Below are 137,892 nucleotides of genomic sequence, written 5' to 3'. Positions count from 1 at the left end.
ATTGGAGTCTACAATTAAATATGGGGTTTGTCGATCTCAATCAGTAGCTGGGAGATTGAAACAGCATTCAAAGTTCAATGGTTTTTAGGTAGAACTTTATGACATCACAGCTTCTTTCCACAAAAATGTAATTTCTGTGGCAAGCAGTTGTGATGTTAATAATGGTGTTAATAAAGATGGCTAAGCAGTCAGTCACAATAAGGAGCACTTGCAGGCAACATACAGAAATAAAAAAAAAAATGATTATCAGTCCTTAAAAAAGCATTGTGCATGATACTAAGTTCAGAACATTCGCATTATAGCGGTAAAAATAAACTGATGTTTTAAATATTAACATAATACAGGAAGCACATACTTAACATTTTCATTTTTAGAATCAGATAGTAAATTAAATAGCAGATGATGGGTGGGTTTACCATTAAAATTTAAACATGTAACCAAGTAGAAACTTCCAGTGAAATTTACAAGCAGCTTGTGTTATAGTATTCAAGTGAATTTGATCAGTTCTGTTGGGTGCCTACATTAAATTGCATATGTAGAAGTTCCAAAACTGTTGCCAGTTTTTGCAGTGTGAAATTTCAACATTATAAGCACAAGATCAGCATCATTAATCATCTGATGCTCACTTACAAATTATTTTCAAAAGCCTGGTACATTTGAATATTACACTACTGTCAAGAGAACATAACTGTAGGTTGAATGAATGTTGCTTTTTGGATGCTTCTCCTGTTTGCTGGAAAAACTAAGCTTTCAAATAATTCAACAACACACACAAAGCGCTGGAGGAGCTCAGCAGGCCAGGCAGCATCTATAGAAAAAAGTACAGCTGATGTTTTGAGCCAAAACCCTTCGGCAGGACTGGAGAAAATAAAAGCTGAGGAGTAGATTTAAAAGGTGAGGGGAGGGGAAAGAGAACCACCAGGAGATAAGTGAACCCTGATGGGGAGAGAGAAGTAGAGAGCTGGGAAGTTGATTGGTGAGAGAGGGAAAAGGGGATGGGAAATGGATAAAGATAGGTGGGTGGAGGAGGGGTTGGGGCATTAGCAGAAGTTTGAGAAATCTACATTCATGCCATCAGATTAGAGGCCAACCAAATGGAATACAAGGTGTTGTTCCTCCAACCTCATCATGACAATGGAGGAGGCCATGGATAGACATATCGGAATGGGAATGGGAAGTGGAATTAAAATTGGTGGCCACCGGGAGATCCCACTTGTACTGGTGGACAGAGTGTAGATGCTTAGTTAAGCAGTCTCCAGGTCTATGTTGGGTATCACCGATGTACAGGAGGCTGCACCGGGAGCACTGAACACAGTAAATGAATCCAACAGACTCACAGGTGAAGTGTTGCCTCAGCTGGAAGGACTGTTTAGGGCCATGAAAGGTAGGGAGGGAGGGAGGGAGGTGTAGGGGCAGGTGTAGCACTTTTTCCTCTTGCAAGGATAAGTATCAGGGAGGAGATCAGTGGGGAGGGACAAATGGACAAGGGAGTTGTGTAGGGAGCAATGCCTGCATAATGTGGTGAGTGGTGGGGGGGCAGGATTCCTTTGCAGGTGGAGGAAGTTACAGAGAATTATGTGCTAAATGTGGAGGCTGGTGGGGTGCTAGGTGAAGACAAGAGGAACCCTATCCCTGGTAGGGTAGTGGGAGGTTGGAGTAAGAGCAGATGTGTGTGAAATTGAAGAGATGCAGTTGAGGGCAGCTTTGATGATGGAGGAAGGGAAGCCCCTTTCTTTGAAAAAGGAGGACATCTCCTTCATTCTAGAATGAAAAGCCTCATCCTGAGAGCAGATGTGGTGGAGACAAAGAAATTGAGAAAAGGGGTTGGCATTTTTACAAGTAGTAGGGTGGGACAAGGCGTAGTCTAGGTAGCTGTGAGAGTGCGTTCGCTTATAATAGACAGCGGTGGATAAGCTGTCTCTGGAGATAGAGACAGTGAGGTCGAGAAAGGGAAAGGAGGTGTTGGAAATGGACCAGATGAATTTGAGGGCAAGGTGGAAGTTGGAGGCAAAGTTGATGAAGTTGACAAGTTCAGCATGGGTGCAGGAAGCAGCACCAATGCAATCGTCGACATAGTGTAAGAAAAGTGCAGGACAGCCACAGTGTAAGCTTGGAACGTAGACTGTTCCACATAGTCAACAAACAGGCAGACATAGCTGGGACCCACGCGAGTGCCAATGGCTACACCTTTTGTTTGAAGGAAGTGGGAGGAGCCAAAAGGGAAATCATTTAGAGTGAGGACAAGTTCCACTAGGTGGAGGAGACTGGTGGTGGAGGGGAACTGGTTGGGTCTGGCGTCCAGAAAAAAAAATGGAGAGCTTTAAGGCCTTCCTGGTGGGGGATGGAGGTGTATAGGGTCTGGACAACCATAGTAAAAATGAGATGATGGGGTCCAGGGAACTTGAAATCATCGAAAAGATCAAGAGTATGTGAGGTGTCACAAATGTAGGTAGAAAGGGACTGAACTAGAGGGGATAAAACAGAGTCGAGGCAATCTGATACGAGTTCAGTAGGGCAGGAGCAAGCTAAAACAATGGGTCTACCGGGACAAGCAGGTATGTGGATCTTGTAACAACAGGAATTCTGCAGATGCTGGAAATTCAAGCAACACACATCAAAGTTGCTGGTGAACGCAGCAGGCCAGGCAGCATCTCTAGGAAGAGGTACAGTCGACGTTTCAGGCCGAGATCCTTCGTCAGGACTAACTGAAGGAAGAGTGAGTAAGGGATTTGAAAGTTGGAGGGGGAGGGGGAGATCAAAATGATAGGAGAAGACAGGAGGGGGAGGGATGGAGCCAAGAGCTGGACAGGTGATTGGCAAAAGGGGATACGAGAGGATCATGGGACAGGAGGTCCGGGAAGAAAGACAAGGATGGGGGGGGGGGGGGGACATAAAGGATGGGCAAGAGGTATATTCAGAGGGACAGAGGGAGAAAAAGGAGAATGAGAGAAAGAATGTGTGTATAAAAATAAGTAACAGATGGGGTACGGGGGGAGGTGGGGCCTAGCGGAAGTTAGAGAAGTCGATGTTCATGCCATCAGGTTGGAGGCTACCCAGACGGAATATAAGGTGTTGTTCCTCCAACCTGAGTGTGGCTTCATCTTGATAGTAGAGGAGGCCGTGGATAGACATGTCAGAATGGGAATGGGATGTGGAATTAAAATGTGTGGCCACTGAGAGATCCTGCTTTTTCTGGCGGACAGAGCGTAGATGTTCAGCAAAGTGGTCTCCCAGTCTGCGTTGGGTCTCACCAATATATAAAAGGCCACATCGGGAGCACCGGACGCAGTATATCACCCCTGTTGATTTTAACCGCTTTATTTTCACCATGGATGTCCAGTCCTTATATACTTCCATCCCCCATCAGGAAGGTCTCAAAGCTCTACGCTTCTTTTTGGATTCCAGACCTAATCAGTTCCCCTCTAGCACCACTCTGCTCCATCTAGCGGAATTAGTCCTTACTCTTAATAATTTCTCCTTTGGCTCCTCCCACTTCCTCCAAACTAAAGGTGTAGCTATGGGCACTTGTATGGGTCCTAGCTATGCCTGCCTTTTTGTTGGCTTTGTGGAACAATCTATGTTCCGTGCCTATTCTGGTATCTGTCCCCCACTTTTCCTTCACTACATCGATGACTGCATTGGCGCTGCTTCCTGCATGCATGCAGAGCTCGTTGACTTTATTAACTTTGCCTCCAACTTTCACCCTGCCCTCAAGTTCACCTGGTCCATTTCCGACACCTCCCTCCCCTTTCTAGATCTTTCTGTCCCTGGAGACAGCTTATCCACTGATGTCTACTATAAGCCTACTGACTCTCACAGCTATCTGGACTATTCCTCTTCTCACCCTGTCTCTTGCAAAAACACCATCCCCTTCTCGCAATTCCTCCATCTCCGCCGCATCTGCTCTCAGGATGAGGCTTTTCATTCTAGGACGAAGGAGATGTCTTCATTTTTTAAAGAAAGGGGCTTCCCTTCCTCCACTATCAACTCTGCTCTTAAACGCATCTCCCTCATTTCACGTACACCTGCTCTTACTCCATCCTCCCGCCACCCCACTAGGAATAGGGTTCCCCTGGTCCTCGCCTACCAACCCACCAGCCTCCGGGTCCAACATATTATTCTCCGTAACTTCCGCCACCTCCAACGGGATCCCACCACTAAGCACATCTTTCCCTCCCCTCCTCTCTCTGCATTCCGCAGGGATCGCTCCCTACACAACTCCCTTGTCCATTCGTCCCCCCCATCCCTCCCCACTGATCTCCCTCCTGGCACTTATCCGTGTAAGCGGAACAAGTGCTACACATGCCCTTACACTTCCTCCCTTACCACCATTCAGGGCCCCAAACAGTCCTTCCAGATGAGGCAACACTTCACCTGTGAGTCGACGGGGGTGATCTACTGCGTCCAGTGCTCCCGATGTGGCCTTTTATATATTGGCGAGATCCGACACAGACTGGGAGACCGCTTTGCTGAACATCTACGCTCTGTCCGCCAGAGAAAGCAGGATCTCCCAGTGGCCACACATTTTAATTCCACATCCCATTCCCATTCTGACATGTCTATCCACAGCCTCCTCTACTGTAAAGATGAAGCCACACTCAGGTTGGAGGAACAACACCTTATATTCCATCTGGTTAGCCTCCAATCTGATGGCATTAACATCGACTTCTCTAACTTCCGCTAGGCCCCACCTCCCCCTCGTACCCCATCTGTTACTTATTTTTATGCACACATTCTTTCTCTCACTCTCCTTTTCCCCCTCTGAATATACCTCTTGCCCATCCTCTGGGTCCCCCCCCCCCCCCCCTTGTCTTTCTTCCCGGACCTCCTGTCCCATGATCCTCTCGTATCCCTTTTGCCTATCGCCTGTCCAGCTCTTGGCTCCATCCCTCCCCCTCCTGTCTTCTCCTATCATTTTGGATCTCCCCCTCCAACTTTCAAATCCCTTACTCACTCTTCCTTCAGTTAGTTCTGACGAAGGGTCTCGGCCTGAAACGTCGACTGCATCTCTTCCTAGAGATGCTGCCTGGCCTGCTGCGTTCACCAGCAACTTTGATGTGTATGTGGATCTTGTATTCCATTTGTGTAGTCTCCAAATTGATGGCATGAATATAGATTTCTCAGACTTCAGGTTTTTCCCTCTCTCACTTCATCACAGCAATCAACTTTGCAGCTCTTTACTTTATCCCTCCACCTCCAGATATCACCTATCAGCTTGTGTTTCTCTCCCCCACCCCCCATCTTTTGAATCTATTCCTCAGTTTTTTTTTTCCTCTCCAGCTCTGCCAAAGTGTTTCAGCCCAAAACATCAATTGTACTTTTCTCCCCCCCCATAGATGGTCCTGGGCCACTGAGTTCCTCCAACATTGTGTGCGCGTTGCCCAGATTGCCAGCATCTGCAGATTTTCTCTTGTTTGTGGTTTCAAATTATTCAATTTCTTTTGATATAGCTCATCACAATTGAAATGTGAGGTTGAATGGTCTGTAGAAAATTAATTCCTTACCCATTCAGCTATATAAGATGACTCTGCCAGGAGTGGAATATGCTGACCAAAATCACAGCAAGATCTGTTTCCTTCTTTCACTACAGAAAAGAAAGTTATGACAATGTAGTTTGAAAGAAGACAGTACAATAAGCCAGTTAACTAGCATAACTAATGTAATAACATTTTAAGTTAAGCTATGATCTTACAATCACCAAATATTAACTAATTAGTAACTGTGGACAAATAATGTTAGTATAACTAGACTTAGTATCAAATTTCAGCACTAGAACAAATATACACCCAAAGATCACCAGCAGTGTTATCCTAGGGGTGGGGGTAAGGGGCAGTAGGTGGGGGACATGTGCTTTTCTAATGTGTGAGAGCAATAGAAATGATAAATTCTTCACCAGGCTTGATCCCTCATTTTGTTAAGTAAATGAGAAGGCATTAAATACTTGCCTTTACTGTGGCATATTAGAACTCATCTCCTGGAGCTGTACTTATTGTTTAAATAATAACATTATTTTATTAACTCAGAGGGTTAAGAAACATTCCAGGAGAACATAAATAACAAAGGGGGAGCTGAAAACAAAACCAACTAAAAATATACACACACAACAGGAATTCTGCAGATACAGGAAATTCAAGCAACACACATCAAAGTTGCTGGTGAACACAGCAGGCCAGGCAGCATCTCTAGGAAGAGGTACAGTCAACATTTCAGGCTGAGACCCTTCATCAATATACACATCAAGGTGTAGACAGGAAAGACCAATTAAATTAGAAGAATACTATATAGAAAGTCAGGTAATTAATACAAGCCTCTGACATCTAAAATTCACCTAAATATATTTCAGCAGATATTAGACACAAACACCAACAACACAGATGAAAAATACACTCACCAGAAATTACTACTACTGACCAAGTGGTCTGAAGTAAGCAACTGGTCAAGAATGGAGAATTGAAATACTGGTGAAAAGAATTAGGAGACAATCATAGCAATTAAATCATAATTAAATTCAGAAAGGTGTGAAGGTGGCTGTTGGCACTATCTTAAACTGCTGCATTTGGGACAAATTGCTTTATTGGATATCAGCCAAATGCAGGCAAATGGGACCAGCTGGGAGAGATATCTTAATCTGGATAAATGAGCCGTTGCTGTGCAGTATAATTCTATAACTATGATTTATTGTCATGGAAATGCACAGAGCTATTGCCCGTGGACTTCCAGGATTTAGATCCAAAAGGATGTTGGATGTGTTCTTATATGTCTAGTGCCATTGAACTTCCAGATAACACCAGTTTAGGAGGTGCAGTCAATGAAGCTTTGGTGTGTTGCTACAGACTTTCCTGTAGGTGGTATGTACTGACTTACTATGTGTTGAAAGTGAAGGAAGTGAATATTTAAGCAACACACACAAGATACTGGAGGAACTCAGCGGATGAGACTTCACCAGGCTTGGAAAAGCGTAAACAGTCAATGTTTCAGGCGGAGACCTTACATCAGGACTGGAGAATGTGACGCCAAACAAAGCTATCGGACGATTGATGCTAATGAGAGAGATAAGAGAGACAATGGAGAGATGTTCAAAATGCTAATAAGAGAGGAGAGAGGAATTAACGGAAAAGAAACACAATTCAGAATATTGACAGACTGGTTGCTTTGAACCTGAACAGTTTGAAGTTTAATGGACAGGCGATACCCCAGCAGGGGGATAAAAAGAACAGGTTCGCTAAGGCACGGGACACCGCAAGACCACGAGATAATGAGACCCTGGAAAGAGCGGTGTACCCCCACAAGTTGGTGGGAGTTTGGAGGTCCGGTTCGCAGGAACCGACCATAGGCTCACAGGGTGTAAAGGTATGATCGGTGGGAACCTGGTGTGTGTGTCCGCCCTTGCCTGGGTGCCGGGTTCGCCGCGGGAGAACGGTCGTATCCGGAACGGAGGGGTCACAGACGGTGATCACAGCGGAATAGAAGACATCAAAAAGGGTCGGCCCGAAACCAACTGTGAAGACATCAAAGGTCTGACTGAACCAAATTGCATCCCCCCCCCTCTCCAATGGCACAACAGCGATTACTGCGAACTATACTAAGCTGAACTGAACTCTGTGTCACTTAAGACTGATCATTTTACCCCTAGACTGTGATAGAGCTTGGTTGATCCCTATTACCCTAGCTCTGTGTACATGTGTGTATTATCATTGCTAACCTGTTGCATTTATATCCTTACGATTAGAGTACTGTGTTACTTATTACTTTAATAAAACTTTATTAGGTCCTAGTAATCCAGACTCCAACGAGTGGTCCATTTCTGTTGGTTTGGCAACCCAGTTACGGGGTACGTAACAAGCAAAAGAGATGAGAAGTCAGAGTAAGAAGGTGGTGGGAGGGGAGGAAGAAATACGAGGTAGTACGTGATAGGTGAAACTGGGAGAGGGGGGAATGAAGTAAATCCTGGGAAGTCGTCTGGTGAAAGAGATAAAGGGCTGGAAAAGGGGGAATCTGATCAGAGAGGACAAAAGGCCCTGGAAGAAAGGGAAGGGGAGGAGCACCAGAGGGAGGTGATGGGCAGGTACGGAGATGAGGAGAGAGAGGGAAATGGGAATGGGGAATGGTGAAGGAGAGGGTTGGGGCAATTACTACAAGTTCGAGAAATCAATGTTCATGCCATTAGGTTGGAGGCAACCCAGATGGAATCTAAGGTGTTACTCCTTCAACTTGAGTGTAGCCTCATCGCAGCAGTAGAGGAGGCCATGGACTGACATGTTGGAATGGGAATGGGAAGTAGAATTAAAATGGGTGGCCACTGGGAGATCCTGTTATTTTTTTTGGCGGACAGAGCATAGGGGCTCGGCGAAGCGGTCTCCCAATCTACATCGGGTCTCACTGATATACAGGAGGCCACACCGGGAGCACCAGACACAGTATATGACCCCAACAGACCTAACTGAAGTGTTGCCTCAGCTGGAAGGACCTGGTAGTGAGGGACATGGTGTAGGGGCAGGTTTAGCACTTATTCCACTTGCACGGATAAATGCCAAGAGGGAGAAGAGTGGGGAGGGACGAATGGACAAGGGAGTTGTGTAGGGAGTAATCCCTGCAGAATGCAGAAAGCTGGGGGGGAGAGGGAAAGATATGCTTGGTGGGGGGATCCCGCTGGAGGTGGTAGAAGTTACAGAGAATTATGTGCTGGACACGGAGGCTGGTGGGGTGTTAGATGAGGGTGAGAGAAACCCTATCCCTGGTGGGGTGGCAGGAGAACTGGATGGGGGCAGATGTGCATGAAATGGAGGCGATGCAGGTGAGAGGCAGCGTTGATGGTGGAAGAAGGGAATCCCCTTTCTTTGAAGAAGGAGGAAGAAAGAGGACATCTCTTTAGTTCTAGAATGAAAAGCCTCATCCTGAGAGTACATGTGTTGGACACAGGAACTGAGGGAAAGGGGATGGCATTTTTACAAGTAACATGGTGGGAAGAAGTATAATCCAGGTAGCTGTGAGACTCCGTGGGTTTATAAAATATAGCAGTAGATAAGCTGTCTCCAGAGACAGAGAGATTGAGAAAGCGGGGGGGGGGGGGGGGGGGGGCGGAGGGTTGTTGGATATGGGCCAGGTAAATTTGAGGGCAGGGTGGAAGTTGGACCAGGTAAATTTAAGTGCATAAGTGAACATTTATATTTGTGAATGGGATACCACTCAAGAGGGTTTGCATTACCCTTTGTGAAGGCAAACTTCCAATGAGTTGCTAGAGCTTCATTAGTTCAAAGTTCAAAGTAAAATTTATTATCAAAGTACATGTATGTCACCACATACAACCCTGTGGGCATACTTAGTAAGTCTATAGAATGGTAGTTGTAAACAGGATCAGTGAACTGTGCAAATGTGGAGATAAATAAATAGCAATAAATAATGAGAGCATGAAGTAACAAGATAAGGTGAAACCACTGGTTGTGGGAACACCAGAAATAGAATGAGCATAGTTGTCCCCTTTTGTTCAAGAGCCTGTTGTTTGAGGGGTAGAACCAGGTGGTGCATGTCCTGAGGCACCTGTACCTTCAACCTGATGGCAGCAGCAAGAAAAGAGCATGGCCTGGGTGGTGAGGATCTTTGATGATGGATGCTGCTTTTCTATGGCAACATTTCATGCACTCTGACCATACATTCTTTCCAAACTAGACCACTGTGTGTGGGGTACCGTTTATGAAATATACATCTATAAAGTGAACAGGATCATAAATCTCCCCCAGCTGAGTTGTACACTCTGCTGACTTGGAAATACACCATTATTCCGTCAAAATCCAGCTACCTCCTGCCCCAGAAAGTATTGGAAGTACCTTCTCCATAAAGACTACTGTATTTCAAGAAGGTAACTCACCACGACCTTTGTAAGCATTAACAAACATCACAAATATATTATGATTGAATTTACTATTAAGAGATGGAAAATGGGAGTAAAATTGAAGCCAATCTAAGAACTGTTGTCTTAACTAGTTGAGTTGGTTGACATTTACTAATGGAGGGTAAATTATTCATCATCAAAACCAAGCTTCACTTTGTTAGATGTTAAGGCTTTGCCGCTGTAACTCAGATTAATGTATATGCATTTGCTTTAATACTTGTGCCCTGTACACAGTATATTTATAGAGTAAATAGAGGAAGTTGAAACTTATCTATGATTTTAAATGCATGATTGAATTATATTTTGTGTGATGCATAATTGCTTTAATTCACTTAAAGAACAAGCAGTAAAGGTTGGGCTAATGACACAGTGTCATAGCAGTCATTGAGAACTGTTGCACACTAACAGGCCCTTTGGCCCATCTAGTCCATGCCAAACCTTTTGAACTCCCTAGAGCCATCAGCCTGCACCCGGACCATAGTCCTCAATACTCCTTCCATCCCTTAACATGCAAACTTCTCTTGAAAGCGCAAGTAAAGATGTTTCTGCATTTCATTTATTGGGAGAATGCAATATCTTAGAAGTTCAACAAGTATAATTTTACTATGCAAGAACAACAAACAAACCCTTTTGAGTGAAGGTTATCTTTTGATTAATTGTCAGATTGCAATGGGGTTTTTTTAAATTAAAGAGCACAGTTCTTTTATTTATGCTAATGAACTCTTTTTCAGTTATATTAATAAAACTAGGATTGCCACTATTAAACACATCAAGAAGCATTTTATAATTGGAAGAAAACTATACAGGATTTCTGCTATATCTCCAGTTGTTCTGGTTCACAAAATATTTTTGAATATCAAAAATGTGTGAACGAGTTTCATTATCTACTTTTTTGATTATTAGTCCTTTCGCTGAGGTTTAAAATATTATAATTTCATGTATAATTTGGACTAATTCCTCATGGTGTCCAAAGCAACAATTCTGCCGAAGGTATTCTATCACCTGTTTATAAAGAGTTTTCATGTATTACCATTAGAACTCACATTCCAGCTTTTAACTGAGAATGTGAGATTGACAGTGTGTCAGGTCGATCATTATGAAACAATCTCTCATGCAGGGTATACAAAGTTCTCTCCACCTCTCAGTGTCCCTTGCAATAGGATAGAGATCCGATAGTGTTGTGGCTTCTATGTGTGCTAAGCAAGTTAGATCAAACTATGCAATTTAGTTTGTAAAGATTCAGCATGTCATCTGTTGACAAAATTTATAGGTGTGTGGTGAAGAATATATTGATTGGTTGCATTATGACTTGGTATGGAAATGCCAATATGTTTGTATGGAAAAGTCTACAAAAAGTAGTGGATATCACCCAGTCGGTCATGGGCAAACCCTTCCCAACCATTGAGCCCATCTACATGGAGTGCTGTCAAAAGAAAGCAGCATCCAACATCAAGAATCCCCACCATCCATGCCATACTGTCTTCTTACAGCTGCCATCAGGAGGAAGGCACGGGAGCCTCACGACCCACACCACCAGGTTCAGGAACAGTTATTATGCCTCAACCATCAGGCTCTTGAACCAGAAGAGAGAACTTCACTCAAATGCACTCACCCATCACTGAACTTTTCCCACAACCCATGGACTCACCTTCAGTGATTCATCATCTCATGTTCTTGATACTATTAATTTATTGTTATTTCTTTTTTTCTTTTCTTTCTTTTTATATTTGTGAAGTTTGTTGTTTTCTTTTATACATTGGTTGTCATCTGTCCTGTTGGGTATGATCCTTCATAGATTCTATTGTGTTTCTTGGTTTTACTGTGATTGGTCATAAGAAAATGAATCTCAGGGTTGTATATGATGGCATACTTGTACTTTGAGATAGCATCTGATTTTTCTAAACCTTTGACAGTATAGACCCAGGGTACTTAATCTTTCCCCATATGACAAATCTGTTGTTCCAATCTGGCGAATCTCTGGAACAACCTCTTTATATAAATAGTGTCCTTCCTTAGGTCAAAATTCTTAACCTGTAAACAGTATTTCTTATGCAGTCTCTCCAGAGCCATATAAAATTTGAACAAGTTATCTCTACTCTGGTACTTAAATCCTTACTTAATAACTGCTCGCCTTTCTAAATGTTTGCTGTACCTGAACTTAACTCTATTCTTGGTTGGTGCAACTGTAACGAAACCCAATTTGCCTTGGGATCAATAAAGTATGACTATGACTAATGTGTGTACAAGGGTACCTAGATCCTGATGAGTATCAACTTCTTTCATTCTCTTAACATTTAGAAAAGCATTACTTCTACCTTTTCTATCAAAAGTTGCTAATTTTACATTTTTTCCACATTATATTCCATCTGGTATATCCTTACTCATTCACTTAACCTATCCATCTCCCTCTAATTACCTCTGTATTTTCCTCACAGCATACATTGTTACCTAACTTTGAACCATCAGCAAACTTGGCTAGATCATGCGATTCTCTGATCCAGATCAACTCTTTCTGTCAATTCACAAATCTCAACCTCTAGCACCATATTAACCCTTATAGAACGCATTCTAATTTTAGCTAATAATCTGGGTAGCACCTTTTTGGATATTGTCTGATAGTTCAATCACATCTCATTGACTGATTTACTATTTTCTCCTTGTTGCAAGGTTAATGTTCTGGAATTCTATTACTGACATTGTAGAAGCATTAACCACTGCACGGTCTGGAAATGTTTGATGATGTGGCCAGAAATGGCTTTTAGATTTCTAAATGATTTCACAGCACAAGCCTGGACAATGAATGATAGCATTTTGGAGTTATACTACAGCACATAATGGCTTGAAAAAAGGGACACCAAACAAATTAACTGGAAAAAGGAGACATCTTAATAACAATGACACTCCCTATTTCTACCTATGCCTTGCTATTTTAGCCTACGTTCAATTACAAATCAACTGCTTTTGCCATGTCTTTTGTGCAAATTTGAGGGATATTGCTGGGGTGCTGGCTCTCACTCCTACATACTTATATAGAGTGATGAGCTGGATTATTTTGTACATACAGTAGATCTGGTGTAGCGGCCAATTGTAATCAAACCAAATTGCGCTGCTGGCAACCCCCACAGGTTCGTTATACTTCGTTAATCGTGTCCTGATGAAGGGTCTCGGCCCGAAACGTTGACTGTACCTCTTCCTAGAGATGCTGCCTGGCCTGTTGCATTTACTCGCAACTTCTATGTGTGCTGTTCGTCATACTTGTTTGACGTGCCCTCAGTTCTAATAATGATTGTTCCAAAGTTGAATTCTTTATTCTTTATTCAATCCTTTATTAGCAATTAGCAAACATACAATCTTGAAGCAATGAAAATTAAATGAAATTAAGTGTAATTGAACAGTCAACAAAAGATATGAAATCCTTCAACTGCCAGCTGCAAACAGCAGGAAGATGTAGTTTTTTTCTTTTGCATTTGCCATGCCTCCACATATGACCAGTTACCATAATAAACATAACAAACGTACAACACAGAATACAATGCAGGTAGAGAACAAATGCATGGCTCCTACATTCCAGCCTCTTAGTTATTATACTATAATAATTACAAACTACATGCCACCAAGAAACAGGAGACATGAAATCTCAACATTCATGCAAAATGCCCTCTTTCTGGTAAGCAGACTATCCTGGATTGTGATTTTCTCTTGCCAAACCAGGTTGCTCCGCTACCACCTACCACCCCACTAGCTCTGTATCCAGCATATAATTCTCAGTAGCTTCCTGAATCTCCAACTGGATCCCACCACCAAGCACATCTTTCCCCCACCCCCCTCCCATTTTCTACTTCCTGCAGGGATCGCTCCCTGTGCAACTCCCTTGTCCATTCGTTCCTCCCCACAGATCTCCCTCCTGGTACTTATCCTTGCAAGCAGGACAAATACCACACCTGCCCCTATACCTCCTCCCTCACTACCATTCAGGTCCCCAAACAATCCTTCCAGGTGAGGCAGGTCTGTGAGTTTGTTGGGGTCATCTACTATATTCGGTGCTCCTGGTGTGGCCTCCTGTATATCGTTGAGACCCGACGTAGATTGGGAGGCCACTCTATCCGCCAGAAAAAGTGGGCTCTCCTGGTGCCCATTTTGTATATTCTACTTCACATCCCCATTTCAGTATGTCAGTCCATGTTCTCCTCTACTGCTGCGATGAGGCCATATTCAGGTTGGAGGAGCAGCACCTTATACTGTATTCCATCTGGGTAGCCTCCAATCTGATGGCATGAACATCGATTTCTCCAGCTTCCAGTAATTCCTGCCTCCCCCCCCCCACTTCACCATTCCCATTCCCCTCTCTCACCTTATCTCCAAACCTGTCCATTACCTCCCTCTGGTACTCCTCAACTCTTCCATGGCCTTCACCCCCTCCTACCAGATTCCCCCTTCTCCAGCCCTTTATCTCTTCCACCAAGCAACTTCCCAGCTCTTTATTTCACCCCTCCCCTCCCAATTTCACCTATCACCCTCCCTACAACCTTGTAGTTCTTCCTCTCCTCCCCCCTCCTTCTTACTCTGACTTCTTATCGCTTTCCCCAGTCCCGATGAAGGGTCTCGGCCTGAAATGTCGACTGTTTACTCTCTTCCATAGGTGCTGCCTGGCCTTCTGAGTTCCTCCAGCATTATGTATGTGTTGCTTGTTCCTCGTCTGCATTCAAGAAAATCTGTCTTGATTGGCTGCTGCCACAGCTCATTCAAGAGCAAAACTGAAATCCAGTTAGCAGTTAGCTCTGGCCAAGTATAGTTCCTTCCACCACCACGATCTTCTTTCAATTGGTCTACTAATAGTCCAACCCTGCATTGTTCTGATCACGTAGGGCCCATCATTAACACTGCAAATCACTTGCAATGGCTCAAATGCCTTGGGCACATCCACCCCTATCTCTTCTCAATTTCTAGCAAATGAATATGCTTCAGGTGAGTCCACTCCTGAAGATCTCTCTGACGAGGAATGTTCCCCATGTGGACATCCATATTTTCCTGTGTATAGATGTTAAGCTGCTCACAACAGTTTTCACTGTCTTTTATCAGCCACTTCCGATCCAGAAACGATGTAGCTACTCACAACCTTCTCTTGACCCATGGTGCGTAAGAGACTGCGTGTTCCTTTTCCTGCCAGGTTGAGCTTGTTCATCAGCCTCACTGTGCAGATCACTGCTATACTTCTTTGATCTAGGAAAGCATAAGTATCCACCAAGCTCATCTTTCCCTCCCTCCACACTTTCCACTTTCTGCAGGGATTGCTCCCTATGCAACTCCCTTGTCTGTTCGCCCCCTCCCCACTGATCTCCCTTGTGGACTTACCCTTGCAAGCTGAAAAAGTGCCACACCTGCCCCTACACCACCTCCCCCGCAACCACTCAGGGCCCCAAACAGTCCTTCCAGGTGAGGTGATACTTTACCTGCAAGTCTGCTGGGGTCATCGGCTGCATCCAGCAGATTGGTGGACTGCTTAGCTGAGCACCTATGCTTTGTCCGCTAGAAAGAGTGGGATCACCCAGCAGCCACCCATTTCAATTCTATTTCCCATTCCCATTCTGACATGTCAGTCCATGGCCTCCTCTACTGCCGTTATGAGGCCACACCCAGGCTGGAGGAACAGCACCTTAAATGCCATCTGGGTAGGCTCCAACCTGATGGCATGAATATTGATTTCTCTAACTTCCGATCATTGCCCTCCCCTTTCTTCACCATTCCCCATTTCTGTTTCCCTCTCTCACCTTATCTCTGTATTTGCTCAGCACCTCCCTCTGGTTCTCCTCTTTCCCTTTCTTCCATGGCCTTCTATCCTCTCCTATCAGACTCTCCCTTCACCTGCCCTTTAACTCTTTCAGCAATCAACTTCTCAGCTCTTTATTTCACCCCTCCCCACCTCCCAGTTTCACCTATCACCTACCACCTTATACTTTTCTCTCCCCTCCCCTCCCCCTACCTTCTTACACTGGCTTCTCTTGCTTTCCATTCTGATGAAGGGTCTCGGCCCAAAATATCAACTGTTTATTCCTTGCCAGAGATGCTGCCTGGCCTACAGAGTTCCTCCAGCATTTTGTGTGTGTTGCTTTGGATTTCTAGCATCTGCAGATTCTCTCCTGTTTGTCATAAGTAGCCATTGTCTTGTTACTCTTACTAGACCACCTGAGTTTTAATTACAGGATGTTTACAATCATGATCACCAGCCCCCGTAAGACCATTAGATAGCAGGGTGTTACTTGCTGCTGCATTTGATTCATTCATGGCTTGTTTCGAACCTGCACCCTGTTCATCAGTTCTGGGCTCATTTGTAGCTTCACTTTTCACAGTAACCACAATAATGGCAAGGCTACTTCCTTTAGCTTAAGCATGAATTGTGATCCAGTTTTATTCACACCTTTGCTTACTGCTGACAATGTTCCATGGTATACTTCCCCAAACATTGGGTATGTAGCAATCTTTACTTCCCGTTTAATAAACTCAGCAATGTCAGTGAAAGGAACCTTATAGTTATGTCTTTCTTGCAGCTTACAGACTGCTGATGTCCATTTTTCCCAAAGTTTATCGAACTTACTTACAACAATCCCCATATTAGCAGGAATGTCCAACTCACACAAGTCCTGCATATCTTCCATGGCATTTCAACAACCTCTAAGAAAAAAGCTGTAATTTTGAAAAGCTTTCACACCTTCTGATTTGATATGCGGCCAAGAAAGACCCTTTTGCCATGTGGGCCACAGCGGTTTTCTGTTCATAATCAAAGTGTTCCTGCAGTAAAGCTTGGGCCTGCAGATATCCTTGCTCCGAGCTGGCTCACTGGCAACTTTTGACAAGCTCTTTAGGGTAACCTCCAGTGAACTGTTTGAAAAAACAGAGACGGTCACCATAATCATTGGTCTCACTTTCAATGCTGTTCTTGAAGGTTCTCATAAGTGAATGATACTGCAATGTCTTGTCATCAAAGATCTGAATCTCTTTTTTTAGGCAGAGATGCAATGCATTGTTGTTGCGTCACTAAAACTGTTATTTCCTTTCGTGTCCTTATGGCCCCCAGTGCATCATTTAGCCCTCTATCATCTGAAACATGAACGACTTCATACCGTAAATTAATGTCCTCAGAAGCACCTTGTGCTATTTGGTATGGCATAGATTCAGAGTGCCCTCTTGGTGTAGACTGAGCGTGAAAATCCTGAACTACCCCTTCTGGATCAAACGCATGGTTCATAGACATTTGAGGAACAAATGACACTAAGTATGTCAGACTTTCTCAAACTCTCACCATAGAACTGTCCTGTTGGGGTATGTTTAGCACCCAGAGCACTTGAAGCTCTTAGCACTTGAATTCTGGCCATCTGGGCTATAATTTCTGCCTGCAACATAAGCTGCTCCATCTTTCTCCAAAGCTGTTTACCTGTTCTTCCAATGTGTAGTTATCCCTCAATATTTGTTGTCTTGTGCATAACTCAGCTAAAGCTCCCTCTGTTCTAGTGTGTGTTGAGGAGGTTTCAGATGCACAGGATACCCTGCTAGTAATAGAACCTGCTGCATGCACTTTAGATGGACTGCCTTCAGCTTTGGACATAGTCACAGCATGTTCTGTGGCTTTATAAATATTTTCATTTTCTCCAGCAACCTCCCATTTTGTATCAACCATTGTTCAGCTTCTGTTGTGACTGTATTAATAAGCATATCAGTGTTTACATAGTTTTAAGTTTGTTTATCTTGCTTGGAGATAGGCATTAAAAACAACAGCAAGTAATGTTGCTTAGCAATGTCTTCCTGAAGAATTTTTAAATCATCCACTCGAGAAACATCTTGTTGCTTTTCTTGTCAAAAGCTTCTGATTAACAATATTAAATCTTTAATCTTCTTAACAATTTTATTGTGGACCTTTCAAATGTTGTCCATTCTAATCATCAAAGGTTTCCCAGTAAGCTTAATTTCTGACTTAAGGTCACTGCTTCAGGCTGGACTCATGTTGTTTTCCAAGGTCACAAACCAGACAAAATAATGGCAATTCAATTCAGCGTTTCAACAGAACCAAGCATCGAATTCTCAGGCAAACACCACAATACAGCTTATGGTCCCCAACTGATAGGGAATGCTGACCATTCAAAACTGTACTCCAAACCCAAACACACAATAAAAGATCATTACATGCCTCAAGCTGCTCCAGGCTCTGGTACTTGCAATTTTGCAGTCACATTGGAATGCTGATACTCATTTGGTATAACGACCAGAAACTTTTGTTGACGGAATGTAGTGGCCAATTCTAATCAAACCAAATTGCTACTGCTGGCAACCCCCATGGATTTGTTATAATTGTTTGATGCACCCTCAGCTCCAATAATGATTGTTCCAAAGTCGAAGATATGTATTTGATCTTTTATTAGCAAACATATGATCTTGAAGTGATGAAACTTAAGCAAAATTAAGCATAATTGAGTGGTCAACAAAAGATATGACTTCCGTTGGCTCCCCACTGTCACAAACAAAGCATGAAGACGTAACTTATTCCCTTTGCTTTTAACATGCCCCATTCATGTGACCAACTACCATAATAAACACACAACTCAGAATACAATGCAGATACATGGCTCCTACAATCCGGAATAGATTCAATGGGCTGAAAGACCCTCCCATCAGGAATCTACAATTCTTTGTCATTTTGAATTTCCATTTACCCTCTTAAGTTCTATATTGTTTTACAAAGCTGGACTTGCCCATTTATTTACAAGTTTGTGTTCCAGAACCAAATCAGATTTGAATCCAAAACACCTTCACTCAGTATACTCCTTATTCAAGTGAGCTGATGTTCACTGCTTTCTCTTGTGACTGGGATTGAAAGTCCAATTAATCTATAATATCTAGCTGGAAATTTAAAGCAAGATACTAACTTAAATCACAAGTAAAACTGGCAGCACCAGTTATCTAGAGCTGTGGTTCCCAAACATTCTTGGGTTAATTCTTGGCTCCCAGACCACATCCCCACTGCCCCCCTATCCCTTTCTGGCCATCACATGAAAACTACAAAGAACTTTGATTTACGATGCACAGGGAAAGAAAACAAGAACAGCAAATTCAAAGTGTTGACACATAATTTCAGAAGTTATTCAGATCTATTTAAAGCAACAAATAGAATTATTAATTACTGTAAAGACTATCTTCATCTACAATTTTAGAATGTATATTAGCATTTCAACTTTTTTCACCTTTCAATGAGATGGATGGGTTTGGTGCAGTGATATCAGCTTCTCAACATCAGGCTGAATGTCACTCAGGAGTCTTAGATCTCCAGATTCAGTAATTTGCAGTCTGTTTTGTTGCTTTGAAAGAAATTGGGCAATTGCACTGGAACATTGCTCCACTTAATATGTTGGAAAGGCAATAAAAGAAACATTTTGACCTTTTTCCACAGTGCAGGATAGTGTTTAAAGATTTCTTTCTGCAATCAAAAATCCTGATATAATTTTTTTGAACCTCAGCTTCAGCTCATTTTGTAGAAAGATCAGTTCTTCCTCCATGTTAAATCCTCAGTACAAATGTTCAGGAATGGATTTATTACCCACACCGGAATTTGGATTGAGAGACAATTCTGAAATCTCTCTGACTCTACACAGCTCACCCAGGTGGGCACAGTTTACCTGAAGTTCATCATCTGGTATTTTCTTTCTCTTCCAACTCAGAGAGGCTGGGGTATTGGAAAAGGTTCCAACTGCCTATGTTGCACTTAAATAGAGTTAACTTGGACAGAAGTGTGGAGAGGACTGCTTTGACTTTGACAAGATTCACCTTATTTCCTTGCAATTGAAGATTTAATTAAACTTTGTGAATGACAAATAAGCAATGTCAAGCCTAATATTGAATTGATTACTGAATAAAACATTCACGTCTTCAAATAATTTACTTTCATGGTTTCAAAATGTGCATAGAAGTATTTCAGACAGTTTCCTTTTGAGAACCACCTGGCCTGAGTGCGTAACATACTCTCCATCGTTCTCAGTAAAGACCTCTTGAAATAGCTGAGAGTTGAGAACAGGACAATTTTATTTACTGCTGTGATAATAGTATTTAATGACCTCTGTAACCCAGCAGAGTTTTTTTTGCGATAAAATATTGTCTGTGCATTACACAGTGAAAAGTAAATGTTAGATACAGCTTTTTTGAAGAAAGTAATAACCCCAAAGTGGTATCCTGTCATTTGATGGTGCCTCATCTGTTGCACAAGCAAGGATGTTGGTGAGCAGAATGTCCTTTTCTTTGAAAAATTGTTCAAGAACCCAAAATATTGACGACTCCTTTGTATCAGTTTTTAGTCCCATTGCAACTAACTGTTTAACCATGCTTTCATCTTTTATGAAGTGAACATAACCAAGCAGCAAAGATTTGTTACCTTGCAAAGTTTACTTATTGAACTGCATACTAATACTGTTATATTAAGTATGTTGCAAAATGTGTCTTCTATATTCTCAGACATTTCATCTATTCATTTTTGAATAGAGTTGCCGCTGAACAGAATCACTGTAATAATCTGGTCTGATGACCTATGCAAAACTGTACTTAGAATCTTCCTTATTGCTGATAGAATCAGTTCTTCACCATTTGTATGGGGCTTTTCAGATTTAGCAATGAGTAATGCAATTTTGTATGAGGCATACAAACCATCACTATCTTGTTGTAAAGTGCTGGCAAGCATGTTTTGAAGCATTTTACATTTCTGAAAGTTTTCATGAAAGCAACTGAAAATAAGCCAAGTTCTTGTTTGTTTTACTGGAATGTATTATCTTCAAATGTTCAAGGAGCCTTCAAATGTGGTCAAAACCATTCAAAAGAGCAGGTTCTGAACTTTACCCCATTGATCGCCATACCGTAATTAACAGGGATTGTCTCACTGTGTGTTTAGAGTATGAGAATTGTACCAGCTCACACTGCACTGCAGTAGTGAATGGCAACAATGCGCAGGCCAGGCCTGGAAATAACACAACTTCAGTCCAGATTTCTCATGATATGCCAAATGTAGAAGTGTCATACTGCTTTTCAACAACTATTACGTGCTTCCAGCAAATTCGAGGAGAACAGTGGGTCAGCAAGCGATGAGGTGATTACATGATCATTGTCATCAATTATGAGGCACTGAGGAAGATATTATTTTCTTAAATGAAGCCTGTAATCACTCAGCTGCCCCCCCCCCCCATTAGAGAGCACTCCCCACCACCCCCTTTATCTTTATCCACCAGGGGATGATGCCTCCCTTGGGAACCACTGACCTAGAAGAACCATTAGAAAAGGAGTTACAGTAAATGTGAAGCCAGGTTTACTCAGTTTTAACAAAGATCTTTATTAAAACAGAAGCAAAAAAAGTGGTGATTTTACAGATAACCAAGTTTGTTACTTTACACAGAAGAATTAATAAGCCATTTTTCATGGCAAATTGACAACACAAAAATTCTCTATAACAAACTCTGAAGACAAAGTTTTAGTCTAATTCATTAGCTTTAACTAAAAAAAATTAACACCAAATTAAAACATCGTTGTTGCAGTTCAAATTTCCTGTAAACATTCAGGTACAGTAGTGAAATACTACTCTACAATCTTACGCAGTGTTCTACCAAGGCATACACGGGTCTGGACAGTTACGTTGATATGATTCAAATGTTCCTGCAGACACATCCATTAGAGTGGTGTATGTAGTCAACTGTGAAATACAAAAACATATATTACCTTTTGTGACTTCAGAGGTGCATTTATAGAATTTGCACAAATAAATTTCAGAAGTAGGACTCAGAGCCAAGTTAACAATTCAAAGTTTCAAGTGAGAACATGTGGCATTCCACATTCAAGGAGAAATTCACTATCTCTTCCTCTACTCTTAATGCAGAGTTGTACCATTCAATTTCAAGTTTAATTGTCATTCAACTATATATAAATACAGCCAAACAAAATACAGGGAGCCAGGTGCAAAACAGTGCCAACAGTCACACACAGCACAAGGCACATATGATACATACAAAATAGCACATCTACATGGCGTGTTGTTGCAGGAAAGCAGCATCCATCATCAGGGACCCCCACCACCCAGGTCATGCTCTCCTCTCGCCGCTGCCATCAGGAAGGTAGTACAGGGGCCTTAGGGCTCACACCACCAGGTTCAGGAACAGTTATTACCCCTCAACCATCGTGCTCTTGAACCAGAGGAGATAACTTCAGTCAACTTCACTTGCTCATCACTGAACTGTTCCCACAATCTATGGATTCACTTTCAAGGACTCTTCATTTCATTTTCTCAATATTTATTACTTTTTTTTTTTCTTTCTTTTTGTATTTGCAGTTTGTTGTTCTTTGCACACTGGTTATCTGCACTGTTAGTGCAGTATTTCATTGATTCTAATATGGTTATTGGACTTATTGAATATGCCCACAAGAAAATGAGTATCAGAAAGATACAGAGACACAAAAAAAATTATATAGCCCAAGTCCCTGAGTGAAAACTAATGGTGCATGGGTGTTATTGGCAAGAACAACCAGTTCTCAGCAGTCTGTAGGCGAACATATGCAAACGATCTAGCTTGTTATTCCACCAACTAAACACCAAACGGCAGTAGTGACATAAGGGGACCAGCCCCTAACCCAGCATGGATGCTGTGCTGCACCTCCTCTGGTGACTCCTTTCCTGGATTGCTGCAACAGGCAACACCATGGCTTGAGGGCTAGACCTCACTACAACTGAAGCCACAAGGCCCCTCCCGTCGTCGTATCTCGCCAATGAACAAGGAGACTGCATTAACAGTATTTTACATTATCAATGTCCAACAGGGTCTTGAGATCACAAGAGAACCATCCAAGACAATCACTGACAGTGAGACTGCACACTCCGATGCCTTCCTGTAGCAAGCAGCTACACGGTCCATACCAAGTAGATGAGGGAATTAAAAGTAACATTAGCAAATTTGCCAATGACACAAAGTTGGGTGGCAGTGTGAAATGTGAGGAGGATGTTATGAGAATGCAGGGTGACTTGGACAGGCTGGGTGAGTGGGCAGATGCAGTTTAATGTGGATAAATGTGAGGTTATCCACTTTGGTGGTAAGAACAGGAAGGCAGATTATTATCTAAATGGAGTCAAGTTAGGAAAAGGGGAAGCACAACGAGATCTAGGTGTTCTTGTATATCAGTCACTGAAAGCAAGCATGCAAGTACAGCAGGCAGTGAAGAAAGCTAATGGCATGCTGGCCTTCATAACAAGGGGAATTGAGTATAAGAGCAAAGAGGTCCTTCTGCAGCTGTACAGGGCCCTGGTGAGACCACACCTGGAGTATTGCGTGCAGTTTTGGTCTCCAAATTTGAGGAAGGACATTCTTGCTATTGAGGGAGTGCAGCGTAGGTTCACAAGGTTAATTCCCAGGATGGCAGGACTGTCATATATCAAAAGATTGGAGCGACTGGGCTTATATACATTGGAATTTAGAAGGCTGAGAGGGGATCTTATTGAAACATGTAAGATTATTAAGGGATTGGACACGCTGGAGGCAGGAAGCATGTTCCCGCTGATGGGTGAGTCTAGAACCAGAGGCCACAGTTTAAGAATTAGGGGTAGGCCATTTAGAACGGAGTTGAGGAAAAACTTTTTCACCCAGAGAGTGGTGGATTATATGGAATGCTTTGCCCCAGAAGGCTGTGGAGGCCAAGTCTCTGGATGCTTTCAAGAAAGATGGATAGAACTCTTAAAGATAGCGGAATCAAAGGTTATGGGGATAAGGCAGGAACTGGATACGGATTGTGGATTATCAGCCATGATCACAGTGAATGGCGGTGCTGGCTCGAAGGGCCGAATGGCCTACTCCTGCACCTATTGTCTATTATCTAAGCCCAGCTCCTTCACCAATGGGCAGCTCACTGATAGGGTAGACTTGCAGTACCAGAAGTTCTTAATGTCCAGCATTGTCTTGTGATTCTTCCACAAGCAGCTATTAAAACCTTTTATGAAAACATTCCTCAGTCCTCAATCCTGTGGCTTAGTCCTTCTATGAGCAATTGATTGGGTGTTTTCTCTTCTTCACTATTCAGTTCTTTCACACCGGTTTGAGGAATGATATTTCGGTGATCAGTACTGTATAAGGTGTGGGCTGACACCCATTTCTCCCACCTTCCCTTTTAGTGTCTCAGTTATCGAATTACATGTGGTTTTATAAGATTAAAAATCTCCCAGGTCAAATGTAGGATTGTGTATTGTGGCTAGGTATTTCTGGCTGGCAGAATGGAATTAAAAGTATTCTTGATATGTACACACCTTAGTAACCCGGATTGAGAAATGTAGAAAAGAACTCGCAACAGGAATCAAGCTGAGAACAAATGCTTGAACATTGCTGGATAGTAACAGGATATAGAGCAGTGTAGTAAAAGTACAGGCCCTACAGCCGGTGATGCTGTGCCGACCTTTTAACCTCCTCCAAGATCAGTCTAACCCCTTCCTCTGACATAGTCCTCCATTTCTCTTTCATCCATGTCCCTATCAAAGAGTCTTTTAAATGTGCCTCATGTATATACCTCCACCACCACCCCGGTAGTGTGTTCCACAAAGAATTCAATAAGGCTCCTGGAGCATGACCTCCTCTTCACCAAGCCGATGATTAACAAAGTAACTGGAGACGAAAAAAACCCAGAAAATGCTGGAAACACAGAACCTTCTGGAGAGGGACTTCAACCAGAAACAGTAACTTTTTCTCCTTCCACAGATCTTGTCTGAGCTGCGGGATGTTTGCAGCTGTTCTTACTTCAGGTTAATAGTAAAGGCAGTTCCCCCCCCCATTTTCATGGCTGGTGATGGATCAGTTTTGGCACTACAGATTTTCAAATGGCTGGGCTCCCTGGACCTCAAAAAGAAATGGTGTTGGGGTGACACACGGCTATGACATGAGCATATTTTTTATATATAAGCCAATTCAATGTTGGTTTTGAACTCAGCATTTTCATTCAACACAATTGTTATACATTACATTGGTTCAAAAATACCAAAAACTTCCAGAAGGTCTTTTATCTTCAAGAAGGCCAGTAGTCATTGTCAAACCTTTGATGCTTGTGAGAGCTGCTTTCTTGAAGCAGAGTTTGATGAAGGGAAACTGTATTTGAACTGAAACAGTGGACAAACAAAGCCTATGGCAGAAAATAATTGTACTATTTAACCTTGGTGTATGAGGTGTGCGAGTTGTTGAGAAAGGAAGGAAGAAGATGGGACTAGTTTCATATAGACTCACCTTGTTGAGAACTGGTTTGGTTGACAATACATCGTAAATAGTTTCTAAAGAGATTTTCTGAAACACACAGAATAAAATAAGAAATACATCCTCCAATAACCAAAGATCTTCATCAAAATTACTTTCTAATCAGGTCCAAGAAACTCTAAAGTCACAAGAAAACTATAGTCAACAACTGTGAATACAAGTACTTATTCCTTTTAAAAAAAACTTAGAATCAACTCTTCCCCGCCCACGATTCATTCAGTGACTTACAGTCCTTGAGTGGCTTTCATGTGCAAAAAATACTTATTTCCAAACAGGATTACATCCACATTACAATACACTGCTAATAAAAATGTCCGGGTAGAAAAAGGACCTACTGCCTGAGTTGTTTGGTTCATGCATTTTATTGCAGGAGTTCTGCGATCATCCAGGAACAATGGCTCCTTCCAGTGGTCGTAATTTGTCTCCAGCACGTACCATCTGCCACCTTTAAGGTCAAGTCTAGTTTATACAAGAAACAAATGAAACACTAAAAATCTCATTTTAATTCAATTATTTGCTCCTTTCGGAAGACCAGCAGACAACATTAACTTCACGTCCACTGTGATTTTAGGTAGTGAATTTGTTATTTTTTTCCCATACATTTCCCTTTGAATTATTATCAAGCATCCCATTGAACTATATAGAACATTACAGCACATTACAGGCCCTTCAGCCCATGATATTGTTCTGACCTTTTAACCTACTCTAAGGTCAATCTAACCCTTCCTCCTACAGAGCCCTCCAATTTTCTATCATCCACGTGCCATTCAATATCATTGAATCCTTCTCTGGTATTCTAGGCCTAGCACCACGGCTTTGGATCGTGTATTATTGACTGGAGATGGGTCAAAATTTCCAAATTTACAGATGACACTAACCTTAGGGGTGCAGTGAACTGTAAAGAGAGAAGTAACGTTCTTCAAGGTGACACAAAGCTGAGCAGATAAGTGACAGCTGAAGTGTAATCCTGAGAAACATGAAATGCTATCCATTGATAACAGAAAGGATGATTTAAACAGAGGGCACAATTCAAAAAGGGTACAAGAGCTGTGAGATATGTGTGCCAGTCCAGGTGCATAGTCTGTTGAAAGTGGCCAGATAGGTTGGAAAAAGTTTCCATCATGCTGAGCTTGATAAACAGAGACATATTTATGAGTACCCCCGGGGTATCATCGCTAATTATCAGAATCAGGTTTAGTATCACCGTCAGCAGTACAATTCAATACATGATAAATATAGAAAATTAAATAAATTACAGTGTCTCTCTCTCTCTCTCTCTATATATATATATATATATATACACACACATACACACACACACAATGTATACACAGATATTACAGATAAATTAAGAATATTAGAGCAAAAATAGAAAAAAATAAAAAAGTGAGCTAGTGTTCATAGGTTTAAGGTCCATTTAGAAATCGATGACAGAGGGGAAGAAGCTGGTCCTGAATCGCAAGTGCGTGATTTCAGGCTTCGGTACCTCCTTCCTGATGGTAACAATGAAAAGAGGGCATGTCCTGGGTGATGGGGAAGATGTGAAGGCTTTAGGGTTGCTGAAGATATTTACTGAAATGATTCTCAGGAGGTGAGAGTTTGCTTATATTGAAAGATAAGAAAAGCTGGGATGTTCTCTCTGGAAAAGAGGCAGTTGTGCAAGGATCTGAGAGAAGGATATAAAATCATGATCAGATTGCATTTAAAGGGGAAATGTCCCAGTGATGAAAGGGTCAAGAACAACTGCATCTAGAAGGAAGGGGACTGGCAAAGCATTGACACGCTAAGAATTTTTTCTTCTCTGTGCAGCAAATAGTTAAGGTCTGGATTGTAATGCAAGGCAAAGCTTACCGGAACAAGATTCAACCGTAGTGTTCAAAAGAGGTGGATAATTGTCTAAAAAGACTTTTGAGGGTGAGGAGAGGGTGAGGGAGTGGAACTCACAGAAATGCTCTTAAGTAGAGTGCCATACAGACTGAAAGGAACAAATACCCTCCTTGCATGTTGTAACTTCTCTGTGATTGTGTAATATACTTACTCCCAGATATCGAGACTAGCTGTCCTTGAGCGTGTGATTACACAACCTTCACCCGACTGGTTGCCACCAAGAATGAAATATGCGGGAGCTAACATTTCCGTATTAGCTAACCGGTTCTTGGCTTGTGTGTAACTGCAAGATAAAGGCTGTTATTTTTGGTGATTTAAGTTAATTCAAATGGGCTGCTTTAAGACAGTTTACAGATTTCGGTATTAAAATAAAGACAATTTAATGTGGAAAACAAAACTTCACACAACTAATACATATCACTCTTCCAATGCCTACAATGCACTTGAATGGATTATTTGAAAGTTTAAAAGCAAAATGATTTAGAAGTTATAGTTTACAAAGTTAATAAATAGCTAAATCTGGAAGGAGAAATTGCTACTTCTAAACATTATACAATTTCACCCAGCACTATACCTGGTGGCATTCTCCAACACTGATCGGGTGAGGAAACTCATCCACATACCACTCCTCTTTCCCAGGATCCATTCAATGATGCCTGTCAGAAAAGCCAGGGAAGACTGAAACTGCTGTAATTTTAGTGTGTATACAATCAATCCTTTAGATTTTCCCACTTACACTTCTTGTAAAATATGACACAGTTCCTTACCGACTACAACGGATGGCATACTTGGACCACTTAAAATGATGATGCTTATTTATCTATTAATGTTTCTGAGAAGACCAATGTTTGAAATTGGTGAGTAGTTATCCTGAACCACGGAATCTTCTGAAGGTATCCTAAAGAGCTAAGAGGACTTTTGAGAATTTTGTCTCGGCCTTACTAAAGTAGCAATATTATATTCCCAATTAGAACGATGCATAGATCTATACTTGGTGGGTCACGGCACCTCCAGATCACTGTCACCTAAGTTCTACTATGAGACAGTATACTGAGAGAGGGACTGCCAAAGAAACCTTAGCAACAGGACTGCATCTTGTAAATAGTAAGCATTATGCAAACCCTGACTGAGTGTGGAAATAGTCAGTGGAGTTTCCCATAGTTCTCATTTATGCCTTGTAAATTCTCTTGTTTTTCTCTCTCTCTCTCTCTGTCTGTCTCCCCCTGTGTGTCTGTGTCTCCCTAACTGTGCCTTTGCACCTGTCTGTGTGTATGCATCTGGCTAGTTAAGCTTCTACTCAAATGACAGCACAATTTGAGATTTAAACATCACATGTTGTAGGTTTCTACAAACAATTCATTCAATGGTATTAGTTTGTGTTTAATGTTAACCAGCTTTGGTGCAATAAAGAAAAAAGCAAATAAACATAAGGTTAAATTCAACAGTTTGATTTTTACAGAGGATGTAAATTACCAATATATCCCCCATCGATGCTAAAACGTTCATTCATTGTAAGTGTAAACGTTCCCTGTGAAGATAGAGAGCTGGGTTAGCTGCTACATAGGTACTTAAATTCCATAGTGCATTACTAAAGTGTTTAACATTCTAATATGGCTCTTAACAAGGGGCTGGGACATTCAAGAGAAACCGCCCAATAACCATTAGCAGTAGGGAGGGAATGTGACAACTCCTGGTGCAGACAGATGGTTGTGGCAAATTACCAAACAGGAGAAAGCCATCCGGCTAACAGAAAGAAATCCCCTGACTGATCCCTCCTTTCGCCTCCAGGTCCGTAGTTCCGTGAGTCTCAGCTTTCCAAGGACACATCCAAGTACTTAATAAATACAATTGTAGTTTCTTCCCTAGACATCGAGCTCCAGATTAGTAAAGAGTCCTCCAAGTGAAAAAATCCTCATCTTCCAATGATTTCCATTAAATCTATGCCCCTCGGCAGAGTACTCGAGGAAGATACCACTTGGTTTTGACCAAAAGGTAACTGCTTCTGCCTATTTATTGTACACACCTCAGTTAATTCTCCCCTCAGCCTTCGTTCTGCCACAGAAAAATATCTTGGCTTATCCGATCTTTACTCATTGCTACAATTTTCTAGTCCTGGCTTAAAGAGCGACTTCCTTCACCACGGCAGGAGGCCAGGTTTGTGCAGTGCAAGGAACATACCAACATCCCAAATAACTCAAACAACTAAGCTGTCAAGCTCCACACTTCCCCAGCCTAGGCTGAGTCTCTGCAGTATCCGTAGGGAGAGGTGACAGCAATGGTGCTTAGTCCCAGTGCGACCAGACAAAATCCAGGAAAAGACATCTGTAATCGGGCTGTAATGTTGATGGCCAAGGGCAGGGTTTGTAAAAGGTACAAACGTAAAGACCAGCTAGGTAGGCTAGGCTTTTGGTCGGTATCAAGGTACTTTAGTTAAATATGGTTGTAACATTTACACTACCTCACCTCACTGTATGGGGTGAGCACGACAAAGTGCTCATTCCAAGACAGATGACATGCCGCTGAAGAAATGAACATCAGTTGTCTTGGACATCACTATCATGGACCTAGAGCAACACTGCTCCATACCACTGGGGGAAAGCAACGTGATCAGTCATTGTGCTCCACACCAGCTGATCGCCTGCAGTGAACAGTTTACACTTGGGGCCATTCAACTATTACTCCAGGCTGGGAGAAGAGGAATACATCTGCTCACTATATTGAAAGCTTGTTGGAGATTTATATTTCTAGATCAGCTTCTTCTGTGAGTATTTTTCTTTGATCATTTTTCCTGTAGTGTTTAGCCATGATAGAGACCGCAAAATGATGGGTAGTGTTACACCATGAAGAGGAATAGTGACTGCACCAGCCACCAGCATGTAGTCCCTTCATTTGCTAATCAACAGTTCTTTTCCGAGTGTCAGTCGTGGGGCAGAGACAAGGGCTAGAGAAAAGGCTCCAATCATCGCAGTGCATTGCCAAAGGAAATAGGATACCAGAGTCAACTTCTGACAAAAAAAAAAAGTTCTCCTTCAGCACTGCAATGGATTATTGGTTTGACAGATTTATATTGATTGGTGTTGGGATTTGAAGTCATAACTTCCTAATTCAGCTGCATGAATATTTCCGACTGAATCACAGACTTACACTCAAGACTAAGGTCATGGGCCTTCTTAACCTCACTGCCCCCACCCAGAATGTGATTTTCTGAGACTCACTCACTGAAATAGAATGCTTTACCCTTGGATGATTTAGAACACTATTGAGAAATAAAGCATTACATTGTAATTCCACAAAATATTCTGTAGGTGGTGCTGTATCAATACAGCTGAGAACATATTGAGAGCTTCAGTTCAGCAAGAGCTTACCGGTTTCATGCCAGTCAACATTCCTACGTATCCAGCAAAATTAGTAGACTTAAAAACCGTTCTATTGTTCCTCCGGAAATCTAGATTAACCGTTAGGGGTTTAAGATATTCTGGAATCACCCAACTATTGTTTTTTATATTCCAGCTGCAAGAGAAAGAGAATGCACAATCAATACTTAGAATTATTTAATTTCCTTCCCTCCCCACTAACCCCAAGGTACAATACGACTATGAAAGACTGCTTGTGTAAACGATGGTGAAGATGATGTTTGAGCAGAAAGGCCTGTATGATTATTTTATTTTATCGAGATACAGAGCAGGGTAGACCCTTTGAGCCACACCGTACAGCAACACCTGACTTAACCCTAGCATAATCACAGGACAATTTACAATGACTAATTAACCTATCAATCAGTACGTCTTTGGACTGTGGGAGGAAACTGAAGCACCCGGAGGAAACCCACGCGATCATGGGGAGAACGTACAAACTCCTTACAAACAGCGGTAGGAACTAGCAAAACATTGCCTACAATCAAAGAACATTCCCCCACCATACTTTTATATCAGTAAGGTGCTCAATCATAAATAGCTGTACAATATTAAAAAAAATTGGCATGACATTCCACAAGATACAAGCAATTTAGCCAATTAAGATTCTGAATGTGGTAAGATCAAGCAAAACACAACGTATTTGTTCAAGAATAGTATTTAGGATGATAATTGGAGGACTAGGTTAAAAAGCCTCAAGGTGTTGGAAGACTGTTCACCTTGACTGCAGATGGGTACACCAATGGCTGCTCAACAGATCTATCGAGGAAATTATTAAATTAAGCAACTGATTATTTTCTCATCCCTTCTAACTGAAGACATTTCTTCTGGGATGCAACCCCAAATAGCCACTTCCACACATGCACTTCCAGGTTTATGTAAGACCAATGAAGCATAGTGATGAGGAACAAGGAAATTCATTGATATTTACTGGCACTCTTGATCAGGAACCTGTGATCAATTTCATACTCCATCTTCCATTATAGCCAAGAGCTGATAGCTTGAAACAGGTTCAAGTTGAACCAATAATCATGTAGGTTAAATTGTTAGCAAGTTCAGCATAAAACAATTATATTCTTATTTGCTCCAGAAATATTAAAATAAGCCAAAACTATGATCATCTAAAGGAGAAGCCATCACCAAAGTGATTACTGTGGTAAGAGTACACACATTCAATCGAAGGTCACCATTTCACCACAGAACCTCCTTTCCTTGTGTTGCTTCAAAAAACCATTTCTGGTATCAAGTTTCTCCTTTGAATTTCAAATACAATTTGAAACAGCCATCAAATCTAGCTATTTGAAGCAAACCTTCAAATAAGTTGATTAGTTCCAAAACCAAAATCATTAACAACATCTGAAAAAAAAAATCAAAATCAAACTCTTACCCAAGAAATAATCCAAAATCCAGATTTCTAGCATGATACAATTTCCCTGAAAGGAAGGATAAAACTTGTTCAGCTTTTCTTTTATATTGATCTCACCAACGTCAATGCCATTCAGTCCACTTTCTCATGCTTTCAAACTTGCCTCCCACAGGAAAAGAAAACAAAATACACAATGTAGAAAAATGTTAATTTGAAATAAAAACACAAATCTCTGCTCTCTGCTGAACATAGACAGCTCCTTGTGGTGTTCACCTGGCGGAGAATCTCACCTGGTCCCTCAACACCAGCTTCATAGCCAAGAAAGCCCAGCAGCGTCTCTACTTTCTGCGAAAGCTGAGAAAAGTCCATCTTTCACCCTGCACCCCCCATCCTCACCACATTTTATAGAGGATGTATCGAGAGTATCCTGAGCAGCTGCATTACTGCCTGGTTCAGAAATTGTACCATCTCAGATCGCAAGACCCTGCAGTGGATAGTGAGGTCAGCTGAAGGGATCATTGGGGTCTCTCTTCCCGCCATCACAGACATTTACACCATACGCTGCATCTGCAAAGCTAACAGCATTGTGAAGGACCCCACGCACCCCTCATACAAACTCCTCTCCTTCCTGCCATCTGGCAAAAGGTACTGAAGCATTCAGGGTCTCACAACCAGACTGTGTAACAATTTCTTCCCCCAAACCATTAAACTCAATTCCCAGAGTCTAGTCTGACACTAACCTACAGACAGACAGACAGACACACACACACACACACACAAACATCACTCAACTGAACACCACTCCACTCCCTTTGCAATTTTTGCTCATTTCTTTCTCAATTCCTGCTAAAACATTATGTTGTTTACATTTACATCATTATTATGTTGTAATATGTCCTTTACTGTGCCTATTGTCTTGTTTATTAATTATTGTACTGTCTTGCACTGTTTTGTGCACTTTATGTAGTCCTGTGTAGGTCTGAAGTCTAATATAGTTTTGTATTGTTTCACGTAGCCTAGTGTAGTTTTGTATTGTTTCACATAGTCTAGTGTAGTTTTGTGTTGTTTCAGGTAGCACCATCGTCCAGGAGGATCATTGTTTCATTTTTACTGTGTACTGTACCAGCAGTTACGGTTGAAATGACAATAAAAGCGACTTGACTTGAAATCAAAGATTTTGTCATTTGAGGTTCTGCACATGCTCTGACAAAGGCGAGTAAGATTCCCTTAAGAAAAAGCAGTTCAAGCAGTTGATACATATCTAGTTCTAAAGACATTCAGGAATACTTTTTAATCCAAGAATTGCTGATTTCTTCAGTTTACTCTTTTTACCAACACCAATAAAACAGACCAACAGAACTGTGGTTGAGAAGTCATTCCTATTATTGACATACCTGCTTTGTCTTCAGCTACAAGTGACGTGCACACCGTAAACACTTCATAGAAGATATTAAAGAGCATAATTTCTCCTGATAATGGAAGAAAAATGTGGTTTAAAGGTGATCGGTTTTACATCTCTTCCCAAATTGAAAACATCACATCTGCACATTTTCCAATTTGAAACTATACTTAAATTTTTGCTTAGTTTTTTGGAGACTTGTATATCCACAAGACAGGGTGATCCTGCCTGGGAAAGAGCAGCTTTCCACTTTGGAAATGCCATAATAGCACCACACTCCCACATCATGGGCGGAAATTATGCAGAACTCCACTTATTGTACCCCAAAATTAAAATACTCCCGACCTCTACAGCTTCTTCAAGAGGTAGTCTGAATGAGGTGATAAAAGTAGGTAAGTACCATATATAAACTAGATGGAGACTGCCCCAGTTTAATGTGCTCACAAATTAAACTTCAATGAAGTTAAGATAGATTCAAAGCCACCAGATTAAAGTTTAATTTGTAGTAGTAATTCACCATATTCCAAACTAAACTATTCAGTAAGTCTGTAGAATTATGATCACTCTTCTTTGACCTTAAGCACTAAACACAGACACTATTTGGAGAAATCTCATTGTAAGTGAAATACAAATCTTTGCTCCTACATGTGACTTCTTGGTATTAGCTAAATGTTAATCATGTCTGTGACTGTAACTGGGCTGAAACATGATGGAAGTCTGCAATGATATCTTTGGTCATATCATAAAAGCGAACATTAACTTCAGAAAACTGATTAACAAATTTAGAACATTCTTGACTGAAATTAGCGCAGTACAAGAACAGGTACCTTGGCCCACATGCCTGTGTTGACTATGATGGCAATCTCATAAACTTATCTGCCTGCATTTAGTTTGTATTCCTCAGTTCTAGGTCTACAAAACTTAACAGTACATAATTTCTCCAACACTAGATGTGATAAGGTACAATTTAAAAGGGGAGACAAAACAAGGCTTCCAGTACATCTGGTATTATAGTTAACTGCAAGGATTTTTACCCCTGAAGAACCTAACTGTGGAATATGCAGAATGAAACAAACAAATGCTTAAAAAAACTGGAGTGAAATTTAATCTCAGATATTAACCACTCAGAATTAGTCACTGGTGGGGGTGGGTGGGGGGGAGAATGGTTGAGAATGATCCCTGTAAATCCATTAAGGTCACAGTAAGCTGACCGAGGAATCAAAATGAAGGGGCTGGTACACAGAGATATGGGGTTTGAAGGGGGATATATGATCTGGGAAAATCTGGGATAAAAGATGAGGAATCCATTTTACTTAAGGAAGAACAAGGATTTACAATGCACCATCTGCAAAACAGCTTTGGAGCTGAACATTATTTTATGGTGAGATAATCATAGTCATAGTCACAGTCATGCTTTATTGATCCTGGGGGAAATTGGTTTTCGTTACAGTTGCACCATAAATAATTAAATAGTAATAAAACCATAAATAATTAAATAGTAATATGTAAATTATGCCAAGAAATGTCCAGGACCAGCCTACATTATGTAGTGGATGGGAGACATTGTCCAAGATGGCATGCAACTTAGACAGCATCCTCTTTTCAGACACCACCGTGAGAGAGTCCAGTTCCATCCCCACAACATCACTAGCCTTACGAATGAGTTTGTTGATTCTGTTGGTGTCTGCTACCCTCAGCCTGCTGCCCCAGCACACAACAGCAAACATGATAGCACTGGCCACCACAGACTCAGAGAACATCCTCAGCATCGTCTGGCAGATGTTAAAGGACCTCAGTCTCCTCAGGAAATAGGGACAGCTCTGACCCTTCTTGTAGACAACCTCAGTGTTCTTTGACCAGTCCAGTTTATTGTCAATTCGTATCCCCAGGTATTTGTGATCCTCCACCATGTCCACACTGACCCCCTGGATGGAAACAGGGGTCACCGGTACCTTAGCTCTCCACAGGTCCACCACCAGCTCCTTAGTCTTTTTCACATTAAGCTGCAGATAATTCTGCTCACACCATGTGACAAAGTTTCCTACCGTAGCCCTGTACTCAGCCTCATCTCCCCTGCTGATGCATCCAACTATGGCAGATTCATCAGAAAACTTCTGCAGATGACAAGACTCTGTGCAGTAGTTGAAGTCCAAGGTGTAAATGGTGAAGAGAAAGGGAGACAAGACAGTCCCCTGTGGAGCCCCAGTGCTGCTGATCACTCTGTCGGACACACAGTGTTGTGAGCACACGTACTGTGGTCTGCCAGTCAGGTAATCAAGAATCCATGACACCAGGAAAGCATCCACCTGCATCGCTGTCAGCTTCTCCCCCAGCGGAGCAGGGTGGATGGTGTTGAACGCACTGGAGAAGTCAAAAAACATGACCCTCACAGTGCTCACTGGCTTGTCCAGGTGGGCATAGACACGGTTCAGCAGGTAGACGATGGCATCCTCAACTCCTAGTCAGGACTGGTAGGCGAACTGGAGGGGATCTAAGTGTGGCTTGACCATAGGCCGGAGCAGCTCCAGAACAAGTCTCTCCAGGGTCTTCATGATGTGGGAGGTCAATGCCACCGGTCTGTAGTCATTGAGGCCGCTGGGGCGTGGCGTCTTTGGCACAGGGACGAGGCAGGACATCTTCCACAGCACAGGAACCCTCCGGAGCCTCAGGCTCAGGTTGAAGACATGGCGAAGTACTCCACATAGCTGAGGGGCACAGGCTTTGAGCACCCTGGTACTGACACCATCCGGTCCTGCAGCCTTGCTTGGGTTGAGACGTTTCAGCTGTCTTCTCACCTGTTCAGCTGTGAAGCCCATCATGGTGGTTTTGTGTGGGGAAGGGGTATAGTCATGAGAGCAGGGTGGGGGACTGTGAGGAGGGGTAGGAGGGGAGAGTGGAATATGTGTTGGTTGGGGGCCGACAACAGATGGCTCATGTGGGGGATGGGCAGGGACCACAATGTCAAATCTGTTAAAGAACAGGTTAAGTTCATTGGCCCTGTCCACACTGCCTTCAGCTCCTCTGTTGCTAGTTTGCCGGAACCCAGTGATGGTCCTCATCCCACTCCAGACCTCTCTCAAGTTGTTCTGCTGGAGTTTCCACTCAAGCTTCCTCCTGTACCGGTCTTTAGCCTCCCAGATCCAGGATTTCAGGTCCCTCTGTATTGCCCTCAGCTCCTCCCTATTTCCATCTCCAAACGCCCTCTTTTTAGCGTTCAGGATGTCCTTAATTTCCTTTGTTACCCATGGATTGTTATTTGAATAACAAAGGACATTAAGGACATCCTGAACAAGCTTACCGCTCTCAGTGCAATTCTGGTCAGCCCAAACGGTCTGGAAGCCCTCTATGGAAACGTTTTGATCGGGTATGTCCTTGTGCAGCCACGTTTCAGTAAAACACATGACACTGCTCTCCCAAAATGTTCTCTGACTCCTGACAAGCGCCGTCAATTCGTCCATTTTATTCCCCAGCGTCTCACATTTCCCATGATGAGAGAGGGGAGACACGGCTTATAACTTCTGTTCTCCATAAGCCTCTGTTATCTTGACCTGGTCCTCTTCACTCGCCTTTTTGATCCCCCTCTGCATCCTCTGTGTGTTTTCCTCTACTTACATGGCAATTAAGGAGGACATTGATAACAATACACCGACAAATCATTGTAGTTAGCTTTGAAAAATGTATATTACCTAAAAAATGTCTATACCCTTAGAGAAAATTATTGCCCATTATGCCACTGGCATTTAGGGCAGTGATGAAGGTCCTCCATCTCTGTCACACGCAGCTAAGGAAGGATTCTTCTTTGCTCTTTCCGTAACAACCTTTTTTTGACCATTCAGGGTTGTTAGTTCTGAGCTGAATCCCTGAACCTGGAGGACTGGTGGGACACTCTTAGTCTGGCCTCTACCCTTTAACCTGTTTGGCATAGGCAACCTACCAAGAGACCTGACTCCAGCCAACATAGCTCTCTGGATCATTGAGGGATGAAAACCTCCAAACCCTACCACAAGGTTGTGGTCCTCTTGGAGAATAGAGAAGATTTATCAGATTGGTTCCTGGAATAAGAGATTTGCCATTTGAGGAAACACTGATTGAACTGCCCTGTATTCTATGGACTTTAAGTGAATGAGATAAGATTTCTATAAACCTTAAAAATTTTTACTGGGATCGACGGGATGTTTCCCTCGGTTGAAGAATCGAGAATCAAAAGTCAGAATCTCAGAACAAGGAGAAAGATTTTTAGGGCTCAGTTGGGGAGAATATTTTTCACTCAGAGAGCGGTGTATCTTTGTAGCTCTCTACTCTGAAGGCCTGTGGAGACTCAGTCATTTTGTTCATTCATATCACAGCTTAATAGATTTCTGGCTATTTAAGAGATGTGGGCTTGGGGCAGGTAGAGAATACTGAGATAGAAGGTCAGTTACAATACTGATGAATGGCAGATTAAGTGCAAAATCAGTGCAGGCAGCTTGAGTAGATAATGGACTGCCTTCATACAATGCTTTAATGATTGCATCTTCCAATTCTTCATTTTCATTGTAACATTCAAGATAGCTTCAAATTCTTTGAGGTTCCTAACTTGTTGGAAGTAATGTAGTAGTAGTATTTCATTTTCACCCCTGGCTATTTCTGGAATCTCCACCCCTGAATGCTTGAAAACAGTTCTGAATTGTCTTACTGCTTATTTTTCATCAACTATCAGTGACAAAAATTGCTGATCTTTGAACATAAATATGCAAATGACGCAATTTAAAAATTGTTCTCTGTAAGCACAGTGTAGTGTCTCATGATCACACAAGTGCACGTATCTGACACAATTTAGAAACTGTTTGGTAGCAGTCTCCTGTACCAATTAAACAACATAGCATTCCAAATAAACAAGGGGAGTCCTGGCTACTTCCTCCATTAGTTCTTATTCTTGTGTTGCCCTAAAATAAGCAGCTGCCCTGATTAACTGATGGACCAATTAACCAAAATCCATTGTATCTTAAATCAGGTAAACATTAAAGGGAATGGATTACATAAGCAATAAACTTCCGTTCCCACTAACATACTGTGTAATGAAAGTAGTAGGTTTGTTCAATCTGCTTCAGCAATGAAATAGGTCAGGTAAGGACTGAACATTATGAATAATAATTTTTAAAAACCAAAGTGTACATCAAAAATAGATCTAAAACTGTAAGATCAAATCACATCAGAAGTGAACTTTGTTCAGTAAACCTGAAAATTCTTTGGGAAGAGTGTCATAGATGTAATATACTTTAGTCAACATTCGTAAGCAACGGTATCCATAATTATAATACATCTAACAGAATTAACAGATCATTTCTATGACAGGTAACATTTATTATAAAATATGTATCATACCCAAAGGCACACCAGATACATCTGCAATTCCCTTTAGTTCTTCATCAAATGGAGAAGGAAGCGTATCTACAAGAGGAGCCTGAAAGTAAAGATATGTTTATGATATTAAGATGATACTGAAATCCGAAAAAAATTCCAAACTGCCAGCTTATTCTGTGCACTTAACTCCTAAACTGGACAGCTAGGGATTAGTTGACTGGCACTCATGCAGCTTAAAATTCATTAACTTGATGAGAGAGGATTTACAATATTGGGATTCACATGAGATTCCAAGCTGAGCACCAGTTTTGCAAAGGTTGTTGGCAGCTTTAATGCAGGTCTAATGTAATGCTATTCCATAGACTTCCTTGTTTCTAACTAACAAAATCTAACAAGAAATAAAGTATCTGGATCTCAGAATCACAATGATTTTACAGACAGGATAATCAGATGGATTGATAGGAATCCCAATCATTTTGAAACATTGAATCAAAATCTAAAAATATCCTTACCAAACCTTTATCCACGAGCTCAATTAATTTTCCACTGGGAAAGAAATCAATTGCCAACTCCTTGATCACCTGGATTAAATTAGTCAGCTGAAATGAATAAGACAACATGTTTATAAGATTAATTTGGATTCTCTTTAATCACTTTGTAAAGTCATTAGTGCCATGGATGCTGGCAGCTTTATTTCCCCATTATTTTTTGACAGATTAACACAACTAAATTTGTGAATTCAGAATTGATCGGGGGGGGGGGGTGAGGCGGTAAAGAACGGTCTGCAAATCTGATGCTTGAGAAAGATTTCAAGTAGATGGATTATCTTCAAAATGACACAACAGAGATTACTAACATTACAACACAAATAGTTTAATACAAAGAAAATTCACGTTAACATTTTTATATTTTTGCTCATCTGGCACAGGTGAAGTAGATTATACCAAGTTCATATACAAAAGCACAATGAATGCTACTGTCAGAAGTTACAGTGGTTAACTAGAAGATTTCATCACACTCAAACCTCAAAAATGAAGACATGAAAACTATTATAATTCAACAAATGTATTTTCTAAACAAATTATTTCCCTTTTGAAAGATATTTTAGGAACATACTCCTTATGTTCTGCCCTGTGTTTCTTCTCAGCAGGTTTTCCTTGCCTTACCCCTCTGGGATAAAGTCATTGAGTGCTGAAGGCTTTGGGGTATCTTGTGCTGGCAAACATTATTCACAGTTGAGCCCACATTGTAAGTACTGTTTGTTTGATTGTAAAGAATCACACTCAAGAATGAACCTGCACAATATTCACAACGCACTTTCAAGCCAAAGTGAAAAGGACAGGAGGTTAGGAAGGTTAGGTCATCAAGATAGGAGATACCAATTAATCTGGCCTCAGGAGGGGAGGAGATGGCGGTGTGACGCAGTGCGCGTAGCTGCTCCAAAATGATATCGTATTTGTTAAATAGGTACCATGCACAATCCTGATTTGATGGAGACAGACGTGAGAAGCACAGAGGAACATCTGGAGAAACTTCTGAAATGCCTGCTTCACTGCCATTGCTACTGTGTGATCGAGAATCTCTGGAGCTGAAGGCCCCAAATCCTGGGCTTTGCCTATTGCCAGGGCCGGGGTCAAAACGCTCGGAGGGCTGGTCGGAGGCTTGAAGTTTTCGGACGGACTCAAGAGTCAGCTGTGGTCGGGTGCTTCATCGGCAAGTTTGCGCACTGGAAGCTCATGGCAGGAAGAGAGTTTCTCTTCTTTCTACCATCTGCGTGAGATGATGGGACTTTTGAGAGACTTTAAGACTTTTCTTTACCATGCCCATGGTCTGTTCTTTATCAAATTATGGTATTGCTTTGCACAGTTGTAACTATATGTTATAATTATGTGGTTTTTGTCAGTTTTTTTAGTCTTGGTTTGTCTTATGTTTCTGTGACATCATTCTGGAGGAACATTGTATCATTTCTTAATGCATGCATTACTAAATGACAATAAAAGAGGACTGCGGGTCCTCATAATCTAATCTAACCTGATACCATCCTAACTGACATTAATTTTGTTTTGTGCAATTCAGAATTCAGAGATCCTCAATGAATGAACTGAAGTGTATTAACAAAAGAAAACTTAAATTATGTACTTAAATATGTATCCACAACAGATGATAGTCACATACCTCCACTTTTTTATCATTAATCAATTGGTTCCATCTTTTATTTGGAGCAGAATCGAGATTTATCTTGTACCACGGAACACTTCCCTTGAATCTGTAAACATGTATGGCAGGAAAGTTACATCAAAAATCAAACTACAGATGCTGGAAATCAAACAAAAACAGAATGTTGGAAGCTCTTGGCAGTTCATCAGTGGGGTGTTAAAAAAAGTGAATATTTTGGTTCAAGGATTCTTCAACATGGTAAAACATTAATTACAATTGAGTTGAATTGAATTGACTTGACTTTATTACTTGCATTCTTCATATACATGGGAGTAAAAATCTTTATGTTACATCTCCGTCTAAATATGCAATGTGCAATTTAGAGTAATTTATAATAGTATGTACAACAGGACAGTCAATATAACATAGAAATACAGATGTGTCAACATGAATTAATCAGTCTGATGGCCTGGTGGAAGCAGCTGTTCCAGAGCCTGTTGGTCTTGGCTTTCATGCTGTGGTACTGTTTCCTGGATGGTAGCAGCTGGAACAGTTTGTGGTCGGGGCAACTCATGTCCTTTTTACACACCTGGCTTTGTAAATGTCCTGAATAGTGGGAAGTTCACATCTACAGATGCGCTGGGCTGTCCACACCACTCTCTGCAAAGCCCTGCGATTGAGGGAATTATAGTGTTGCAGCCAGTCAGAATGCTCTCAATTGTGCCCCTGTAGAAAGTTCTTAGGACTTGGGGGCCCAAACCAAACTTTTTCAACCGTCTGAGGTGAAGGAGATGCAGTTGTGCCTTTTTCACCACAGAGCTGGTGTGTACAGACCATGTGAGATCCTTGGTAACGTTTATGCCGAGGAACTTAAAGTTCTTCACCCTCTCAACCCCAGATCCATTGATGTCAATAGGGGTAAGCCTATCTCCATTCCTCCTGTAGTCCACAACCAGCTCCTTTTGTTTTTGCGACATTGAGGAAGAGGTTGTTTTCTTGACACCACTGTGTCAGGGTGATGACTTCTTCTCTGTAAGCTGTAACAGTGCAGTGTCATCAGCAAATTTAATTAGCAGATTGGAGCTGTGGGTGGTAACATAGCCATGGGTATACAGAGGGTAAAGGAGGGGGCTTAGGACACAGCCCTGAGGGGCACCTGTGTTGAGGGTCAGAAGTGAGGGAGCCCACTCTTATCACCTGCTGGCGATCTTACAGGAAGTCCAGGATCCAGCTACACAAGGCAGGATGAAGGCCGAGGTCTCTGAGCTTCTTTTCAAGCCTGGAGGGCAATACGGAGTTGAATGCTGAACTGTAGTCCAAGAACAGCATTCTCACATAAGCATCCTTCTTCTCCAGATGTGCAAGGACGGTGTGTAGAGCTGTGGCTATTGCGTCGTCTGTCGACGGGTTGTGTCCGTAGGCGAACTGTAGGGGGTCCAGTTTGGGTGGCATCATGCTGCAGATGTAGTGCTTGGCCAGCCTCTCAAAGTATTTGCTTATTATTGAGGTGAGTGCGACGGGAAGCCAGTCGTTCAGTCATGTTGCCTTGGTCTTTTTGGTACAGGGACAATGGTGGATGTTTTGAAGCAGGAACGCACTCTACACTGGGAGAGGGAAAGATTAAAAATGTCTGTAAACACACCTGCCAGTTGGGTTACGCACACTCTGAGTACCGCAATTAATGTAATATGGCATTAAATGTTTATTTTGGAGTAATAAAAATATTATAACCAGAGAATGACAAGTCAAAATACAAGATAATTCATGTCATGTTTTGTTGATCTCCCAACTACAGTTAAAACATTATAGTCCTATTTAACTAAATTATGAAATAACAAACCAAATGCAAAACAAATTAATGTTCCACCTCATCTGTGCTCGCATCGTTGTTGCAAGACAATTCACTCACTGAGTCAGATTTATTGAACATTACAGCAGGCAATGGTTGGCTAGCTCGGGCTGATTACAGCAGGTGGCACTTTGAGTGTTGAGTGAATGAGATACTCAAACACTAATCTGACAGTGGTGAAATTACCATAAATCCATAAAAATACCATGGCAAATGGGTTCAAGATATCAACAATGGGTAATTACAGATGATTTTACCAAATTCAGTTCAATACTCCAAAATCCCAGAAACAAGCTTTCGAAAGGTAGGGGAAACTTCTGTACAATGCTCATTTATATACACTTCCACCCCGCAAAAAGATGGGAAAATATTGCAGAAATATAATTCTACAATTTAAGAAAATATACAAAAAAAAACCAGAAAGCTCAAATTTTCCTTACATTAGTTTACTTAAAATAGCTTACAGAGGGAACACTGGGGAACTATTAAGAACAAAATTAAGTAAACATTTTAACACTGAACACTCATTTGAAATCAGCAGACTTTTTGAGTGGAATCCTTTTATACAGTCCACTGTTCCTTCAGGCTTCAAGGCTGCCACCATCATCCCACTAAGAGGCTGATGGTAATCCACCTTAATGACTACCATCTCGTGGCACTGACCTCAGTAATAATGAAGTGTATCCAACAGCTGGCCATGAACTGCACTAAATCCTGCCTTCCCACGACATTGGACCCCTACCAGTGTGCATATCACCCCAATTTGGTCCTCTGATGATGCAATAGCCTCTGCCCTCTGCTCAGTCCTGTTCCACTTGGAGAATTGTGTCTCCTACGCCAGAATGCCATTCATCAACTTCAGTCTGGTGTTCAACACATTTATGCCTCAGAAGCTGGTGGGTAAATTGTCCTTGCTGGGTCTCAACACATCCCTCTGTCACTGGATCTTGAACTTCCTGGATGGAAGACCCCAGAAAGTCCATGTTGGCGGCATCACTTTCAGCTCCATCATGCTGAGCAATGGCATCAGCCACACTCCCCATGGCTGTGGGCCCAGATCACTGGTGTTCACGCTGCTGATGCACAACTACTGCTAGGTCCAGCTATGACCACATCGTTAAGTTCGCTGATGTCTCAACAGTGTTTGGTCTCATCAGCAACAATGGTGAGTTGGTATACCTCTCGGAGTGAGGGCAGCTTGCGGACCGGACTGGTGTGGACAGAACCAGTTGAGTGTCAACATAGACAGGACTAAAGGAATGACTGTGGACTTCAAGAAGGTGCAGTCTGACTACTCCCTACTGCATATCAAGGGCTCCTCTGTAGAGAGAGTCAAAGGCACCATGTTTCTTAGAGCGCACATCACAGTTGGCCTTGCTCAGTCCCTTAACATCTCCTTTGTCTCCACTTGCTGAGGAGATTGAGACAGGTGAGGCTAGCCACCCGATTTCTAATTACATTCTAATGGAGCACCACTGACTAGGTTCATCACTGTCTGGTACGGGGATTGGAATGCAACTGACCGCAAGACTATGCAATGGGTTGTGAGATCTGCTGAGAGAACCATCTCTTCCCCCTATCCAGGACAACACCAGAAACACCGCATTCGCAGAGCCTTCAGTATTGTCAAGGTCCCTCCCATCCATCCCACCATCTCTTTGACTTCCTACTGTCAGGTAGAAGGTGTTGCAGTATCGGAACAAGGACTGTCAGGCTGGGTATCAGCTTCATCCCCCAGCCTGAGAGACCTCTGAGCACCCTGCTACCACCCAGTACACACGAATTATGAGGGTGCCAAGAGCAGTAATACTGTTGAACATCTAACGATATGTCGTGTATGTACTTTGTGTCCAACTTGTACATCTACAGAATACTTTCTAAAATAAGTTAATATTATAGTATTAAAATTATTTTGTGATGTATATGACATATGTACTGTGTTTTACACCATCTCTGAAGAACGCTGTTTTGTTTAGCTGCTGAATAACAGTGAACTTGAATTTGATACGTACGTGGGGCCTGCTGGTGGATACATCCCTTTTCTGCAATCTTCTGTATACTGTTCAAGAAAAAGAAAGCTTCTGAAAATCACAAATATAACTTTAACATTCTTGCAAAAGTAAAAAATAACAAAATGACTTTTGCAAATCTATATTATGGCTTTCAAAACATTCTTGAAACATATATCCAAAATGTAAAAGTAATTTGTTCTGTATGGTTCAGAGGCCAATGCTAAGTTTTAAAAATCAATACAAGCAGTGAATAGCAGAAAACAGGTAACTGATTGATAAAGCAACAGTCCTGTTCCATCATTCTTTGAATTAGTAAGTGAGAGCATCATCGCTGGGCAGGAACCATTTGAAAAGAACAAGCCTCACTGGGGGTGAGTTTTATTTGAGGCAATAAAAAGCAGGGAAGTATAAGTGGAGCAGCCATTGCTAGAGTGGGTCAGAGTTAGAGCAGTTGGGCTTAGGTGAGCAGAGTTAGAGGTTGAGGGTGTTGAATTGTTTGTTTATGATTGTGGAACTTGTTCTTGTGAAATTGGAGACAAAAGTATAACTGGTTCAGCAAGAAGAGTAAGTGACCTAGGTGAGTGTGAAACTTAAAGGTTTCAGAGATGGCACAGGTAAGCTTTTTTATTGTCTGTAAATCCTTAATTCAGTGTAGGCAGGATGGTTAAGGCATCCTCCTGTAAAGCATGTGAAACGTAAGAAGCTACAATCAAAGGGCCCTTGGAAGATTATGAAGAAGCTAGTAAAGAACTCAAGAAGGGGATTCAGAAAGCCAGGAGGGGCTGTGGAAAGTCCTTGGCAAGTAATATTAAAGACAATCCGAAGGCATTCTATACGTACATCAGCAGAAAGAGGATATTTAGGGAGAGGATGGGCTCACTTAAGGATAAAGGGGGGGGGGAACATTTGCTTGGACGTGAAGGATGAGGGCGAGGTCTGTAATGAGTACTTTATATCAGTGTTTAACAAGGAGAAGGACGTGGAGGGTAGGGAGGTCAGTGCTGAAGATATTAATTTACTTGAGCATTTCAAAGGAGAGATAGTGTTGGGTCTCTGAGAGAACATTAAGGAGGATAAGTCCCTAAGGCCTGATGGGATATACCCCAACTTATTGAAAGAGGCAAGTGAAGAGATTGTTGGCACCTTGACCAATATCATTGTGTCCTCTCTAGTCACGGGTGAGTTCTGAGAGGACTGGCGAGTAGATAAAGTTGTTCAAAGAGGGAACTGGGGATAATCCTGGAAACTACAGACTGAGTCTCAGGTCAGTGGTAGGGAAGTTACCTGAGAGTATTCTCAGGGATAGGATTTATGAGCATTTGGAAAATCATGGCCTAATTAGGGACAGCCAGCATAGCTTTGTGCAGGGCCAGTCATGTCTTACTAACAGAATTAAGTTTTTTGCTGAGATTACGAGGAAGGAAGAACTGTGGATATTGTGTACATAAATTTGAAAAAGGTGTCTGTCAAGGTCACTCATGTGAGGCCCATCCAGAAGATTAAGATGGTCAATGGTGAATTGGCTGTTTGGATTCAGACCTGGCTTGTCTATAGAAGATAGAGGGTGATGGTTGAAGGAACTTATTCCAGCTGGCGGTCTGTGATTAGTGGTGTTCTCCAGGGATCCGTACTGGGACCTCTGCTGTTTGTGGTGTATATAAATGACCTGGATGAAAATGTAAATGGGTGGGTTAGTAAGTTTGCAGATGATACTCAGCTTGGTGGCATTGTGGATAGTGTAGATAACAAGCAAAGAATATGGTGGGACATAGATCAGTTGCAGATGGAATTTAACAGGGACAAATGTGAAGTGTTGCACCTTGTTAAGTCAAATGTAAAGAGACAGTACACCGCTAAGGGCAAGACCCTTAGCAGTGCTGATGAGCAGAGAGATCTTGGAGTCCAAGTTCATAGCACTGCCCGAGGTGGTGGCAGAGGCAGGTACATTCAGGACTTTTACGAGACGTGTAGATAGGCACGTGAGTATGAAGAAAATGGAAAGATATGGATGTTGTGTAGGCATAAGGGATTAGTTTAGTTGGCCACATTTGAATACCAATTTATTAGGTTTGGCATAATATTGCAGAACAACACTAGATAAATAGACCAGAGATTCTTAGAATCCCAAATGCAATTTACTTGATATACTTTTGAGTTTTAGTATCAATTACAGGTACAGCACTTATGTCTGTACCTCACAAGTGGTTTGAAGATTAGAGATAGAACAGATGAAAATGCTCAATGATATCATTCCGTTACCCTCTCATTTTTGTCAATATCCATGGAAGGGTATGTACCAATCTTATGTAATTGGTCATTGCCTTAAGGAAAGTGGGAATGGGAATACAGCACACTTCCTGCCACTGCTACCCAATATTCCCACTCTTACAGAGGATCCAGTTATGAAATGGACATGAGAAGAAATAAACTGATCTCCCATACGTGGTTATCATGAAGGGGAACCAACCAAGCGTGATTCCAACATGTGGTAGTACAAAAGATCCACCCTGATCAACCAATCCTGCATCAGATTGTTAGAATGTGTTTTGCTTTGGCACAATTCACAATTGAAGCTGTTTGACAAGAAATCTAAAGAATGTTGGCCCAGGATAAAGAAACAAGCCTACACTAAACAGTTCCCTCTGAAGAGCTAGAAGTATTACAAATATATCAATAGAAAGAGTAATTTCCTCTATTGTAATTATTTATGTTCCTAAAGCATAATTTCACTACCTCATTTCAGCACGTGCACATTTTTAGATTCCCCCAACTGAACAAGTCCAAGCTGGTAACAGATGGAAAGGACAGTGATTCTCACTCCTACTCCAGAAGTTCAAACATTACCTCAGTGAATAGCAGCCTAATTCTGGATAACTTAATTTCAATTGATTCCAAGCCAATAAGTGTACTAATAAATAGCTGTAAAAATTTTTTATTCACCAACTGCACAGTTGAAAATTTATACTCAAAATTCAAAGTTTACAGTAAATTTATTATCAAAGTACATAGAGGTCACCATATACTACCTCGAGATTCATTTTCTTGTGGGCATTCCCAGGAAACACAAGATAGAATCAATGAAAAACTACACACCAAAAAACTAACAACCAATGTGCAAAAAACACAAACTATGTAAAATAAAAAGCATATAAATAATACTGAGAACACGAGTTACAGAAGTCATTGAAAGTGAGTTGCAAAGGTCATGGAATTACTCCGGTAACTACTTCTCGATGGCGGCAGCAGCATGAAGACAGCACGGCCTGGATGGGGTGGGGGAGGCGGGATGCTGCTTTCTTGTGGCAGCACTCCTTGTCGATGAGCTCAGCGGTGGAGTGGGCTTTGTCTGAGATGCTCTGGGTTGTATTCGTCACTTTTTGTAGACATTTTCAATCTTGGGCACTGGTGTTTCCATACCAGGTCATGATGCAATCAGTCACAATGCTCTCCACTGTGCACCTTTAGAAATTCTCAAAAGTTTTAGATGACATGCCAAATCTGCACAAATGTTTAAGCAAAGGTACTGTCGTGCCTTCTTGTGCTGGTCTCAGGACAGATCCTTTGATATGGTAACACCAAGGAATTTAAAGTACTGACTGTAGTGTATTTAATATTTCAGTAATATTTGAGCAATACTGTAAATATATTGTTTGTTTACATAATTCATTATGGGTTATATTAAGTAGTATGTGAATGGCATGCTTCATTATGCCACCACGTCATATGTGAGCATCTCACTTTAAAACAAGGTGGGTGGGGGGAACCCAGGTAGACAAGTATCTTGACACCTGTGTTTTTTTTAATTTCCGGAGTTACAAAACATAACAGTGGTAACGAGGAAGTTTTAAAATGAACCTGAGACAACTACCTATCTGTTGAAGTACAGCACATTTTTCTTAGGAAGGGGAGAGAGACGTTCGAGTTTAAACAAAGGCAGAAACTGAATGACATTAACAAGCAACGAGAATGGCCACAAGTTTATAAACAGTGAGTATCGGGTGATGATGATAATAATAACAACAATACTAATAGGAAAATTAAAAATAGCAGAACTGGCTGGCTACATTGGGAAGATAGACACATTCGATTGCATAGCATATAACTGGATGATGTACACTGAACAAATTGAGCAGTATTCTGAAGTAAATGAAACAGCCAATGAAAAACGAGTGCAAGTGTTGCTGACAGCAATGGGTGGAAAAACATGGTTTCCTTAGAAGTCTAACTGCTCCAACCAAACCAGCCAAAATGAGCTTTGCTGATATCATGAACACAATGCAGGAACATTTAGAACCAAAACCATTGTTAACTGCAGAACACTTTAGGTTTCATTAGTGGAATCTGCTCACATGGCTGAAATGAAGAAATTGTCCCAGTATTGTCAGTTCAGTGATGGGTTTAATGGTGCACTAAGAGATCATTTAGTTTGTGGAATCTTACAAGAATACATTTAAAAATGGTTAACTGAAGCACAACTTACATTAAGAGAGTAGTTGAAATCACTTTATCAATGGAAGCAGCAGCCAGAAATGCAACTGAGTTGTAGTTAGGAATGAAAGGGAGTGTGAACAAAATTGCAACGTCTAAACAGAAACCTGCCTATCTGAACAAATTACTTTACCGTTGTGGCAGGGGCTTACATACACCAGACCAATGTAGATTTAAAGACAAACCTTGCAGAAAATACAGCAAAGTAGGATACATACAAAGAACATGGCAGGTAGACAAAAGTAAATGGATTGCAAACAGAAGGGAAGCGAAAAAGATAAAAAGTTGCAGTTTCAAAAAGAGCACTTGTCTTGAGATTTACAATGTGAAAACTACAGACCAGCAACATGGCTTACACCAGAAGTGAGCAGCAAATTAATTAAAGTAGAATTGGACACTGGCTCAGCTGTTTCAGTCATTCCACAAATTAACTTTGAATGGGATTTCAAAGATACTGAACTGAAGCCTACAGATATCCAACTAAGAACTTATAATGGGGAAAAGATAACTCCTATGGGAATGCCATTTGTAACAGTTACAATCCCCTCACCGGACCCACATGCAGAATTGGCCTGTTAGCCGGCACTGCTAAGTCTCAATGGTATGAAGGTCACTTTTCATAAACAACATACATCGAAGATTTGGGGGTTCAGCCAAACAGGAACATCATGATGTTCCAATTAAAGAAACCTTGATATGAGTGAATGCTGTGTAAGTACTGCTCATACACAATTGCTGGATGGCACAAAACAGCAGATCATTTTCACGTAAAATTTTAAAGAGAGTATAATTTCAGCTTTATGGAACAGTTAATAGGAAAAAGAAAAGGATCCTTTACAGTTAACCCAATCCAAATGTGCACATAAAGTTGGAGCTCATCTTGAAGTTGTCCTTTTTTACTCACACGCTGGATCCACAGACCGTGTGAAAGCACACACCACATTCTGAACGCCGCTTGAAATCCATCTCGAATGAATCCACCAACTTTGGAGTATTGGCTCTTCCTCCTTGGAGCCATTCATCTGCACAAAGCACTTCATGCAACAGGGACTCTCCTTCCCACGGCATTCTCACCCGTCTTCCCTCCTGTCCTCTCCGCACTCCCGCCAAAAAAAACCCGCAAACCCCACTGTCCATCAGAAACCTCTCTCCGCCTCGCTCTCTTGAATTTTCTCTTGATTCTGCCATCCTGATCGGCTGGCACAACATGCCGAAGTTGAACATCATAGCCCCTTATCTTTTAGCCAAAAGCAGAACATACTGCTTTTACAGAACTGCTAAGATGAAATACCTACAGCATAGCTGTAAATATCTTAACCAGGGCGTTACACAGCGAATACAATAATCAACAAGTCACACTGGGCTTGTATGTGGGAAAAAAGGAAGGGCCATATTGTGGGGCTGTGATTGGCTAAGACAAATACAACTTGGATCACCGATCCATTGACATGCCACATCCTCTGCTACAGTCTCAATTTAAGAAAGGTACAGGAGGCTTTCAAGGATGGCATTGGAAAACTCAAACATGTCAAGGGTAAAATAGTGTTAAATGAAAATGACACACCCAAGTTTTACAAGGCCTGTCCAGTTCCTTGCACCATCCATGATAAAGTAGCCAGTGACCTAGATCACATGGAGTTTGAAGGAATTCTTTCCAAGGTTGAGTGGAGTCCAAAGGCAATGCCAGTAGACCTGGTAGTCGAGGAGGATGAGTCTGTCATGATCTGTGATGATTTTAAGGTCACCATCAACCCAATACTGAAAGTAGATCAATACCCTCAGCCTGGGGTAGAGGATATCTTTGCAAACCTTTCTGGAGAGAAACGCTTCAGCAAAGTGGATTTAGGCCTACCTACAGATGGAGATGGAAGAACAGCCATAGACAAGCACAGCACAGAAACAGGCCCTTTGACCATTCTAGACTGTGCCGATACATTTAAACTGTCTCCATCCACCGAGCTGCACCCAGACCACAGCCCTCCATATCCAAATCATCCATGACCCTGCCCATCCCCCATGAGTCATCTGTTGTTGGCCCCCAACCAACACATATTCCACTCTCCCCTCCTACCCCTCCTCACAGTCCCCCACCCTGCTCTCGTGACTATACCCTTTCCCCACACAAAACCACCACGGTGGGCTTCACAGCTGAACAGGTGAGAAAACAGCTGAAACGTCTCAACCCAAGCAAGGCTGCAGGACCGGATGGTGTCAGTACCAGGGTGCTCAAAGCCTGTGCCCCTCAGCTATGTGGAGTACTTCGCCATGTCTTCAACCTGAGCCTGAGGCTCCAGAGGGTTCCTGTGCTGTGGAAGACGTCCTGCCTCGTCCCTGTGCCAAAGACGCCGCGCCCCAGCGGCCTCAATGACTACAGACCGGTGGCATTGACCTCCCACATCATGAAGACCCTGGAGAGACTTGTTCTGGAGCTGCTCCGGCCTATGGTTAGGCCACACTTAGGTCCCCTCCAGTTTGCCTACCAGCCCCAACTAGGAGTTGAGGATGCCATCGTCTACCTGCTGAACCGTGTCTATGCCCAGCTGGACAAGCCAGCAAGCACTGTGAGGGTCATGTTTTTTGACTTCTCCAGTGTGTTCAACACCATCCGCCCTGCTCTGCTGGGGGAGAAGCTGACAGCGATGCAGGTGGATGCTTTCCTGGTGTCATGGATTGATTACCTGACTAGCAAACCACAGTACGTGTGCTTGCAACACTGTGTGTCCGACAGTGATCAGCAGCACTGGGGCTCCACAGGGGACTGTCCTGTCTCCCTTTCTCTTCACCATTTACACCTCAGACTTCAACTACTGCACAGAGTCTTGTCATCTTCAGAAGTTTTCAGATGACTCTGCCATAGTTGGATGCATCAGCAAGGGAGATGAGACTGAGTACAGGGCTACGGTAGGAAACTTTGTCACATAGTGTGAGCAGAATTATCTGCAGCTTAATGTGAAAAAGACTAAGGAGCTGGTGGTAGACCTGAGGAGAGCGAAGGTACCGGTGACCCCTGTTTCCATCCAGGGGGTCAGTGTGGACATGGTGGAGGATTACAAATGCCTGGGGATACGAATTGACAATAAACTGGACTGGTCAAAGAACACTGAGGCTGTCTACAAGAAGGGTCAGAGCCGTCTCTATTTCCTGAGGAGACTGAGGTCCTTTAACATCTGTCGGATGATGCTGAGGATGTTCTACGAGTCTGTGGTGGCCAGTGCGATCATGTTTGCTGTTGTGTGCTGGGGCAGCAGGCTGAGGGTAGCAGACACCAGCAGAATCAACAAACTCATTCGTAAGGCCAGTGATGTTGTGGGGATGGAACTGGACTCTCTGACGGTGGTGTCTGAAAAGAGGATGCTGTCCAAGTTGCATGCCATCTTGGACAATGTCTCCCACCCACTACATAATGTACTGGTTAGGCACAGGAGTACATTCAGCCAGAGACTCATTCCACCGAGATGCAACACAGAGCGTCATAGGAAGTCATTCCTGCCTGTGGCCATCAAACTTTACAACTCCTCCCTTGGAGGGTCAGATGTCCTGAGCCAATAGGCTGATCCTGGACTTAATTCCTGGCATAATTTACATATTACTATTTAATTATTTATGGTGCAACTGTAACGAAAACCAATTTCCCCTGGGATCAATAAAGTACAACTATGACTATGACCTACCCAAACTTCTCTTAAACATTGAAATCAAGCTTGCATGCACCACTTGTGCTGGCAGCTCATTTCACAGTCTCATGACCTTCTGAGTGAAGAAGTTTCCCCTCATGTTCCCTTTAAACTTTTCACCTTTCATCCTTAACCCATGACCTCTAGCCGTAGCCCCAGCAACCTCAGTGGAAAAAGCCTGCTTGCCTATGGCCCTCATAATTTTTTATACCTGTATCAAATCCCCTCTCACACTTCTATGTTCCATTTCATTGGCTCTTCACTCAGCTTTGGAACATCTGGACAATAAAGTTGAATATATCAAGATACCCTTCATTTAATACAGCTAGGCATTCAACATTATAATCCCCTCGAAAATAATCACTAGGCTCCAAGACCTTGATATCACCTTCTGCATCTGGGTAGACGGGAAAATGCATTAGCATTTCCAAGATTAGTTGTCCTCTTGAATTCAATGTGGTAATTGTTCTTTAAGAGCTACTGGACTATAGTCATTGAGGCAGGTTCTTTTTGGGCACCAGTACTGAAGCCTGCTTTGAAGCAAGTGAGTACCTCAGACTGCCAGAGTGAGAAGCTGAAGATGTCACCAAACACTCCAGCCAGTTGATTAGCATTACGTCATAGTGAAGGCAGTCATACTACCATATATAGTACAATCTACCATAAACACTGCCTGGGCAGGGCAAACAGCATTATCAGGGATGCATCTCACCCTAACCATGGACTTTTTACTCTCCTGCCATCCGGTAGGCGCTACAGGAGCCTCTGCTCCCGCACCAGCAGGCACAGGAAGAGCTTCTTCCCTGAGGCTGTGACCCTGCTGAACCTCACATCACAGCGCTAAGCAGTATTGCATCCATATGGTACTGTCTCAATACTTTTATATTTGTGTGCTGAAGCACTTTTTTATTGGCAGTTATTTTGTAAATAACACTATTGTTTGCATTTCTGGTCAGATGCTAAATGCATTTCATTGGCTTTATATCTGTACTTGGCACGATGACAATAAAGTTGAATCTAATCTAATCTAACTTTCTCGAAAAATCAAAGAAACCGCAGATACCAGATATATCTGAAGTGAAAGCAGAAAATGCAGCCCAAAGTAGAGTTTACTGTCATATACGCAAGTACATGTATGCACAGGTGCAATGAAACACTTACAGCGGCATCACAGACATACAGCATCATACAAGCAACATGAAAAACAAAAATTAAACCGATTTTTTACAATCTAAGTGATCAGAGTGGTCATAGTATTACTGAACTGTAGTGGTGATTAGGGTTTTGCTGTTCAAGAACTGAAAAGGTTGAAGGGAAGTAGCTGTTGCTGAACCTGGTAGTGTGGGACCTCAAGCTTCTGTAAATCCTGCCCAATGGTAGCTGTAAGAGGATGGTATGGCTGGATGGTGAGGATCTTTGACAATGGATGTGGCCGTATTGAGGCAGCACCTCCTGTAGATACTACCGATGGTGGGAAGGGATATGTCTTTGATACATTTTTCAGAGTCCACTACTCTGCAGCTTCTTACATTCCTGCACGTTTGAGCTGCTGTACCAGTCAGGATACTTTTAACAGTACATCTGTAGAAACTTGTTAGTACACTCAGTGACACGCTAAAGCTCCTTAACCTCCTAAGACGCTGGCTCTTTCCTTCTGATTGCACCTACTGCATTTGCTCAGCCCAGGAGAGGTCATCTGATATGTTAACAGCCTGGAATTTAAATCCGCTAACCCGCTCCACCGTCAATCTCCCAATGTAAACTGGTGTAGGTTCGCCCTCCTTCCCCTTCCTGAAGTCAACAATCAACATTTTAGTTTTGAAGTTAATTGACAGGTTGTTGTTGTGACACCGCTCAACCAAGTGTCCTTGCTCTTTCAGGATGACTCATCGCCACCAGTGGTCTGTCAAAAGCAGTGTTTTTGGCAAATTTGAAGATGGCAGTAGAGCTGTGCTTAGGCAGAGAGTCACGTGTGAACAAGCATGCAGTCTTGAATTGTACCTGTGAGGATGAGATGTTATCAACCCTCACTCACTGAGGTGTGTCATGCCAACGAGGAAGTCGAGTATCCAGTTACAGAGGGAGGCACAGAGGCCGAGATCTTGAAGTTTGATGAGGAGTTCCGATGTCACACAGCATCTCTGCAAAGTACAGCACCTGTAGTCAGTCTGCAGGAGTGACCCTGAACTTCTGAAAGTTATTTAACCCTTCAGTTCATCGTTCTCTTTTCCTCTCCAGTCATGAGGAGATGTCTCCGCACAAAACTTCGACTGTTCATTCCTCTCCGTAGGTGCTGCCTGACCTGCTGAGTTCCTCCAGCATCTTGTGCTTATTTCACTGGACTTCCAGCATCTCTTCTGTTTAAATCAAGTTTGTTTCTATATGGTTAAGAGATACGGACATTTAACATCTGAGAAATCTGAACACAAGGAGGGTCAGTGAACTAAGCATTGGGAAGGATTAATCATAAGATTATTCACTTTCCCACTTTGTACAGAGCCCACCAGAATGCTGGTAAAGCAAGTCACTGCTTGCAAAGGGGTGCCCTAGTTATTTTGGCTTGCAACTGTTATGTATTGTCTGTAATCAGCTGCTTCCCCTTTATTCAGTGTATACCACCTTCTTACCAGGTACAACAATGGCACTGGAACCAGTAAAACTTGTCTGGAAGCTCCATGCATGTTGACAGAGCAATGCAAATCATGGGAGGCGAGAAGGGTAGAAACTGATTGGAGAATGAGAAATGAGAGGGGAAAAAACTAATGGGAGTGTTTGGAGAGATGGCATGTTATATTGTTTTGTGTATTCATTTCAGGAAAAAGGTAAATGTGAATATTATAAAAGTAGCTCCTTAAACATATTTTACTATTTTGTACACTTTTATACTGTACATAAAGATAAGCATACCCCATAACTTTGTCAGGTCTTGATGGTAGCAAGTCATTTCTAAGATAGATCGTACTTTTAAAAGGAGGAAGCGAATGCTCCAAGTGGTTCATAACCTCAGATATGAACATTTTCAGCCTAGTTACAAATGGTGAAAATGACCGCATTCTGTAACCCCATTTGCTAACATGAATTTGAGGATAAATACTAGCTCAGACAACAGTGTAAATCTTTGACTCTACTCCGAACTACTATTACAGGATAAATAAACTTTAGTTTAACAGCTCATTCGAGAGAAATCTGACAATGCAACTCTCCATAGGGATTAGATACAGATCAGGCTCTACAACGCCTGTTATAAAACCATTGCTGTAAGTCCCTCCTGGCACTTCTTGCAAGTAGAACAAGTGCCACACCTGCCCCTACACCTCCTCCCTCACAGTTCGCCAGACTCGTTAATGATCTAGCCCAGATTCTGGATGCAAAGAGTCAAGTTGACCTTTGCATAATGGATTTTACTAAAGCTTTTGATACTATACCACATCAACACTTGTTAGTTAAACTTGATCACCTTGGCATCTGAAGCTCTACCAAGGATTGGATCAAAAGCTTTCAACTAAATGGCACCAGAAGGTATTAATCGATGGGCAAACCTCATCCAACCATCCAGTGTTTTTGGGAGTACCACAGGGCACTGTCTTGGGCCCAGTACTTGTTTTAACTATATAAATGACCTTCCAAATTGTGTTACATCTGAAGTCAGACTGTTTGCTGATGACCTGATTCTGTACAGACCCATAAGTTCTCCAAATTACTGCAATACCCTTCAACAAGACATTAACTCGCTGTGTGAGTGGGAGTCTTCCTGGCAGATGAAATTTAACATCTCAAAGTGCTACATTATAAGAATGACCCACAAGAAAAATTTTACCATCATCAGTACTTCATGGGAAACGTTGCACTCCAGGATGTAAAACATCACCCCTACTTGGGCATTGAACTGTCAGATAACCTTAGCTGGGCAAAACACATTAACCAAACCATTTCAAGTTCCAACAAAATCCTTGGCCTTCTACAGCGTAACTTCTGGAATTGCTCAAAAACCACAAAAGAAATTGCTTATAAAACTATAGTCCATCAAGACTTGAATACTGTAGTGCCATTTGGGATCCCTACCAAACCATTCACATAGAACATAGAATAGTACAGCACAGTACAGGCCCTTTGGCCCACAATGTTGTGCCGACCCTCAAACCCTGCCTCCCATATAAGCCCCCACCTTAGATTCCTCCATATACCTGTCTAGTAGTCTCTTAAACTTCACTAGTGTATCTGCCTCCACCACTGACTCAGGCAGTACATTCCACGCACCAACCACTCTCTGAGTAAAAAACCTTCCTCTAATATCCCCCTTGAACTTCCCACCCCTTACCTTAAAGCCATGTCCTCTTGTATTGAGCAGTGGTGCCCTGGGGAAGAGGCGCTGGCTATCCACTCTATCTATTCCTCTTATTATCTTGTACGCCTCTATCATGTCTCCTCTCATCCTCCTTCTCTCCAAAGAGTAAAGCCCTAGCTCCCTTAATCTCTGATCATAATGCATACTTTCTAAACCAGGCAGCATCCTGGTAAATCTCCTCTGTACCCTTTCCAATGCTTCCACAACCTTCCTATAGTGAGGTGACCAGAACTGGACACAGTACTCCAAGTGTGGCATAACCAGAGTTTTATAGAGCTGCATCATTAAATCGTGACTCTTAAACTCTATCCCTTGACTTATGGAAGCTAACACCCCATAAGCTTTCTTAACTACCCTATCCGCCTGTGAGGCAACTTTCAGGGATCTGTGGATAGATCCCTCTGCTCCTCCACACTACCAAGTATCCTGCCATTTACTTTGTACTCTGCCTTGGAGTTTGTCCTTCCAAAGTGTACCACCTCACACTTCTCCGGGTTGAACTCCACCTGCCGCTTCTCAGCCCACTTCTGCATCCTATCAATGTCTCTCTGCAATCTTTGACAATCCTCTACACTATCTACAACACCACCAACCTTTGTGTCATCTGCAAACTTGCCAACCCACCCTTCTACCCCTACATTCAGGTCGTTAATAAAAATCACGAAAAGTAGAGGTCCCAGAACAGATCCTTGTGGGACACCATTAGTCACAATCCTCCAATCTGAATGTACTCCCTCCACCACAACCCTCTGCCTTCTGCAAGCAAGCCAATTCTGAATCCACCTGGCCAAACTTCCCTGGATCCCATGCCTTCTGACTTTCTGAATAAGCCTACTGTGTGGAACCTTGTCAAATGCCTTACTAAAATCCATGTAGATCACATCCACTGCACTACCCTCATCTATATGCCTGGACACCTCCTCAAAGAACTCTATCAGGCTTGTTAGACACGATCTGCCCTTCACAAAGCCATGCTGACTGTCCCTGATCAGACCATGATTCTCTAAATGCCCACAGATCCTATCTCTAGGAATCTTTTCCAACAGCTCTCCCACCACAGACGTAAGGCTCACTGGTCTATAATTACCCGGACTATCCCTACTACCTTTTTTGAACAAGGGAACAACATTCGCCTCCCTCCAATCCTCCGGTACCATTCCCGTGGACAACGAGGACATAAAGATCCCAGCCAGAGGCTCAGCAATCTCTTCCCTTGCCTCGTGGAGCAGCCTGGGGAATATTCCGTCAGGCCTTGGGGACTTATCAGTCCTAATGTATTTTAACAACTCCAACACCTCCTCTCCCTTAATATCAACATGCTCCAGAACATCAACCTCACTCATATTGTCCTCATCATCAAGTTCCCTCTCATTGGTGAATACCGAAGAGAAGTATTCACTGAGGACCTCGCTCACTTCCACAGCCTCCAGGCACATCTTCCCACCTTTATCTCTAATCGGTCCTATCTTCACTCCTGTCATCCTTTTTTTCCCTCACATAAATGAAGAATGCCTTGGGGTTTTCCTTTACCCTACTCGCCAAGGCCTTCTCATGCCCCCTTCTTGCTCTTCTCAGCCCCTTAAGCTCCTTTCTTGCTTCCCTATATTCCTCAATAGACCCATCTGATCCTTGCTTCCTAAACCTCATGTATGCTGCCTTCTTCCACCTGACTAGATTTTCCACCTCACTTGTCACCCATGGTTCCTTCACCCTACCATTCTTTATCTTCCTCACCGGGACAAATTTATCCCTTACATCCCGCAACAGATCCCTAAACATCGACCACATGTCCATAGTACATTTCCCTGCAAAAACATCACCACAATTCACACCCGCAAGTTCTAGCCTTATAGCCTCATAATTTGCCTTTCCCCAATTAAAAATTTTCCTGTCCTCTTTGATTCTATCCTTTTCCATGATAATTATAAAGGCCAGGGAGCGGTGCTCACTGTCCCCCAGATGCTCACCCACTGAGAGATCTGTGATCTGACCCAGTTCATTACCTAGTACTAGATCTAGTATGGCATTCCCCCAGTTGGCCTGTCCACATACTGTGACAGGAATCCATCCTGGACACACTTAACAGATGGGTTTACCCCATCTAAACCCTTGGAACTAATCAGGTGCCAATCAATATTAGGGAAGTTAAAGTCACCCATGATAACAAGCCTGTTATTTTTGCACCTTTCCAAAATCTGCCTCCCAATCTGCTCCTCTGTATCTCTGCTGCCACCAGGGGGCCTATAGAATACCCCCAGCACAGTAACTGATCCCTTCCTGTTCCTGACTTCCACCCATATTGACTCAAAAGAGGATCCTGCTACATTACCCACCCTTTCTGTAGCTGTAATAGTATCCCTGACCAGTAATGCCACCCCTCCTCCCCTTTTTCTGCCCTCTCTATCCCTTTTAAAGCACTGAAATCCAGGAATATTGAGAATCCATTCCTGCCCTGGTGCCAGCCAAGTCTCTGTAATGGCCACTACATCATAATTCCATGTATGTATCCAAGCTCTCAGTTCATCACCTTTGTTCCTGATGCTTCTTGCATTGAGGTACACACATTTCAGCCCTTCTACCTTACTGTCTTTACACCGTTTATTCTGCTTCTCTTTCCTCAAAGCCTCTCTGTATGTTAGATCTGGCTTTACTCCATGCACTTCTTTCACTGCTCTATCACTGTGGGTCCCATCCCCCTCGCAAATTAGTTTAAACCCTCCCGAACCATGCTAGCAAACCTACCTGCAAGGATATTGCTCCCCCTCGAGTTCAGGTGCAATGCATCCAATCTGTACAGGTCCCACCTTCCCCAGAAGAGATTCCAATGATCTAAAAATCTAAAACCCTGCTCCCTGCACCAACTCCTCAGCCACGCATTCAACTGCCATCTCCTCCAATTCTTACCATCACTGTCACGTAGCACTGGCAGCAATCCTGAGAATGTCACCCATGAGGTCCTGTTCTTCAGCCTTCTGCCTAATTCCCGAAACTCACACTTCAGGACCTCATCCCTCTTCCTGCCTCTGTTGTTGGTCCCAACATGTATCACGACTTCTGGTTGCTTTCCCTCTCGTACCAGGATGTCGTGCACCCGGTCAGAGACATCCTGGACCCTGGCACCCGGGAGGCAACAAACCATGCGGGTGTCCTTCTCACGCCCACAAAATCTCCTGTCTGCTCCCCTGACTAATAACCTTGAGAAAGTCCAGGGAACAGCTGCCAGGTTTGTAACCAGTGATTACAGAAAGACCAGTAGTGTTACAGATATGCTTCTCGACCTCAAATGGGATAGCCTCCAAAGACGCCGCACAATAGCCAGGCTGACTACAATTTACAATGAAACTCATTCATTAACTCCATCGAACATTAGTCAGCTTTTGTGCAACCAGAATAACAGAGCAGCAACCGGACAAAACCAGTCCCTGAACTACAAGGCCATTCAGACCAACAAGGACTGCTACCGCTACTCACTGTACCCTAGGACCATTCCAGTTTGGAACTCCCTGCTGCCACACATTAAATCTGCCGCTGATAGTAAAACGTTCAAGTCACTGCTCTTAAACACCGCAATTTAAATTACAACTGCATGCATGAGGGACCGCACGTTTATAGCCCAGCGGCGGCGGTTGGTGCAGTATGGATGAGACAAGATTACCTTTCAGGGCCCCAAACAGTCCTTTCATGTGAGGCAACACTTCACCTGTGAGCCTGTTGGGGTCATCTACTCTATCCAGTGCTCCCAATGAGGCCTCCTGTACATTGGTGAGACCCAGTGTAGATTGGCAGACTGCTTTGCTGAGCACCCATGCTCCGTCCACTAGAACAAGCAGACCTCCCAGTGGCCACCCATTTTAATTCCACTTCTCATTCCGACATGTCAATCCATGACCTCTACTACTGTCGTAATGAGGCCACACTCAGGTTGGAGAGACCACACCTTATATTCAGTCCGGGTAGCCTCCAACCTGATGTCATGAATACTGATTTCTTGAACTTCCAGTAATGCTCACCCCTCCCTCTTCACCATTCCCCATCCCTTTTTTCCTCGCTCACCTAATCTCCTTGTCTGTCCATCACCTCCCTCTGGTGTTCCTCCTTTTCTTTCTTCCATGTCCTTCTGTCCTCTCCTTTTAGATTTCGCCTTCTCCAGCCCTGTATCTCTTTCACCAATCAACTTCCCAGCTCTTTACTTCACTCCCCCCCCCCCACTTCCCGGTTTCACTTATTACCTTGTGTTTCTCCCTCCCCTCCCCACCTTCTAACTCTGACTCCCCATCTTTTTTACTGCAGTCTTGCTGTAGGGTCTCAGCCCAAAACATCGGCTGTACTCTTTTCCACAGACGCTGCCTGGTCTGCTGAGATCCTCCAGCATTTCGTGTGCGTTGCGGTGCCGTGATAAATGGAGTTCAAGACGCCAACCACCCTCCACAAGTCCCTTTGTACTACAGAGAAGCGTCAGTTCTGAGATTTGAGCTCCAGCTTCTGGCGAACTAGCTAGGAAAAGTTTACTTTTAAAATGGTGAGTTTATAACTGACCAAAACATCGAAATCACCATATTTATTATGGGGAACCTGGTCACATGATACCAAAAGCATGACCAGAATTTGAGAAATCACATCAAATCTACTTATGCCACAGATACTACCCTTGATTACATATCTGGATTCTGGTCGGAAATTTAGTCACAAGACACGGAGTTCAAAGTGGTGGCAATCAGGAAAACTACCCAATGAATCTGCGGGCGAGTTCGAATAACTTTTAAATATAACTTACTGTATGAATATGGAATTACTATGAAAAAATGGTAAACATAGAATTCAGTCGCAATGTTTCAAACAGTGCCAATTCCTGTGCTCAGCCATGGGGAACAACCAGTCGGCGTTAGGAACCCGGAACCATGACTCTGCCGCACGACAAAGCTCGCAACCTCCACCGTCCCCGCGGTTACTCACCGGCGGCACAAACTGCGCCGATACGAAGACGGTGAAACCTACCAGCAGCGAGCACCAGCCCACCGCCTGTACCTTCATTCTGCACCCCACTGTACCGCCTCAGCTTCCGAGAGCGGCCCTGGGAACTCGTGATAGCGGAGTAGGCAGGGCGCAGGAAGGGGCGGAGTTCACCCTTTCACGGCCAGTGGCATCGGAATGATCTCCAGCTACTGTTCTTTTCAGAAATTTGTGAGCTAACCGCTTACCCTTATGCATGGAGCCTGTCTGTCCGAGGGGCAGTGAAGCCCTGATCCGATCGTTCAGTGTTTTGCTCTTTGACTGAGCTCCCCAAATGACATGGCATCATTTCACTCTGGCGATGCGAAGAATATAAACAGTTTGAATAGGCTACATGACCCTTCGAGTTAGCTCTGCCATTCAGTAGAATTAAATTGGATCTAATCTCTACCTTTATCCCCACATCCCTGCGTCAATCTCTTAATCTCCAATTCCCTAATTCCCTGTAATTAAAAAATTATCCCGGCCTTTAGTTTATTTTAGACAGCATTCAGAGCTCACTGAATTCGAGATTTCTAAGGCTTCTCGTTTCAACCTCATTTCAAACCCTTATCCCGAGCCAATGTTTCTTAGCTCTAGTGTCACCCAGCAGATCTTCTCATGATCTACCCCGTCACTGTCCCACAAAACCCTGAAAATCAAACACTGCAGATGCAAGAAACAGGAAGAAAAAAGGAAATTTTGGAAACACTTGGCAGGTCAGGCACCATTGAGGAAAGAAAAATAAGTTATTGGTTAAGGTCAAATATCCTGCAGAACTGTGAAAAGAAAAAACAATCTATAAAACTTGCAGAAAGTTGTGGTCTGAAACATCAGCTGTTTATTCATTTCAGTAGATGCTGTCTGACTTGCTGAGTTCCTCCAGCATTTTGTGTGTTGCTTAGAATGGATTAAACTTCAAAGTAAATTTATTATGTAAGTACATATATGTCACCATATACAACCCTGAGATTCATCATTTTGTGAACATATTCAATAAATCTATAGAATAATAACCATAACAGAATCAATGAAAGATCGCCCAAATTGGCTGTTCAGTCAGTGTGCAGAAAACAACAAACTGCAAATACAAAAAATAATAACAAATACATAAGCAATAAGTATGGAGAACATGAGATGAAGATTCCTTGAAAGTGAGTCCATGGGTATTGGGAACACTTTAATGATGGGGCAAGTGAAGTTATTCCATTTGGTACAAGACCCTGATGGTTGAGGTGTAGTAACTGTTCCCGAACCTGGTGGTATGAGGCAAGTCTCCTGTACCTTCTTACTGATGGCAGCAAAGTGAGGAGAGCATGTCCTGGATGGTGGAGGTCTCTAATGATGGATGCTATTTTCCTGGGATGCTTTGTGTATATGTGTTCAATGGTGGCAAGCCTTTAGCTGTGATGGACTGGGCCATACCTACTACTCTTTGTGGGATTTTCCATTCAAGGGCATTGGTGTATCCATACTGGGCTGTGAAAGCAGCTAGTCAATAGGCATCGAAGCATTCGGGCTCTCACAACCAGACTATGTAACAGTTTCTTCCCCCAAGCCATCAGACTCCTCAATACCCAGAGCCTGGACTGACACCAACCCCCTGCCCTTTACTGTGCCTATTGTCCTGTTTATTATTTATTTTAATGCCTGTACTTTATGCAGTCCTGGGTGGGTCTGTAGTCTGGTGTGGTTTTTATGTTATTTTACGTAGTTCAGTGTAGTTTTTGTATTGTTTTATGTAGCACCATGGTCCCGAAAAACATTGTCTCGTTTTTACTGTGTACTGTACCAGCAGTTATGGTCCAAATGACAATAAAAAGTGACTTGACTTGATCTCGTAGAAGTTTGTGGAAGATTGTCAAAGTTTTCGATGTCATGCTGAATCTCTGTAAGCTCCTAAGGAAGTAAGAGACGCAACCACGCTTTCTTTGTAAATGCAGTTACATTGGCTACATATAGTGGTATATGCTTGGGTCTATTCTTTGGCTTTCAAATATTGGCTCTGCCATTAGCAAGGCTGGCAATAGGCTTAGGACTAGCTGGTTGTTTTTATCTACAACCAGATGTACCAATTATTTATATCAGCTGTTACAATTAGCTGTCTATTGCATCTTTTAAGCATACATATAGTCTTATATTTTAACCATATTGGTCCATCAATGCTAAGAAGGCCTGGCGCTGTTCCTAGCATGCCTTTGCATTCCACTGAACCAGAGCTGTTTGTCTAGCTTGATGGTGAGATGTGCGAGACTTTAAAATTAGACTGTGGTGGATTACAATGCTTCTGCTTTAAATAATCCACGTGTGCTTCACTGATGCTTTTTGAGTTTCCCCAGTCCGATCAAAATCAAATCACACTATTCAATGGAATGTCTGCTCAAGATGAACACTGAACTTTATTTCCATAATGACTGTGTTGTGATCATTCCTATTAATACTTTATAGATCGGTGCACACACAATAGGCAGATGAGTGTCAACAAGGGCAAGCAAATCTATCTCTTTTGCTGAGCAATTATTTGTCACAAACTAGGTGTGGCACCTTCATCTTTCAGAGCTTGGTCTACTTTGTAAGCAGGGATGTTACTGGGCCAGCCTTGTTAAGAGGTATTGAAACATCTCAGTCAGGTATTTCGTGTACTTCCAAGTTTTGTACAACATTTCGGAGTATTGCTTCATCAGCTGAGCGTGGACAATATTTAGTAATCAAGGACATTTCTGTTTTATTTTGTGTTTGAATTGATACCATGAGGCTTCACAAGCCAAACATAATGGTATTGACTCTCCTCACTAATACTACTATGGCGAGTTGGGATGTTCTCAAAGTCAGCTAAAATGTATTATTCTAAATAAAGTTATGTTCAGCTAGTTTAACTAGTCTGGGACAGTTCCCCCAATTTAGACCCTAGTCTTTGGCTACTGGTGAGTTTAGTTTCAAAGTGCATTTATTATCAAAGAATGTATAAATTATACAACCTCGAGATTTGTTTGCTTACAGGCAGTCGCAAGGAGTGAAATTCCTGTTTCCAAATTGTGTGTCTTGATCAATGACAGGTATTCAGACGAATAACTACTTAAAATCAGATTTTAATAAACATAATTGACAAAAAATTAACATTTCTCAGAAGCTACAATAGGATTTGAATTCTTATCTTCAGATCATTAGTCCAGTGATTTAATCCAACTGATGTATGCGATTTTTAATATTTAAACTTGCATTAGGTCTCATGACAACTCTCTATTTCTCATTTATCTTAAGACACAATACCAATACCGAACAATGGGTTTATTGATCATTACAGAATGCCTCTCTGCTGCTTCCTGTTCCCTCCCCTCTCCTTTCCCCTTTTACCAACCATGATTCTCCTCTCACTGCTCCTTTCCTACTCTCAGTCCACAACAGAGACGCGTATCAGAATCAGGTTTATCATCACTCATATATGTCATGAAATTTGGGTTTTTTTGGAGCAGTGGTACAGTCCAATACAAAACAATTGTACAGTACTGTGCAGAAGTCTTAGGCACCTTAGCTTATATATATACAAGTACTGTACTTTGGCAGCTTAAATCTAACAGTTAGAACAGCATAAACTTAATAATGTTCTACACATTTTAATTTTATATAAAGTGGATTCTAATTAATTGTGATACATCGGGATCAGTACATCTTGGCCCAATTAAGTGGCTGCTCCAATTAGCCAAAGTTTCATAGAAATGGTTAAAACGTATAAAAAAGATGAACTATCATTAACTGACTAACAAATTATGGATTTAAATGAAATGCAGAACAAATTAGAACAGCACCAATACTACTGGTGGTTGCCTGTTATATCTGGCGATGACAGAAAACCTGTACGAAGTGGTTTTGGAGTGGAAAAGCGGCTGCACTGGGGCAGTTCCATTCACTCTGCCTCGGAAGTCTGGATCCAATGAGGTGAGTCACAACTGGGGTTGTGTCTAACTTGTTGAAGTGGATGACTATGACTTCTGTGCTTTGTCATGCCCTTTGATTTTCACATAGCGTTGTAGAACCACCTTCCTGGCCTGTGGATCTAATTGTAGATGATGATGATGATGATGATTCTTCTTCTTCCGTCTTGTTCTACGGTGGTTGGCACCCAGATTAAAGGTGCATTACCGCCACCTTCTGCTCTGGAGTGTGCAATAGACTTACATTCTAAATCCCTTCACCCAATTTCACACACACCCTAACCTACACTTTATCCTCCCATCTTTGGCCATCCTAGTACCCTATTCCTGCTTATTCATCACATCCTATAAAAAAAAAACCTGTATCCCTTAAGAAAGCTAAAAATACCCTGTCCTGTGCTCTCTCCCCCATGCCCAGCAACCCTTTTAATGTGAATTCCTGTACCCCCAATTTGCTTGGATTAATTCTCATCTCTCTCTGTATCCCATACTTCCTGCAACTCAGATCTATATGTTCTACTGACTCCTCTTCCTGACATTCCTACACAATCCTGTCTGGTGTTTCCCTATCATTTTCAATGTTTTGTTTAATGTACAGTATCCCAGCCTTAACATAGTCCACACAGTTTCCTCTCTTCTGTATCCACTACCTACCCTAGTACCTGTAATACTCTCTTGTATTTGATATAAATGCTTCCCTTTCCCCTCCCTGTCCCATCTTTCTTGCCACATTTGGTTGATTTTTTTCCCAGATTACACACTTAGCCTCTGCTTTACTGATACCAATGCATATTTCTATATTTTCTTTCTTTAGAACCATAGAACATTACAGCACAGAAGCAAGCCTTTTGGCCCATCTTGGCTGTGCCGAACCATTTTCCTGCCTAGTCCCACTGACCTGCACATGGACCATATCCCTCCATACACCTCTCATCCATGTACCTGTCCAAGTTTTTCTTAAATGTTAAAAGTGAGCCTGCATTTACCACCTCATCTGGCAGCTCATTCCACACTCCCACCACTCTCTGTGTGAAGAAGCCCCCCCTAATGTTCCCTTTAAACTTTTCCCCCTTCACCCTTAACCCATGTCCTCTGTTTTTTTTCTCCCCTAGCCTCAGTGGAAAAAGCCTGTTTGCATTCACTCTATCTAATCCCATCATAATTTTATATACCGCTATCAAGTCTCCCCTCATTCTTTTTTGCTCCGGGGAATAAAGTCCTAACCTACTCAACCTTTCTCTGTAACTGAGTTTCTCAAGTCCCGGCGACATCCTTGTAAACCTCCTCTGCACTCTTTCAACCTTATTAATATCCTTCCTGTAATATGGTGACCAAAACTGCACACAATACTCCAAATTCGGCCTCACCAATGCCTGATACAACCTCACCATAACATTCCAACTCTTACACTCAATACTTTGATTTATAAAGGCCAATGTACCAAAAGCTCTCTTTATGACCCTATTTACCTGTGACGCCACTTTTAGGGAATTTTGTATCTGTATTCCCAGATTCCTCTGTTCTACTGCACTCCTCAGTGCCCTACCACTTAACTTGTATGTTCTACCTTGGTTTGTCCTTCCAAAGTGCAATACCTCACACTTGTCTGTATTAAACTCCACCTGCCATTTTTCAGACCATTTTTCCAGCTGGTCCAAATCCCTCTGCAAGCTTTGAAAACCTTCCTCACTGTCCACTACACCTCCAATCTTTGTATCATCAGCAAATTTGCTGATCTAATTTACCACATTATCATCCAGATCATTGATATACATGACAAATAACAATGGACCTAGCACTGATCCCTGTGGCACACAACTAGTCACAGGCCTCCACTCAGGGAAGCAAACCTCCACTACCACTCTCTGGCTTCTTCCATTGAGCCAATGTCTAATCCAATTTACTACCTCTCCATGCATACCTAGCGAATGAATCTTCCTAACTAACCTCCCATGCGGGACCTTGTCAAAGGCCTTACTGAAGTCCATGTAGACAACATCCACTGCCTTCCCTTCATCCACTTTCCTGGTAACCTCCTTGAAAAACTCTAATAGATTTGTTAAACATGACCTACCACACACAAAGCCATGTTGACTATCCCTAATAAGTCCTTATCTATCCAAATACTTGTAGATCCTATCTCTTAGTACTCCTTCCAATAATGTACCTACTACGGATGTCAAACTTACCGGCCTATAATTTCCCGGATTACTTTTAGAGCCTTTTTTAAACAACGGAACAACATGAGCTATCCTCCAATCCTCACCTGTAGATACTGACATTTTAAATATATCTGCTAGGGCCCCTGCAATTTCAATGCTAGTCTCCTCCAAGGTCTGAGGGAATACCCTGTCAGGTCCTGGGGATTCATCTACTCTGATTTGCCTCAAGATAGCAAGCAACTCCTCCTCTTCAATCTGTATAGGTTCCATGACCTTACTACTTGTTTGCCTTATTTCCATTGACTCCATGCCAATTTCCTTAGTAAATACAGACGCAAAAACCCATTTAAGATCTCCCCCATTTCTTTTGGTTCCATACATAGCCAACCACTCTGATCTTCAAGAGGACCAATTTTATCCCTTACTATCCTTTTGCTCTTAATATATCTGTAGAAGCTCTTTGGATTATCCTTCACCTTGACTGTCAAAGCAACCTCATGACTTCTTTTAGCCCTCCTGATTTCTTTAAATTTTTTTTGCACTTTTTATACTCCTCAAGCACCTTATTTGCTCAGTTTCCTTTACATGTCATACATCTCTCTCTTCTTCTTTATCAGAATTCCAAAATCCCTTGAGAACCAAGGTTCGTTATTCTTATTCACTTTGCTTTTAATCCTGACAGGAACATACAAACTCTGCATTCTCAAAATTTCTCCTTTAAAGGCCTCCCACTTACCAATCACATCCTTGCCAGAGAACAACCTGTCCCAATCCACGCCTTTTAAATCCTTTCTCATTTCTTCAAATTTGGCCTTTTTCCAGATTAGAACCTCAACCCGAGGACCAGATCTATCTTTATCCATGATCAAGTTGAAACTAATGGTGTTATGATCACTGGAACCAAAGTGTTCCCCTACACACACTTTCGTCACCTGTCCTAACTCGTTTCCTAACAGGAGATCTAATATTGCATCCTCTCTAGTCGGTACCTCTATATATTGAATTAGAAAAGTTTCCTGAGCTCATTTTACAAACTCTAACCTGTCTAGACCTTTAACAGTATGGGAGTCCCAATCAATATGTGGAAAATTAAAATCCCTTACTATCACAAATTTATGTTTCCTGCAGTTATCTGCTATTTCTCGGCAGATTTGTTCCCCCAATTCTCGCTGACAATTGGGTGGTCTATAATACAACTCCATTAATGTGGTCATACCTTTCCTGTTTTCTCAGCTCCACCCATATGGCCTTGGCAGACAAGCCCTCGAATCTGTCCTGCCTGAGCACTGCTGTAACATTTTCCCTGACTAGCAATGCCACCCCCCCCCCACCCTTCATTCCTCTGCCTCTATCACGTCTGAAACATCGGAACCCTGGAACATTAAACTGCCAGTCCTGCCCCTCCTGTAGCCAAGTTTCACTAATGGCTATAATGTTGTAATTCCATGTGTCAATCCACGCCCTCAGCTCGTCAGCCTTCCCCACAATACTCCTTGCATTGAGATAGACACAGCTCAGAAGATTATTACCACCACACACAGCCCTTCTATTTGTGACTTTCCATGAACTTTTAACATAATTTATTTTCACCCCCGCTCCACTATCTGCTCTGGCACTCTGGTTCCCATCCCCTTGCAAATCTAGTTTAAACCCTCCCCAGTAGCACTAACAAACCTCCCTGCAAGAATATTGGTCCTCTTGTAGTTCAGGTGTAACCCGTCTCTCTTGTACAGGTCCCACCTGCCCCAGAAGAGGTCCCAATGATCCTGAAATCTGAAACCCTGCCCCCTACACCAGTTCCTCAGTCTTGTAAGAATACTCCTGTATTCTTACCCTCACTGGCATGTGGCACAGGTAGCAATCCTGAGATTACCACCCGCGAGGTCCTGTTTTTTAACTTCCTACTAAGCTCTCTATACTCACTCTTCAGGACCTCCTCACTCTTTCTTCCTACGTCATTGTGTACCATGACATCTGGTTGATCACCCTCCCACTTCAGAATGCTGTGCACACGATCAGAGACATCCCTGACCCTGGGGTACCCGGGAGGCAACAAACCAACCGGGAGTCTCTGTCACGGCCACAGAACCTCCTGTCTGTACCTCTACCTATTGAGTCCCCTATCACTACCGCTCTCCTCTTCTTCCACCCTCCCTTCTGCACTGCAGAACCAGACTCAATGCCAGAGATCCGGCTGCCGCAGCTTGTCCCAGGTAAGTCACCCCCCCCCCCCCGCAACAGTATCCAAGTCTGTTGAGGCGAATGGCCACAGGGGAACCCTGCTCTGCCTGCCCTTTCCCCTTCCCTTGCCTGATGGTAACCCAATTACCTGTGCATTGCTCCTTTGGCGTAACTACCTCCCTGAAGCTACTATCTATAAACTCCTCATTCTCTCGAATGATCTGCAGGTCATCCAGCTCCTGCTCCAGTTCCCTAACGCAGTTTGTTAGGAGTTGCAGCTGGATGCACTTCTTGCAGGTGTCGTTGTCAGGAACACCGGAGGTCTCCCTGACTTCCCACATCCTGCAAGAAGAGCATTCCAACATCCTGCCTGGCATTCTCTCTACTCTAAACAAACAAAACTTACCGGAACCTATCCTCGCCTCTGCCAGTTCACGCCGAAGCCTGTTGAGCCAACGCCGTCCCACTCTGCTCCCTCTCACTCCGCTGCCCGCTGTACATAGTGGTCTTTTTTAAAAAAACTTTTGGCACTCTACATCACACGCCTGTGCAGTCTAGCCTTTTTTCCCTAAGCAGTGTAAAAAAAAAAATTACCTTAATGCCCTCTTTGCCAACTCATCCACCCTCTCATTCCCTTTCACCCCTACTATGTGCTGGAACCCATAGAAATTTTACCTGACCTCCCTGATTTGCAATTCTTGTGACTGACTGAAGGACTTCATAAAGTACGTCTTGCTGACTGTTTGAGTGAAAAGACCATAAACTTGCTAGAACTGAGGATGAATCTGAACATATCAACACTTCGACTTGTCCAGCTTTCTCATCCATCGCAATGCAACCAACACTGCCAGCATCTCCACTGTATACACCCCTAACTTATTAGATGTTCTTCTGCTGATTCCAATTTCTTTTGCTGGTATAGCCACCCCAAACCCTGTCACTCCTGTTTCAGGTTCCTTAGCACCATCCGTATAAATCTGAGTATAATCACTATACTTTTTCATTACATGACAGTTAAATGCGCTTACCAAATCAGTTTTATATTTTCCTTTCCTTTTTACCTCTAACAAATGCCAGTCTATGTCAGGCTATACAATCTTCCATGGAGCTACAACTGGATAAACTACTGAAGGACTTACCCTCAGATCAAACATTCCACATTCTTTTGCAATATTATTCCCTACCCCACTAAAGTTATCCCTCTGAAACCTCCCATTTTCCCAGCACTCCTTTTGCAGGGTGAGAATCATTGTGCCCCTGCAAACTAGCCCAGTAGTTTGCCATCAATTGCATCCTTAGTTCCAAAGACATTACTTCCACTTCTACCTGTAGGGCTGATACTGGTGTTTTAAATGCCCCACTGCACACTCTCATAGGCTTTTTCTATGTCAAAAAACACTGCAACTACTGACTTTATTTGCCTGGGCCTTTCTTATTTCAGTCTCTAACCTTATCACTGAGTCCATGGAATTCCTTCCCTTCCTAAAACCACTCTGATAACTTGCCAGCATTCCCCTCTTCTCAAGCTCATACAATAACCTTTCTGTTATCATCCTTTCCATTATCTTGCATATAATTGATGTTAATGCTATTGGTCTGTAGCTAGTGGGTTTTGAAGGATCCTTGCCAGGTTTCCTTATTGGAATTACTACTGCTTCTTTCCATGCACTTGGTAATCTTTCCTCCTCCCACACTCTGTTATAAAAATGTAGCAACTTCAAGAGCGCTCCTTCTCCTAGATTTTTTCTAGCATCACAGAGCATACCAGATCTTTCCCTGGGGAAGTTGGTCTCAATCTCTTTATTGCTCTCACTATTTATTTCTGCCAACGTAAATGGATCATCAATTATATCATCAATTTCTCCCATCCTGTTTAACACACCTCAGTGTTGACTCATCGCTCTTTCCCTTCTCCTTCTCCCTTCTTCAGACAAATTTTCTGAAGTGTATCTGTACGAACGACTTGGCCATGATCTCAGCCTTATCCCCACTGGAGACTGCTGTTTCCGCCTCAGATATCATTACTGGATATTCCCATTCCCTTCTCTCTCCTCCCATCTTCTTAATCATTCCTCATACCTCTCCCGCAGGTGTTGTTCTGCCTATTTTGTTGCAAAAACTCCTCCAACTTGCTCTTTTAGCTTGACGTATAGTTCTTCTCATCACTGCCTGTGCCTTCTTATATTGAATCAAATGCTGCATATTATGGGTTCTTTTAACTAGCCTGAATGCTCTATTTCTGTTTTTTACAGCCTGACAACATTCCTCTGTCCACCATGGTACGTTTCCTATTCATCCTATTTTTACTTCTGGGTATAGATCCTTCTGTTGCCATAATAATTGAAATCATCTGACTGTTTAATTCATCTATATTTCCAGAAATATCAATCCTTGTCAATGCTTCTTCACTCAACTTCTGGAACTTAGCCAATCTGCTTTTCCAAACACCCACTTTGGGATTCCATCACCTGGTCTTACTTCAACTCTTTCACCCACTGAACGTAAAACTGGGTAGTGATCACTGCCCCTACTGCTGAAGCAGTCCAAACTCCCCAGTTACTAACTCCAGTCAAGGTATTAGACACTAACGTAATATCCAATACTGACTCAGTTCCTGTTATGTTTATCCTTGTTCCTCTACCATCATTCATACACCCCAAATCCCTTTCCTCCATGAAATCTTCAATTACCTTTCCATTTGCATCTGTAGTCGGATCCCCCCATATTGTGCTGAGCGCATTGAAATCTGCACACCACACTACTTTGTCTGTTTTGTCCTTGTATCCTTAATAGGCTGTCCAAATCCAACCTTTTACATGGATTGTAGTAGTTAATTATAACCATTTTCTCTCCTCTCTCCCACACTTCCACCACTATGTATTCCTGATCATCTCCTTTTCCCAGTAACCTACCTTGCTTGATTTCTATCTTTCCTCATCATTGTATACCCATATACCACAAAGTCTAAAGTTGGTTTCAACCAAGTTCCCTGAATACACACTACATCTGGTTTTACAAACATTTCTTTAATAAAGTGCTTGAATTCCTGGCTATCGGCCAGTAAGCTCCTTGCATTCCATTGCAAAAGAATCACCATAATGAGTATTAACCAACTCATGACACTTCCTGGCTTGACTGATTAGTGAGGTTCTCCCTCACTTCTTCCCATGTCAGTCCTACTAACCCTAAATGGTTCACTGCTGCTTTGACCACCAGCTGTATTTTGTCACTTTTTGACTTTACCTCAGCCTTACTATTAATCACTCCTGCAACGAATGTTACTAGAGCCGTTTTGTCTACATAAATCCTGTCATTTGTTCTTTGTTGCATCTCTTGCATCCCTATTGCTCCCTGTTCATTAGGAGCATTATTCTGTTCTCTTGACATTCTTACAGCTTCTGCATAAGTGATTCTTATTTCTTGAATTTTATTCTCCTGTCTCATAACCTCACACCCACTATGAGCTCCTCCACAATTGCAGCATTTTGGTTGCACTCCTGTTCCGCACTTTCCATATTCATGATCACCCCCACTATTCTTAATAACACTATTCTTTGTATTTCTGGTCAGATGCTAACTTAACTCATGAAACCCAGGAACACCTCTTTTGGCACTCTTTCTTCTTCAAATTCAATCAATACTGATTCACTTTCTTTTTTCACTCCCTCCTTTGTTGTTTTCAGTCTTTGAACATTCATTACTTTTCCTCCTTTGATATTCCCCTTTAACTCCTCCATATTTATACTCATTGGTATCCCCGTGATCACTCCTTTACATCCACCGCCATTTCATGCTCCCATCCTCCCTGCGTATTCCACCTTGCATTTTCTTATCTCTTTTAGTTTGAGTGCTTTCTCAAGATGTTCCTCATTTGCACATCTTACCAATAGGTTGCCATCATTAAGGACTTTTGCAAATACTATTTCCCTATCTTATTTGCCAGAGTTGTTGTTAGCACAAACGGGTTAATTTTCTTCATGTTTCCTTGAGCCTTCTCATTAAACCTAATTATGACAACACCTTCTCTCTGAACTTGTTTATCTTCCTCACTTTCAGAGCTCTCTCCACTGTCATTTCTTATTCTTTTATTCCCTTTGTCTTGGTTTTCATTCATCCGTTCCCTCACTATCTCCTCATTCCCTTTATTTCTCCCTTCACAATAATCCATTTCTCCCCAGCTGCCTACATCTGATCCCAAATCCCTATCCTGCTCCTTCTCCACTCTCTTTCCCTCAACCCAACACTTGTTTTTCCTGGTGATCAATTTTTTTGCTCGTTCCCTTCCTGATGCCACTCAGAGCCGGGCGTCTAACATTATGCACTGCCAACACGATGTGCTTTGAAAAAAGAATTGTAGATCTCATCTACACAGTCCGCCAGAGCTGACTTTGCATCTTTGCATGTTACCTCACTGGGGTATGAAACCCGCTGGCTACCCTCACCTGGTTTAGCCCACCTCTTAAAGGGGTGTACCAGCAGTTATATACCAACAGTTACTTGGAGCCACAGGTGAGAACTGAGTGTCTGGTGAGGACCAAAGGTAATGTTCGAAATCATTGTCAATACCTTAAAATTCTTCATAGTGCCTAATTTGTTGAAAGAATCAAATCCTTTCATTTTCACTCCCGGTCGTTTCTGTCATCTCCAAGTCCGAATGCTTGAACCGCAGTGAGCAAAACAGTTTCGAATTGTCTTACTGCTTATTTCTCACCAACTATCAGTGACAAAAATCACTGCTTTTTGAACACACACCGACATCTAATGTTATTTAAAAACTGATTGCTCTAAGCACAGTGAAGTGTCCAACGGCTACAGAAGTGCATGCGACTGATGTTAGTTAGAATCTGTTCAGCAACAGTCTCCGGCCCCAATAAGGGACACAGTATCCCAAATAAACAAAGGGAATCCTGGCTATTTTCTAGAATTAATCTTTGCTCTTTAAGAGTTGTCCCAAATAAATGGCTGCTCCGATTAACCAATGACCCAATTAACTGGAATCTACTGTATTTAATACTTCTAAGTACATAATATCTGATGATTTTTGTATCCTAAATTTAAGGTTTACATCACTGGCAATTGCTTACGAATGAATAACTAAAAGAACCAATAATAGAACACAAAAGTTTTATAAATGCAGTTTATTGGGGCAGCCATCTATTTGGGACAACTCTTAAAGAACAAAAACTAATCAAGAAAATAGATAAGATGCCTAGGTATCAACATCTTTGAAGATCTATCCTGGGCCCAACATATAATTGCAATTACAGAGAAGGCATGACAGTGGCTATATTTCCTTAGGGGTTTGAGGAGACTTTTAAATTTCTCAGATGTACCCTGGAGAGTATTCTAACTGGTTGCATCACCATCTGGTATGGAGGGAGAACTGCACAGGATTGGAAAAAACTGCTGACAGTTGTGAACTTGGCCAACTCCATCATTGAGGACACTTTTAAAAGGCGATGCCTCAAAAAGTTAGCATCTACAATTAAGGAGCTTCATGCATCCAGGACATGCCTGATTCTCACTGCTGCTATCAAGGAGGTGATACAGGAGCCTATATACACACTCAGATTCAGGACAGCCCTCCACTATATATTTCTGAATGACAATGAACCTATGAACACAATGTCACTATTTTATTTCTCTTTTTGCACTATTTGATGAAGGGTTCATGATTAAGGGTCTTGGCCCAAAATGTTGACTGTTTACACTTTTCCATGGACGCTGCCTGGCCTCCTGAGTTCCTCCAGCATCATGTGTGTGTTTCTAGCATCTGCAGATTTTCGAGTGTTTGTGATATTAAACCCGATTCTGATTCCCTTTGTTTATTTGGGACACTATGCCGCTTAAGTGGGATAGGAATCTTTTGTCAAACAGTTTTTAAATAGTGTCAGTTGCTTGTGTTCATGTTGAAAAAGCAGTGATTTTTGTCACTGATATTTGGTGAGACAATTCAGAACTGTTTTGCCCATTGCAGTTTCAAGCATTCATGATTGGAGATGCCAGATATGGCCGGGAGTGAAATTAAAACAAATCCATTACTTCAAGTTCGGAACTACAAAGAATTTGATCATCTTGAAGGTTACAATGAAAATGAGGATTTGGTGGATACAATCGTCAGAAGCATTGAATGTATGAGACCATTATCTGTACTAGGTGTCTGCACTGATTTTGCTCCTTTACAGTCATACCCTGCGAGAATTCCTCTGTTGATAAATTTTTCAACTAACACAGTTTTATAGTACTGTAGCAGTATTGTTAGTGTTCTAATTTATTTTGTACTTCATTTAAATACATAATTGTTACTCAGTTAAATGGTAGATTGTCTTTTTTTTAAATTCCTTTTTAACCATTTCCATGAAACTGGCTAATTGGGCAACCGCTTAACTAGGCCAAAATGTACTGGTCCCAATGTGCCCTAATTAACTGGAATCCACCTGGATTCTGTTTTTGCATTTAAAACATAAAATGCTGGAAAAGGCAGTATCTGGAGAGAGAGAAGAAGAGCTAGTATTTCAGGTTGATGACTTCTTTGCTTTTCAATATCTGTTTCTAGCTTCCCTTTCAATGTTCTTTTCCTTAGATGCCATAATGAAGTAATAATTTGTTTAAAATGCAGCATACTAAACCATCACAATGCTGAGAGCCATTTTTAGAATTTATTCTTACAAGAAGATTACTCAAGGTTACCCTTTAAGGCATTTAAAAATATCAAGTTTGTGTGTCACTGATTACTGTACAGCACTGCCAGTACTACAAACTTTGTAATAAACAAGTTGTCTTGGAGACAAGAAAGTTACATATCCAGTAAAAATATCAATATATTGAGAATATCTATCCTGACTTCATTTGCAGTATCGATCTGCTTTCATCTTGGATCTCCTGAAGAACAAAACAGACACTTCATTATGAAAGTAAAGATAAATAACCAACCAAAGAATCTAAATGGACAATCATTTTCTGACTTCATGAATGTAAAAACTTTGTTACCTGTCTAACAAAGCCTCGTGGAAAGTGCCTTCTTGTCTGGCTTTCTTCAATAATTTACTGTCTTCTGTATTCACTCTTAGTTTTTGATCTTGAAAACTCTGAAATTTCTTTCTGCAGTACAGTGGGAACAGAATAAAGCGTTCAGCACAATCTACCAATCCATTCAAAACCGCTTCTCACCTGCTTTTCCCAAGTTTTAAGATTTAAGCACGACAAGGGAAGAGCAGGAAAAACGCATCAGCAAAAGTTACACAAGAATGGAATTAAATTGAAGAGTACTACCTTTGATGGAAAATCAATGACAGCATTGTTAGATAGGTACTGTGAGCTCTGCAGATATTGGTAAAAAGAAAAAGGATCTAATGCTTTCCCAGAATAAACTCTTCTCAGGTTTCCAGCCGGGCACAGGTATCGATTTTATCCATGATGATTTAGTATGTTGCATTTCAAACAAATTGTTACTTCGTTATGGCATCCAAGGAAGAGAACATTGAAAGGGAAGCTTGGAAACAGAAATCAAGAAACAAAGAAGTCAACCTAACTCTCTCTCTCTCCAGATACTGCCTTTTCCAGCATTTTATGTTCTAATTACAAAAAACGAAAATGAAATCCAGGTGGATTCCAGTTAATTTTAACTGTTGATTAGCCGTGCGAAAACTATTTCGGACCTGTAGAGCAGTGGTCCCCAGCCCACCATACAAAGTATGTGCTACTGGGCCGTGAAGAAACGATATGAGTCAGCTGCACCTTTCCTCATTCCCTGTCACGCACTGTTGAACTTGAACATAGGGTTGCCAACTGTCCTATATTTGCCAGGACATCCCGTATATTGGGCTAAATTGGTTTGTCCCGTATTTCCCCCGCTAAGGAAGAGCGTTCCTATGAAACCGTTCGTGCGGAAATGGTGTGAAGCGAAGAAGCAATTACCATTAATTTGTATGGGAAAATTTTTGAGCGTTCCCAGACCCAAAAAATAACCTACCAAATCATACGAAATAACACATAAAACCTAAAATAACGCTAAGATATAGTAAAAGCAGGAATGATATGATAAATACACAGCCTATATAAAGTAGAAATAATATATGTACAGCGTGGTCGGGAAGATTAAGCCAAAACCGACTTGTGGAAAAAAAAATCGGCACGTACACACATGCACGTCACACCTGTGAACGTCACGCATGCGCACACAGGTGCCCGGGCAAGGCTTCATGGTCATGGTAGTCTTTCTCGGGGTAAACACAAGAGTCCTGTCAAAACACACACAAAATGCTGGTGAACGCATCAGGCCAGGCAGCATCTATAGAAAGAGGTACAGTCGACGTTTCAGGCCAGGACCCTTCATCAGGATTTGACTGCTACTTTTGTCCCTTATTCGGGAGTGAGAAAGTTGGCAACCCTAACTGTAAAAGACATATTGAGGTGAGTTTAACCCTACTTGAACCACACCCCTCACAGGTCGGCCGGTCCACAAGAATATTGTCAATATTAAACCGGTCTGCGGTGCAAAAAAACTTGGGGACCCCTGCTGTAGAGTCTCCACAAAGAAATGAGACGATTATGCACGATGTTCCTACAGAGCAGTTAGAAGACGAAGGAAATCAATCAGGCCCTTAAATGGGCTGATGGAAAAACCAGGAAACCTAATAATGAGGAGGAACCTGTCTTCCCTAAATTTCCATGGTTTCTGGAAGGATTGCCAGGATCCTGAAGAAATACCAGATTAGTATCATCCACAAACCAATAAGGAAGCTCAACTCCCAGCTTATGCAGACCAAAGAAGACATGGGACTCAGGATGGCTGGCATTTACACGATTCCCTATGAATGCGGAGCAGTGTATACCAACACAGTTGAAACCCGCATTAAGGAGCATAAGAAGGCTATCTGTTTGGGTTACCTGAAGAAATCGGTGGTAGCAGAACATACAGAATGGCTATAGGATTGACTTTTGAGACTGCCTGGTGAAGGAAGCAATTGAAATAAGACTAGAGAATAAGAATTTTAACAAAGATGAAGGGCTCACTCTAAGAAAGAACTGGAATTTGACTATAAACAAGGTTGGACAGTGAAAACCTGACTGGCTGAGGACTAATCAATCAGGAGGGACGGATGACGGGGCTATATATACCACCGGACTAGACTTGCCCGGGAATCATCCCTGATGGAGATGGCAGATTTTGTCAGTGAAATGTCGGTTAAGATTTATATCTGTACCTGGCTGGAAGTCCGAGAAGAGTTTATTCATTAATTAAAAAGAAGTTTCAAAACAGTAGCAGCATACATGAATGCGCAAAATTGTGAGCTCATCCAATTAAGTCTGCGAAAAATAGATCAGAATATTTTGTAAATGGGTCATATACCAGATATTTAGGCATTTGTGTGCAGAAATTGTTGGCATCTGCAAAAATAATTGGGCTTAATGGAATATTGACCTGTATCTTAAGTAACATGGGATATACAGAGGCCTGATTAGAATGCATTTGGGTTATCACACTTATTTATGATGGCTACAGCTTTGGTTTAGGAAGACATGCAAAATGATAAAGACAATGATCTGGAAATTTTAAATAGGGAATGAACAAAGACTAGATTTGCATTCTTGTGAGAAGAATAAGACAATGAGTGATCTAATTGAGATGTTTGGAATGAATAGAATATTTGAAAGAGACTTTCCTTTAATGGGCAAGTCAAGAACAAACTACAAATCCTAAAAGCAAAGCTAGATTCAGGGAAATATTCAAAAGGACTTTTTCTTAAACAATGAGCGGACGAAATCCAGACCTCTTTGATATCAACTGCCATAGAAGGGTCACAGTATTTCTGAATTATGTGACAAACAATATTTTAAATAGATTTGAAGAACGAATAATGCCATTTTTCACTTGGTCCCTGCAGCCCCCCCGCCACTTCTAGTAATAGGCAATAGCCCTTCTTATCAAATATCTGTCTAACTCAGCTTCCATTAGCTTCCTCGCCCCACCACTATCTTTGAGATCTGTGGCTTAAGTGGGTGACTGTTTTAAATGGTGATCTCTAGTCAGAGATTCTTCCACAGGAAAAAACATCCTCTCCACATCCACTTTCTCATATTTCCTCAGGATATCTGATAGTCCAATTAAGCTTCTTATTGCTCTTTAAAACTTCTTTAGCTTTCCCAATTATTTTCTGTCCCTGCATCCTTACCACTGTGACAATGCCACCAGGGCACCTAGATCCCCCAGTCTCAGAGCTTTGAAATCTCTCATCATAGGACCATAAGACATAGGAGCAGAATTAGGCCATTTGGCCCATCGAGTCTACTCTGCCATTTAGTCATGGCTGATTCTTTTTTTTCCCTCCTCCTCCTCAACTCCAGTTCCCAGCCTTCTCCCTGTAACCTTTGATGCCATGTCCAATCAGGAATCTATCAATCTCTGCCTTAAATACACCCAACGACCTGGCCTCCACAGCTGTCCATGGCAACAAATTCACCACCCTTTGGCTAAAGAGATTTATCCACATCTCTGTTTTGAAAGGGCGCCCCTCTATCCTGAGGCTGTGCCCTCTTCTCCTAGACTCTCCCACCATGGGAAACGTCCTTTCAACATCTACACTGTCTAGGTCTTTCAACATTCGAAAGGTTTCAATGAGATCGCCCCTCATCCTTCTGAATTCCAGCCAGTACAGATCCAGAGCCATCAAACATTCCCTAAATGATAACCCTTTCATTCCTGGAATCATCCTTGTGAACCTCCTCTGGACCCTCTCCAATGCCAGCATATCTTTTCTAAGATGAGGTGCCCAAAACTTTTCACAATACTCAAGGTGAGGCCTCACCAGTGTCTTACAAAGCCTCAGCATCACATCCTTGCTCTTGTATTCGAGACCTCTTGAAATGAATGCTAACTTGGCCTTTGCTGTCCTCACCACCGACTCATAGAGGTAACCTGCTGCTAATTTATTCTCCATTCTTTGACAGAATAATAGATGTAGACCTAAGTGTGCATTGATTCAATTGTGGCTGAAATTTTCAAGAACTTACACATAGTTGATTTCGCACTGCTTTACATTACCCCTATCTTCATCCAGAAGCTCGTCTTTGTGTTTTATAACAATATCAGCACAGGAACGGATCTGTGAAATTAAAAAAAAAGCACGTTTCTGATAAGTTAGATCTGGCTAATCTACATTTACTGAGATATACTATAATTATTGCCAGAGATGAAAGGAATGGTGAGAAAGAACTACCATGAAAGGGGCAAATTATATTAAAATAATTAAACTGGAAAATTAAGAAAAGGAACAAGATACAATGCTTAAAAACTCTGGAGTGGGTGTTCAGTGATAATAGAATGAACAAATTATTCCAAACAGAATTGAAGTATGGGTAAATGTAGTCACTCTTTGAATACACAATTTAATTTAGCAACAAAAGATTCATGGCCCAAATTTCAGCAAGACTGGAAATCATTAAAAAAAGCAAAACTATTATCTTAGAGGCATGAGATTCTGCAGATTCTAGAAATACACAAAATCCTGAAGGAATTCAGGCAGCATAAATGAAAGGAAACAGTCAAAATGTTTTGGTGAGATCCTTCATCAGACTGGAAAGGGGACAGAAACCAGAATAAAAAGGTGTGGGGAGTGGGGAGGAGAGAAGCACAAGCTGGCAGGTGATAGGCGAGTCCAGGTGACTGTAGGTAGGTGTGTGGGGAAGTGGGGATGAAAGTGAATGATGTGGGATGCTAGGTGACAGGTGGAAGAGATAAACAGCTGAAGAATGAATCTGATAGGACAAACAGCAAACCATGGAATAAAGGAAAGTACATAGAGAACCAGTGGGAGGTGATGGGCAGATTATGAGAGCAGGAGAGGGGAAGAGAAGGGATGAGAGGGCCACCAGAATACAGGAAGACAAAAGGGCGGGGGAGGAGCAAGAGGGAATGGTTACAAGAAATTAGAGAAATCAATGGTCGGGTTAAACTACCAAGAAGGAATACGAGGTGTTGCTTCTCTGACCTAAGTCTGGCCTTGTCATGGCAGTAGAGAAGGAGAGAGACAGACAGACGCATTGGTATGGAAATGGGAAGTAAAATTAAAAGGGTAGCCACTGGGAGATCCTGCCTTTTGCAGTGGACAGGGTGAAGGTGCTTGACAAAGCAGTTCCCCAAAGTGTGCTGGGACTTACTGATGTAAAGGAGGCTGCACCAGGAGCACTGGATATAATAATGACCCTGACAGACTTGCAGGTGAAGCACCACCTCACTAGGAGGACTATTAGGGCCCTGAATTTTGGTGTTGGAGGTGGTGTTGGGACAGATGTAACACATAGCAAGGTTGCAGAGATAATTTCCAAGAGGGGGGGATGAGTGGACAAGGGAATTGTGGAGAGCATGATCCCTGCAGAAAACAGAAAGGGGAGAAGTAAAGATATGTCTCGTGGTGGGATCCCACTGGAAACAGCAGAAGCTGCAGATGTGTCGGGGGTGGGATGAAGTGAGGGCATATGTGTGAAAAACAGAGAAGATATAAGTGAGTGCAGTATCGATAACCCCACTTTCTGGATTTAAAAAAAAGTTATCTAAGATGTCCTGGGATGGAAAGTATTCTTACAAATGACAAGGTGGGAGGATGTAGTCAAGGTAACTGTGGAGTCAGTTGAATTTGCAAAAAATATCAATATATAATCTTTCCGGATATGGTGCCAGAGAGATCAAGAAAGTGATGAGAGGTGTCAGAGATGAATCAATTTGCATACAGGGTGGAAACTGGAAGCAAACTTGACGCAGTTGACAAGCTCAGTACGAGTACAGGAAGTAACACCAATGCAGTCATCAGCGTAGCAGAGGAAGAGTTGGCGAATATTGCCAGTATGGGCTTGGAACATGGACTGTTCCATGTAATTGATGCAAAGGTAGTCTTATCTGGAGCCTGTGCGAGTGCCCATGGCTACATCTTTGGTTTGGAGAAAGTGGAAGAAGCAAACAGAAAAACTCTTGAGGGCAAGTGCCAGCTCTGTTAGACAGAGAAAGGTGGCAGTGGAGGGGAACTGGTTAGGTCTATTGTCAAGAAAAAAGTGAAGAGCCTTAAAACTTTCCTGATGGGGGATAGAAATCCATGGTGAAAATAGGGTGACCAGGGCAAGGAAGCTGAAAGTTGTTGAAACGACTGACAGCAAATGAAATGTCACGTATGTAGGTGGGAAAGGACTGAACCAAATGGAACAAAGGGGGTTGATATGCAGACATGAGTTCAGTGGGGCAGGAGCAGACAGAAATAATAGGCCTACTAGGCAGTTGGGGTTTGTGGATCTTGGGCCAGGAGGTAGAAACATGCTATGTGGGGTAAGGAAACTATGAGGTTAGAATCTGTATATGGGAGATTTTCAAAGGTAATGAGGTTGATGATGGTGCAGGATATAATGGCTTGGTGCTTCTCAGTGGGGTCCTGGTTGAGGGGGAGGAGGTATCCAATAGCTGCAGCCTGGCTTCAGCAAGGTAGAGATCAGTCCACCATACTACAATAGCATCATCCTTGCCTGTGGGTTTGATGCTGAGGTTGGGATTAATGCGGAGAGAATGGAGGGCAGTGTGCTCAGTGGAGATGAAGTTGGAATAGGTGAGGGGAGTGGTAAAGTTGAGGCAGTTGTTGTCCCACTGGCAGTTAGAGATAATAAGATCCAGAGGGGCAAAAGGCCAGAAAGGGTGTCCAATAGGAGGAGAGAGCTTGAGGGGGGAGAAGAGGTCCTCATTGGGGTTAACTCCCTTCCAGAGAAGTAGGGCTGTAGAAGGCAATAGAAGGAGAGCTCGGTGTCAGAGCACGCATGGAACTTGTCAATATCATCAATTTCCAGTTCCAACAACAAAAATATTAACTCTGATTTCTCTCTCCACAGACCTGCTCTTAACACCGTGTTGGAAATTTATCACATCAGCTTTTAAGATTTTTAAGGCGAAGGAGAAAATTGAAATCAGTTTGCTTATGTAAAAGTCTACCAAATGAAGTAAAATGAAGGTTGTAAAAGACATGGAGGTTAGACTGAGAAATAGATTTACAGAGTTGAGAATGATTCACAAAAAGGGAATATGCCACCAAATTTCCGCAGATGTATCATGGAGAGCATTCTGACTGATGTATCACCGTCTTGTATGGAGGCACAAATGCACACGATTGGAAAAAACTGCAGAGGGATGTAAACTGAATCAACCCCATCTTCAGCACAAGTCTCCACATCATCAAGGATATCTTCAAAAGCTGGTGCTTCAATAAGGCGGCATTCATCATTAAAGGCCCTCACCACCTAAGACATGTTCTCTTCTCATTATTACAATCAGGAAAGAGGCACAGGAGTCTGAAGATGCATACTCAATGTTTTAGGAACAGCTTCTTCCCCTCTACCATCAGATTTCTGAATGGTCATGAAGCAATGAATACTACCTCACTATTTTGCTTTTTGCACTACTTGTTTATTTACTTTTAAAATTTCTTATCGTAACTTCTAATAATTTTTAATGCATTGCATTGCACTGTAATGCTGCCATAAAACAACAAATTTCACGACATGGTGGTGATAATAAACATGACTCGGATGCTGAATAATGCCACAGGAAGTCTCTAGGTTACAACAGGATTCCATTCCTGAGAATTGTTTGTAAGTCAGAAATGAACAGAAACAGTTGTGATTGGAGAATGAGCAGGAGTGGGAAGAGTACCCACCTGATTCAGTGAGTGATCTGAGTTTCTTCAGCACCTTCAGCTCTATTCAGCTTGACATTACTCCCATTCCCAACCGTTGTGGTGCAGGACAGGGAGAGGAGGCTCATGAAAATGTTCCATTCTTGACTGGCAGAAGATGCTGGCAGCCTCGCAGCAGCTTCCAAATCCCTCCTCACCACCACACCAAGTGCTTGTTAGTGTGTATGGGCTGCATACAAGGTGGGCACCCATGATCTGGGGAGGGCCTGGTACACGATTTCAGCTAACACAAGAAAGACGTAAGTAATATACTAATGTTGAAAATAATGAATATTTAAGTTGGTCCTAGATCAGTATGTTTCCATTTAAAACACACTAGCAAATTTTGTTCTTGGAAGGAGAAAAATGAAAATATCTCAAAAGCAGATCATAAGAATGTCTGGGAAAAGAAAACAATTTAGGAATGAGAATAGGTGTAGAGCAGGGATGGGCAACCTGTGGCGCACTGTATGATTAGAAGTGGCGCATTGTACCCCAGTGATAATAATAAAAAAGTAAGCCTACTCATGCAAGAAGTATTAACCAAAAACCGATTTGTAGAAAAAATAATCTATAACAGGAATTCAAGTAGCTTAGAGCTAGAAATGGGTTTTACTGAGAATAAATCTAAAACTTAGCAATTATTTTTAGCAATTCTATTATTCCGTGCACACCTTTTGGCAAATGTTATCTTCTTTCACATTAATCTGTTTTCAATTTTAAAAATGTTCAATGAGTCATACTAAGAAAGAAGAACTTTTGTTCTGCAGTCGTTCCATAACTGTTCAATACACGTTTGATACTAGTTTAATCCTGAGGCGCCAGGCACCTGCACCAGCAGTGCGTCGCAGGTTTTTGCCAGTCAGTTTACAATTGACACTCGTGCACTACGGAGTTGTGCTTTGTTCGTCCTTTGTGAACATTTGCAGTGTTGTACTTTTTGGAAAATTAAGCCTTGTTTTTACATTCAGTTACCTATCACAGTGCAGAAGAAAAGCAGAAAGTGATAGTAAGCGTGAATTCAATGAACAGTGGGAAAATTAGTTCTTATTTATAGCGGGTCCGTCAGGAAAACAACTGTGCATTGTTTGTGAAAACACTTTCTCACATAACAGAAGACATGACCTTAATAGACACTATAAAACTACAACATCAGACTGAAATAGAAGGAAAATTGAAGCTAGTGCTTGGGTCTGAGTTACAGAAAGAATATGTGATTAAGAAAAAGGAAGAAATCAAAAGAAGACAAAATATATTAAAAGTCTCATTAAGGTAAATAATGTTTATCTTGTTTTTAAATTAAATCAATATATCATGTAAAAATGCTAAATATGTCATATTTAATATTAACATATTTTTACAAGAATTGAATGGGGGTACAAGAGTTGTATGGTGCACTGAACTCGTATATGAAAAAACTGGCGCATGGAATGTAAAGGGTTGGCCACCCCTGCTGTAGACTATTTATCCTCTTCAGCCTTATCTCCCAAACAAGGAGATTATGGTTGATCTCTACATACATCCACATACCAGTACATCAGTCAACAAAATTTATTAATAGGTTAAAATTAAAGTTGTAACAGAAGCAGTTGAGCAGAGAGTACTGCAGCACAACTTATCTCATGCCCCATGCTGCACAGAACATCGCATATCATTTGTGAAAGAAGGCTCCAAGTCAAGGGTGTACAGCGCAGGCTCACGATCAAGCATACTTTCTTCAGCTAATGATTGGTGTGTCAAGGCCAACCTGGACGGGAAAGGCAGTTTCCCGGAGCAAATAGCTTTCACCGCATTGCGTCCAGATATAATCATATGGTCTGACACCAGTAGAGAAGTGATTATTGGTGAACTCACAGTCCCCTGGGAAGACAACATCGATGACGCCCATGAGCGCAAGTTAACCAAATATGCAGAATTAAGATCAGAATGCAGAGACAGAGGGTGGAACGTCTCATGCTATCCATTTGAAGTAGGCTGCCGTGGGTTTATTGCGTTCGCTTTCCAGAAGTGGCTGCATGACCTTGGCTTCACTAGAAGAGAGATCAAGTCAACCAGCAGGGCTGTAGCTGAGGCAGCAGAGAAAGGATCAGCATGGGTGTGGACCAAATATGTCCAGAGGGGCAGGTAGTCGGACAGTGTATACATATCTTGCAAACCCTTCAGTAGTCGCACAGACACCTGAAGAGCAGACTATCTGTTGGATGGAAGTGACCAACAACTCTGATAGAGGCAGATGTCAAGTATTTAAGCTCACCAGTGGGAGGTGGTGCTTTAGCACTGCTGGCCCACCACCTCAAGGGAGTCTTGATCATAAGCCGGCTGAAACTCCTGAAGACAGGTGGCAGATCAACTGATGATCCCACTGGTTAGATCAACTGATGATCTAACTTCAAGCCAGAAAAGTATGACAGCCAGTACGTGCCCTCTTCTCATTACTATTATAGAGGAGATACAGGAGCCTGAAGGTACACATTCAACATTTTAGGAACAGCTTTTTCACCTCCGCTATCAGATTTCTGAACAGACAATGAACCCATGAACACTACCTCATTATTTGTGCTCGCTTTTTGCATTAGATATACACCCAGTGGCCATTTTATTAGGTACCTCCTGTACCTTATAAAGTGGCCACTGAGTGTGTGCTCATGGTCTGCGGTTGCTGGAGCCCAATCACCTCAAGGTTCAAGTTGGTGTGCTCTTCTGCACACCACTGTGATAACGTGTGATTATTTGATTTACTGTCGCCTTCCTGTTAGCTTGAACCAGTCTGATTATTATCCTCTTGACCTTTCTCATTAACAAGGCATTTTGGGCCACAGAACTGCCGCTTATTGGAATTCTTTTGGGTTTTTTTTGCACCATTCTTTGTAAATTCGAGACTGTCGTGCATGAAAATCCCAGAAGATCAGCAGTTTCTGAGATACACAAACCACCCTGTCTGGCACCAAAAATCATTCCATGGTCAAAGTCACTTAGAGCACATTTCTTCCCCATTCTGATGTTTGATCTAAACAACAATGGAACCTCTTGACCTTATCTGCATGCTTTTATGCACTAAGTTACTGCAACGTGATTAGCTGATTAGATATTTACATTAGCAAGTAGCTGTACCTAATAAAGTGACCACAAAACAACAAATTTCATGACTTTATGTCAGTGATAATAAACCTGATACTGATTCACTTATGTTTGATTCAATGCAGGGAAAAGGCCAGGTATTTTTCCAACATGCATATGTAGTCTTCCACTGCCTACAAACTGGTATTACAGAGCTTATATCTACTACTATTTAGTGTATGAATTATCTGTAAAGAGACGCAATAGTGTCTTTTCAATAACTGTAGATTAAGTACAAAAAATCATTTAGATTACACAACTTAAGACGGTAATAAATTACACCTTTTCTTAGACATTTGACAGCCAGTCATGTCAATTTAGAAAAGGAAATGGAAGAAATAATTTATTCCCTTGGTTAATTTACAATCAATTAACTCTTCATGAATACCTTTATCATCTCCTCTTCTCCAGCTGTTTTTTGTTTTGCAATAATGTCACCCTCTTCATTACATGAAATGAAACAGCTGTTTGAAGCCATCAATGCTAGTTTTCCCTGGGAAAAGAAAAGCTGGTGAGAATTCACTGGTTTCTTATCACACAAATATTGAAATCTTTTCTGGATGACTGAGTAAGAAATGAGTCTGAACTCATTTCTTCCCATCTCCACCCAAACATATCACAACATTACTATCTTAAGACACCATACATTAGGGAACTTGTAGTTTACAAACTCAGATAACAATCATTAATACATTGTTAGGTAGATCAGAGTTGTGCATTTCTCCTCAAGGGCAAGATGAGCTTCAAAGTTAAATGATGTTAATAGTTGTAGGTCAGGATACTGTAGTCTTAACCTACACCCTAAGATGGATACTTCAAGCATTCTCATTTAGTGAAAATGCAGTTATCTCAGAGAGGATCCAGCAAACAGCTTCACAAATTTCACAATGGCTCAGAAGTTATAATTATAAACTTCATAATCTGAAACATGGCATGCTAACTCATGATAGACCACTTATCACCAATGGTCACATAAACTGTTAAGTGCTAACTCTGGCATTCTTTTCATAAACTCCTATGGCTGTCTCTCTCATTTAACCAGTTCCTTAAATTCTTTCAACAAATTTTTGACCACCTATCCTAAATGCGTCTATTTTTAAATATCATTTTAGTTCATTTAATTGGATTTAATATCAAATTAACATGGTCACTAAATATACATACAGCAAGGGTTTCAAGTAATTGATTCCTGGTATTTCTGGTTTTTGAATAATACCTTTCCTATTTGTCTATAACTGTGAAGGTGATTTAAATAAACAGACCGTTGCTACTTAAGTAATCTGACAAAAATATCAATATCTGATTTTTACGCATGGGAATACCATATGGCAGTATGAAACTGGAGAGTTTATGTGATACTTATACACTAGATAGTGGGGAAGGCAGAAGCATTTCATTACATGGTGCTGATTACCTTCGATACTACCTTTAAAAGAAGATACTGCTTTCTTTAGGATAGTAAACAGGCCCTTTTGCTATTTCCTATAATTCAGTTAGACACAAAATTTCTAAGAAACAGATGATGAACAATATTTTTTGCAGAACTCTCCAAGATTTGCTCCTTCATCGCTATTACTAAATTGCCTAGCCATTCATATAAAAGCAAGATGATGAGTAGTATTTGCTGCTAGGTTGGATACAGACAAAATCACTTTGAATGAGCTTAAGTCTGTGGAGGGTGGAAGAGAAAATAACAATTAGGTGCATTTTGGAAATAATCATGACTTGAGGTTTAAAAAAAGGCATAGCATTTCCACAACAGATGGGCTGAGACGAGGGTGGCACTAGGTGACATGACAGAGGTATAAACAATTGCGACAGCGCAAATGTGAGGTCAGAAGCTCAAATCAGTAGGAAGGAAGGCTCCAAACTATCAGACATGCTGTCTTGGCTTCAAACAGTTGCTGGATGATAGATGATTTTAGTCTATATGGAATGGGACTGTAGAAAGAATAGGAAAATCATTTATGATTTTGAAACAATTATCAAATATCTTTCTATCATCTCCACAAAGGAGATTAACACCGACTTCTTTGCATTTCCAAATAAATAAATCTCTTATCTCAAGTATCATTCGAACAAATTTGCACTGCATTTTTTCTTAAGTATTAATATTCATTGAACAGCATGGTGCTTAAAACTTAATACCTTTCTCTAGATGAGACTTGCCGAATTGTATTTGGAATACAGGAAGAAAGCATGATATAGCTGCTTATGAGACAATAATATTAAAGAAGATTTAAAGAAGGCAACTTACATCCTGAAATACTGGCTCCCATTGTTCTCTTGATCCAATTGCATCTGATCGTCCGATAACAACTCCATCAGAATTTATTCCCATGTACTTGCCATAGCCAGATTTCAACGCTATTCTATGGAAATAACCAGAAGTAATGATAATAAGTTTGTCATGGTGACGTACAGTAAAGTTTAAATAAAGAGTATTGGTATTTAAAGTAATTTCAAAAGTGTACTTTCCATAAAATTTATCATTCAGTCAAGCCATGTGAGAATTTTTGAGTTTCAATGAGATCTGTGACGATATCCGGAGTTATTCAGTATGGACTGTACCTTTAAAAAGAAAGAAAAAGAGAGAGAGAGAGAGAAAGAAAGAGGGGGGGGGGGGGGGGGGAGAGAGAGAGAGAGAGAGAGAGAGAGAGAGAGAGAGAGAGAGAGAGAATGCAGCTGCATAGCATAAACAGCTTGTTACAGAGAGAGAGGGGTGGAGTTATTTGATGGACAATCAATGTTATGGTTTCTCTGCAGCTTGTTTTGAATATACAAGGACATTCAGACACACACAGAGTCAAGATGGATTCCGACAATTGAAGACACCAGTGAGTCGGTTGCTGGTTTAAACTTTCAGTAGCCCAAAAGGGGTGAGTTGAGATCGATCCTGAGTATTGATAAATAACTCTCACAAGTTGTCTACAACTAGAACAAGTTTGCAGGAAGAGAAGAGAGGAGAGATAGGTTTGAAACAGAAGAAACCTAGTGACAAAGAGGTCACTGTTTGGACTCTCTCCTAAGTAGCCCGTAAGGGTGAGTTTGAGTTCCATTCGAATACGAAGGTGTGACTGTCACGTAGTTAATCCACAGGAGTGGGTTCTCTAGTGAGGGGAGTATCTTTGTGAATATCACTTGTGTGTTAACCTTGTTTGGGTGTGGTAGTTCACTGAAGAAAGGCACCCCTGTGGCAAATCACTGTTGGGGTCGTGGAACTGGATAAGTACCACTTCTGTTGAAAGGATATTCATTGAAGATCACTGTCGGTGATATTTCATGTGTGGAGTGGAACAACTTTGAAGATAAAACCTACTACTATTGTTATCTGGTATTGCTATTGCGGAATCTGTGGAATATCGACGTAATTGCCTTCTCACAACATTCGCCTTTTGGATTACAAATATCTCTCATTAAGTAACCTGAGCTTTGAACTGAACTATCTTACATTCCATCATAAGACTGTATCACTTCTCACCTAAGCTTGAAAAAGTTTGTGTTTTATATTTCCACACCTATATATGCATAAACTCTGCTAACCTATTCGATTTATCTAGGTTTACATTACTGTATTACGTATTTTCTCCTGTACTGAATTCCACACAAAAAAGGCCAACATACCACTTTCCTTCTAATTTTCTACAATGTTGGTTTTCAGTGACTTGTATACAAGGACACCTTGGTCCCTTTGCACATCAATATTATTTCATCTCTCACCATTTAAAACACTTCCACTTTGTGTATCAAAGGAACAAAAGTAGCAGACTTTTCAAGTCATCTGCCATCAAATTTCACTTGACAACATTTCTCTAAGTGCCTTTGAATTTTTTTGCCATGCAAAGGCATTACATAAATGCAAAATGTTGCGGAGCAGAGGTAATTACATGAAAAATTAGATCTCTTTCAGCAAACTAAAGCAAACGGTGGAGTGGGTAGGGAACAGTGTCTTCTAATTCTTGGTTACGTGGACCAAAATGATTTTCACTGACCTTAAGTGTTGCCATCAAGCTATGACTTTACAAATAAAAACTCTAAGTAATTTTCATGATGTTCCTTACAATGTATTTACAGTTAAACAGCATTGAAAGTGTAAGCTATTTACTCAAACATAAATATAATTCAAATACTTACATGTTGCATATTTTATTTATAATAAAAAATACACAAGCTGTATTTTTGTAAATATAATAGCAAGTGTTTGAGTAAAAATTTCTTTTGTTCTCCACAATTATAGACACAAGAATATAAGAAAACAGGAGCAGGAGTATGCCATCTGCTCCCTCAAAGCTGTCCTATTATTCAATGCGATCATAAGTGATCTGTCCTACGACTCTTCACATAGCTCTTAGTTCCCTGATCTTTTATCTACATTCTCTTTAAACACCTCCAGCAATCTAGCCTCCATAACCATCCGGGATAGGGAATTCCAGAGACTCATCACCCTCTGTGAGAAGATATTCTTACGTGCCTCAGCTTTAAGTCACTGCCAAATTACCTCGTAAATACGTGCTTGTTCCAAGTTTCTCCCAACACAGAATTTTGTTTCATTCAGATTACCCTCTTTCTTTTAAACTCCAAAACTGACGAACTTCTCCAGCTGTTTGTGCAAGGCCAACCTCCTGTTCCAAGAAGTTAAACTATTCTAGACTGCCAAAAATGTGAATGTATCTCCTTTCATAAAGGGGTCCAAAACTGTAAATAGTACTGCAGATGCAGCCTCACCAACATTCTATGTAATTCCACATCCAACCTCTTTGCGATAAAGGCCAACATGCCATTTGCCTTCTGAACTTTCTGCCTGCTAGTTTTGTGTTTCAGCTACAACACCAAAGTCCCTCTTTACACTACTCATTTGCAATCTCTCTCCAATAAAATAATGATTCCTCAGGTTGAAGTAAATCATGTCATACATTAAACTCCATTTGCTGAGTTCTTGCTTACTCATTCAACCTATCTATATCCTGTTGCATTGACTAAATATTGTCATTGGAGTATACCATCCTACTGACTTTTGTACTATTAGCAAAACTTGATACCTTAACACACTGTACACTGAGAGACACTGTATGACTCCACCCTTAAGTTATCAGTATAGACAGTAAATAATTGAAGGCAAAAAATCACTGTGGTGTTTCACCAGTTCCATTCCTCTAGCCTGAAAAAGATGCCAAACGTATTTTGACTGGATACAAGACACTGTGTATGTTTATATATTCTGACAGTCATCTATGTGATAAAAGACTTCAAACCATTTAAAACACTTTCCTCAACAATGAGATAGCACTATTACAATACAATATTACAATAGTTAGAAGGAGGAATTGATTGGACTTCAGGAAGGGGAAGTTAGGAAATCACATACAGTCCTCATTCAGGGTCAAAGGTAGAAAGGGTGAGCAGCCTTAAGTTCCTGTCAATGTCTTAGATGATCTGTCCTGGGCCCAATGCATTGATGTAATCATGCAGTTTGGAGCTCGAGGAAATTTGTTAGGTCACCAAAGACTTGTAAATTCCTATAAAAGTATGGTACGCAGTATTCTAACTGGGTGCACAGAATTGTACGAGGCTGCACAGCAATGTAGACTCAGCCAGTTTCATCACAGGCACAGCCCTTCCTACAACTGAAGAGATCTTCAACAAGCAGTGCCTCAAGAAGGCAGGCGGCATCCATCGTTAAGGATCCTCATTTTCTGGAATATGCCCCCTTATCGTTACCACTCAACAATTTAAGAACAGTCTCTCCCCTTCCATCAGTTTTCTGAACAGTCCATGAACCCATGAACAGTAGTACCTCATTATTCCTCTTTTTTTTTTGCACTATTTACTTACTAGAGTACAACCATCTAATTAATTCCGCACAGCCTCCTTCAATAGTCATGACTTATGACTAAATGAAGGAATTGATTGGACTTCAGGAAGGGGAAGTTAGGAAATCACATACAGTCCTCATTCAGGGGTCAAAGGTAGAAAGGGTGAGCAGCCTTATGTTCCTGTCAATGTCTTGGATGATCTGTCCTATTTCATAAGTAGCACTGGCATCCGTGCAACTTAAACAGACTCAGTCTGACACTAATCATTCATCTTACATTCTCTGTAAAAACTACTGACAGTAGAGAGGGAGTCAAAGTTAAAATCAAAGCAAGTCAAAGTAAATTTATTACCAAAATACGTATATGTTACCATATGCTATCTTGAAATTCATTTTCCTGCAGGCATTTACAGGAAAATAAAGAAATACAATAGAATTTAAGAATTCATAAACAAGAACAGACAAACAACCAAAGTGCAACAGAAGATAAATTGTGCAAATAAAAAATGTGTCAGGGCAGTCAAGACTGCAGGATGGAAAACTGGTGCCATCAATAATATCACTTAACTTACATTTCTCACCTGGTTTCAGATAACTTGATAGCAGTTAACTGCTCTGGAGGATCTGGGATTTCATTATCTGCTCAGCACAAAAAAAGAATGATAAAAAGTTATAACTTACAAAGATATTGTGGACAACTAAGAAGCAACAAATGATGTTGAAAGTTTTAGCAATATGTTTATATCCAATAGTCTGCTCTTTCTTCTAAAACAATGACTGAACACATCATTCATGCCTCAAAACACAACAACGGCAATCTATGGCAAATCAATTACTTTTACCACACAAGCCTATTGCTTTGTATGGAAGTGTCGCAATCAATTTATGTGCACTGATAAGGTAAGTGATCAGGTAATCAAATTATGGTCTTGGTCAAGAGTGAACGTTGGTCAGGACACCAGGGAACCCCTCTGTTCCTTCCTGATTATTGCTACTGAATTGTTATAAATATTAGAAGGAACAAATTGACCTCAGCAGTTAATGGTCTTATCTGTAAACAGGGATCCCTCTGTATTACCCTCATAGGCGGCCTTAGCTATGTTGCACCCGTTTCAACTGAAACAGGCCCCACCTTCCCAGGGGCCCCCGACCGACATGCAAAAATCTAATGCACAGCTCCCAGACGCCACAATATTCTCCGCTATTGCCAGCCGAACCACCAGTGGGCGCTCGCTGAATGACATCTGAGAAAATATATTAAAATATTTACTTCACTTGTAAACATTGCTCCTAGCAAAGAAGGATACTTTTCAATGAAAGGAAAATGAAACATTCCTATCCTAGTGGTACTGAAAAATGGAAAATACTAGACAACAAAACATCTAAATAGTCTCCCAAAAGTTACATCTTTCTTTGGTCCAGCATCTATAAAAGGCCCGCCGACTGCAGTTGCTGCTGCACCATCATCACAGCATGGGGCTGCAGTGCCAAGTGACAGTGAAAGCGGTACAGGAGATGTTGATAATCAGAGCAATGAAAATGAGAAGAACAATTCTACTCAAACAGATGGTGATAATGATGACCAAACTTTGTTTGACGAACAAGCACCACAGCATGATGACAGTGCTACAACTGAGACAGGTGAGGGAGATGCCACCGCCAGCACACCAGACACAGAGAAAGCCCCACGAACATTCACAGAGACCGATCCGGCACGTTGGCCAACGCATATTACCGGTGACCAACGGATCGACATTGTTAGGAGAGGTCCCATTCAGTTAGAGGACATTAACTTTCCACAGAGCCAATCACACCGTTGTTTTACCAAGGACAGATATCTTATGAAGATGAAAAATGGAGAAACCATTCGTAGGTCATGGTTAGTGTACTCAGAATCATCTGATTCAATCTTCTGTTTCTGCTGTACCTTATTTGGCAAGCGAAGTCACAGTCTCACTTGCGGAGGTTTCAGAATGTGGGAGTGACTCACTCACACTCCAGGATCATGAGAAGTCAAATGCGCACCGTGCCAACATGGATCGCTGGCGCAAGCTTGAAACGCACTTAAGAACGCATAGTGCCATTGACGGCACGTACCAAGAAATGCAAATACTGGAAAAAAACCACTGGAATGATGTCATGAAGAGGTTCACTGCCATAGCCTGTCACCTAGCAGAACGAAACCTTGCTTTCCGTGGCCACAATTCCACCCTACATGAACCAAATAATGGGAATTTTCTAGGTCTCGTGGAGCTGCTTGCCGAGTTCAACCCAGTGATGAGCGAACATGTCAGACGAGCAGAGAAAAAAGGGATTGCTGACCACTACATGGGGAAAACCATACAAAATGAGTTAATCACACTTATTGGAGACAAGACACTGGAAGCGATAACAGAGAGTAAAACAATCACGTTACTACTCGGTGATAATGGACTGCACCACTGACGCTGCACACATGGAGCAGCTCTCTGTGACACTGCGCACTGTCACAGGCCAGGTAAATGTCGGAGCTACTGTTAGTGAGCATTTTGTCCGTTTCCTACCAGTGCTTGAAACAGGTGCAGGCCTAACCGACGTTTTCTTAACGCATATGGAGAAGTTAGGATTAGATATCTCAAAATGCAGGGGGAAGGCATATGATAATGGGAGCAATGTGGGGGGGGGGAATAGCGGGGTGCAGAAAAGGGTGCTAGATATTAACAAAAAAGCACTGTTCATGCCATGCACCAGCCACAGCCTAAACCTAGTCATTGTCGATGCTGCAAAATCAACAGCGGAGTCTGTGAGCTTTTCTGAGGTGCTGCAATGTCTATACACACTATTCAGCTCATCGACATAGAGATGGGAGCTTTTCAAGGAGAACATGCCACAGATGACCCTCAAGGCCATATCCAACACGCGATGGGAGTGCCACGTGGAAAATGTGAAAGTCCTGCGCTACCAGCTTCCCGATGTTGGCAATGCGCTCCTGTCACTGACTGAACATGCCACACAGAAAGGTGACAGTGAAACCACACCTGCAGCTAGAGGCCTAGAACAGGAGACCATGTCATGGAAATTCCTGCTGACTGTTATCATCTGGTACAACGTTTTACATGAGGTGAATCGTGTCAGCAAGCTGCTCCAGAGCCCACAAGTGGGAATCAATGTGCTACAGCGTGAGGTGGAATATGTTCTGAAATTTCTCAAGGAATACAGAGAGAACGGCCTTTCATCCACCCAAACAGATGCCAGGGACATAGCTGAAGAGATAGGGATGCCAATGGTCTTTCCTACTGCACAAATCAGAAAACCAAAACGCCAGTTCCAGTACGAGTCCCAAGGTGCAGATCCTTCCCTGACAGTGGCACCCGAGGAACGGTACAAGAGAGAAGTTTTCCTTCCACTAGTGGACTCTGCCATCACAGGCATTAGTGAGCGCTTCGAGCTGATGGAGTCATTTTACAGTCTGTTTGGCTTCATTTATGAAAGAGGGGAAATGAAAAAAGCCACCCAAAGTTGCACACTGAAAGACAGCTGCGTAAACATGGAGAGGACACTTGGTGATGTGGATGCTGAGAACCTTTTGCACGAGGTGTCGGCTGCTGTCAGTGCCATGCCTGCAAAAGAAACCACTGGCCTGCAGATTCTGAGATACATTTACAGCAGCAATCGGGTTGAACTGTATCCTAACCTCACCATTGCTCTAAGACTCATGCTGACAGTGTCTGTGATTGTAGCAAGTGGAGAGAGAAGTTTTTCAAGGCTAAAGCTCAGCAAAACGCATCTGAGGACAACCATGCTCCAGGAGCGTCTGTCAGCTCTTGCTCAGGTATCAATTGAGCATGAAATAACAAGATCGCTGGACAAAGATGAGCTCGTTAAAGCATTCTCAGCACTCAAGCACAGGAGGGTGGTGAAGTTCTAGTGGTAAGTCTTTTAACACATTTTTAGCAGAAATAAAGTTTATAATTAAAATAATAAAATAAACCACATATTTCACTCAAAATGCGTATAAGCAATTAGGCAGCGTTTCCACAAATCGTAATTTCTCTCTCCTGCTTGTGTCCCCTCTCTCTCTCTCTCTCTCTCTCTCTCACCCTCCTCCTGTTCACTCTCCAGGCCTTACGTGAGCTGTCTGTGGTGCTGAAGGAGCGCGAGACGCAGTTTGTTGTAAACTTCCAGTAGTTAACTTTCAGACACTATTCATTGAATAAATAAAGTGTGAATTTTCATTAAATATGACATTGCTTTTGTTATTAATTTAATTAGAGGGAGATTGTTTAAGCTGTTCTTATGTCAGCTGATACCTAACACATAGTGTCATTCAATGCAGACTAGTTGCTGAAAAGGGCGAGGCTTCTCACTCCAAAGCAAAAAATGTCATTGTTTCAGTTTTTAATTAAGAGAATTGTTTGGATTATCTTGAGCTGTCTGTCCATTATGTTGAAAGTGCATATAATGCATCAACGTTTAAGTCCGAAATTATACCATTATTGATGCAAACCAACTTGAATATTTGCTTTTTTTTCCTTTCTTTTTTTTTTTGGGAAGCGGGGTAGGGCCCCACATTAACTCATGAAATGGGCCCCCAGATGCTTAAGGCCGCCTATGATTACCCTAGTATATTTAAATTGGAAGTTCAGACCAAGTACTGCAGTTTAAATTCATACTTTCCTCACTACTTTAGATTTTCAGCATCTTAAGATTTTTGCTTAATGATTATTGATCACTAGGAGAGGGCATCCTGCAAAGATCACACCAAGAGCACAACGTGCAATGCTGAAGGAAGTGAGAAAGAGCCCAAAGGTAACAGCAAAAGACCTGCAGAAATCTCTAAAATGTGCTAACGCCTCTGTTCATATGTCCACTATAAGAAAAACACTGAACAAGAACGGTGTTCATGCAAGGACACCCCAGCAGAAACATTGTCCTCCAGAGAAAATATATTGCTGCAAGTCTCGAGTTTGCAAAAGACTACATGGATGTTCCACAACGCTTCTGGGTCAATGTTCCGTGGACAGATGAGACAAAAGTTTAACTTCTTGGCAGAAATACACACTGCTATATTAGGAGGAAAAAGGGCACTGCATGCCAACACCAAACCCTCATCCTAACTGTGAAGCATGGTTTGAGGTTACTTTGTTGCCTCAGGGCCTGAACAGCTTGTAATCGTTGAAGGAACAATGAATTCAAAATTGTATCTAGACATCTTACAGGAGAATGTCAGGGTAGCGGTCCGTCACCTGAAGTTGGATAATGCAACAAGACAATGATCCAAAACACAAGCAAATCAACAACAGAATGGTTTAAAAAGAAAACTTGTGTTTTGGAATGGCAAAGTCAGAGTCCAGACCTTAACTCAATTGAGATGCTGTGGCATAACCTGAAGAGGGCTGTTCATGCAAGATGTCCCAGAAATATTGATGAACTTAAAGTTTCGTATGGAGGAATGGTCTAAAATTTCTCCTCGCCATTGTACAAGTCTGATCAGCAGCTACAGGAAACATTTGGTGGAGGTTATTGCTGCCAAAGGAGGTTCTACCAGTTATTAAATGAAAGGGTTCACATACTTTTTCTAGCCTGGACTGTGAATGATTAAACAATCTTTTCAATAAAGACAAGTAAAGTACAAATGATTGTTAGGCAGTTTAGGCAGATTATCTGTTATTGTGACATAGATGAAGATCAGACCATATTTTAGGGGTAATTAATACAGAAATCCAGGTAATTGCAAAGGGTTCATAAACTTTTACTTGCAACTGTAGATGTAAAGTACTCACTTAGGACCTCATTTCCCAAACTCCATATACAGTTTACCGCTTTGGCTTGAGGGGACCTACTCTTACCCTGGATACCCTCTTACACCTAATATACTTGTAGAATGACTTGGGATTCTCCTTAATCTTTCCTACCAAGGATATTTCATGGCTCTTTTTGCTCTCTTAATTTCCTTAAGTACTGTCTCAGCCTCATATTCTCATACTGTAGTTGCCTGTACCTGTCATATGTTTTTATCTATCTAAAGCCCACTGTGCTCCTTATATTACCTATTTAAAGCAGCATTATAAGAAATTCAGGCGTACATCCCAATGTATTTGTCTCATTCAGCACACACTTGAATTGAAAGATATCAGAATCAGGTTTATCACCGGCATGTGACATAAAATTTGTTAACTTAGCAGCAGTTCAATGCAATACATAATCTAGCAGAGAGAGAAAAAAAAGGTAATAATAATAAAGTAGTAAATCAATTATGTATATTGAATAGATTTTTAAAAAGTGCAAAAACAGAAGTACTGTATATTAAAAAAAAAAGTGAGGTAGTATCCAAAGCTTCAATGTCCATTTAGGAATCGGATGGCAGAGGGGGAGAAGCTGTTCCTGAATCACTGAGTGTGTGCCTTCAGGCTTCTGTACCTCCTTCCTGATGGTAACATTAAGAAAAGGGCATGTCCTGGGTGCTGGAGGTCCTTAATAACGGATACTGCCTTTCTGAGACACCACACCCTAAAGATGTCCTGGGTACTTTGTACGCTAGTGCCCAAGATGGAGCTGACTAGATTTACAACCTGCTGCAACTTCTTTCAGTCCTGTGCAGTAGCCCCTCTGTACTAGACGGTGATGCAGCCGGTCAGAATGCTCTCCATGGTACAACTATATAAGTTTTTGAGTATATTTGTAGACATGCCAAATCTCTTCAAACTTCTAATAAAGTATAGCCGCTGTCTTGCCTTCTCTATAACTACATCGATATGTTGGGACCAGGTTAGATCCTCAGAGATCTTGACACTGAGGAATTTGAAGCTGCTCGCTCTCTCCACTTCTGATCCCTCTATGAGGATTGGTATGTGCTCCTTCGCCTTACCCTTCCTGAAGTCCACAATCAGCTCTTTCGTTTTACTGACGTTGAGTGCTAAATTGTTGCTGTGGCACCATTCCAGTAGTTGGCATATCTCACTCCTGCATGCTTTCGTGTCACCACCTGAGATTCTACCAACAATGGTTGTATCGTCAGTAAATTTGTAGGTGGTATTTCAGCTATGCCTAGCCACACAGTCATGTGTATATAGAGAGTAGAGCAGTGGGGCTAAGCACACACCCCTGAGGTGCGCCTCAGATATTTTCAACCTACAGCTAGTAGCACAACACTTTACCCTACCAGTGACCTGGGATTAATTCCTGCCATTCTCTATAAGAAGTCTGTATTGAACATTCTCCCTGAGACTGCCCAGGTTCCCTCGGGGTGCTCCGGTTTCCTCCCATAGTCCAAAGGTGTACTGGTTAGGTTAATTGGTCATTGTGAATTGTCCTGTGATTAGGCTTGGTTTAAATCAGTGGTTACTGGGCAGCGTGGCCTGAAGGGCCTATTCCACGCTGCACCCCAATAAATAAATAATCAGATGAACTGAAAAATCAAACAGATCATTTTACATCTATGTGTCAGTTTGAAAATTCCATGTACCATTTGCAAAGTCACTTCTAAGAGCGTGTTGAGATAATCTAACTTAATTCATTTTGTTCAACCTAAATGGCAGATCTTTAAAAAATGAATCAATTGAATCAGAAATGCTTTTAAAGTAAATGATTGTATTAAAAATGTGAAATTCAACCAGTGAACTCAAAGAACTTTGAATATTTTCAATTATTTCAGAAAATAACATATTTGCATATAGGTGACACCCGCTTAATCTTGGGTTTAATAGCGCAGACTAACCCAGATTAAAACATTTCAAATCATGCCAACTAACCTTTATGTGGAGCTCCTAGAGTAAAAAGCCCGTTATCGAGAGCATGGATATAGGTGCCTTTCCCCATCTCTATTGCCACACTTCCAGTAATTTCTCCAAAATTCCGAATTGCCCACCAACCTCCTGGAACAGAATACGTACATGTAAAAAATAGGCCACACCTTGGAGATATCAGAATGACTTAATACCTTGCATGACAATCTAAAGTACTTCAAAAGCAGGTAATAATTTTAAGTAGTAGCCATTTCAGTTAATGTAGGCAAATGAAGGGTCCAAATCAGACACAAGCTCTCACAAACAGCAAGGAGATAAATGCTAGTACAATTTATTATTGTGATATTATTCAAAGGAAAATAATTTCATTGTCCTTTTTTTAAAATAGTAGCATTGTACCTTTTCTGTTTACCAGATCAAACAATTGGAACCTTGGGTCAATTGTATATCAGCCCAGTAGCAATTCAGTGTGATCAGCACTACACTGAAGTGCAGGTTTGGAATGCGAACGTGGGAAAACCTAAGTGGAGTTTGAGTCTACAGCTTAGTGAATCTGAAGTAATGGTTCTGCCTGTTTTAACCCCTGATAATTACTTGTTACAAGAGCACATCTACATTAAGTACAATACAGATTCCAAAACACACTGAATTGTGGTAGCTGCAGAGAGCTTGGAAGAAATCATGAAGAGTTTATTTTCATTAATCCATTGTGACTTCTGGAAATTGTGCTTTTTCTCTATTTAAAAATTCATCTTGGAAAGCAAAACTGCTCTCAGTCTGATCACACTGGTGACATATGGTGCAAAACTGGAGGAACTCAATGGGTCAGACAGCATCTGTGGAGGGAAGTGGACAGTCAATGTTTCAGGTTGAGGCATTTCACCCAGTATATAAAATTATGAGGGGATGGATATATGCATACTGAAAGTCTTTTGTGATTGGCATGTCCCAGTATTTATTGCCCAATGGTTCTTTACTACCACTGAAGTAACTTCTTGGACTTTTGCAATCCTGTGATGTGCAACTACGTTCTGTGACATACAGGTTGACCTTCACTAATCTGACTACCTGTAATCTGGTCCCTTTGATAATCCGGCACTGATTCTGCTTAATGTGATCCTTCTGTAATTCGGCATTTTCACTAATCCAGCACTCCTCAGGTCCCAATGGTGCCGGATTCGTGAAGGTCGACCTGTACTTTTAAAATAGTTTTCATATTTATAGTCATTCAAGTTGATGTGCTACCAATAAACTTCCATGCAAGTCCATTTAGATTATAGTAAAATATTTCCTTGTGTTCAAAAATGTATGGATGAAAAATTTACATTAAAAACCTCAAACAAGCAGAGACATCCTGTTACCAAACTTACCAACAATATCCACCACTTGTTCTTCCTCCTCCTCTCGTTTTCTTTTTTCTTTGTTTTTCTTCTTCTTGCTACAATAAAATGTAAGGACTGACGTGAATATGTAAACCATATTTGTGTGATGATACCTGACTGTTCAAGATTCGTCTTTACAAAAGCAAATGTGGTAGCCAGCATAGGTTTTAACAAAGGATGCTGTTCTTAATACAGTCTGAATTAGTAAGCTATTTTCTCTTGACCATTTAAAATAAACCAAAACATTGTGTTTGGCCCAATTACTGGTCAAAGTATCCCTTACAGAGTGAGCAGGAAGAACTTTTAGGATTCTGCAGCTGGACTACACCATAAATGTGATATAGTTCCACTCAAGAGGGAACAGACATATGTTTATGTCTGTGATAAACAGATGAAATTATTTACTAAAAGATCTCTCACTGTCTCCAGTACCTCAAAATACATGCCACTTTATTCAAGTATTAGGTATTCTTCTATATTTGTTCTTCACAACCTAACTGTTGACACATTCTTTTTCACTGCGATTTAATGTACTTTTATGTTTTTGTACTGTGGTCGCGAAAAAAAAACCCTATTCATGTGATCTAAGACCGTGAAAATAAACCTGATTCTGTCTCTCTGTGCCCCTCTCACATTGTGGACCTCGTTTACCCCCACCCCCTCACACTGAGTCCCCGGTTCCGGTCTGAGCCTAATAAACCGAACCTTTTCACGCCTTTCAGCACCAGCTTGGTTCGCTTCACACAGGAATATTCCGCCATGGTGGACCAGAGATTCAGCGACAACTGCGGAGACAGCAAACTGAGCAGCAGCGACACCCAACGAACTGGAGGCTCGGCGTCGGCTGCAGCGACACCCAGCGGCCGGAGGCTCGGCGTCGGCTGCAGCGACACCCAGCGGCCGGAGGTTCGGGCGCAGCGGACACACAGCGGCCGGAGGTTCGGCGCCGGCCGCAACGACATCCGGCCGACTGGCGACATGGGCCCGGAACAGCGGCACCAAAGGAACCTGAGGCCCGATGGCCCGCGCAGCGTCACCTAGTGGAAAAGGTTTATAAATTTATAACATAATTAACTCCCAGACTCGTCCTCGATTTATAAAGTTTTTCCTTAAGTTAACGACTAATTTTTAATGTTAGCATTGTGACAGTGGATGTATTATGCAGCTGCAGCTGTATCAACAAAGATCGCTATCTGGTTGATTGAAAATTGCTCCGAGTTCTGCAGAGGGACCGTGTCTGAATTACAGTCATTTGGTAGAATTGGTTGCTGAAACAGTTGGATTTTGGAAATAGACTTATGTTGAATAAAACATTCTGTTGTTTTATGAATTTCTGTTTAATAAAAATGTTTTCCTGTAAAGTTAACCTCCTTGTGAATCAAGGGTTAAGCAAGTTATTGCAAGACGATGAGAAAATAGCCAGAAGTCACCTTGATATAGTTGCTCAGAAAAGTAGACATCAAATTAGATATGCTTAAACTGTTGGAGCATTTGATATCAGAAAAAGCAATAACTGTAAGGTTCCCATTGTTTAATATTGTAGATCTGCACTCAACAGATACTGAGTGAACTGAAGAGCCAGAGAGTGCTTATGATGTATCTAACATGCTGTTGACTGGAGGACATGGACATAACAGTAGGGTGTAGTAGTAGGGATGTCCAATCACTTGTACTTGCAAGGTCATTTTCCTGCCGAAGGGTTTCAGCCCAAAACATCGACTGTACTCTTTTCCTAGATGCTGCCTGGCCTGCTGAGTTCCTCCAGCATTTTGTGTGTGTTGCTTATGTCATTTTCCTATCGAGTCAGAAGGCTATGACAGACATCCCACCTCTCCCGAAGTTCCGGGAGTGTCCCACAAATTGATATCGGCTCCCTGACGTCCACAAATTATATACAATATCCCAGAAACTGATTTTTTTGAGAGCGAGCGAGCAAGAGGGAGAGAGAGAGAGAGAGAGAGAGAGAGAGAGAGAGAGAGAGAGCGAGAGAGAGACAGGGAGCAAGTGACAGACGTAACAAGAGAGTGACAGAGAGATCATCCTAATTGGTCTCTCTTTGTGCTAAATTTTCTATCAGTTTTCTCTGTGGGCGGGCTTTACAGTTGACCTCTCTCTCTGTTTCATTGTCCATCAGTTTAGCGCCATGGCAGAGTGTTCCAAAAAAAAGAAAATATAAAACGTACTTCACCCCAGACTACACCAAAGTGTACCCCTGTGTACCCCTGCCTAATAGGGGTCAAAAATAATGACAGTGTTGCTTGCTGCACTGTTTGTAACAGTGACTTTTCTATTGTCCATGGTGGGTTAAGACTGTAAAAGACATGTTGAGGTGAGTTTAACAGGTGTCATTTGTTCATTAGCATAGCTAACGTTATTTAAACTAGCTGGCTGGCTGCTAAGGAGCTACGCTATTGATGTCCTATGTGATGCAGCCAAACTCCCTGTAGACTTGCTTAAAGTTGTAATAGAATAAAAAAATGACTCCATGATAAGTTGAGATTCAAAGAGTTCTGCCAGTTGATGAAGCTGCTTTTGGTGCTGCCAAATTCTAATTGTGATGTAGAAAGGGCATTCAGCATGGTGCGTCACATTAAGACAGAATTCAGAAGTGTCTCACAAAACACTTGTGAATCTGATGTCTTGCAAAATTAACAAATTCATTGACACAGACTACTATGAGGTTGAGACTTCTGGCAAAATGCTCAAATCTGCCAAGCAAGCCACGTCAGAGTACAAGGAAAGTTTGCAAAAGAAATAGAAAAGCTATTTGCTTTAGCATTTAGCTATTAGCATTGAGACTGCCAACAAAATACTCAACAAGGAATATATATATGTGTGTGTGTGTGTGTGTGTGTGTGTGTGTGTGTAAATAGTTTCAATATGTGATCAAATAAATTGTTGTGTTCTTTCATAATCGAATGTCCTGTATACATACACCCTTGGAGGTCGACTGGAGGCAGGGGGATATGGGTTTGTGGGGGGCGGGGGTGGTGGTGCTTCCTCCCTGAAATGAGTTCTTACAGGGTGGGATGTCTGCTATGAGTTGAAATCGTTGCATGATTGTGTGTTTGTACTTGGTGGCAGCAGGTCAATTGCGATCATCTCAGACGATGAACCATGCTCCCTTGGTATCACTGTCTGCTCCACTGAATTCTTCTAGCAGATTGTTTGCTGTTCCATATTTCAGCATCTACAGTCTCTTGTGTTTTTTTCTGGATGGAAAGAACGAAAACTGCCATCCTTAAGTAGCCTGGACTCTATGTGCCTCCAAAACTTTCAATGTGGCTGACTCTTAATTGTCTCCACATTTCTAGCTTAGTTAAATATAGACAATAATTGCTGGCATTTGCAGAGGTGTCTATGTAATGAAACATTTTGCCCTAGCTGGCAAAGGATTGGCAGGTGTGGTAGAAATCAAAAATGTTTACAACAATGTTTTGTTACACCAAAAGGTTCTCAGATCTGATTCAGATAGGAAGAAAAACACAAACTCCAATTTACTTAGAACTAGAAGACTTTGTTTATTAGGACAGAATAGCAAGCATTAAGACACTTATCTAGGTATGCACGGGCCGCTCTCACCGCAGCACACTTCCCACTCTGCCTGATTCATAGCGAGATTCACAACCAGCCTGTCAGTGAGGCCCCGAAAAACTGCCCACAAGCCCTCTGGATGCTCCATTTTATACCCTTTCCACTGACGTGGACTGCTGCAGTGAGTGGACCAATACTTAGCACCATCTCAACCCACTGAATTAGAACCAACCACCATTTGTCACCACTCCTCACGAGTCCCACACACCCCCTGCCTCCATGTTCACCTATCCCCATGGTTGTTCCCACAGCGATATCGCATTCTCATGGTCGTGTTCCTTCCCAAAGAAGGAATCAAAGTTCTGTTATGTTTGAGGCCGCAGTAGTAGTGAGACATTTAACAAGCACAAAGATGAACTCTTTACAATACATTACACCCTCGAATATTGCAACCCCATTACATCCGGCCGGCAGACTTTTATACAACTCCTGCGAATGCCCCACCATGTTACAAGGAAATCGCAAAACTACTAAGCATAAAAGCAAAAAGGTTATAGTAACACCCCTGGTGCTTCAGAGGGCCACCAAGTCCCTCCCGGGGTATAATAGATATAGAACAGATATCCTTCATTATGTGTCTTAACTACTGGCCATTGGATACAGTGAACTAAATCTGTTATATTCTCTGACTCATTAGGGATGTACGTACAACACTACTGAGCTAATATGGCACAGGCATCTCCTTCACTTGCCAGGACATAATCAAATGGCATTCTATTCTGTAGGGTCACTGTCCTCACAGCTACCATCTTGGCCAAAAACCGTGTCAGCAGCTGCTTTGTTTGCTCCAAAACTAGTGCAGTCTTGTTGGCTAACAGCTCCATGGCTGAGGTCATCAGGATGACCTGTCTTGATATCTGGACAGTATCGTACAGGGGAAAAGCTATCATCCAGAATGTATCAGCCTCTATGATACCTCTTTCCCGATGTTTCGATTTGCGGGTCAGGCGGTAGTGAGAAGTGCTGATTGGGTGGTTTGAGGTTCTTACTTACTTACTGCTTGTTACACTGCTGGTGTTTAGGCAGCAATGAAGGTCCTCTATCTCTGTCTGTCCTTGGCCGTCATACTGCTGCACACAGACACAGAAGGATTCTTCCTTGCTGTTTCTGTAACAGTTTTGTTTGACCAATCGGGGTTGCTAGCCCTGAGCTGAACCCCTGAAACTGAGGAGGACCAGTGGACGGGTGACCCAACCAAGAGTCAAAGCATAAAGTCCTGACTCCTGCCAGCATAGTTCTCTGGGGTCATTGAGGCATGCAAGCCTCTAGACCATGACAAGGTTGTGGTCCTCTTGGAGGGGTTGGGTTGAGACGCTGCTATGTACTGCAGTATTCCATATCAGTGCAGACGGTATAAGATAGAGCACTCAATGGGCTTTGGGGTGGTGCTTCAAGGCCTCACTGACAGGTTGGTCATGATGGTGCTGTGGATCAAGTAGGAGGCGTGCAGTGAGAGGGCCCGCACCAACCTAGGTCAGTGTTTTAATGCTTGCTATACCGTCCTAATAAACAAAGTTTTATAGCTCTAAGTAGGTAATTGGAGTCTGTGTCTCTCTGCCTATCTGATTCAAATCCGAGAACCTTTTGGTGTAACGAAACAGAAGACAACCATGAAATAACCGTGATAAATAGAATAGTTTTCTGAATATGTCATTCCCACTTAAAATTGACATTGAATTGTGAAGCTGCTTCACTGGTTTTTATGAGTCAGATGGTTTCAGGCCATCTGATTACAGCCATTTTGGGTATTGAGAAAGTGCCTTCAATCGCAAACTCACTACTCAGCTGCTGAATTTAAAAGTGCCTTCTGGTATGTATCATGATGTATTCTGTCCCCATGACTAATAGCAGAGCAGAGTGTCAATGTGACAGATTGCAGGCAACAGTAGATTCATCATGATGGAACAAACCCTTCTGATCAGCTAACTTAACAAAGGACACTCATTCACAACTGAGACCAAATAAATTCCTGTCATTGGAGGTTGAGTATTATATGGACAACAGCTTGTCCTTTGATGCCAGTGCTGGAACATAAATGAAGTGGCACTGGCACCTCTGACTCAATTTCAACACTGCCAAAGCCTGCTCCTTTTCAATTTTATCCATTTGCTACTCCTGCTGACCCAAAGCTGCTAGCTAGTGACCGACTACTACTGTGTGATGTGTGCAGAGACTTTTATTGTGTCTTGACTAAATGACTATTCTAATGCAATACAAAGACAGATGAAGCAGTGAAATTTATTGGCTTCAATTTAACTTTGCATCACAATGAGTCTTTGCAGCTTCACCACATTTTGGTAAGATTTAAACAAATGTGATTCATTTTGAACTCTTTTCTGATATTGGAACTCAATTCAGGATTTGACTACTTCATCTTCATTCCGATTTTAAACCACTCCAGAGTTCCGATTTCTGGTGAGTATGTGGCTCAGTGGGAAAGTATTAATTTCTATTTTCATGGTATGTAGGAAATTGTCTGAGATAGTGTTCAATCTGATTTAATATAAGGAAATCTCTTTAGGAATACTGTTTTCACTTGCATAAAATGAGAATGGCTCATTTAGAAAGCTCATTCAGAATACCTTACAAGAGATAAGCAAAAGATCCTGGAGAATTGATGTTACAGACAGCATGATCTCTCTTCACAATTACAATATGATCTCAGAACCTTCAATCCCTGATGTCCCTGACATCCCAAACCCTTCACCACCCAATATTCCAAGTTTCTGAATTGAATTGAATTGACTTAATTTTCCTACATCCTTCACATACATGAGGAATAAAAATTTTTACATTATGTCTCCGTCTAAATGTGCAATGTGCAATCATAGTAATTTATAATAATTTATAATAAATAGTCAATGTAACATAGAATACACTCAAACCAGCATGAGTTAATCAGTCTGATGGCCTGGTGGAAGAAGCTGTCCCGGAGCCTGTTGGTCCTGGCTGTGGTACTGTTTCCTGGATGGTAGCAGCTGGAATAGACTGTGATTGGGGTGACTTGGGTCCCCAGTGATCCTATGGGCCTTTTTTACACACCTGTCCTTGTAACTGTTCTGAAACATGGGAAGTTCACAACTACAGATGTGCTGGGCTGTCCGCACCACTCTCTGCGGAGACCTGTGATTAAGGGAGGTATAGTTCCCATACAAGGCACTGATGCAGCCAGTCAGGATGCTCTCAGTTGTGCCCCTGCAGAAAGTTTTTTAGGATTTGGGGACCCATACCAAACTCCTTCTACCGTCTGAGGTGAAAGAGGCGCTGTTGTGCCTTTTTCACCGTACAGCTGGTGTGAACAGACCACGTGAAGTCCTCGGTGATGTGGATGCCAAGGAACTTAAAGTTGTTTACCCTCTCAACCCCAGATCCATTGATGTCAATAGGGGTTAGCCTGACTCCATTCCTCCAATAATCCACAACCAGCTCCTTTGTTTTTGCGACATTGTTTTCTTGACAACACTGTGTTAGAGAGATGACTTCTCAATGATCTGAGAACCCAAAATGGTCTCAATTTTCTTGTGACCCTAGCTCCCAGCTACAAATCCATCCCTGACTCGAGATCAGAGTCTCTGCCAGATAACCCTCACTGCAACCTCCGAGTTACTTATTTACCTCACAGACCTAATTCCCAGAACCTGACCTGGCCATAACTCCTCCTTCAGAATCTTGAACCCTCTTTGACCACATATCTTCCACAATGGATATACGCAATATCCTTTTAGTAGGGGGTCCACTATTAAACAGTCATTTGCAGGGTGCTACTAGTTCATTTAGTACAGCTATTTAGGTGGACATGAATTTCTAGGTCAACAAGTCTACATTGACTCTCTGTGGTCTGCTGTTGCTTGTCCGGGGGCCTCGTTGCTTTGAGCCTGGTGATATGTTCCATCAATACACAACTGATGTTAAACTGACTGATCTCACTTCTTACGCCAGCATAAATAGTGTACCTAATGACAGGTAATTCTACCTAACTTACAGGACCTGGGGGAAGTGTGACAGAAAACATTTCTCTGACCAATATCACTGATTCATCATGCATCCATTTACATCAACGACAGAATAATTAGACTCATAGAGACATAGCACACAGAAACAGGCCCTTTGGGCCATCACGTCCATGCTGACATTTGTTGTCCATCTACACTAATCCCATTTGCCCACATTAGGAGAGGATCCTTTTATGCCTTGCCTGTTCGAGGTGTCTGTCTAAGTACCTTTTGAACATACTAATCATAAATGGTTTCACCTCCTCCTCTGGTGCTCCAGATATTAGCTACTCTGTGTGTACAAAACCTTGCCCCTCAGATCTCCTTTCACGTGTCTTACTCTTATCTTAACGCATGCCATTTTGTTTCTGGCATGAAAATAATGCCCATTGTGAGCAAAATCCACACTAGGGACAGAAAATATTGACCAGATGCCAGTAAGACGTCACTCAGCACAGTCAGCGAACAGGGTGGATGGCATAACTTGTTCTCATCAATAGCAACAAGATCTTCTATTTTAACAGGCTCCCCAGAAGCCTACAAATCAAATCATTACACACACTGCATTGAAGTACAACAAACTAAAACAGTAACAATGCAGAATAATCTGCAGAGCAAGTGCAGAACAAGTAAGCAATAAAGTGCAGGGTCATAACGAGGTAAATTCTAGGTCAAGAGCCCATCTTATTTTAAAGTCAGTCAGCTGTGTTCACTCCTGGGGTCACGTTCCCCCTGTGACCCCTAGTTTTCACTGACTTCTGTCATTTCCTGAAAATCACCAAGTTGTAAGAGTTGATCGGTTAATTGCCCCTACAGTGTTGTGAGTGGTAGACTATAAGGAAGAGCTGATGGGAATGTAGCGGAATAAAATGGGTTAGGGTAGGATCAGTTTGGAGATGGGTGCATGATGGTCGACATGGACGTAGTGAGCCAAAGGGCCTATTTCTCTGCAGTATGACTATGGCTCCAACTGACAAAGCATTTGTTTTAGATGCAGTAAGAATGGAGCTGGTGGGGGCAGGGGTGCAGGGACATAAGATGGATAGAGTAAGTGATAAGATGTGGCCAGAATTGACCATTATTTGGAGAACAGATTGATGATAGCAGTTACAGAGACAAGAGCCAAAGAGAAATGTAAGATTATGAAATGCAGGATAGAGTGAAGGATAGAGAATGCTGAAAATACTCTGGCAGATCTCAGGCAATTCTGTGAAAAGAAAAATATGAGTAATCTTACAACAGAGCTGGCCGGTTCTGAAACAAACAGGAGAAGGTGAGTTAAGTGTGGAAAATGCCAGAGACAGGTCAGCTGACATCTGTGGAAACAGAAACAAAGCTAGTGTTTCAGGCTGAAGAGAGGTAGCAAATATGTTTTAAGTTGCAGGGAGGATGGGGTAGGATGTATATGACAAAGTTAATACCTCTGATTGGGCAAAATCAGGATTGCCGTGGGTAAAATCTGGAGAGGATTTTTCAGACAATAGATTAATGTGTGCAGATAAAGATGGAGAACATGAGCAAAGGAATATAAAAGCCATGGAATGTAGAACTGGCGGAAATGCTCATCAGGTCAGAAGAAATACTGAGCTAATTTCACAGATGGATGACCTGCAGCAGAACTGGTTGTTGCTGATACGAACGAAGAAAGTGAGTTACCTGAACTTGTACAATTGGAAATGGAGCCTAGGATTTATGCCTAGTCAGACATGTGGAATATCTTTGGTGTTATGAGTGTTATTTATGGGCCAATTTCACATGGTTAAATCCTCTATGATGCTGGGATGGACATTAAACCCCGATGGAAAGTGCACTTTTAAATGTTTCTAAATAGAGAATCACAGGTAATGAATTACTTCATTAACTCCATCCCACAACACCCAACAAAAGATGACCTATCTAAGCTCCCTGTTTGCTAATAATTTAGAGAAAATTTTAGAATCAACATTTAATAAAGATATTGGTCTATAAGATGCACATTGAGCAGGATCTTTATCCTTCTTTAATATTAGAGAGATTGACGCTCTATAAAAGGATTCGGGAAGTTTACCAAGTTTTAATGAAGCCTCCAAAACCCTACAGAACCAAGGGATTAATGAAGGTGCAAAAAACTTATAAAATTCCACGGTAAACCCATCAGGGCCAGGAGCCCAACAAAAGATGATCTATCTAAGCTCCCATCTCTAGTCCTGGGTGAGGCCCCAGTATTAGAGATTTTCAAAGCTGAGGAGAGGTTTTAACTTGCAGTCTCCAAAGTTAGTTAATACCCAGAATCATGATGCAATCCTTGCAGATTTGAAGAATGCCAAAAGAGTTGGCATCTTCAAGAAGGCAGATAGGTCCAACTATCAGAATTACAATAGCATCTTCCTCCCTCGCCTCCCAGGGAACTTCTTGACTGAGCTCTCTTGGACGAATTCCTTTCCCTTTCTGACAAAATCCTACTGGAGTTATTGCCCTTTCTAGTAATAAGCTTCTTGTCCATAAGAAAGTAGTACTAAAACAGAATAAGGATAAAAATAAATCACTTGCAATTAACCTTAGACATCAGAAAGTCATCACGCCCTAGAGAACGTTGCAAAGTCTCCCTCCTTCATGACTATCTGGAGACTGTTGTCTGCATTGGGAGATTTATCCTTCAGACTAGACAAACAAAATCTTGACATAATTGGCCTCATGGAATCATTCATCACAGCTCTGGCTCCACCATCATGGTCCCTGTCAGCAGGACCAACCTATCTCGGGGGTGATACAGTGATATACATACAGGAAAGAAGTCTCATTGCATCAGGTTAAACATGGGGAGCGAAGTTTTCTTCTGATTACCATTTACTATCCTATATTAGTTGACAAGTTAATCTTCCTTCACAAAAAACATTAAAGCAGAATAAGGATAAAAAGAGACAGATGACCTGTCATTGACCTAGACAATGAATTTGGACAAGTTCCGATAGAAACTGGCAGTGTAGGGAAGAGGGACTATCAGGTGGGGTCTTTGAAGGGGAGATCTCCGGATGTGATGATATCTGAGGGCCTGGGAGATTGTGGCCTGGTGTTCATTGGTGGGGTGACAGTCTGCAGAATTTTTTTTAGAGTAATATTCTAGGTTCAACCATCTTCAGCATTTCATCAGCGATATCCCTCTATCTTAGCTAGGGTATGTTCACTAATGGCCACTCCACATTCAAATCAGTTTGTAACCATCTTCAGCAGGGGAGAGTCGTGCCATCTACTCGCTATTCAATGGTATTACCACCACCAAGACCCCACTATGAATATCAGAAGCAGGGTTTTACAGTGGCAGTAACTTAACTGGATTAGCCACATGGTATAAGACACAAGAATCTGCAGATACTGTGAGCTGGAGTGAAAAACAAATCAGTCATGAACCTCAGCAATTCTTTCCCTGCACAGGTGCTGCTTGATCCACTGAGTTCTTCCAGCAGTTAGTTTTTTGCTTGGTATGAGAGAGGTCAATTACTAACTTCTTTGATCTTCCTAATAACTGAGGCTGATCCAGACTACTGGCTACCTTGGTATCAAACTTAGGGCAGCATGGTAGTGTATTGGTTAGCACGATGTTGATCTTCTTGAGGCTGCTTTATTTTTCTAACAATAATCCTGTTTTGTGACTCACTGAATAATAATATACCTTTGTAGTTACTCTTGTTTACTTTGATGAGGTTTTAAGTACAGATTGAAAGGTGCTAAATAGTTTACCTAAATAGTTCTTATTCCCTTTGTTGTTACCACAGCAGAGGTAGATAAATGGCAAGTAGGTTCTGATTACAGTTTGATCAGGACTTCAGCTGCAGAGTAAAGGAAATCTTTAGCAATGTTATTTGTTGTAATCACACTGATTTAATCCCCAATTTTGAGGTCAATAAACACCCTTCTGTTCATATGCCATGACTTATCACTTGAGATGCAGAAATCATCAACTACTCTGAAATATCAGTCTTTGTCGAGAGAAAGGCTCAAAACTGCTCCCTTGGCTGGAGCCTTTTTGTGATGTTGGATGGACTCTTTGATCAGCTTGGTGATCAATTGCTGTGCTGTGTGCTGATATTCTAAAATAGTCGAGGGAATGGGTAAGGTAATTTCAAAATATCACTCACAAATAGTAACATAGAAAACACAAGGTTACATTATACATTTTGGCTGGATGATCTTTATTCAAAGCATGAAATGATCCCAGATGCAGCAGAAACAAAGTTCGGTTTCAATTTAGGAAATGATTGGGTAATGGCTTTCTGGATGAACGAGTGAAGATGAGGTGATTGTCCCTATTTATTTGTAAATTTTTGCCTTGTGATCTTGTGTTACCCCTACTTATAATGCTGCTCTTTTGAATAAAAGCAGACCTTCTCTGACAAAGGATTTGAATAAATTCTATAATGTTGCTACTCTGTAGCACAAGAGCAAATAGATCAAGCTGTCTCCTATCTAGTGAAGTTAGTGTTAAATGGTGCAATACACAAAAAATGTTGGAGGAACTCAGCAGGTTACCTATGGATGAAATGAACAATTAATGTTTTGGGCTGAACTCTTTCCATGATGTTAGGCAAGTACTAGGTCCGTTATGACTTTGGTCAATTGATTTCATTGCTTAGAATACTTCTCAAATCAAACATTTTATAATTAATTAGTTTAGCTTTATATTCAAATGATAATGTTTCTTTTTTAGAGGAAGATCAATCCTTTGGCTGGATCCCTTTGGAAATACTTTCCATTCTCTTGTGATTTTGTTTTGTTTTAATGAAACTTTTAGTGCAAAGAGTAAATTTCTCAAATCCCTTTGCTGCCTGTGGAGCCTTATGTGCAGAAGTTACAAAGTGTGTAACTTGATGAGCTGTGATTTGAGACCCAATATTAACTTGTTCTCTCATCTCCGGGAAGGATATAGGAAGCAGAAGCAACCATTGTGGAATTACTGCTTTTTTTTTACCTTTCAAAAGCCTTTGACTTCATCAATTGACGGGGATTGCAGAGTTTTCTTTCTGCCTTTGGCTAACCACAGGAAAGGCTGCATTATTGCCATGGCACTTTTCCTTAACTGTGCTTGCTATAATTCTGCATCTCACCTCCAGTAAACTCCCTTTTGAAGGAGAGCTGATCTACAGGAAAAATGGGAAACTGTTCAACTTATGTTACCTCCAGTCCAGAGCAAAGGTCACCACAACTTTAGTCATTGAGCTCAGAATGCGAAAGATGCTTACATATGGGAATGGGCTTATTCTTAACAGCTGAAAGAGAAGGCCCTCCACCAATCTGCCTCTACTATACAAAACTGCCCTCAACAATAAAGGTCACATCACAATGAAGATAGACATCAATGAAGAGATTGCCTTCGATGTGCCAGCATATCCTTTAGCTGTCTGAGAGAAAGAATATTTGAAGATCAAGAGCTCAAATTTAAACCCTGTCACAGCAGAGGATTGTCAGATAAACCCAATAAAAGATTCAAGAATGTTCTCAAAGCCTCCTTAAGAAGTATAACATCCCTTTGGACTGATGGGAATCTCTGATCTGTGACTGCTCAAGATGGGGAAGGAATTGGAAATATTGAGTCTATGTATCTGGAGAACATAAACACACTACATATAAGTGATGGAAGGAATGTACAGCATTCTAAAGTATCCTGCTGTCCAGCCCATCATGCATCTCTGGTGACAAAGTCTCCCTCTCCCCGTGTTGGCTTGATGAACTACTGCAAAATACATCGGACTTAGTGGGAGCAAGTCATTCCAAACACTAGGAGATGGCCTATGAAGAAAACTAGGAAGAAGATGTTTATGCAGTGGTTGTAATTTGGTAAGCATCTTTTGAGATATCACGGTGTGGTATTACGTTAATATTGAAATCTAGTTGTAAGTTGCTTTGCCTTTCTTTACCCAGGAAAGCATTTTTTTTAAAAACAATCATTGCCATTGTTATGCTTTGTAACTTCAAAACATTAAATTAATTCAAAGGAAGACAGGAGTCTAAAAATATGGGTATAGTTCGAGTTTTTACTTTAAGTGAGGCACGTACGCATCCTGTGGTAGCATGATGATGTGTGCAATTAACATATTTTTACATATAATCCTCCATACCTCTCTCATCCGTGCACCTATCCAAATTTCTCTAAATGTTGAATTCGACTGCATCCACAACTGGCAGCTCGTCCCACACTCTCACCACCCTCTGAGTGAAGAAGTTCCTTTCATGTTTCCCTTAAACATTTCACCTTTTACCCTTAACCCATAACCTTTAATTGTAATCTCACTCAACCTCAGCGAAGAAGCCTGCTTGCATTTACCTTAACTGCACCCCTCATAATTTTGTATACCTCTAGCAATCTTCTACGCCCTGGGAAAAAACTCCTAACCTATTCGACCTTTCCCTATGATTCAGGTCCTCAAGTCCCAGCAACATCCTTGTAAATTTTCTCTGTAATCTTTCAATCTTCTTTACATTTTTTCTGTAGGTAGGTGTCCGAAACTAGACACAGTGCTCCAAATTAGCCCTCACCAATGCCTTATACCATTTCAACATAGCATTGAACTTCTGTACTCAATACATTGATTTATGAATACTAACGTGCCAAAAGCTTTCTTAACGACCCTATTTACCTGTGACACCACTTTCAAGAAATTATGGATCTGTGTTCCCAGATCCATTTGTCCTACCGCACTCCTCAGTGCCCTACTGAGGAGCAAGACTTGGTCCTCTAAAAGTGCAGCACCTGACACTTGTCTGCATTAAATTCTATCTGCCATTTTTCCAGCTGGTCTAGATCCTGCTGCAAGCTTTGATAGGCTTCTTTGCTGTTCACTACACCTCCAATCTTGGTGTCATCTGCAAATTCGCTGATCCAGTTTATTACATTATCATCCAGATCACTGATATAGATGACAAACAACAACAGACCCAGCACTGGTCCCCGTGGCACTCCACTAGTCAGTCACAGGCCTCTAGTCAGAGAGGCCACCATCTACTATCACTCTCTGGCTTCTCCCGTAAAGCCAATGTTTAATCCAATTTACTACCTCATCCTGAATGCCAAGTGACTGAACCTTTTTGACCAACCTCCCATGCGGGACCTTGTCAAAGACCTTGCTAAAGTCCATATAGACAGCATCCTCTGCCTTGCCTTCATCAACTTTCCTGGTAAGAAACTCTCTAAGATTGGTTAGACATGACTTATTATGCACAACGCCATGTTGACTATCCCTAATCAGTCTCTGGCTATCCAAATACTTATGTATCTGGTCCTTTGGTATACCTTTCAATAACTTCCCCATTTCTGATGTCAGGCTCACTGGCCTATAATTTTCTGGCTTATTCTTAGATCTTTTTTAAACAAAACAACATTAGTTTTCCTCCAATTCTCCAGCACCTTAGCTGTGGCTAAGGATGATTTCGATATATCCACTAGGGCCCCTGCAGTTTCTGCACTAATCTCCCACAGGGTCTGAGGGAACAGCATGTCTGGCTCTGGGGATTTATCCACCCCTATTTTTACCTCTTCTGTAATCTGTACAGGGTCTATGAAGTCCATAATGTTTTACCTCACATCTATAGAAGTCTGTGTCCATCTCCCGAGTAAGTACAGATGCAGAAAATCCATTTTAGATCGTCCCCATCTCTTTCAGCTTCATGCATAGATTACCACTCTGATGTTCCAGGGGACCAATTTTGTCCATTGCTATTGTTTTCCTCTTAATGTATCTATAGAAGCCGTTAGGATTTTCCTTCACCTTCACCTTGTCTGCTAGAGTATCCTCCTTCCTTCTTTTAGCCCTCCCGATTTCTAAAGTATTCTCTCGCATTTCTTATACTCCAAAAGTACCTCATTTCTTTCTGTGTGCCTATATCTGCTAAGCACCTTCTTTTTCTTAAACAGTGCCTCAATATCTCTCAAAAAGCAAAGTTCCCTAGACTTGTTATCCTTGTTTTTTATTCTGACAGGAACATACAAATACGTAGTCTCAAGATTTCAGTTTTGAATGCCTTCCACTTGCGAAGTACACCTTTGAAGCTGCACCCTCTCTAACATGCTGGTGGAGAGAGTTTTACTTGTTCTTTTAGTGCTGGAATTAGTTACATTCAGACACATCTCGTTAGCGTGGCAGCAGGATGGTTGCATTGTTTATTCTAGGGACCAATTGATTGCGCTCATGCCTGCTGGTTTAGCGAACAGAGCAGCGGACATCCCGGCTGAAATCTGGAAGAAAACACACAGAGGATGCAGAGGGGGATCAAAAAGGCGAGGGAAGAGGACCAGGTCGAGACAACAGAGGCTTATGGAGAAGAGAAGTTATAAGCTGTGTCTTCCCTCTCTCATCATGGGAAATGTGAGATCGCTGGGGAATAAAATGGACGAACCGACTGCGCTTGTCAGGAGTCAGAGAACATTTCGGGAGAATAGTGTCATGTGCTTCACTGAGATGTGGCTGCACAAGGACATACCCGATCAAAGCGTTTCCATAGAGGGCTTCCAGACCGTTTGAGCTGACCAGAATTGCACTGAGAGCGGTAATTGTAAAGGAGGGGAGCTGGCGGTTCTGGTAAATAACAGATGGTGCAATCCTGGGCATATTACGATCAAGGAACGTGTCTGTAGCCCGGATATTGAACTTCTTGCTGTTGGACTCCGGCCATATTATTTGCCAAGGGAAATCTCACATGCAATTGTGGTTGCTGTGTACATCCCTCCCTCTGCCAACCCGATGTCGGCGTGTAACATCATTTACACCGTCATAGCCAGATTACAAACCCAGCACCTGAGTGCCCTCATTACCATCTCAGGTGACTTCAACCATGTTACCATGGCTATAACACTGCCCAACTTCACGCCGTATGTGAGCTGTACAACCAGAGGGGAGAGGACTCTGGATTTGATGTACGCTAACGTTAAGGATGCGTACAGCTCCTCTCCCCTCCCCCCCACTGGGAAAGACAGATCACAACCTGGTGTACCTAAAACCCTGCTACGTGCCTCTGGTGAAGAGTAAACCTGCAACCTCGAGGACAGTGAGAAAATGGTCGGAGGAGGCTTATGAGGCGCTCCAGGGTGGTTTTGAGGTGACAGACTGGCAGGCACTCTGTGAGCCACATGGGGAGGATATTGATGGGCTCACAGAGTGCATCACTGATTACATCAACTTCTGTGTGGACTGCAGTGTTCCGACAAGAACTGTCCTTTGTTATTCAAATAACAAGCCATGGGTGACAAAGGACATTAAGGACATCCTGAACGCAAAAAAGAAGGCGTTTAGAGATGGAAATAGGGAGGAGCTGAGGGCAATACAGAATGACCTGAAAGCCAGGATCAGGAAGGCTAAAGACAGGTACAGGAGGAAGCTTGAGTGGAAATTCCAGCAGAACAACATGAGAGAGGTCTGGCGGGAGATGAGGACCATCACTGGGTTCCGGCAAACTAGCAACAGAGGAGCTGAAGGCAGTGTGAAGAGGGCCAATGAACTTAACCTGTTCTTTAACAGATTTGACATTGTGGCCTCTGCCCATCCCACACATGAGTCATCTTGTTGTCAGCCCCTAACCAACACATATTCCACTCTCCCCTCCTACCCCTCCTCACAACCCCCCACCCTGCTCTCATGACTATACCCCTTCCCCACACAAAAACACCATGGTGGGCTTCACAGCTGAACAGGTGAGAAGACAGCTGAAATGTCTCAACCCAAGCAAGGCTGCAGGACTGGATGGTGTCAGTACCAGGGTGCTCAAAGCCTGTGCCCCTCAGCTATGTGGAGTACTTCGCCATGTATTCAACCTGAGCCTGAGGCTCCAGAGGGTTCCTGTGCTGTGGAAGACGTCCTGCCTCGTCCCTGTGCCGAAAACGCCGCGCCCCAGCAGCCTCAATGACTACAGACCGGTGGCATTGACCTCCCACATCATGAAGACCCTGGAGAGACTTGTTCTGGAGCTGCTCCGGCCTATGGTCAAGCCACACTTAGATCCCCTCCAGTTTGCCTACCAGCCCTGACTAGGAGTTGAAGATGCCATCGTCTTCCTGCTGAACCATGTCTACGCCCACCTGGACAAGCCAGCAAGCACTGTGAGAGTCATGTTTTTTGACTTCTCCAGTGCGTTCAACACCATCCACCCTGCTCTGCTGGGGGAGAAGCTGACAACGATGCAGGTGGAAGCTTCCCTGGTGTCATGGATTCTTGATTACCTGAGTGGCAGACCACAGTACGTGTGCTTGCAACACTGTGTGTCCAACAGAGTGATCAGCAGCACTGGGGCTCCACAAGGGACTGTCTTGTCTCCCTTTCTCTTCACCACTTACACCTCGGACTTCAACTACTGCACAGAGTCTTGTCATCTTCAGAAGTTTTCTGATGACTCTGCCATAGTTGGATGCATCAGCAAGGGAGATGAGGCTGAGTACAAGGCTATGGTAGGAAACTTTGTCACATGGTGTGAGCATAATTATCTGCAGCTTAATGTGCAAAAGACCAAGGAGCTGGTGGTAGACCTGAGGAGAGCTAAGGTACCGCTGACCCCTGTTTCCATCCAGGGGGTCAGTGTGGACATGGTGGAGGATTACAGATACCTGGGGATACGAATTGACAATAAACTGGACTGGTCAAAGAACACTGAGGCTGTCTACAAGAAGGGACAGAGCCGTCTCTATTTCCTGAGGAGACTGAGGTCCTTTAACATCTGCCAGACGATGCTGAGGATGTTCTACGAGTCTGTGGTGGACAGTGCTATCATGTTTGCTGTTGTGTGCTGGGGCAGCAGGCTGAGGGTAGCAGACACCAACAGAATCAACAAACTCATTCGTAAGACCAGTGATGTTGTGGGGATGGAACTGGACTCTCTCACGGTGGTGTCTGAAAAGAGGATGCTGTCTAAGTTGCATGCCATCTTGGTCAATGCCTCCCATCCACTACATAATGTACTGGTTGGGCACAGGAGTACATTCAGCCAGAGACTCATTCCACCGAGATGCAGCACTGAGCGTCATAGGAAGTCATTCCTGCCTGTGGCCATCAAACTTTACAACTCCTCCCTTGGAGGGTCAGACACCCTGAGCCAATAGGCTGGTCCTGGACTTATTTCATAATTTACTGGCATAATTTACATATTACTATTTAACTATTTATGGTTCTATTACTATTTATTATTTATGGAGCAACACTAACGAAAACCAATTTCCCCTGGGATCAATAAAGTATGACTATGACTATGACTTTGCCAGAAAACAACCTGTCCCAATCCACACTTGCCAGATAATTTCTGGTACCATCAAAATAGGTCTTTCTCCAATCTCAATCCAGACAGGATTCATCGTTTGTCATAATTATTTTGGAGCTAATGGCATTATGATCACTAAATGCTAAGTGTTCCCTTACACAAACTTCTGTCACCTACCCTGTCTCATTCCCTAAAATAGAGATCAAGTATTACACACTCTCTCTCATTGGGACTTCTATGTACTGATTAAGGAAACTTTCCTGAACACATTTGACAAACTCTTTCCCTTCAAGCCCTTTTGCAGTATGGGATTCCCAGTAAATATGTGGAAAGTGGAAATCACCTACTATCACAGCCTTATGTTTCTTGCAATAGTATATGATCTATCTACAAATATGCCCCTCTAAATCCCATGAACTGTTGGGTGGTCTATAGTATAATCCCATTAACGTAGTCATAACTTTATTATTCCTCAATCCTACGCATTAAGTCTCACTAGATGAGCTCTCTCATCTGTTCTGACTGAGCATTGCCGTGACATTTTCCCTGACTAGTAATGCCACCTCTCCTCCTTTAATCTCTTCCGCTCTGTCACGCCTATAACAGTGGCACCCTAGAACATTGAACCACCAGTCCTGCCCCTCCTGCAACCAAGTCTCACTAATGGCTACAATGTCATCATTCCACGTGCTGATCCATGCCCTTAGCTAATCCGCCTTTCTACAATACTCCTTGCATTGAATATACCCAGCTCAGAACATTAGTCCCACTATGCTCAATCTTTTGAATCCTTACTTTTATGTAATGTAGACTTAACAACATCTTTCTCCACAGCCACTTCACTATCTGTTCTGGTGCTCTGTTTCCCTTACCACAGCAATTCTATTTTAGATCACCCCCTGTACACCATTAGCAATTGCTTAATTTTGGTCCTTAATTATTGCCAAATGCTACATTGTATACATTATATCCTAAAGAATGTAGGCTACACCTTTGTTGCCATAGTGTCATTGAATCTTAGAACACAGAAGAAATCTTTTAGCTCATCCAGTTTGTTGTGACTCTTCACAAGAGCAATGCAATCCTCGTCCCACTGCTGCATCCTCATTTCAATACCCTGATTTTTCTTCATCTACAAGTGTTTATCCAATTTTCTCTTAGTAAAAGTGTCGGTCTCTTTCTTGGTCATCTTCTGTGATGGAGCAGTCTTCATTTCAACAACTCTCTCGTAAGTGACTCTCTCCCACACTTTCTTCACGAGAATTGTAACAGAATGACTAGCCATCAGCCAGAGCAAATATTCTATTAAAACTCATCATTGTTTTAACTCCATCTGTTATATCTCTTCAAAGCTGCACACCACTGAAACTTTCAGCAACAGCTCATCTCCCTTGATGACTCTAATTTCTTACCTGTAGCATCATCCTGATTAATCTATCTTCCGTATATCTTAAATATCTTTTCTATAATGGGGTGTCAGATAGTGAGTACAATGCTTTTACTGCAGCATAACTAATGATTTTGTCACCTTATATGACTTTATCCATCTGCACTCTCACTTTCAGGGAATTACATATTTGAACTCCTGGGTATGTCTACTCATCCATGTCTTTTTTGTCTTTCCGGTGTCATTCTATTAAGAATATACTTCAGTTCCTTACTTTTCTTACAAAATGTAATAGTTCATATTATCCAAATTGAACGTTAACTCCCATAATGTTATCAACTCTGTCAAAAAATCTATTGCCTAGAAATGTATCCCTGGTTTAAAGGGCTAGATTGTACATATTTTAGCTGGTGGTGCCAAAAGAACAGAGGCTACCTATTCTTCATTCTTCAGCTTATCTCCAATTTCTGAGCTTACATACTGAAATGCAAAAGTAAGAAATAAGTTGGATGTCAGATGCTGAGGGAACAGATTTCCCATTCTGCTGCTGGACTTGGCATTGGGTCCAGCAATATACTGCTTTCACAGTATACTCATAGATTATACTGAAGAGAGGGGCCACATGTATACTGTATCTGTCAACAACTTATCCCAGAGACATTGTGCAGAATAAAAAGGTGCATTTAGTAGTTCACTTATTATCCTAATGTTCTTATTGAATTTCTTACTTAAAAAATTTAAAAATTAATTAAACACCTAAGTCAATTTTATCTAAAGCTCATCAGTTATTGCCTGATGATTTAATGCCTGCCATGGCCTATTCTGCTCTATGCAAAGACCGCTGGGCACAGAGGAATAGCTCAATGACTAGAACATTATGTCAATTCCAGCACAGTCTTGCTCATTGTGTAGGAACGTACTGTACTCAATCTGTAAAATTCATACTAACAAAGTCAATTAAGTTAATTTTGGAGAAAACACACTAATATCTGGATAGTACATTTAGAAAGAATAACTAGACTTGAATTTCTAGGCAAAATGCTGGAAGAACTCAGCAGGCTGGGCAGCATCTATGGAAAAGAGTACAGTTGATTTTTCGGGCCAAAACCCTTCAGCAGAACTGGAGAAAAAACGATGAAGAATCAGATTTAGAAGGTGGGGGAGGGGAGGAAGAAACACAAGGTGAGAGGTGAAACTGGGGGGGGGGTGAAATAAAGAGTGGGGAAGTTGATTATTGAAAGAGATACAAGGCTGGAAAAGGGTGAATCTAATAAGAGAGAACAGGAGGCTATGGAAGAAAGAAAAATGTGGAGCGGCACCAGAGGGAGGCGACGGGCAGGCAAGGAGATAAGGTGAGAGAGGGAAAAGGGGATGGGGAATAGAGAAGGGGTGGAGGGCATTAATGGAAGTTTGAGAAATCAATGTTCATGCCATCAGGTTGGAAGCTACCCAGACGGAGTATAAGGTGTTGCCTCTCCTCCTGAGTGTGGCCTCATTGTACCAGTGGAGGAGGCCATGGAAGGACATGTTGGAATGGGAATGAGAAGTGGAATTAAAATGGCTGGTCACTTGGAGATCCCTCCTTTTCTGTTGGACCAGTACAATATATGACCCCAACAGACTCACAGGTGATGTGTCACCTCATCTGGAAGGACTGTTTGGGGCCCTGAATGGTTGGGAGATAGGAGGTGTAGGGGTAGGTGTAACACTTGTTCCGCTTACAAGGATAAGTGCCAGGAGGGAGATCAGTGGGGAGGGATGAATGGACAAGGGAGACGTGTAGGGAGTGATCCCTGCGAAACGCAGGAAGTTGGGGGGGGGGCGGAGGGAAAGATGTGCTTGGTGGGGGTTCCAGTTGGAGATGGCAGAAGTTACTGAGGATTATGTACTGGACGCGGAGGCTGGTGGGGTGGTGGATGAGGACAGGAGGAACCCTGTCCCTGGTGGGGTGGTGGGATGTGGTGAGGGCAGACATGTGTGAAGTGGAAGAGATGCGGTTGAGGGCAGCGTTCCCCCTCTCTCACCTTATCTCCTAGCCTGCCCATTGCATCCCTCTGGTGAAGCTCCCCGTTTTTCTTTCTTCCATGGTCTTCTGTCCTCTCCTGTCAAACTCCCCCTTCTCCATTCCTTTATCTCTTTCACCAATCAAATTCCCTGCTCTTTATTTCACCCCTCCTCCTCCCAGTTTCACCTCTCACCTTGTGTTTCCCCCTCCTCTCCCCCCACCTTCTCATTCTGACTCCTCATCTTTTTTTCTCTCCAATCCTGCTGAAGGGTCTCAGCCTGAAACGTTGACTATATGGTACTCTTTTCCATTGATGCTGCCTGGCCTGCTGAGTTCCTCCAGCACTTTGTGTGTGTTGCTTGGATTTCTAGAATCTACAGATTTTCTCTTGTTTGTGATTGGATTTCTAGGCATCTGTCTTTCTGATATTTTTAAACAGTTCTTCATATTCTGATTTTTTTCTAGGTTTTCACAGTACTTTGTAATGTTGTATTCCCTATATCTACTATTTGCTTGCTTACATCATACACCAGAGTGCTCTCTACAGTTACCTGATGAGGTACCCACAGCCTTTGGCCAGGAGCAGATGTCGGCAGGTGGTGCCCAACCTTCATGGAGAGTTTCGACCCTCAACCACTACACTCTCCAGTTGGTGGGTCAGCAGTGGTGGCCAAGTCACTGCCCATTTGCTGCTGACTTCCAGCTCAACTCCTCTTGCCTGCTCCATATCCAGCAAGAGGCTCTTTCTGCTTCTTCCCCCATTCTGTGAGCTGTTTGGTTCTTGCTCTTTTCATCAAGGCCCAGGGCAGATAGCAACCTTCATGCTGACCTTGTCGGGAACATTCAAAAAGAATAGCTAGTTTGAAATAGTAGATACAGGGAATACAACACTGGCCACAACACTGACACTTGGGTACTTGCCCCTGTACTTTATTCTATCCCTAGCAATATCAGTTTACCTTTGTAGCTTCTCTGTCAACCAGCTCTTTATTTTTGGAATGACATTTACTCTCATACAAAACAAATTGAGATTTTCTATCAATTTTCTTGTGAGATACCTTATCAGCTTCTGAAATAGTATATACACCATTTTATTGAATTCCTTTATCCAATCAGTAACTCCATAAAATCTCTATGAACTTTCAAATTTTCCTTTAACTTTCAAACTTGCAAATTTTCCATGCTGTTTTTCTTTAACCCTATATTTCCAAATACGTTCATAGTGAGGTTTGGTTATTAAGAAATGCTAATATTTATTAACATTTTCTCCATCTTTTGTATCAAGCATAGATCTCCCCCAGCTCTTGCATTTTTAATTTAAATTCTGACTGTCATAAGCCCTGCAGGCCTCTGCGGCTTGCCTTAGACCATTAATCTTTGGGTTTCTCGAGCACCTATATTTACTGTTATCTTACTAGAGCTGTTAAGCCCTTGTGCTTTTGGTTTAATCTTGTCAAGTGAGTTGTGACTGGCATGTGGTTCCTACTTTCTATGATTATTTAAAGGGGTCTCTAGTTAGCTCTTTAGCGGAGTCCTACTGCGTTATAGAGAATGATTAGTCTTGTGGTGTCGCTCAGTTGTCCCTCCGAGGCTCTATTAGTACAGTATTCCTATGCCTAACCTCTTACTCTCATTTCTTTGTGCCATTCTTCCTCTCCTGGGTTGAGTCGTGAGCCTGCCATCTGCTGCTCCTGGGTTGAGCCGGTGCCAGTGGCCACCAGGACAGAGGGAGTCTGCTGTTCCTCCACACTTGGGTTCAGTGTTGCGAGTGCACACTATGACACTTACCTGTTGTTCTATTACTGTTCTCTCAGAAAAATACTGATGCTGCTACAGTTCTGTTGATGCTGACTCTTCCCTTACTCCAATAACCCAAGGAAGTAAGCTCTTGCTTCTCCAGCCCATTTGATGCTTCCCATTTGATGCTTCCTACTTTTACTCGAACTTTAACACATGTATGCCTTCTCTGATAAAGCCACCATATTCTCATCTCTGTCATTGGCTTTGGAACTTTTCTGCCTAATTCATAATAGGTATTGTTCATTCTGGGCATTAGCCACATAACAAACCACTCTTTATCCCTGACAATGGATCCTTACCTGATTATATCAGAGGACCATGAGTGGGAGGATGGTAGTGGGAGGCTGGGACAGAGTGTTCTGTCCAAAATTTAAGTTTTGTATTGTACTTCAAATCAATTATCCTTTGTGAATGTGTAATTCATCCAAAGGCGAAAACTAATGTGCTATCTTCTTAAACTTATCAAAAAATAGAATTTCTTCTGGAGTACGAGCTTCAGCCCAGAGACAGACTGATCATTATAGTACTTGGAGAGCATTATAGTAGAGGACATCTGGCATCATGTGGAATCTGCACTTTGATGTTCTGCTGGTTTCCTGGACACACCACTCCAGACTGTTTATGTGTTGCTCATCACATTGTTGTTTGCTGGACTCTGCAGCACGAGTATTATCATCTGTAGTTCCTCACAAATAAAAGGAGATTTTACTTTGAAAAAGAGTTCTATTTTTGGAGCACTTTGGGATGTCCTGTGATTGCCGAGACTCAGCATGTGGGTTCTTTCAAAATTCCTGCTGCAGCTTTGTTGGGAGATTGATGGAATCCCCGGAGAAATGGTGCGAATAGTTGTTCCTGCTGCTTCTTTCAGATTCTGTTAATCTCGTGCCAGGAGATTAGGAAATTCCCCAAAGAAGTTCAGGGCCAAGTTCATTGTTTCTTTTTACTCTGATGTTTTTCAGATTTTGTTTCTTTAAAGAAATGCTGTATGAAACAATGCCAAATACGTGCCTGCTTAGAACTTTGTTACTTAGTACTGCACATAGCAAAGGGTGATCCAAGATCATTCATCTGCATTATCTATTAAGTAATTTATTTCCATTTGTACATTGGATTCTAAAATCGAGAGTCATTCATCCACCATCGAACATTCCTCTTGATTTTTGCTAAAGATGTGAAGTTGACCACAATTGAAGCATGAGATCTGACAAAGTAATATGTCACCCAGATATAGAGTTGGTAATCACAGACAGGCTGTGAGATTCAGCACTAAATGAAAGCAAGTCTCCTAAAAGAAATCAACAGTCTTTCCACATCAGAGCAGCTGATCCAAGTGCATTAGTGATGCTGAATTCAAGTTAATATAATTAGGGGATCAGCACGCAAAGGGAAAAGCAGAAGGTGAGGGATGTCTGTGAGAGGGTGAAGAAAGATAGACCCAGAGGCAAAGCGATAGGTTCTATAAAAATAGGGCATAGGAAGGAAATATATAGGAGAGAAGGGAAGAAGGAAAGGGAGAGAGGAAAGAGAAAAGAGAAATTAAGGAGAGGTTAAAATGAATTGGGAGAAATGCAAGTTAAAGGAGGGAAGGGGAAGGGAGTGATAAAAACATGAGAGGAAAATTCAGTGATCAATCTTTAGGACAGGAGGTTGATTTTTAGATTGTAACAGAGAGCAGATTGTAAAAGTATTTTACTTTTATTGTAGCTTACTCAAGTTCCATCATGTAACTTCTGTTTAAGGAGAAGGATTTCCTCCAGTTATTTTGCCTCAGATTGGCAGTGAAGCACAAGAGCTGGATTCCTTTCTGTGGATGGGATTGGCTGTCCATTGGTTAATCTTTATCTGTCTTTACCTCGTTGTAGAGCAGGCTGAGGTTATCAGGGTGGATGGGAGCAGCAGGAAGCCGCTCTGGAACCGGTCAACATGGTGCGGCTGTGCCAGTGCTGAATTCTTTCAGTGTGATTTACTTCCGCAAGTTATTTTTGTGCTTGTTACTTTTTACAATCTTTCTCTTGAAATCTGGTTCCAACTTTGGCTTGGAATTTTGGAAACATTCAGGAGCTCAAGATGTAGATCCAGAACTGGCTTGTCCACAGAAGGCAAAGAGTAGTTGTAGATGGGTCATATTCTGCATGGAGGTCGAAGACCAGTGGTGTGTCTCAGGGATCTGTTTTACGACCCCTTCTCTTCGTGATTTTTATAAATGACCTGGATGAAGAAGTGGAGGGATGGGTTAGTAAATTTGCTGATGACACAAAGGATGGGGGTGTTGTGGATAGTGTGGAGGGCTGTCAGAGGTTACAGCGGGCCATCGATAGGATGCAAAACCGGGCTGAGAAGTGGCAGATGGAGTTCAACCTAGATAAGTGTGAGGTGGTTCATTTTGGTAGGTCAAATATGATAGCAGAATATAGTATCAATGGTAAGACTCTTGGCAGTGTGGAGGATCAGAGGAATCTTGGGGTCCGCGTCCATAGGACACTCAAAGCTGCTGCGCAGGTTGATTCTGTGGTTAAGAAGGCATACGGTGCATTGGCCTTCATCAACCGTGGACTTGAGCTTAAGAGCCGAGAAGTAATGTTACAGCTATACAGGACCCCAGTCAGACCCCACTTGGAGTATTGTGCTCAGTTCTGGCCACCTTACTACAAGAAGGATGTGGAGACTATAGAAAGGGTGCAGAGATTTACAAGGATGTTGCCTGGATTGCGAGCATGGCTTATGTGAGAATAGGTTGAATGAACTCGGTCTTTTCTCCTTGGAGTGGCGGAGGATGAGTGGTGACCTGATAGAGGTGTATGAGATGATGAGAGGCATCGATCATGTAAATAGTCAGAGGCTTTTTCCCAGGCTAACACGAGAGGACATAGTTTTAAGGTGCTTGGAGGTAGGTACAGAGGCGATGTCAGGGGTAAGTTTTTTACGCAGAGAGTGGTGAGTGCGTGAAATGGGCTGCCGGCGACGGTGGTGGAGGCGGATACGATATGGTCTTTTAAGAGACTCCTGGATAGATACATGGAGCTTAGGAAAATAGAGGGCTATCAGTAACCCTAGGTAATTTTTACAGTAAGTATGTGTTTGTAACAGCACTGTGGGCCAAAGGGCCTGTATAGTGCTGTAGGTTTTCAATGTTTCTATGTTTCATATGTGTGGAAAGAGAAACTGTCAAATGTTTCAAGTCTGAGGTGAGTTTTCAGAACTGTGAAAGAGAGAAAACAAATAAGGATAGGTAAAGCAAAGGGAATAGCTCTGGGGCTACGTCTACACTACGCCGGATAATTTTGAAAACGAAGCTTTTTCTCTTCGTTTTGACCTTCCGTCCACACTGAAACGGCGTTTTCAGCCCCTGAAAATGGAGATTTTCAGAAACGGTCCCTAGAGTGAATAAATCTGAAAATGCCTAATATCCGTTGCAGTGTGTATGGGGTAACCGGAGCTTTTTAAAACCGCTGTCATGACGTGCCGGAGCAGATGGCAGCAGTGCGGCATTTCATTGTTTTCTATTTCTTCTTCTTTTTATTACTACTTTATTGTCACCAAACAATTGATACTAGAGCGTACAATCATCACAGCGATATTTGATTCTGTGCTTCGCAGCACCTAACAATTTCAGAACAGATGGCAATGAGACTGAAGCCAGAAGAGTTAGAAATGTACTCACCAAGTACTTTGACCCATAGCTTACTGAATAAATAAGTATACTCACTTTGCCCTGTTTTCTGTCCTTGCTTGTATGAAGGTGGTTTACCTATTTATGCAAGTACTTCTATGACAATAGATGTGTAACAGCTTAATGTAACATTGTATGGAAAGACAAGATAACACTGATGCAGACATGTTTTATACATTTAACAAGGTGCTTTATTAATGCAACAGAGTTAGTCAGTTTTTCAATGTTCGTCGTCAGCCGGGTCATACTGTCCGTGAACTCCTTGTTGGTTGCCTCCATTCGCTCCAGTATTTGTTTTTTTTAGTTTTAAGTCCTCCTGCGCGAGAGCCAAGAGCAATCCCTTTTAAGTTTTTCTACTCTGTAACTGGACAAACGCGCACCAAGTATACCGTTTCCTCTTTGCTTGTTTTCTGTGTGTCCTGCACATGCCCAGTAGGAGGAGATTCGCCCAAATATCTGTCTAATGTGGACGGAGATATTTTGAAAAACGCTCAGTGCGGACGCCTATTGTTTTTACTCAAAACCGGCGTTTTCAAAATTATCCGGCATAGTGTAGACGTAGCCTAGGAGGGCAAGACCAGAATGTGTTAATGCAGCAGTTAGAATCAGATTATGCTCTTTTTGTTTATATGTTGTGTTGTCAATGGCAAGGCTGTGGGAGGTACCCAGGAGCCTAGACTAAAAGAAAACTGAGCCAAATTGATAGCAGGAAGAAATAAATAATGAATTTTAAATTGAATCCTGAAGGCTGTAGTGTGCCCAGACAGAAGATGAGGTGTTGGTCTTCATGCTTGGAAGAGCTTTTCTGTCTGCATCAACCACATCCATCTGATGCCACTTCCTTAAGCAGATGCATGAGATGTAACCTTGGTCTTTTCACCTCTTCCCTATCATCAAGTTATCTTTCCAGGTGAAGCAATGATTCTCTTTGACTAATTAACCAGTGCACTGCATTACTGTCCCACCATTCAATGTGATCTGCCCCTGGCCTCAACTTTTTTTTTGCTGCCAATTCCCCATAGCCCTTAAATCTTTCAACAAAAAATCTATCTTTTTAAAAATACAGTGGCACTAGGAAGTTTATGAACCCTGTTGATTTTTCTTATTTCTGCATAAATTTGACCTAAGATGTGATCAGATCTTCACATAAGTCCTCAAACTAGATAAAGAGAACCCAATTAAATAAATAACACAATAACATTATACTTGTTCATTTAGTTATTGAGAAAAATGGTCCAATATTATATGTATTTATTGGAAAATGTATGTGAACATCTGGGGTAATGCCTTCTATAGAAGATGCTTGGAGTTAGGTGTTCCAACCAATGAGATGAGATTGGAAGTGTGGGTTGTAGAGGTGCCCTGCCCTTTAAAAAAAAGACACACAAAGTCAATTACTGTCAGAGCTTGCTCTTCTCAAGAAAGATCTGTTTATGTGCACCATACCTCGATCAAAACAACTGTCAGAAGACCTTAGAAGAAGAATTGTAAAGATGCATGAAGCTGGAAAAGGCTACAAAAGCATTTCTAAAGACCTGAATGTTCATCAGTCCATAGTAAGAGAAATTGTCTCCAAATGGAGGAAACTCAGTACTGTTACAACTATTTCTAGGAGTGGGAATCCTGCAAAGGTCATACAATGAGCACAATGTGCAGTGCTGAAGGAGGTGAAAAAGAATCCAAGGGTAACAGCAAAAGGCTTGTAGAAATTTCTAGAACTTGCTAAAGTCTCTGTTCATGTGTCCACTATAAGAAAAACACTGAACAAGAATGATGTTCATGGAAGGACATCATGGAGGAAACCACTGCTCTCCAAAAAAAAAACATTGCTGCACGTCTCAAGTTTGCAAAAGACCACCTGGATGTTCTACAACACCTCTGGGACAATGTTCTGTGGACAGATGAGACAAAAAATGAACTTTTTGGCAGAAAAGCACATTGCTATGTTTGGAGGATAAAGGGCACTGTACACCAACGCCAAAACCTCATCCCAACTGGGAAGCATGGTTGGAAGGAGCACCATGGTTTGGGGCTGCTTTGCTGCCTCAGGGCCTGGACAGCTTGCTATCATTGAGGGAGCAATGGATTCAAAATTGTATCAAGACATTTTACAGGAGAATGTCAGGGTAGCAGTCCATCACCTGAAGCGTAACAGAAGTTAGGTAATGCAACAAAACAATGATCTAAAAAACAAGAGTAAATCAACACAGAATGGTTTAAAAAGAAGAAAATTTGTGTTTTGGAATGACCGAGTTAAAGTCCTGACCTTGATCCTATAGAAGTGTTCAATAGGTACATTTACTGTCAGAGAAATATATACAATGTACATCCTGAAATCCTTTTTCTTTGCAAACATCCACGAAAACAGAGGAGTGCCCCAAAGAATGAACGACAGTTAAACATTAGAACCCCAAAGCACCCCCAGCTCCCACCTCCAACGCATAAGCAGCAGCAAAGCAACAAATCCCCCCACCCCCACCAGCAAAGTGCATCAGTGCCCTTCCTCTGAGTATTCAAGCATCCAGCAAGCATCAATAAAGACACAGACCTGCAGTGCCCAAAAGACTACACGTTCACCCAATAATTTGATATACCACAGGCTCTCTCTCTCCCTAATAAGGGAAAAGGAGGTGTCCCTGTTTCACAGTGAGAGGGGAGACATAACAAACAACTCACTGATTTATGATGTGTAAAGTCTGTCGCATTGCTTTTTCCGAGTTCTCCGCCCAGAGAGTCAGCCCCAGAAGAGCACAGATCTCTGGACACACAACCCACAGTTGTTAACCCGCTGCTCTGGATGTTCTGTGTTCTCCCATGATGCTTCAGTCAGGGGCACCGGCCTACAATCAGCATGCCTCCAGAGCCATGAAAATCTGTCACCCTGAAGGCACGCTAGTCTTTCAGGCTGTGTCCTTGGAATATTAAAAAGCAGCTGGTTGTGAGGCCCTGAGAGCGGGTCCCATTCCCGCAAAGAACCAAAGTCAGAGTGTAACTCCAAGTCAGGGTCTTCAAAAGAACCTTGAAAAAGCAAAAAAATGACATCAAAGATAGAAATAGAGCTGCTTCCAAAGATACAAGCAAAGGAGTTGCCGTTTAGTGCCATTTTGACTTTGCTTTGCCCCTCCATTTGTGGATGGACCTGAAGCAATGAGTTCATGCAAGGAGGCCCACCAACATCGCCGAGTTGAAGCAACTTTGTAAGGAGGAATGGTCCAAAATTCCTCCAAACTGACGTGCAGGACTGATCAACAGTTACTGGAAATGTTTGGTTGAAGTTATTGCTGTACAAGGCAGTTACACCAGTTACTGAAAGCAAAGGTTCACATACTTTTTCCAAAAATACATGTAATATTAGATAATTTTTCTCAATAAATAATTGAACAGGAATAACGTTTTTGAGTTATTTATTTAATTGGGTTCTCTTTAGTTTTAGGACTTACATGAAGATCTGATCACATTTTAGGTCATATTTATGCACAAATAGAGAAAATTCTACAGGGTTCACAAACTTTCCAGCACCATTGTATCTCCACTGATCTAAAATCTACAAACTTCTATGGTGGAAAATTCTTGTTCCTTCATACCTCCATTTTAAGTATCCTATTATCTTGTAGCTGCATCCTCTCATTCAAGATTCAAGTAGTGGAAACATCTTGATATAAGGTAATAAGACTGATGACCAATCATCAATGGTACTAGGTTAGGAGACTCACTATGCAACTCTTAATTAATCGAAGCTTTCACTTTATTGTCTCTGCACAAACAACAACGTAATTATGTTGACCTGGGCCAACAGCTTAAAACATTAATTCCACTGTTCACTTTGTACCAATATTCACTCAGACTACTTTTCCAATTTATAGCACTGAAATAAGGGATCTCCATTGGCCAGATGATCGATCCTTCTTTTCCTAGCTGCTGGCATGCGGATTCTTCCTTGTGATGGTGAATTTCCAAAGTTATTGTTACCTTGCACCTGAAAACCTCAGCTTTTATATTCATTCCATACCAAAAAAAATGTTGCATTTCAGTGTCATTAGCATCTGACACCTTCCCATAGGATGTAGTCCAAGGGCTACACAACTTCATGCCTTAAGGTGATGTCTTTTGTTCCCTCCAATTTCGGTCCAAATCAGGCAAACAGGACACCCAGATACTGGGCTGAGATAATGAGATTACTTCTGCAAACTTGCCATTGTACACAATACACAATTTATCTGGGAATGATCTCAGTTTCAGCAGGTCCATAGCAAAAGCTCCTTTTGTCCGTGTTCAATTGCTCTGGTTAGATTATCCTAGAACAAGAATCAGTTCAATCAGTTCAGCAGTTCGAGATAACAGAGCAGCTTCACAAAATGGCAGCCTCCATCTCCTTCAAGCACAAGGCAAGAACAAAGACAACTATTTCACTGCTTCTACTGACCTCGAAACATTTGAGTTTGATGTTTTCTTCTATATCTTAATTCTCCCATGGTCAACAAGACCATACGACATAGGAACAGAATTAGGCCATTTAGCCCATTGAGTCTGCTCCACCATTGCATCATGGCTGATTTATTATCCCTTTCAACCCCATTCTCCTGCTTCTCCCGGTAATCTTTGACACCCTGACTAATCAAGAACCTATCAACCTCCGCTTTAAGTATACTGAATGACTTGGCCTCAACAGCTGTCTATGGCAACCGACTCAATCAAGCTCTCTTAAGGATCTTGTATGTTTTAAAATGATTATCCCTTATTTCTCTGAACTCCAGAAATACAGATTTAATTTCTTTGAAGATACTTGATAGGATAACTCTCTCTCATCCTGAGAGTTAATTAGGGCTTCCTCCAATCTCTCTTTAAGAAAAATTTCTTAATATTCTTTCTTTAAATAAGAAAATTAAAACTGAGCATGGTACTTCGGGTGTGACCTTACCAATATACCTCACTATTTCTAGATTCCAAGCTTCTTGCAATAGAGACCAATACGCCATTTGCCTTCCTAACCACTTGCTGAACCTGTCTGCTGAATTTTTGTGATTTGTGCAGTAGAGTGCTTAGGTCCCTTTAGACTATACGACCATACGACATAGGAGCAGAATTAGGCTTTTTGGCTCATTGAGACTGCTCTGCCATTCGATCATGGCTGAGTTCATTTAGATACACAGTGCAGAACAGACCCTTCTGTCCCAACAAGTTGCGTTACCGAGCACCCGACTTATTTCATCCTAGCCTAATCATAGGACAATATACAATGATCAATTAACCTACTACTGGTATGTCTTTGGACTGCGGGAGGATATCAGAGCACCTGGAAGAAACCTACATCGTCATGGAGAGAACATGCAGATGGCTCCCAGATGGAATTCAAATTGGTTACCGGTGGCAAATGAGTTACTATGCTGCGAGCTAGGAAGAAAAATAAACTGTCAACACTCAGGAAATAATATATTGATTTCTGTTTTTGATCTAAAATAGCAACAGCTTTACACTTCTGTCTGCTGCTTAGAACTGCCTGTGCATTTACGATCTGAAATAGCAGCAGATTTTGCCTTCCAAATTAATTTGCAGTTCAAATTATAACAATGTGATGAAAATTTCATCACCTCATCAGGACAAATATAATTTAAAATTTAAAGTGGATTACTGAAATAGCATCAGAATTCTGCTATTGCATGGAATTTTCCAGTTTTGGTGAAGGGTGTCTGACCCGAAACATTAACACTGCTGTTCCTTACACTGACGGTGTGTGATCTTTTGACTGTTTCCAGCATTTTCTGGTGATATACCTTTATTGAGTTCACAGTAAGTTGAAGGTAATGGCTGACATTATGATAACCTCTTTCTCTTTCTAAATTTACAAGGTTAATACTGTACTCACAGCTGCCTCAGAGATAGCTTCTAGTGATTGATCAGGTCACTGCGCCTTTATTTCAATGTGTTTGTGGCTGAGGAATTGTTCTTTCAAGGTAAAACTTTGACTGCCATTATCAGCTATCTCCTCAGCTTCCCTTTTGATCTTCAACTTGCCTTTGCCCTTCCCTTTGGTATGTAGGATCTTCTCTTAGTCTTGTGTCAGTTTTATATCTAGCTTGATATGATTTCAATAGATTAAACACATAAGTTACATCTCAGGTAGAAAAATCTGTGGGGCAATAGTGTATGCCTGTCTGTATACAATTGAATCTGCTACTTCACCCACCCTCTTCATTTGATAGCATCACCTTCACTCTATTTGTTGTAATTCCCTAAGTTAATCAGTCTTTTGTCGCAAATGAAATGTATTTGTTGAAAAATAGATAACTACCATGCAGAAGCTTTTCCGATGGGAAAAGTTCTGTTTACCAGCATTTTGAAGAGCAGCAGATGAATAGATTTGAGCCGAACTCAGATTTGATAACCTCTTCAAAGACTTAGGGTATAAATGCAGATTTACTAGAGCCAAGGTAATTACATTCCCATGAATTTCAGAGTCTTGTAGACAGCCAAAACTACAGTGGAGTAGAGAAGAAACAAGATGATTAAGCTTCAGTGAATGCATGACATTGTACCTTCTTTCTGCTTCCTCTCACAGCTTGTGTTTTAGGAGCTCCTTGCAGCACCTTTGGTTCCTTAAAGCATTCTGTGATAATTAAGTTTGGTCAATCTTGTGTGAGTTTGGGCTACAATATTGCTAATATTGTATAATGGTCTAGTTCCTTTAATAAATATATAATTTATCACAGTTGTAGTAGCTATCAAGATCTGTATCATCATCTATTATGTAGAAAGTATTGACTTTTCACTTACAGCAAGACCAGCAGTTATTTCTCAATGCCTTGAGAAAGTAGTCCTGAGCTAACTTCCTGAATTTAACTATTGTTAGGGAAAGTCTGAGGATTTGTACTGTGAGATGAAGAAGGAACAGAGATGTATTACCAACTCAGAATATTGTCTGACTTTGTTGTGGATGGGTTTGAGTTAATTGAGAGTTACTGCTGACACTCATTCAGAGAAGTTTGAAGTGTATAATCAGAGTACTGATCTTTGTTTCATAATGAAGTAAAGGCCTTTGGGGATCAGAATATGTGTCATTTGCTGCAAAACACTCAGTTCTTTTTTATATGGCTGGCCTGGTTAAGTTTCTGGT

General features: G+C 41.9%; 2 protein-coding genes across 3 annotated transcripts; both read right to left on the bottom strand.

Annotated features, from left to right (window-relative positions):
• Positions 1-21,242: 21,242 nt before the first annotated feature.
• Positions 21,243-62,212, bottom strand: asah1b (N-acylsphingosine amidohydrolase (acid ceramidase) 1b). Its single transcript, XM_072252629.1, has 14 exons — positions 62,072-62,212; positions 44,612-44,658; positions 40,769-40,859; positions 39,106-39,192; positions 38,615-38,693; positions 33,246-33,320; positions 31,873-31,918; positions 30,438-30,582; positions 28,546-28,600; positions 27,647-27,728; positions 27,224-27,355; positions 25,521-25,644; positions 25,159-25,215; positions 21,243-21,602 (listed from the first exon to the last, which is right to left on the bottom strand). The coding sequence occupies exons 1-14, from the start codon at positions 62,147-62,149 to the stop codon at positions 21,513-21,515; spliced, it is 1,188 nt and encodes a 395-aa protein (XP_072108730.1). The 5' UTR covers positions 62,150-62,212; the 3' UTR covers positions 21,243-21,512.
• Positions 62,213-65,188: 2,976 nt separating this feature from the next.
• frg1 (FSHD region gene 1) lies at positions 65,189-103,934 on the bottom strand. 2 transcript variants are annotated; one of them, XM_072252626.1, is made up of 9 exons: positions 103,828-103,934; positions 103,111-103,178; positions 101,747-101,869; positions 94,598-94,655; positions 90,462-90,576; positions 88,593-88,697; positions 81,396-81,487; positions 77,373-77,483; positions 65,189-77,283 (listed from the first exon to the last, which is right to left on the bottom strand). In XM_072252626.1, the coding sequence occupies exons 1-9, from the start codon at positions 103,881-103,883 to the stop codon at positions 77,217-77,219; spliced, it is 795 nt and encodes a 264-aa protein (XP_072108727.1). In that variant the 5' UTR covers positions 103,884-103,934; the 3' UTR covers positions 65,189-77,216. The 2 variants fall into 2 exon arrangements, with proteins under 2 accessions (XP_072108727.1, XP_072108728.1); XM_072252627.1 differs by having other exon boundaries at positions 65,189-77,264.
• Positions 103,935-137,892: the final 33,958 nt, after the last annotated feature.

Source organism: Mobula birostris, chromosome 3 (assembly GCF_030028105.1).
Source record: "Mobula birostris isolate sMobBir1 chromosome 3, sMobBir1.hap1, whole genome shotgun sequence".
Classification (NCBI taxonomy): Eukaryota; Metazoa; Chordata; class Chondrichthyes; order Myliobatiformes; family Myliobatidae; genus Mobula; species Mobula birostris.
This window is presented reverse-complemented; position numbering and strand designations above follow the sequence as displayed.

What these genes read in the sequence shown, in the direction of transcription:
- asah1b (XM_072252629.1), bottom strand. Translation starts at nt 62,149, where the DNA reads ATGAAGGTACAGGCGGTGGGCTGGTGCTCGCTGCTGGTAGGTTTCACC. An exon ending in TATCCACCAGCAGGCCCCAC is followed by an intron (nt 40,860 to 44,611) that starts GTACGTATCAAA and finishes ACATGTTTACAG; the next exon opens with ATTCAAGGGAAGTGTTCCGT. An exon ending in GTGTTGGAGAATGCCACCAG is followed by an intron (nt 27,356 to 27,646) that starts GTATAGTGCTGG and finishes TTTATCTTGCAG; the next exon opens with TTACACACAAGCCAAGAACC.
- frg1 (XM_072252626.1), bottom strand. Translation starts at nt 103,883, where the DNA reads ATGGCGGAATATTCCTGTGTGAAGCGAACCAAGCTGGTGCTGAAAGGC. An exon ending in ACAAGTGGTGGATATTGTTG is followed by an intron (nt 101,870 to 103,110) that starts GTAAGTTTGGTA and finishes ATTCTGTTCCAG; the next exon opens with GAGGTTGGTGGGCAATTCGG. An exon ending in GGGAGCCAGTATTTCAGGAT is followed by an intron (nt 88,698 to 90,461) that starts GTAAGTTGCCTT and finishes TTCTTTTCCCAG; the next exon opens with GGAAAACTAGCATTGATGGC.